This window comes from Mercenaria mercenaria, chromosome 11 (assembly GCF_021730395.1).
Source record: "Mercenaria mercenaria strain notata chromosome 11, MADL_Memer_1, whole genome shotgun sequence".
Classification (NCBI taxonomy): domain Eukaryota; kingdom Metazoa; phylum Mollusca; class Bivalvia; order Venerida; family Veneridae; genus Mercenaria; species Mercenaria mercenaria.
Genome location: NC_069371.1, coordinates 50,455,702 through 50,599,880, shown reverse-complemented (window position 1 = coordinate 50,599,880; position 144,179 = coordinate 50,455,702). Strand labels below are relative to the sequence as shown.

Here is a 144,179-nt window from a genome sequence, read left to right as displayed (position 1 = left end):
ACAATGAATAGATATGAAAAGAAAAAAAAACTGATTATAAGAAAGAAAAAAAAAAGAAAGTTCAGTATCTCTAGATACAAATGTTCTTATAGTCCATTCTAATCTGACGTGACACAGGTCTTTAATGTAATTGTGAACTTTAAGTAGCACAAACAAAACAGATTTCTAAATTCAGTCCCTTTAAACCGTGAATACGTTGATTCCGTATTGGCTCCCTATGGTGGTAGGTGATTGCATCACAGAATTCACAGAACTCTGATTTTTCAACATTCTAAGTCAGTCATAATTCATTTTGTTTTTTATCGTTGTATCGAAGTAATTAAAGGTAATGAAAGGAAAAATCTGCGAAATTAATATTAAACACTTTAAGATCTTAGATAAAATTACTATTTCGGGCCAAGTATCGTGCCAGAACGATCAAGCTATTGAAGCACACACTTTCCATGGTAAAGTTACACAGGATACGAAAACTGGCTATACTCCTCAAAATATACCGGGCTGCTCCAGTTGCAATTTTAGACACTGTCACGATCCCTGCCAGTAAGCATGAACGGTGTGATAAACTATGAATTTAAATGATTATCTTTGAAATATCTAGTACAAATGTGACAAACAACGCTGAAATATAGCAAGAGAACTCATCTCTTGTCAATTTTTTTTTTTCAGCATTTTCAAGGGGAAGTCCCAAAAATCCAATCAGCCGGGAGATGGAGACCCCCTCCCTCACCTACCCCACACTCGCAGCATATCTGCTTGGTTCGTGGCTATGCTGCTCATATCTGGCGTACAGTTCAAAATCATCAAGGTTCGCCCCTGTCTGACATTTAATGTAAAAATGATTTTTCTGATGTTCTATAAAAAAAAGTAGAAAGCCTACCTATCTTTCAACTAATTTTTTGGGCGTTACCCTGAATAGGCCTTAAAATGGTACTACTGAGTGGTATTCCTAACACTATACTGGACAAAGCTATGATTATAACTAGGACGGTCTGCAATAGCCATTTCCGTGTTGAATGAGCTCCATCGGCTATACAGAGATGTAGAATAATATACTCAACTCTGACCCACACGTACAATGCTCTGCTTGATCATTTTTTATTAGAAACATGATATTACAAAATGTAGTATAAAGGCCGATTTGGAACCTAAGATAAAAACACGCTGTTTCCTTATTTGTCCAGAAAGCTTATGTAGGATAAGTGTAGCTCATTTATTTTAAGGAGACATCTGTCATTTTAAGGAGACATTGCTGATAAACGAATCGGTTAATATTTAGATACAGGCCTGTCCGGCTAGCTTAGCCTAGCTCTGATTCTTTAACGTGACCTGTGTATAGCACCGGTACACGCGAAGCCGTCTTTCCTGGGAAGAACCAGTACAGGCCTCTTAGTTTAAAGTGTGTGCTTCGATGGCTTAATCATATGAAGTATTTACATTCTTGTCTGTACGTATTAATTCAAAAAATGTTAATGGCCGTGCTTTGATATGAATTCACCTACAATGTTCACAAACAATTCTTGATCTATTTTGGCACCGTTTCGTCTTTCATATCAACAAAAATAGTACAAGTTTACAATAGGTGTTACATCTGTTCCTCTCTCTCTCCCTCCCCCCCCCCCCCCCCCCCCCTTAAAGCTAAAACGACTTCCTTTGAGCCCTTCTTTATTCTGTGTAAATCAAATCAAATCACCGTGGTTGTAGCAAATTCTAAGTTGAAAAGAAAAAAAACCATGTCTCCATGTTAAAATACATTGAAGTATTAAATGTAAAAGTGAATCCTATCGAGACGTTTTCAGCATTTTTGTACAATGATTTTACTTCAGCATTTGTTCGACACTGTATAATCAGTTATTCTATAACCGTAGCGTGATGGTCGATACATCCTAAGCGATATTTCAAAGCAAGTATAGTACTAAATTCTTTGATTATTTTTTTACTAGTGTTGTTTAAAGTTACCATGTTAATTAGTAACTTATTGGGCCACAGGAAATTATCATATTACCTATATCATAAAGAAAGAACATTTATCATGTGCATTTGTTGTCAAATACTTTAATATCATATGTCTTTGTACCGGTGTCATATCAAAGCATTACTCGCTACACCTTTGCGACCGTGGTATAATTTATAACTTTATACACTGATATATACTCCTCATAAAATAAACAAACGTGTTTGTAAACATGGGCGGTTCAAAACTGAAGGGGAAGAAGCATTGTATAGAATAATTTCGATGGATATGATTTTTAAACGAATACTATGCGCAAATTAAGTAGAAGAACCCTGACCAACCTATAAACCGGGTCAGTCTATTTCATAAGTACAACAACACTTTTGACCCATTTAAACGAGGAGTAGTAATAATATACTTTGCCCCAACGACAACTTGATGTTTACAAACATGACCATAAATAGACTAAAATGGAACATAGGGAATTCAACATTTTTCTAACATGTTAAAATCTAAATATTTCAAGTTTTAGTACCAGCTGCAAATTAGCTCAGAGGTAAAGCATGTTAAACAGCTCTTTTTCCGTGTGGGTTCGAAACTCAGTATCGACATTTAATTTTTATTTATTTTTGTATAAAAAATTTAGATCCCTTCATGTGCTCTGTGACAACACGACAGAGCAATATCTAAAGCAGATATGAGAAAGTTTTAGTATCATATCAAAGATGATATTAAATAAATACATGCATTTAAGCTAATAATGAACATAACATAATGTTATGTTATATAAAGACATATATGCAAATACCAACAATAAAGTAAGAAACGAAAATATGGGAACAAAAATGAAAACGAAAAGGAAAAAGAAATACTGAAAAAAAAACCCGTATGAGATTCGAACTCACTAAACGATTTGCTAACATCCAGTTGTTATCTGTATTTTACCCGACTTAGCTGTGTTGCAGTATACTAACTGGATAGTTAAAATGAAACAAATACTAATATTCACTTGTCAAGTAATGTGCAAGCATTATCAATTGTTATTTTATTAGTGTTCATAAAATGGACTCGTCCTCGCATTTTGGCGGGAATCACGTTATCATTAGGGACTTGTATATAGTGAAAACTCGATAATTTTATTGACAAACAATATCTGCCAATATCATAATTATTATAAAGAAAAGATAACACCAGAGAAAGTGACGTTTCCTTTATACATGTATGAAACTTAAGAACATGGCTGTTTATGGAAGCAGTCATTTTAGTGTGTTTATGACATCATTACACACTGCTGAATTATTTATTTTGCAAATAATCTCTTAAATAGATTGATTTCATAATTATGTTTCTGAGTGCAAGATGTAATACATTGTAATTTCTTTCATTATAGCTGGGAAAAAGTAGAGAAATTATTTTACACAAATAGGTAAATACAGTTCAAATATGTATCTGGAAATTTAATAAATCCGCCATTTTTTTTATCTTGCCATGGAAACAAAATCGCCACCATTTTGATCAACTATTAAAATGCTTATAACTGTCTCATTTTTAAGCAGATTTTGAAAATTCTTCCACTTCTTTCAATGATTTAAGAAATCCTAGCAGATGGAATTATCATAAGAACAACATTGCCTTTCCCTTTGAAATAGTATTGTCAGGTCTTTTTATAGTAGATTTTATCTTATTCTGTTTTGTTTTCAGAATGAAGGAAACATTGGTGCACATAGAATAGCTGGATCAGTATAAAAGGACAGTTGTATGACTTGTTAAAACATATTAAGCACGAGTATTCGTTTACGACTGTTTGTTTACACAATGCTTAAGAAAGCTTAATATGTCTTAATATTGAAAAAAATCATCAATAGAAACGACTGCTGAACGATGTATTAAACATTAAATACGAATATCTGCTTAAGTTTTTAAATTCACACGGCCAGTGCTTGTTTATGTACACATTGAATCCTTAGAGTCTCCGGATTTAGTTTGCAAATCCGGAATTTTCGCAAACTCAGCTACCTTTTGCCTTTGACTTTTCTCTGATTTTTTGACATTAAACGATAGTTCTAATCCCATAGAGTAATAATTGGTCGTTTTCTTCTTTATATGTTAAAGAATGAATTCATGGGAGGTTTTCAAAGTGGGTCCTCCCATGGGAGTATTTTTTCCTCCCATGGGATTTTTGCTAACCCATGGGAGGTCCCACGGGTGGATTTCTCCCACTTAACCAGTTACGGGAGAAAAAAACCGTGGTTTTTTTCTAAAATTTTCAAATCAAAATATTTTAACTCAAATTAATAATTTATACAATAAAAAACTGTTGTGACATGATTTCGCGTTGAAAAACGACTTTTGAAAAAAAACTCCCATTTTCTTTATGGGAGGAAACCCCCCAATGGCGACTAGATGAATTTTTGAAATTGCATTTAATGTTTCTCTTTTTGTTAATTAATTATAATTTTATCAATATCAACTCAAATTTAACTTTAAGATGTATTACTGTGCGAAATAAAAAATAATCGTAAACCCCACGGGTGAAAACCTCCCATTGTTTTAAATGGGAGCACAATCCCGTGGGAGGTTAGAAAATAAATAAAAAATAAATATTGTGACATTTTGACAGAACAAAACATCAGTTTTTTATTTTAATACTAATATTCCATCATAAAGTAACATCTGGGTTTCTACTCAGCGAAAATATTATACATTGTATAATTACAATGCCACCGACACGATTAAACACAGGCCGCTTTGCTGATTATGACCGTAGCATTGCGATCTCAACGATGTCACATAATAAGACGGTGTCATAAAACTTACTGAAGCATTGACGATATATTTGACATGACAAATATGCACCGCGGGACTTTTTTAATCCAAAAATTTAAAAAATGCAGGAGATTAGAGGAAACTCTCCATTTAAATTGAAGTTCACAAAGAAAAATATATCCCGATCTGCCTCTGTCATAATGCTAGTGTCAAAGACTTAAATCATTATTAAGTACATATGTACTTCCTTTCTTATTTGAAATGCCTCATATATCACCATCAAATGTACTAGTATTCTCCATATATATGTTAAAAATACGATGCGAAGAAATCAATAATTTTCAATATAATGACATTATTAACAAAATAAACTCGAATTCAAAACATAATGACCATCCTCCAACAACCTAAACATACCGCACCTTCTGGAAAAATTCTCCTCCGTAATTTGCCCAGTCAAGAACCATTATAAAAAATAGATCAGCAGAAAGGACGACATAATGATAAGACCTGAAAAATGCCCCACCCAGTTTTGATAAGAATTTGAAAAATTAATACTGTAACTTTAACTGTTAAAAACTTACGAGATCATAACTGTTTTAATATTAGGATTAAAAAACTTAAATCAAGTCAGAATGCAGTTACTTAAATAAACATTTTAAGAGAATGGTTCAGCTTACTTGAAGTAAACAGGATAACGCACTTATCTCTTCTTAAGCAACCGTACATAAAAAGATACATACTGGGTGGATGGGGTAATAAGTAATTTTAATAGCTACGAGTTTGCTGTAAAGTGAAATTGAAAGTAACATATTGAATGTTTTACCAAAGAATCAACTGCATTTCGGCGCTATTTTCAAGTTGATAGTGTTTAAGCGGCATTTTCAAAGAAAAAAATGTTTGGTTCCTCAAATGTTAAAAAGGCATGAAAGACACCTCTGAGCAACGCAACTACTAAAAATTAAAAATTTGTTTATGTAAGAATTAGTTTCTGCTTTGACGCGATCGGTACGCTCGGCAGCTCAGTGGTATTTGAAGTCAAAATCTTAAAGGCATTATTCTGTCAATTACGAACAATCATACTACTTTGATGATTAAAAACATTAGACTTTCGTACCATATTTTGTATTTTAATATCGACTTTAAATATTCCGAACCATTTATCTATGCTATTTTCTTTCATTTACTATATGTCCGTTACATGTTATAAAATGTGTTTTGTACTAATGATGCAGAAAGCCTACAATCTGTATGTACTTAACGTACCATTCGATAAGTGCTTTTTCATTAATTGTAGAATAAATGCCATGTTTTACTAGACCGTTTAAAATATTTTCTCAGTATGAAGTTTCATAAATAAGCGGTCGGAGATTGAACCCACGACCTCACATATAAGAAGTAGTGCGGTTTAGGCTGTCTGTTCTGTTAGTGAATACTTTTTTGAAATAAACATTCATCAATCCGAAAATGGAGGTGATGAAATTTAGAGGTGTTATGCCGTTTTTCGTTTCCTAAAATAACAATACTAATCTTAAATATCGGGGAATATAGTGATTATTACGGTGGCACAGAGGTCACATAATATAAATATCATATGGCAGCGTACGTGTTTGACATTGATATTGTCAGCCCGAGGGCAGAATGTTACCCGAGGAGAAATAAAGATTATTGTATTTCATACAAATACGTGAGCAGATAATAATTATTTCGGGCGGACATATTAGATCTTAAACGCGCACGTACTTGTATTGAAATAGCTGCGCACATATCAATTTAAAATATATATGAGCCGCGCCATGAGAATACCAACATAGTGGCTTTGCGACCAGTATGGATCCAGACCAGCTTGCGCATTCATACAGTCTGTGCCAGAGTCTATGCTGTTCGGTTTCAAACCCTATAGCAATAAGAGAAACCGTAAGCGAACAACATGGATCTTGACCAGACTGTGAGTATGCGCAGGCTGGTCTGGATCCATGCTGTTCGCAAAGCCACTAAGTTGGTTTTCTCATGACGCGGCTCATATATCCTCGCACATGTAAAAATGTATCACTCGCCATGTTGGAAAGTACCGGTGTTATGACTTATTATTGTGTAAGCACTTACCAGCTATTACCTGCGAACATATTGCTTAATACGTGCGCAGATGCTATCTTTATATCAATACGCGCAGGTGTTAGATGGCATGTGAGCACGAAACAAATAAAAACATAAAAAGGTAATAAAACATCTATGCCACATCTGTGCTACCGTAGGTAGTACTAGCCTCGCAGTGTATATGTGGTTCCTTCAATGTGTATTATGTATACGTCATGAGCATAAACAACACATAGGTTTTGTTTTATGCAACCTTTCAAGTTAATCCTCCAGCAAAGAACCTTAAAAAATATTAACTTAATTGTTGTTTACTGTAGCTGTACCTTCTCAATCTGTGTAGAAAGTTTAACTTGACTTTTGAGTATGGAAAAGTGGATTCTAGTCAAGTGCAAAGCGGTCGTCTGCTTTTCATTATGAAACCTTGGCCTTTATTTATCATACGAATGTAATATTCAGTATCATTTTTAGACAAGGTCATAGGCTATGATATCTTTTTGCATTTTTTGACAATGTAGTGAATATCCTATGTTCAATATCCTCTGTAAAATCTCTCAAACAGACTGGCTTTTGTCTTTATGGAATTAAATTCGAAAAAGGGGAATGTAGAAATATATCTATCATCAGTCTAGTGGCTAGTCTATATCATTTTAAGAACAGAAAGTGATCTATGAAAATATCACTACCTTGGTATATCCCAGGCGGCCTTATAAAACGTATTACCGTCTGAAGGCTATTTAACGCTTCCATAGAATCAACAGGAAATTTCCCTTAATATAAGTTCCAAGTGCATGTATATTAATTCTTACTGATTTTAAAGTACTAGATATCACGTGAAATGTTTATTTCTTATTTAAAAAGATCAGCTCCGCCACGTGATATATGAGCCGTGCCATGAGAAAATCAACATAGTGGCTTTGCGAGCAGCATGGATCCGGACCAGCCTGCACATCCGCGCAGTCTGGTAAGGACCCACGCTGTTCGATTTTAAAGCCTATTGCAATGAGAGAAACCATTAGTTAACAGCATGGATCCTGACCAGACTGCGCGAATGCTCCATGCTGGTCGAAAAGCCACTGTGTTGGTTTTCTCATGGTGCGGCTCATTTATTTTAGGATATTTCTGAAATATGTAGGTATGCAGCGCTCAAAATATAAAGTATCTGACATCAGAGGTATATGCTAACACTTTTAGACAATATCAGAAAAGATCTTTGGAATGATTTGATGAAGTTTGTGTTATTTCCGAGTGCAAACATTTTTTCGTAGATGAAAAGCTGGCATGTCTTACAAAAGCCCAGGTATTTTCAAATCGTTCGAAGAAAATGAACATTGACCCCATATTAGCAAATAAAAAAGAAGTCCACGCTGATACATTTAGACGGCGTAGTAGCCCCTGCGCAAGACAAATGCGACTTTCTTTTCCGAGTTTAACCTATGTACTTTCATTTTCACTGCTTCCGCGAAAAGCTGAAGGTCGTCTGACGTCATTTCTTGCGCTGTCAAAGACGTATGTATACCTGGCGAGATTGTTTTAAAATAAAAATATGTCGGTCGTCCTAGGGATAAAAGCCGTGAATATTGGAGGAGGTTGTATTGTAACATTATACTGTTGTTAAAACTTGTTTACAACAATAACCTCCAAAAGTCAAATAATTAAAAATCTCAAAACACTGAAAGTGGCCTTTTATACACCAAACTTATTAAAAACTGTTATCTGATTTTATCAAAAATATGCAACCGCTGAAATTGAAATATAACAAAATGGGATGAAATCAAATTGTTATGTTTATAAATAGTCAGATTCTTTGCAAGAAAATACCAATAAATGAAATTGCTCTTTGTTTCATATAGAATTCTGCTACTTCAGATCCAGTTTTTTTTTATTTTATTTTTTTATTTAACGTTGCACCGACACATCATAGGTCATATGGCGACTTCATATCCAATTTGATACAGTTTCTAGAAAGACCTATTTTCAACAGAATATCGATCAAAGCATTTGCTACAAGAAAAACAAAAAAAGAAAAAAAAAAGTGGGTAGTGAGTAATACGCAGTGAAGAAGTCAGATATCTTCATGTTGCCGCTGTCCGCGGAATAAAAACCTTTTTGTTTTCAAACAAACAACTGGAACGCATGCAAAGTGTCTTATTTTATTTAAAATACGTTGAATTTCCACGTGTGAAATAATACCCATTTGGCTCCCGGTTTACGCACCAATGCGCTAAAAATGGAACAAATAGGATCTATATTATCATAAGGGTCTACTTTCGAACTACACCACGGAAGTATATTTTGACTGAATTACTTCTTTATAACCTGCAGGAAATAGGGAGCATTCAAGTTTCATGCTAGTCTGGCTAGAGGCTAGATAACCATCTTTTTAGAAAAGATTATGTTGAATATTCTGACTTCATCAGTCTTGTCTCTGATTATCTAGCAGTTTTGAGAATAAAAGGGACATAATTATAAAAATTTTGAGCAAACTCAGGAGTTATCTCCTGTGAACAAAACACAGGGTCTGAAAACAAGCTGTAGTTTCATACAAGCATTTTCGTGGCAAAAACTGAACGCGCCTTTCTTGTCAGTCATTTCATGATAATTTAACAAACGTGCATGTGTTTTTAATAATTCATATTTATGTTATAGAAACGGTTTCGAGTTTAGTCCAGCCAGATGTACACGAAATCACTATCGAGTCATCGAACTGCTGCGTGCACCTAATGCTCTCACGCTTCCTGTGTATTATCTGCGTAACAAAGGAAATACCATAACCCTCCGTAGTTAATACAATATGGTTTTTTTTCTTCTGTTTTTCCTTTTTTTAAGCATGTCCGACAGGAAGGCAATAATAAGCTAGATTTATGGCCACCGATCTATCGCTATCAAATAAGGGGCATGCAATGTTCACGACACTTAATTGACGCAACTGGACGGTGAGGGTACGAGTCTAAAAATGTGGTGGAATGGACCTGTCGTGAAGTATTTAAAAACACTTCAAAACTCTAATTCATGACGAAGCATAAATTATGTCTCCAGGAAAATTCTGAAAAAAATTCATCCTCAAAATGTTCCTGTTACGTCAGGTACTTGCACGAAATGAGCTTAATGATGTTAAGGTATCCAAGACACTGTCCGAGGTAGCGAAAAGTTGCAATTATCAAATAAAACACAGATATGTATAACTTCATTATATTAGATTCATCTATTATATCACAAATGTAAAATAATATTCTTGACAACTGATTTAAAATATCATGTACACATTTATGTACATGTATCCTCTTGACAAATTTGCACAAAACATACAGAATTTACATTATGGTGGTTTTGTAGTTGTTGTTGTTGTTTGCTCGAATTGAGAAAATCTTAAGTTTTCAAACCCATAGATATTTTAAGAAAATTAGGCAAACGAAAAGGAGAATCCATATGCCGAGTCCAGGTTTTGTGTTATATTTCCGGTTAAGGGGGAATGGTACTTTGTCAAAATTTAAGATTTGATGATTGTCTTATATACCAAAATAAACTTGAAGATATTTCCAATTGATATCATCATCTTTTAGAGCAGTAAACATGCGTATGACGTTACCATGACGTCGCAAACATGACCCGTTTTCGCGCTTTTTACGTCCGTTAATGGTAGCACTAAAATAGTATAAAACTCGATACTACAAGCGTATTGTTGGCGTCAATGCATTATATTATATATCAAACGACAGAATAAAGCAATTTCTTAGTGATTATTAACATGAACTGGTATGTTCTATCTGAATTTTCGAAGGAGGTTCGAAAACAGACATTTTGTTGTTTAAGAAAATTCAGGAAGAAAATCGATTCTGATCCATTTTGCAAACAAATGGCCCGTGGAATTTTTGCCAAATTTTTGTATGTGAAAAATTCATTATGTTGTTAATATCTGTGCCAAAATAGAAAAAAGTTCACCGAAGCGTTTTTGTAGTAAAACCGTTTGAACTTGACTACTGCAGCGTCGTTAAAAGACATGTAATCGTTATGTAACGTTACATGTGTTTCTTTTAAATGGCTTGTCATAATTCTACCTGGAAACCTATAAACAAGCAGTTATGAGACATGAATTAAATATTTCAATCTAATCGTAAAAATATTACACATTTCATAACATGCAGTATTCCAAAATATTTTCATTGAAAAGTGCGTATATTTTAAATTACTAGAAGTTCTTGATGTTCATTTCAATAGCCACTTCATGCACCTTTTTCAAACTCAGCTGCTCTCTAAAATCTCTAAAGTTGTGATAACTACGGACAGTTCAGAAGGCTAAAAAAGTTAAGTTTTTGAAGAAAGGGAGTGTCGGGAGTGATAATAAAACGGAGAAAAGCAAAATAGAAGAATCGTCGACAATGGTTGCAAAATATGCGGAAAAAGACTTTACTGAAGCCCGCCCTCTTAGCTCAATAGGTAAGAGCGTTGGTCTACGGATCTCGGGGTCGCTAGTTCGATCCTCGGACGGGGTGTATGTTCTCCGTGACTATTTGATGAACGACACTGTGCCTGATATCATTAGTCCTCCACCTCTGATTCATGTGGGGAAGTTGGCAGTTACTTGCGGAGAACAGGTTTGTACTGGTACAGAATCCAGGAAAACTGGTTAGGTTAACAGCCCGCCGTTATATGACTGAAAAACTGTTGAAAAAAAGGCATTAAACTTAAAACAAAGACTTTACTGGAAAAAACCTATTTTCCGAAACTAAGTATGGTCTATATAGTGTACTACATTTTAAATATCTAAAATGCTATGGCGTTTTACGGAACCCCTATTTAATAAACGTTGCAGCTGCATTAGGTAAGCATGGGGTAATCAAAATACAAACATTTCCGCACAGTTCTATCCGAATGTGAATTTCGTTTAAATTGTATTAATGATACAATTAAAGGCAGATTTATAGAATTTAAGTAAGTACTACAGTAATAAGACTGTCAAAAAAGTTGATTAATTTTCTGAATCAAGTTTTTACGCTCGTTTCTACAGTATGGCGGGTAGTTTCCTTAAACATTGTTCCTGGGAACGACCAGTACTAAACCCTAACCTCCGACACAAACTACCAAGTGTTCTCACATAAAGAGCCATGTTCGGTAGCGGGGCTTGAACTTACAGTCCTCCATCAGTGAGATATCTCAGTGAATCAGACCACGTAGGTAGTCCTAAAAGTTGACAGTTTATATATATATGCTATTTTTCTTTTGCAAGCAGTACAACGGAATTTTAAAATTCAAATGTTACGTATGAATTTTAAGATTCTGCCGTGTACTGTTTGCAAAGATTACACGTCAAAACCTTTACATAAATGGTTACCGTTCTACCTGTTTTAACATATGTTATTTGAGCCGCGCCATGAAAAAACCAACATAGTGGCTTTGCGACTAGCTTTGATCCAGACCAGCTTGCGCAGTCTTGTCAGGATCTATGTTGTTCGCTTTTAAAGCTTATTGCAATTTAAGAAACCGTTAGCGAACAGCATGGATCCTGATCAGACTGCAAAGCCACCGTATGTTGGTTTTCACAAGGCGCGGCTCATTTCATTTAAATATTTCTGTTATTTGTTATTTGTTGCACAGGACGGGGGAAAAAGCCTGAATAGAAACGACTAAATTATGAATTTTAAACATGCCATCACGGACAGGTGCCCCTTCCGTTTACATGACGACATAACGATATAGCATGATGAATGTTCGTCCAGATGCCGTTTGTTTCGCGGCTTGGTTCACAATATTGTCTTTCCTAAAATTCAATAAAAAATATATTAAAGTTTGCAATGTTGGTCCAAATAGAAACTAGCAGTATACACTAGAGAACGATCACTCAAAAAGGTGCTAAATCCGTTCCCGATCCTGGATTATGTACTGAGCTTTTATTTTACACGTATTTTAGAAAGAATAAGTTTGAATAGAATGGCTGTATAATAAGTCTTAATAAATTAAGAATGCTTATATTTTTGATAAAAAAAAAAAAACAGCCAATGAGCGGCAGTAAGCTTGTCTACCTGCCTGACATAATTGAAATACTGAAAGGGCCGTACAACAGGATTCTATCAATCAAAACAAACAACAATATGAATTCATTTGGAATTTCCATATAAGCGGACAATCTCGCATGTTATGCGCCCTTTTCCGAGGTCACCGTACCGCGCTACTGATAATTTCCTGACAAGTCAACACGATGCTGGTACAAATCTATACTTTAGGTTGTGTTTCTGTAATAAGAATGTATATAACAGCCGTACTTAATTAATCAGTATCTGTTTGTCTCCCTTGGCTATATTTTTGCATGAAAACAAAAATGGGATAATCTCGTAAATATTAGTACTAAAGAAATATTATCAATAAATTTATCTATAAATATAAATTTGCCATCAAAATATTATGTTTGTTTAAAATCAACTTATTACATAAAATAAATACACATACAAAAATAATATATATGCAAATTTAACACACCCGTGTGAGTGATAATTATCTATGACTGCTATATAAGTACAATAATTTTCTAAAAGTTAGAGTGAAAAAGAGCATTATTTTTATTGAGTTTTCTGTCAATTTATTTATGTTAATTTCGTTTTGAAAACTATATTATTATTGACCATTGAGCCACTGGATATGCTATGGTATTCACTGGAAGAGGTAATGCCCTCTTCCGGTGAATATCACATCATATCCGATGGCTTAACAGTCAATAACTGTTTTATTATATGGGTTCAAGTTTATAAATAAGTAACAAATATTGTTGCAACATATGTAATGTTTGAAAGTAACAATAAATGTGTGAAAACTTATCAAAGTTTACACGAAAACAATTAAATATGGTCAACTTCACAGATGCCAAAAAATTGGAGCAATTCTGTAAAAGCTATGGAGCCCGATATTCGTGCTCAATTGCATAAAGAGACAAGCAATTCTTGACTGATGTACAAACATATTATAGAGGACGATGACTCTGCAGCAACGAAATAAACAAGGGAGAAAGTTAATTCTGACATTGTAAAATTTTCAGATCCAGCACATACAAAACGGATCGTAGGAAATAAACTTGAAAAGATAAGTCGAGCCTGTCCATCATTAATCGAAAAAGTGAAATCATCATTCATTATAAATTTCACATACGCTGTCAATCAAAACAAACAAAAAGAAGAAGCTGAATTAATACAGGCGCTAGAAAGCATAGTTCCACAAATGTATGGAGAGCACCATCTTTGCAGCCACTGGTGTAAAAATAAGGCTAATAATGTAAATATTCACGTGCTTACGTCATGTCTTAAGCGACGTTGTTTATTGCGTCACAATGCTCTAATTCAAACGGTTATACTTGAAAACGCTTCGGTGAACTTTTTTCTATTTTGGCACAGCCATTAACAACATAATGAATTTTTACATACAAAAATTTGGCAAAAATTCCACGGGCCAATTTTTTGCAAAATGGATCAGAAGCGATTTTTTTCCTGAATTTTCTTAAACAACCAAAAGTCTGTTTTCGCACCTCCTTCGAAAATTCGGATAGAAAATACCTTTTCATGTTAATGATCACTAAGAAATTGCTTTATTCTGTCGTTTGATATATAATCTGATGCATTGACGCCAACAATACGTTTGTAGTATCGAGTTTTATACCATTTTAGTGCTACCATTAACGGACGTAAAAAGCGCGAAAACGGGCCATGTTTGCGCCGTCATGGTAACGTCATACGCATGTTTATCGCTCTAAAAGATGATGATACAAATTTGAAATATCTTCAAGTTTATTTTGGTATATACGAGTATTAGCAAATCTTAAATTTTGACAAAGTACCATTCCCCCTTAAATGACGTCATGCCTTTACTTCCGGTTTGTCAGACGTGTAGAATTTCCTATGTCAAAATAACTCTAGGTGAAACATTTTTTATAAATCTTGATAATCATTGTACTTATTGTATTATGCTGCTTTCTGAATTCGGATAACAGCAAAATCCAAATTCGGTATCGGTCTATCAACTGATTTATCAATATTTTGTCAAGAAAATGGCTATGTATCAATTACGGAGTCCGCAGAATACCAGTTATAAATCGATAAATATATGATAAATTATATGCAATATCGATGCCGTTTACAGAGATGTAAATGCTGACTGAGAGTTCTGTTCTGGTCCGTTCTGTTCTGTTCTGTTCTGTTCTGTTCTGTTCTGTTCTAGTTAAATATCCATTAAATGATAGATGGTATTTCATCAGCAAAGGGGAGAATTTCGAATGTCCAAAGACTGACACAATTTGTTAGATTGGGTTCCTTTGGCTTTAAACTGTTGTTGTCTTTTGAATAACACGTATATGAAGCAAAATGCCGTGCTGTATTCTGTTTACCGCCAGGAGACGTATACTTCTCTTCGACCTGAAATATAAATTATTTAATTCGAACTCGTATACAAATATGAAATCATCTAGCAAAACATCTCTATTAAAACACACAAACACACACACATTTTGTGCGCACACGCACTGTCGCACACACATGCAACGCACATACATATAAATGATTATTTCGTTGAATACAATTATTATTCATCAGGTGATTTTATGACACAGACATGTACCTTTTTGTGTTCCAATAGTATTTATCAACAAGTAGGATTAATATTAAATATGATATTTGTATGCAAACAAATACAATGTTAATTTGTAACAGTGCATTCTTTAAAAACATCTGAAACATGATGAAGACTCATGAAGTTCTCATTCTACAAGCAGGTTTTTGTTTGTTTTTGTTTTTGGGTTTTACGCCATTTTTCAACAGTATTTCAGTCATGTAACGTCGGGCAGTTAACCTAACCAGTGTTCCTGGATTTTGTACCAGTACAAACATGTTCTCCGCAAGTAACAGCCAATTTCCCCACATGAATCAGAGGTGGAGGACTAATGATTTCAGACACAATGTCGTTTATCAAATAGTCACGGAGAACATACGCCTAGCCAGAGGATCGAACTCGCGACACCGCGATCCGTAGACCGACGCTCTACCTACTGAGCTGGTGGGCGGGTCTTTTACAAGCAGGTAGTTCTACCCTTCTAAACCGGAAGTAATGTTTAAAAGGTGATTAATCAGGAAAACGTGGAATAAAGCAGTGTCGGATATAGGATTTGGTGTTAGAGGGGACGTAAATAAATCGTAGTGTAGAGCAACTTGGGGGGTCTTGGGTCATGCTCCCCCTGAAAATTTTGAAAATAATTGCCCCATCTGGTGCATTCTGTGTGTTCTTAGGTACTTTATCTGGTATTCACAAATCACAGGTTTTGTGACAAAATCAATACAAGTAACATATTAATTAAAGTAATGTTTTATGAATTTTCAGACTAATTCGTTCGTAAGTATCTAGGAATTTCTTAGCCAGATTTCTGAGGATTTTTACGGGGAGGGTTTACCTAGGACTAATTCTGTTTTAAATGTGCAAGCAGAGCGAGCGAGAAAACAATGCATTTTTTTTCACCCAGAACAAAAAAATTACCTATGCGACAGAGAAAAAAAATACATATGAGCCGCACCATGAGAAAACCAACCTAGTGCGTTTGCGACCTGCATGGATCAAGACCAGCCTGCGCATCCCTACAGTCTGGTAAGGATCCAAGCTGTTCGCTTTCAAAGCCTATTGGAATAACAGAAACTGTTAGCGAACATCATGGATCCTGACCAGACTGCAGATGCACAGGCTGGTCTGGATCAATGATGGTCGGAAACGCACTATGTTGGTTTTCTCATGGCGCGGCTCATATTTTATATTTCTAACACAGAACAGAAGACAAATTACGTATTCGAGTGTAGCGAGCAAGAAAAATGCATATTTTTCACCCATGCGAGCAAAGCGAGCGTGAAAAAAACAAACTTTTTTTTTTTAATTTTCAGTCAGAACAAAAGACAAATAATGTACGTGAGCGTAGCGAGCGAGAAACGTGTATATTTTCTGCAGTAATTGTACCCAAACAAAAGACAAATTACGTATGCTCCGGCAATTTTAGAGGGGTTGCGCGCCTGGTGCGCCCCCCTCTGGATCCGCTAGTGTAAAGCCTGGATGAAAACAACCTTATGAATTAAACGTAATCGATGAGTAAATTTATTATAAGAGCAACGTTTCTATTTTTCTTACACGTTATGTCATTCCGAAAAATGTTTTAAAATCAGTATGAAATTTGCGCGTCTCCAATCGTGGACAAAAGGATCGTGTGAACTAGGTCACAACCATCCGAAAGCGAAAGTTGAAGATGGTCGAAACTTACTGTGTGTTACGAAGATGGACGAAACGTGTCACGTGACCCAAAATTTTTTCTTATTTTTTTTAAAAAAAAAATGATAAAATATTTATACAAAAATATAATATTTTATCATTCAAATAAAGTATTAGTGTATCACACATCTACGAATAAAAAAAATCTGTACAGTATCGAAAACCTGTCACGTGACTTGCTCCACGTCCCACACGCGAAAAAAATTAAGCATACCAATAAAAATTAAGACTTACCCTAATTTTAAGATTTTGACACTTGTGGCCGGAAATTACCATCTTCTTTTTTAGTTTACATCTTGAAGTCGTGCTTTCACCAGTTTGAAAGTAGATGTGCAAGTTTTGTCAATCGTAGTGAAGCAGACATACCTGAAACAATCACAATTCATTATTTATCAATACTAATCGCTTATAGTTTCGATTCATTAAATCGGTAATTCCTTTATAAAATTTACGCAAAAACTGATCTTAACAGATGTATGAAATTGTCTCACAAACAGACTGTCTAATCGTTCATCATTTCAAAATCTACACTTCTGAAACATTATCAGCAAGATAATTATAGAAACTGAAAACGTGGCAACATCAGAAAGAGAATGTGTTAACTAATGTAACACAGATGAAGTATAAATGCGTGCGTTGTACAAAACTTTAAGAGCAGGCCTTTTCGAGAACGGATTTGAAAATATCCGCCGGAAGCTAACAAGGCAAACCTATCGGCGAGAACTTTTTTCTCTGCACAGTCGGAAGAGAGGACGTCATTCTATTGCTCTAAATTATCACTCAAGTTTCTAAATGATCATATTCTTCCGATAGATAAACTTTAGAAAGATACTGGAAATACTGGCATTAATATTCCAAAAGTCAGTATAACGTGGCGAATAGGAAATAGAAATAACTTCACCATGACATCGGTTCTTTGGAAAATTTACAAATTATTTTTTTTTTATGGGGACATTTGGCTGAAAACACGCAAATGTCACAAGTCTGCATTGATACAAGTGCGAAAAACGTCATTAAGAGAATACTAGGGAAGTCTAGAGCGGAAGTAGTGCATATAATTAGTACGTCATCTGACGACATTTTAAGAAAACGTGCATTTATGTACACGATGATAATTGTCGGTAAGGTGTCTGCTTCTGATTACATTTTTTTAAAAAGGCAACTTTACATAAGTTCTAACTCAAAAAAATATAGTCTATCGGTTATGCTCAATATAGGTGCTCTGTAGCATTTCACACCTGATCAGTGTCAAACCACAAAACAAAATTTAATTTAAAAGCCAACTAACCCTTCATTTCTTTATCGTCCGTGTTATCATCTTAGGTAGCAGTTGGAGCTGTTTGGACATTTTACAAGTCGGCTGAAGATATTCGCATGCACATAGAGATCTGAAAGTAAATGAAGGATAAATAAAAAAAATGTATCGTTTTGTTAATTTGCTAAATATGGGTGTTCTGTAGAATTTTATATAAATATGTACCATGTATTAGATACTTCAGTCAATCTTACTGATTGTTCAAGTAGAGCTAGCAGCCGATAGTTTCTGTTTTGAAATTGACTCAAATTTTGAGCCGCTACATAATGTCATTTGAATTTTTTTCAGAAGTTTTACTAATAGCGAGCTCAAAGAATCGAGCTTTACGGTAACGCAAGTATAAATCTTTGTACAGAGAGCTATTGCCCTAGCAACGGGAGACAATTTTCACGCATGCGCAATCTATGTAGGGCAAAAAGACTTGACCGCACAATATAAATTGCGTTAGAGTTACATTGTATTTCAATCTATTCGATCAGTAATGAATTTATTTTATAGTAAATATCCACCACAAGATAAAGAAAAATATCTTTGCAAAACCACACCTGGTATACTTTAATGCGTATTACCATTGATGATTTTGGATTAATAAACTATTTTTTGCAGTAATTTTGATCTCGACAAATTTAGGTTAAGAAAAAATAAAAAAAAAATGATATTTTCCATGAATTTATAAAGTAATTCTGAAGTTTTTATTTCATTTCCTAACATGATCTCACAGAACTAACCACCTATGGTAATAAGCTTACATGATACATGCAATATAATTTAAAGATGAAGCTAAAAATGAAATGTTCAATTAACAAAGTCCAGTTTTTTATTTTGTTTCCAATTATACTCAAATCGAGATCAATTCATTCCGTATTCAAAAAATATTAATCATCTTATAATTGTTATTTTTTTTATTTCTACTGATTCTTTGAATTCGAAAGTTTTATTTGACAATATCAAAGTAGTTCGGATGGTGAATGCAACGGTTAGATTTAATAGAGAGGGGGCGGGTAGCGGGGAGGGGTGTTCTACACTTACATTCTTTATCTGTTGTTAACCCTTGCCCTGCTAAATTTCTATAATGATCTTCTCCATCTTTCAATTTGGACAGTACCATTAACTATTAAAAGTGGTGCTTACCAAAAAGATACTGACTGAATGGCGAATAGTGCCGATCATGATCAGACTGCACGGATGTGATAAATGTAAATATCCATAAAGTTCCAAAGTACACAAAGTACATGTATATAAATTCTGATAGATTTTAAAATACTAGATATCGCGTGAAATGTTTATTACAGCTCCGCCACGTGATATGTAAGCCGTACAATGAAAAAAACAACATAGTGGCTTTCCGACCAGCATGGCTCCAGACCACGCGGATGCGCAGACCGGTCTGGATGTTGGTTTTCCCATGGCGCGGTTCAATATTATTAATCCGAGTGCGTTTTTATGACATTGTCACATCAAAGTAATCTTATATGCTTCAGTAAATTTTATGATCCGCTCTAATTAGGGAACATTCTCGAAATAAAGTTAGGGTCTTGATTACCTAGGTGACCTATGCTTTATCATGTCAATTGCATAATTGTTACGTAATGACTTCCGGTATATTACTTAAAACAGTAACTTTAGTGACATGAAGCCGCAACCCCTATGTATGTAGGTGTCATTCAAGTTGGAGAAATATATATACAACAACTATTTGAAGTTGTTGATAAAATAGATAAAATGAAAGAAAATATGTGAATACGGTAACGTTCTCGCGAATTCTTTTGAGTAGTGAATAGTTTCTGTGTTACATATAAATGACATGTATATTATTTTTTAGCTAAATCTGATTTCTTTCAGCTCGCTTTGAGACTTCGTCTTATTTCATATTATTCACTCTAGACCACCGTACCACACGTTTATGGTACTTACCATAATATAAAGATTTTGACCCTTGCAAGTCGCATCTGTGTCCGGAAATTACGTTTACCATCTGTTTACACCACATTATCTTGTAGACGTGCCTTCACCGTCCCGACATCAGGCGTCTTTATGAACCGACATACCTGAAATCATCACATTTTATCATGAACTTAAAATCATTTACTCACTGTTCGAATGCATAGTGATACATTTTGTCAAAAAGAAAGACAAAAAAAAAAAATAAATAAAAAAAATTACAACACACACACACACACACACACAGTCTAGTAAGTCGTAAAGTATGAATGTGCGCATGTCCAACCAGAAGCAAACGTAAGAATTTACGATAACCAAAATGAGTTTGTTTATTTATTTTTGTGGACTCTCTTAATTGATACCGCCGAAATAATGAATAAATGACCTCAGAAACGCCACAAGACATTGTTGCGTTACAATGCCGCCACAGACGCACCAACGTTATTATGTTTATCAACCAAACAAAATTAAGCAGAATTTATAGATTTCATCTTGAAATCATGTGATTTGAGCATTGACTATTTTTAATTCATAAGCTAACTTTTAACAGTTTAAACGGCAAATACTTCATTTAACTTATAAAGAAAATGACATTGAAGCCGTCGAAAACCCCATTACCATAATTATATAAAAAAAAAAGTGAAAGAAAATGCGTTACAATGGAAACACCTAGCCACGCTACATGTAATAGAATTATCAAATTCGCAGACTTCGGAGTGTCAAACATAAGACTGATGAAATGTGTTACGCCTGGTGATTTGCGTTAAATCTTAATATTTTTCTCTTCTTTCATTAAGAAATACCTTAGAGGGTTATGTACTTCAAACCTGGAGAAAGATTTTACTTGAAGAGGCAAAAAAAAAAAAAAAAAAAAAGAAGAAAAAAAAACGTGCAATTTTAACAGCTAAAATATTTAATTACACGAAGTACAATGAATTGCTATGATTCTATTATTATGAATCTACCATTTTGACAAGATATCATTTATCTTTAAGGTAGTTCTGCACGTTTGATAAACCGGAAGTGATGGCGTAACGTCAGTTATCCGGAAAACGTAGAATAAAGCCTGGATTCGGCGTACGGAAATGAAAATCATTTTGTGAATTAATGACAACCTGTGAGTAAATTTATTAAAATGGCACTGTTACTATATTTCTAAAATCAAACTATGATATTAAAACAAAATTCATGTTGAATAATTCAATACAATGTCTTAAAATTAGCGTGAAATAGTCGGTACACTTTAAACATGGTCAAATATCTCAAAAATAAGCACATGGACCTATACATTTTATTTTACCACATTATAGGCCTTATGTTTATTTACAACCGTAAGAAGTTTCATCAAAATCTACATTGTAGGAAAATTTCTGTTCGCGAAAATGTTTTGAAAGTTATGATTTTCCCATAGACTTCAATTATGAAAAACTGCGTGAGACCCAAATTTTTCAAATCAGTCTAGCAAAAAATCAAGCACATTACCCTATCCTTTTTATTTGCTGAAGTTTCTAGGTATAATCTGAAGTTTTGAAAAATCAGAGTTTAATCAAATTCTACATTGTAGAAAAAAGTTGGATCCAAACGTGCAGAACTACCTTAAAAATACATATACAGTCGAAACTCGGTATCTCGAATTTCAAGGGACCATGCTTTTTATTTCGAGATAACCGAAATTCGAGTTATGAGAAGGGACGTATACGGACGAAATGAGTACACATTACGAACAGATTTAATGAAAAATCAGAACTGTTTCCTTGATGCCGTGTATACGCTGTCGGCAATTTACGCGTACATGATTCCGTACAGTTTGTGTTTATTAAACTTTTAAGTTTTTCAAATGTTTTTGAGTCAAGTTTCTTTTTTATTACTATGTTTCTTTCCTAGAGGACTGACAGCATTTCGATCTGACATTTTGAACGAATGATGCTTTCCCCTAAGAAGTTAATTTTTATACAGTCTCATCGCGATTACCTCTTAATCCACATTAAATATTCCAACTGGTCAAACCAATCAATTCATTAGTTTTAATTAAAAGCAATTTTCACAACGTCTCAAAAATAAATGTCTGCTGATGAAAGTCTAAGAAATCTAATGTTTACATCAAACAATTATCATTATGGCACGTGCAAACAAGGATGACGTCATCTCACTTTGATAATCGCTCGACATCACAGCTTTCTGGTTAGGCAATAAACATAGCCATGTGTTAAAAACCAACCACATTTAATGACATGTGCGAAATTTTATCGCATATTTTTCTCACTTCGACTTACCGAGTTTACAATGCACTTAAATGTTATTGACGGGACTGAAAATCCTTTTCGACACATCCGGAGTCTCGGTAAGTCAAATTTTGACGTAACTGAAGTTGAATTACATATATAAAGAAGGAAATTTGACGGTACTTGAAAATTTCTTCGACTTAAGGTAGTTCTGCACGTTTGATAAACCGGAAGTGATGGCGTGACGCCATTTTTCCGGAAAAAGTAGAATAAAGACTGGATTCGGCGTACGGAACAGAAAATCATTTTATGAATTAATTGCAACCTGTGTGTAAATTTATTACAATGGTACTGTTGCTATATTGTAAAGTCAAAATATGATATTAAAACATATCACATGTTAAATAATTCAAAATAACGTCACAAAATTAGCGTGAAATGTCCGGTTTACTTTAATCATGGTCAAATATCTCAAAAATAAGCACACGGACCTATATATTTTATTTCATCAAATTGTAGGCCATGTCTTTATTTACAACTGTGAGAAGTTTCATCAAAATCTACATTGTAGAAAAATTTCTATTCGCGAAAATGTTAAGAAAGTTATGATTTTCCCATAGACTCTAATTATGAAATATTACGTGAGGTCCCTATTTTTCAAATCAGTCTAGCAAAAAATCAAGCACACGACCCTATCTTTTTTATTTGCTTAATTTTCTAGGTATATTCTGAAGTTTTGAAAAAAACAGTGTTTAATCAAATTCTACATTGTAGAAATAATTTCGATTCGCGAAAATGTTAAGAAAGTTATGATTTTCCCATAGACTCTAATTATGAAATATTACGTGAGGTCCCTATTTTTCAAATCAGTCTAGCAAAAAATCAAGCACATTACCCTATCCTTTTTATTTGCTGAAGTTTCTAGGTATAATCTGAAGTTTTGAAAAATCAGAGTTTAATCAAATTCTACATTGTAGAAAAAAGTTGGATCCAAACGTGCAGAACTACCTTAAAAATACATATACAGTCGAAACTCGGTATCTCGAATTTCAAGGGACCATGCTTTTTATTTCGAGATAACCGAAATTCGAGTTATGAGAAGGGACGTATACGGACGAAATGAGTACACATTACGAACAGATTTAATGAAAAATCAGAACTGTTTCCTTGATGCCGTGTATACGCTGTCGGCAATTTACGCGTACATGATTCCGTACAGTTTGTGTTTATTAAACTTTTAAGTTTTTCAAATGTTTTTGAGTCAAGTTTCTTTTTTATACTATGTTTCTTTCCTAGAGGACTGACAGCATTTCGATCTGACATTTTGAACGAATGATGCTTTCCCCTAAGAAGTTAATTTTTATACAGTCTCATCGCGATTACCTCTTAATCCACATTAAATATTCCAACTGGTCAAACCAATCAATTCATTAGTTTTAATTAAAAGCAATTTTCACAACGTCTCAAAAATAAATGTCTGCTGATGAAAGTCTAAGAAATCTAATGTTTACATCAAACAATTATCATTATGGCACGTGCAAACAAGGATGACGTCATCTCACTTTGATAATCGCTCGACATCACAGCTTTCTGGTTAGGCAATAAACATAGCCATGTGTTAAAAACCAACCACATTTAATGACATGTGCGAAATTTTATCGCATATTTTTCTCACTTCGACTTACCGAGTTTACAATGCACTTAAATGTTATTGACGGGACTGAAAATCCTTTTCGACACATCCGGAGTCTCGGTAAGTCAAATTTTGACGTAACTGAAGTTGAATTACATATATAAAGAAGGAAATTTGACGGTACTTGAAAATTTCTTCGACTTAAGGTAGTTCTGCACGTTTGATAAACCGGAAGTGATGGCGTGACGCCATTTTTCCGGAAAAAGTAGAATAAAGACTGGATTCGGCGTACGGAACAGAAAATCATTTTATGAATTAATTGCAACCTGTGTGTAAATTTATTACAATGGTACTGTTGCTATATTGTAAAGTCAAAATATGATATTAAAACATATCACATGTTAAATAATTCAAAATAACGTCACAAAATTAGCGTGAAATGTCCGGTTTACTTTAATCATGGTCAAATATCTCAAAAATAAGCACACGGACCTATATATTTTATTTCATCAAATTGTAGGCCATGTCTTTATTTACAACTGTGAGAAGTTTCATCAAAATCTACATTGTAGAAAAATTTCTATTCGCGAAAATGTTAAGAAAGTTATGATTTTCCCATAGACTCTAATTATGAAATATTACGTGAGGTCCCTATTTTTCAAATCAGTCTAGCAAAAAATCAAGCACACGACCCTATCTTTTTTATTTGCTTAATTTTCTAGGTATATTCTGAAGTTTTGAAAAAAACAGTGTTTAATCAAATTCTACATTGTAGAAATAATTTCGATTCAAACGTGCAGAACTACCTTAAGCGGAATTTCGAGGTAAGCGAGTTTGAGATACCGAGTTTCGACTGTACATGTAAATATTAACAATAACGCAATCAACTAAACATGTGCGGCGGCAGAAAAATAGAAGCTTTAAAAGTATCATTAAAGCAACCCCCTAACACTTCTGGTGAATGTTTTTTTCAACATGTTCATTTCTAACACAGGCACGTGTCCAGGTGGGGGGCCAGGGGGCCCGCCCCCCCCCCCCCCCCCCGGCTGGCTAGTTACGATTTTTATTACTATGGGCCCCTCAATTAACAAATTTATACACCATCGCAACTGGCTTGATTTGACAGCAATACACAGGCTAAAGAGCCATAAAACCGTGTCCGGTAGTGGAAATTAGCCCCAGGCATGTCACAGATAAAAGTTTATCTGTGCATGCTTCATTGATCGCTTGATCGGTACTTGATTGGGTAGTGGAGAAACTATTATGTTTTTTACTCTTTGGAAGTGTTATAAAATGATCATTACATTGTTGGTTTTGTTAAGTAAATCATAAAATGAATCTGAAAATTGAAACATTATGATGGTTGTATTTTGTTTTTGCACATTCCCCAAATTTATTAAATTTATAGATATTTATCCTATCTTTTTATTTTACAACAATTATGAATTTGAAACTACTGTATCAATTTTACTCTTTTGGGTCCAATAACCTTTCTTAAAAACTCTCATAGTTTTAAAAGTAGTTTCTCAGTAAATCTTACAAAACGCATCTAAGACTCGTTACTTATGAGGGCTTTCATACATAAAAATATCATTTAATATGTGCTGTGATGTTATAGTTTGTACAGTCAAAGAAGTATAAAATACACATCTATTTATTTTTATAGATCTTTGGTACAGTTAAGAGTTCATTGTCATTTGAAATCTGTGATGTAAATAGTAATTGTCATAATACTTCGTTTGTTTTGTTGGAAATCTAAAAACATTTGGCCATTTTGCAAATAGGATACCCTTAATAATTAGACTAGCCACTAGACTGATAATTACGATATTTCTATGATTTTTTTCTTTTTTATGTTCATAGAGACAAAAGCCAGTCTATTCTAGAGATTTTCTAAGAGGACTGATGTTAAAATTGTAATATTGGACTAGTATATAGACTGGCTCAGTTCACTACATGAAATCATAAAAATGTGGGGAAAAATCATCATAGTATAGGAGCTAGTCTACTTAATAATCATCTTAAAACTTCAACATTTTTTTCAACTGGGTATCATACAGAAAAATAAGTCCATACACTGTGACTGTACAATCATACATACATTGAAAAGGCTTGATGAAATTATTAAAAAGTAGACTTTTCCTTAAATATATAATACATTTATGCATCCTTAAAGGTGTTTCAGGTAGCAGGAAAATGCATCTATTCATGTGCCATATTAAAAAAATTTCACAATCGGGAGGGGATAGCCCTCCCGAACCCACCCCAGCTTGGGCCCCCCAGCAAACAACCCTGCACACGGGTGTAAAGCTTGTGAAAAAAATAATTTTTTAGTAAAATGTCGCATTATTTCAAGAGCTGAACATTTAACTCCTTCTTCACAATATATTTTTTGGTTATTGTGAGTATGCAATTCAGAGTGCCACTTTTTAACTGGTTTTAGAGACAAATTATTTTCGCATAAAATTTGGGTAGTACTTTTGCTAAAAAGCACCTTGTTTATGTACTACTTTTAAAAACCCAAATAGATTACAAAAATGACCCCTTGCATAAATCGCGGGGCTATTTTTTGTGTTATTGCCCGGGCTATAGTTAACATTAAAATTTTAAATCTTCTTTCTGTTTAAATGGTGCTGGGGGCAAAATTTTTGACTACTTACTTGGTTTTAAAAACATATTTTTTTCCCCAAAACAAGCTATATTCATATTCAGTTTCGATCGTTAAAATATTTCGAAACACATTTAATCGTGAACCCCGTGGATTTCAATTTGTTTTTTAAAAATAAATCATAAAAAGTAAAAATGAAATTAAAAATTTTTCCGCAATGGGCTTTAGGACCACATCGTTAACAGACGCATTTGTAACAGGGTTACAAATGCGTCGTATGTAACACGTTTTTACAAATGAATCGCATACGTAAAAAAATCAAGCCATTGTAAAAATTTTTGTGACGAATGGACGATGCGTTTTTTGATGTTACATTGATCACATTTTACAAGTCATTTTCAAGGGAAAAAATGAACAAAAAATGCATTTTTAAACATCTGAAACACATTTGTAACATGTTTTACTCATTGTACGAATGAAAAAAGTAAGCTATTGGATACCCGTCCGTTCCCCATTTTTTGCAAATAGACAGAGACAAATTTATCACTTGTTTTGACAAAAACTTGCATAGAACTTAATAAGATCTATATTTGGGTTCCTTTCGAAAACCGCCATTCCCCTTTTTCCCCCTCGGGTTATGGCCCCGGAAGGGCAAAAATTTACGATTTTAGCCTTGTGAACCCGATTAAAAACCACATGTTTTGTTATTTTGACTAAATATGCATCAACTTGTATATTTTAAAAGATAGGGTTCCTTTCAAAGAAAACCCGTATTGACCATTTATTTGATTCGATTTATGGCCCCTAAATTTGGTAAAAATCCCTGCTTGTGAACACGTGGAGACTACTTTATTATTGATTTTCATTAAACTAATAGATATCACTTCCTTGAACACAAAGAGGCCATATTTTTATTTCATTTTGCCCAAAAACTTGTAGAGAAGATTAATTTTTAAAACATGTCGGTTCCTTCGAAAACCAGCTATATAGCAACATTTTTTTTTTGGATTTTAGGGTCCCTTAAATGAAAAAATTTTTGCTTTTTTTTCATTGTGAACATGACAGAGATCACATTTATGATTTGATTAGGGCCAAGCTTCCCTAAAAATTAATATCGTGGGAAATTAAATTATTTTTTTTTCCTAAAAAGAGACCAATCACGTATTGTTTTAAGAATTATGACCCCAAAATGGCAAAATCCAGATTTAATAAAAATGTATGTGTAATTACCTGTGGCGATAGGGGCCATGACGCCCCTTTTGTTGATAGAGGGTTTTCCCGGGTTTGGTACGGGTTTTACGGAAATTTAAAAATTGGGCATAAAACCCGAACGGTTTCAGACTGGTCTGTTCATAGTATTTCATGTACATGTCATTAAAAATTTTCCCCTATAGGTTTTGGTTTGTTTTTTCTTTTTAAAAATCATGAATCATAATACATTATATGAATAGTATGTTTAAAGGGTAAGATCACACATGCAATCCCTGTTCAACTTTTTTAATGGGCAATTCGTGGTTGTTCGCTTCAACAACAAAAAAGTTTTAAAAAGCCATGTTTTTGTAGTTTTTTTAGACAAAAAGGTCATTTTCAGAGCGTGTAAATCTTATTTTTTTGATTAGCTATTCACAAAAAACAGTCCCATGCACAATATTTAACCCCTCTAGCAAGTTTTTAAGAAAATTTGATTCGGAAAAAAAGAAAGTTCTGTTTCGCAATTTTTTTCTGAAGCCCCAATTAAAAGCCGGTAAAATACGTAAAATTTGGGCAAATTCAAATAAATACATTTAAATTTCAGGAATAAAAATAAAAATTAATTTGTAAGTTACAAAAGTACTTTGAGAATTTAATAGCAAAATTTTGCAAATATTGGAAAAAAGAAAAGCATTTGGGAGGTTTTTGAAAAACATAATAAACCGTGGACCCCTTTTTTAATTTAAGGGGACTTTTAAAGCCCTTTTTCCAATTAAAGAGTACTTAAAGTTTCCAATTAAAAAAAATTTTTCCCTTTATAAATATAAAAAAAAATAAAAAAACGCTCGAACGATATGAACACATTGAAAACCCATTGCCTTGTGCCGTCGTACCTCAAAAAATTTTTTAAAAAACGGTCAAGATTGCTTTATTTTTTTAAAATTTAAAAATGGAAGAAATTTTTGTCTTTATCAATTTTAAAATAAAAAAAAACCCAACAATTTTTCAACAATGGAGAATACTTCACAGGTTAAAAATAATGTCTTTTATAAAAATATTTTATAGCCCTTAAAACCTAAAAAAACCGTTTTTCAAAATTTCTAATAGAAATACATAGAAACCATAGCATCAACTTAAAAAAAAAAATGGAAGCAATAAGTTTTTTAGTTCAATCGAAAAAAAAATATTTTGAAAAAAAGGCAAAAATGGGGATTACTTCACGGGGTTATAAAATTTTGTTAAATAACGAAAAAAAAACTTTTTTAAATTTTTTTGAAATATATTTTCCTAAACAAACTATAGTTGGTTTATGATAAACTTTCGGGTCCGGATCCGTGTATATTTAAGGGAAGACTCTTTTGCCGAAACTACGGGTCTGTTTTTGGAAATGTTGGCCGTGTCGAAAATCAAGACAAGGCAGTTTAAATAATAAAAGCCTTGTTAAAGCAAAAGGGGGTTATATACTCTACATAACTTAAAAATAGTATAGCTTACTATTCGGGATGCTAAGGTATTGACGACCCCTGATTCGTCGGGGTCCGCGGGGTTTCCCGCAGAAGGTTTTTTTTGTTTTCGTTTTGTTTTTCTTTTTCAAATTCCCTTATGTTAAAATAAAAAACTTAACTGAGACAAACGAAATTGTCCAACTTAAAACCCCCGACGTGAACTTTATGGAATTTTATTTTCTATGAGAGTTTTCTTGCCCCGGCCTGGTGCTGATTTGTATGGAAACATCTTATTTTGTACTTAAGAACGGCCGGTAAATCCCCTCGGGGGAAGCGGTGCAGTGGTATTTTTCAATTACAAGCGGAGGGTTTTAATTCCTATCAGGGCCCAAATTTCCAGAGTTTTGTGTCTCTCATCCACCAGTCAATACCTTACGTTATAGGGGGCTTTTACCAGACCCAAAAAGAACATAGATGTAAAGTAATGAGCCAGGGTATAAAATTTTAATTTAAAAAAAAGGGAATAACTTACCACGAAAAAGTGTTGAGGACACCGTTCGAGTCCGGGTGAAACTTCGTTTGTTGCTGTTTTCGCCCCTCATGCGTTTCAAGCTGGGCGTTGTCGGTTAAAATAAAGATTGTTGTATGATTTTAATTTTACGAATTTTTATTAGCTTTTCAGCATCTTTTTAAAAATCACATCATTCATCTTGGGCTGGTCCGTTCTAGGGTCAAGGTAAGATTAATCCCGAAACTGTATTCCTAAATACTGTTGAAAACAGGGGTCTGAAACCAACAAACAAAGATAATGTTATCAAAAAAATTCTAAGGGGCCCCAAATTTGAGACTTTCAGTAAAAGTGTATATAATTTTCAGATTGCAATAAAAAGGGGGTTATTTTTACCCAAGTATTGGGAAAACTGACAAAAAGGTTTGATCCCGGGGACAAAAATATATATTACAACACAAATCTAATTCAAAGCTGTAAAATTGTTCTTGATTTATACTGTCAAAAAGGTCATGATCCAAACACTTCTATCCTCGATCATTTGACCCAAAAATTTGAAAATCGTCTTTTAATGGGCAAGATACCAAGGGCATGAACTTTTAATTTTAAAGCACGAACGCACAGCCCCCTCTATTTCCCGGGGGGATAAAATAAAAGAAGGCCGTTACATGACCCCACAGACGGACCAGGGGGTGAGGGTAATTAAAAAATAAAGGGATTCACTTAAAAATTTTATAGACCCCTTTGTTTTGCAGCACAAGGGCGGGCCCCCTAGATAAAAGGCTAACGCTCGGTCCATGACAAGTTTTAAATATGTCCCGTGAAACCCGCAACTTCCCCGTTTTGTACCCCAAATTGAAACCTCTGGATACAAAGACAGCTACAAAAGTATGTCGCACCGGGGTTTGAAAACCCTGACCTGGGGGCATGTGCTTTTCATTTTAGCAAGCGAGGTAAAAAAGTAAAGTAGCTGAAGTTGTAATCTATTAAAATGGTAGTGGCTGTGGATGCAGAAAAGATTATAAAAAAAAGGCCCCGTCACGAAAAAAATTGGCTTCGGACATTTCGTGAATTTCCGAAAGTCTATATTTAGCTGACCTGTGCATTTTGCATCAAACAGGGTCAAAAAATTTCATTTTCAGGTAGAAAAAGCCTTTTTTGAAAAAAAAAAGCGAACGGTATGGGCCATGATCAGACTGGCGGAGCCAAAGGGGGATTGGGCCCACACTGGTTGCAAAGCCTCGAAGATTCCCGAAGGCCCCCTTTTCTCATGAGAGGCCAAATAATTTTTTTATGTCATTGACCCCGGACGACGACACTAACTTGGATTCTTTTGGCAGTCATTTAATGATTTGGAGACAACCCCTCATTGAACATTTGCAGTATAAAACTCAACAGATACATATGTGCTTTTATGTCAACCCCCTGTTGGACAAACATATTGTAACACATTTTCCTTACGAATGCGATCCATACGTACGAAATCGTTAAAATGTGGTCCTACAGGGCCCAACCGCAATTTTCCCGCTATTAGCCACGAGCCACAAAAACAACACGAGATGGGTTTCACTTTCAAACTTATTAGAATTTAGACATTTAAAAAAAATTTATTTCCGTAAAAAAAGGACAGCACCGAATTGGGCCGAAAATTTAAAACGAACGCAATCACATTTGACGGGTTAAAAAATAGACAACAGAATAACGTAAATGTTAAAGTTTAAAAATAATACAATGTCCCCTGACTTTTTTAAAAAGTTTTCCGTTTTTGCTTCTTTTTAAAGTTTCTCAAATCAGGGATAATAAAAATGCAACAAACGGTTAAAAAATACAAACCCGAAAAAGTCCTTAATCAAGGCCTGTTGTTCTCTCGCATAACCAATTTTAAAGGCAATGGCTGAACACCCACAAAACCAGCTGTTCTTTTTTTATATAAAAACCATAAATTCATAACGGTGTTTTTTGACATTTTCTAGCATTTGATTTTCAGACCTTTTATTTTCCCTAAGAACTAGATCGTACTTTGAAAAAAAAAAAAAGAAAAGGGGGGGTAACTTTTATAAAGAAAACTACAGTTCGTTAAAAACAACCCGCTGAATTATACTTTTCGCTTTTTTCAATTTTTCTTTTCGTGACATAAATTTTTAGCCCCCATTTTTTTTTAGCATGCGATAGGAACTGGGTTTCATTTGAATGCAAAGTGATAATACTGAAACCCCGGGGGTAAAATAAGCACGTTGCTGGGGGAAAAATGCACTGGAAAGGAAAAAAGATTAGTTAAAATTTAATTTGGGCACTTTGACTAGACCAGCGGGGGCTTACTTCTATTTTTTGGGACAGCCTTTAGACATTTAACTAAAATTTTTTTTCCCTAAAAAATACGGCACACCGAAGTTGGGCCAATTTAAGATATCGAACGCAATCACATTTGAGGGGTTTAAAAAAAAACAACAGACGATGAACTGTAAATGTTAAAGTTAAATATAATACAAAGTCTGTTCTGTACTTTTTTAACCCTGTTTCTCCGTTCTGCCTTCGTTTTTAAAGTTTCTCAAAATTACATGTATAATAAATATGCAACAAACGGTTAAAAAAAACAAACCTGAATAAAGTCCTTAATCAGAGCCTGTATGTTCTCTCGCACTAATCCAATTTAAGGTCACTATGTCGTGACAGCGGGGGATTTATGACCTGATGCGCTTAATTGGACGGATCCATTGCAATTCGGACTGGTGTTAGATGAGCTATAATATGACATTTTTTCGACGCCGCCCTGAAGGCGGTGTCGAGTATATGGGATACACTTCTATTTCGGACCCTGTAAAGATGGTAATGAATAGTTTCGGAGTGATAAACTGAACACAGTGAATAGTTTGTAAAAGGATCAACGATATTGCACAATACATTTTAGTGAATAAACAAAAAATGGCAAAAAGAAAACATAAAAAATGTATGTAATGCAACTTATTATGTGATTTAAAACAATGCTATCTGTCTTTCCTCTCCTTATTTGTAGAGCAGAACATATTTTTTTATTTACAATTTCGTCAAAAATGTTGATCCGATTTATTGATAAGGGAGGTTACTCAAGTTTTCTATTTCTATTCTTAGCATGACCTACTTAGCTATCTCATTTTCTATAAATAGAACACACCGCAGATATACCATACTGTAAAGCGTGAATCGCCTGGACAAGGGAGCGTTCGTTCATTTACAACTTCGAAGAGAATATTAAAAGAAAAATATATGGAAAATTACAATTGCCTGCATAAAAATTACTTGGAAAAAAACGTATTTACAAAGTAAATACAGGAATCAATAATCATAGATATGTTGAAATGAACGAAGGAAGTGCCGCTGTTAACTTATTTTTAACCTTTTTGTCTTATTTTCTTTGTTGATAGATACAGTGATGTAATTTCAGAATGCGCACACTTTTGCAAATTCCTATTTCTATTTGTTTTTTTTTCTTTTTTCTTTCTTTTTTTTTTTTTTTTGTTTTCTTTTTTGCTTATGTGTCATATAGATCTACTCATTGTTTACAGATATACACTGTCAACTAAGGTGTGCAATAGGCTAAAGAGCACTTGGCTGAATTTGTCAGTGACAAGTTAATACTTCTTTAAATGTGGTTAGATCGAAATATCAAAAGCCATGGGACCATAACTTATCAAAGCATCAGTGACTTTAAAATAGAATTCCTTGTTGAATTTATATGTTCATTGATCTTATATGACTAGTCAGTTGCTCTGGTTTTATTATATCTTGTTACTTGCTTCTTTTTTTTTTTCTTTTTTGTTTTTAATTTAATAGATAGTTTTTGTATTTGTCCATTCCTGACAAAAAAGAAATAAAATAAAATAAAAAAAACAACATTTTCATTGAAATATTTTCTACACTTTGGCAGTGGGTTATTATGCTTTCTAAATTTCTTGTAATATTAGATTTGAACTAGACACTGACATACTCCTAGTAACCTTACAGTTCAACGAGGACCTCAAGTTTATCGTTCGTCCGAAAAAAAAATGAATTCTATGGTATTCAAAAGTATATAAGAAAGATTCATGCTTTGTGAATAGGGGCAATATAGAGATTATTTATGTTATATCATTCTTTTCTTGGACAAAATTTTTGATTGTTTTTGTCAAGGGAAACAGTAAATTGCTGTGTATAATCTGCATTCTGAAATCTATAATGTAGGTGACTAAGGTCCATAAAACTTCATCAGTAAATAGGAAACACTCATTACATTACATGATAATAAAAATAATGGTTTCTGTGAACCACAACTTTGAAAATAATTTCAACATTTCCTCATTTCCCAACAAACTGCATTTCTGTGAAACTTTATACACACGCTCCTGCATATAAGAACTTTTCACAGGAGATGACCTTAGTTAGTGAAATAATTACTTTAATTTTGTATGTAAAGGGACCACCTACTCGCAATATTAATGTCATTGCAGGTAGAGGATTTGTATTGCATGGTAAAACTTTTCTATCATGTTTATTCTTCATGTTTTAAACAGTTTATAACATATATTGTTTTATGTGCTAATGTTGATAACTTGTAGCCAGTCAGACTAATAAAGTAATGATTAGGTGATTTCTCATATTGCAATAAATGTACTTCAGACACAACACTTGGCGGCGTCTTTGATGCTTGCATCAATGAATTGCCTTGTATTACATTGTTATGTCAAATGATAGATTAGGTTTTAAAGTCTCTTTAGACTCTTATCTAATTATGTGTTACGGTATAAGGAATGTTTGTTTGTTTCTTAATCAGTCTTAAATGGAAATATTTCTCATAGTGTTGACATCAGATGCAATATTTTCGCTAACACGCTTGTAAAATATGAAAAGAAGTCAAAACATGTTTGAAATTCGATCGTACTTATTTTCTTTTCATGTTTTAAATGTGTGTGTTTTTTTTTCTTTTTTTTTTTTTTTTTTTTGGTATTTATTTTATTTGATTACACAGCGTGATACGCATTTAGTTTATACATTTATTTTTGGTCAATTGTAAAGCAAGTTCTACAACTTACATTAATCACTCTCGACACCTCATTCCTGATTGAATCCACCGCCAAGAGGATATGTTATAGATGAAGCCAGTTTCCCTTTAATGCTGAGCGCCAAGCAAGGGAACTACTGGTGCCATTTCACGTCTTTGGTATGACGTGGCCGGGGATCGAACCCTCTACAGTAACATACGATATATACCGAATGAGATATACTAGCGAAGGAATTAAGAAAATGTTTCTTTCCGACACGTGCACAGAGCGTCTGACTTCGGATTTTTGGAAGAATACGCCTTTTCCTTGTGCGTAATAAGCGTCCACATAACTTGTCCGAACCGCAATGTCTTGCACATCAGTACAAGCATGGGCAGTATTTTTTTTATTACAAAATCTACCTTTAAGTCCCGATTGAGGCAGTGCCTTGATTCATATTATTTTTTTATATTTTCTTTATATTTGAATACCATGGAGCGAAATTCAAATTCTATTTTCTTTTGCAGACTTTTACTGATTAATATTTTTCGAGAAATTCCACTTTTTCATACTCTTCAGAATTCAAGTTTGGTCCTGTGGCAGTAAAGACGAAAATCATTCTGTTTAGAACAGTGAACGTTATATGCCTGATATTAAAGTCACCCGTTGTATATCAGTAAATTACTAAATAAAAATAATACAATAATGTTATGTAATAAATTTATTTCACTAATCTTGCCACCGATCAGACACTCTCTTACCGCTCTTGTTCTTTTATTATCATTTATGTCTGTATATTTTCTTTGCTCATATTATAGCATATATTTTGAAGAATGATAAATATTTGAGTAGTTTTTGAAGTTACCTCATACGAACGAAATACCTGGGACAAGCTTCTAGAGAGTGAATATAACTTGCATAGTAAATCGCGAGTTTGTACGTTGGTCTTGTAGGAATTGAGACTGAGAATAATAATAATAATAATAATAATAATAATAATAATAATAAAAGCACACCCAACGCACGTTAGAGCATATATTAACGTCCCTCTTATGCAAAGTAATTCACGAAACAATTTTAGTCAATGTATATTCTGGTGGTCTTTGTAAAAATAACGGGAAAATTTTATATATTTTACAACGAATCAGATTTTACATCTTGAAAGTTCGTTATAACTGCCATTTAATTTATGTTTCTTTTTTATAATTCAAGGAACGAAATGAAGAACGACACCGAAACACCAGTTAAATTTACATTTTTGCGGAAATTAAATAACGACCCTCGCAATAAGCACTTCTATAACAGACGGACTTTAGAAAAGTAAACAAGGATCCAAACAATTTAAAAGCAATAAACTTCCGACACACTTGTATATATCTTTAAATAATCTGACCGCAGTATTTGTGTTAAAACGTATAACTGTTTCTTTTCTTTCCTTTTTTTTCCTTAAGGAAAGCTGGATATAATAATACCAACATAACATGAGCAACAAAATATTACTCCGGGTATTTTGATATAATAAATAAATTTTTAATATTTTCCCAAATTTTGCATATCTGATCCATTTTAATATGACAATTTCGTCTTGGTACTACCAAAACACATTTCGCTCCATATTTCAATAATTCTCTGGATAAATATTACATAATATTTGATGTTTATTCTTATATTATAATTGCCGCATTATTCTATATAAAATTTACTTACCGACAACATAACCTAGACAATAAACAAGCTCATTTCGAAAAATTTCTGTCAAAAAGAATATTCTTTTATTGTTGAAACAACGCACAAGTATAAGAGGGTCTATTTTACATATTACGTCATGCCTGTAGGTGTGACTTATCTTTCTCCCTTGTATCTGATTGGCTGAAATAGAGGACCCTTTTAACTTTGTGCAAATGAATGGGAGTGGTATAATATAACGGATCAAGCTGTGTTTTATTGGGTTGAACCAATATCGTTTAATTATGTTTTCTACATCTAAATGTTGATGAACAGCTGTAAATTTACATTTTAAGGATTCTGGAATTATTTACGGCGTCAAACGCTTGGAGATGTTATATCTTTAGTAAATAGTAAAATAGTAATGTTGCCGTTTTTATGATTTATTTACTCACTGTGTATCATGAATTATTAAAAATAATTTCCATATTCAAGGAGAACAGTTTGCAGAATGAAACACATATTCACAAAATACATCAAAACATAGCTGACCGAAAAAAGTCAGTTTCTGTTTGTAAATGTGAATGCATGAAATGCAAAGCAAACATTCTGTTGGCATTGTTTCAGGTAACTCGATGTAACTGACTGTTTCTTCTCTACCTACCCTCGACCTCTACTCTCCCGTCCCTATGTACTCCGTGAACGTATTTTTTCATAAAAAGAGTAACAATATTCAAAAGGAGGTCAACTCAATTTTAAGCCTCTCAAAATGTTGAAATATACAGTTTTACCCTTACTATGCTAAATTGCTATAATAAACTTGTCCCAATTTCAATTTGGACGGTACTATTCACTGTTACAAGGGAACGCTGACTGAACTGCGAACAGTGCAGATCTTGATCAAACTGCACTGGTGTGCAGGCTGATCGTGATCTACACTGGTCACAAAGGCAGAATCAGCCGTGTCCAGCATTATATAAGTTAAGATATATGATATATAGTTTTTCTTGTTATCGGAGTAATGAAATTAAACTTTACTTTATTGGTATGTTTTAAAAAATTCTGAATACGTTGAAAACATAAACGTAAGGTTGTGTAAATAAGACAGGATTTAGAAAGCGAAATATTCTATTTGCCGTGATGTTATATTTTATTACGTCGTATATTGGTCGGTGCTACACAGTCGGCCTGGTGTCGTATGATCACTAGGTAAGGAACGCTCATTACGTAATATCCCACAGTCACTGCGCAAGTGAAAGATAATTATCTAAAGAGAAATAAAAGATTTTGACGTATTTAAAGTTCCGGCTCATATTCCTTTCAAGAAACTAAGTTACGACTGTGATTGAAAAGGAAATAAATTATGTTGAAATGAAAACAGATTATATTAAATCAATAGTAAATAATTATCTGCTCATCTGATACCCGGTCCCGTTTTAACTTGATAAATAATACTATTGTAAATGAAATAAATAAATAAATAGTTGTTCGCGGCGTTGACTTGTCTCGTTTTTTTTTTGTGCTGCACAAATATTCAGTTTTGATGAATGCGAAGCAGTAACATAGAACATGGAGCTATGATATTTTTCAATCTTCTCTCCAACAAAACTATGGATTTCTCTTTCTCTCGCTTAACAAACATTATTCACATTCAAAGTACATATCAAAAATATATATAAATATAAGACATAATATTCGATAGCATTTTGGGGCGATTAATCCAAATACTAGTACAATAAGGATTTATCAGAATCATATCAATATATCATAAATCTTTTTTTTTTTTTTTTTTTTTTTTACATAATTTTAAAAAATAAGGACACAACAATGAGCCACACACATGCCATTGGTGTGTTTTGTGAAAAAAAAACAGCTTTCGAACACACAATTACTTAGCCGTCAAAAGCGACATTAAAACGTTAAATGTACGGAATTCCGTTATGGCCATCGCCTTTGAATGTGTTCATCTGAAACGCGATACTCGATGGTACGAAGACGAAAACGCGAAATCACCAAACTACGATAACGAAAACACGACAACACGATGACGAAAACACGATCATGCGATAGTACGATCGTACAGTCGCGTTTTCACCATCGTAATATCGTATGATCGCGTTTTCGTTACCGTAGTATCGTGATTTCGCAATTTCATTACCGTACTATCACGTTATCACCATCGTACTTTCGCGTTACCACTATCATATTGTCGCGTTATCATCATCGTACTATCGCATTATCACCATCGTACTGTCACGCTATCACCATCGCAATGTTGCGTTATCATCATCGTATTGTCGCGTCATCATCATCGTACTGTCGCGTTATCACAATCGTCACTATCGTACTGTCGCGTTATCATCATCGTACTATTGCGTTATCACCATCATACTGTCGCGCTATTACCATCGCACTGTCGCGTTATCATCATCGTACTGTCGCATCAACATCATCGTACTGTCGCGTTATTACCATCGTACTAGCACGTCATCATCATCATATCGCCTTCCGTGGCCTATGTGCATAGGAGAATTCCCCCAGCAGAGTTCTGCGTAATATTTTTTCATGCTACTTTAGTACTGTTAAAATTCGAAATGATTTCTGTTGCTTGTTCACGGGTTGTATAACGTTTTTCAGGTAAAACCAAATATGTTATTTTGCAAACACTCTGCAGGTCAATCGCTATGAGTTTTCTATGTTGTACAAGATTAATAACAACAAAAGAGAATGTCATATTGTAACATGATCAGACAGTTTTTTTGTATCTAACACGAATATTTTCACAAATATGTCGATGATAGTTTTCGGCACAAATATGATGGCTTTTATTTCTACACTGAAAATAAAATTCAAGCGAATGCATGTTTTGTAAAACTCAAGTTATCGATGTTGAATTCCATAAGACGCATAACCACGCTGAAATCGGAACATCGCAAATATTCGAAGAATTTTTTTTTTTTTTTTTTGCAGTTTGCATGGCACATATTTTCATTTTAATGCATCAACGTCTGGGGATTTTCTTCAGAATACATAGCATTTCATTTTCAGTTTTCACATGTCAAAATAAAAAGTAAAGCGGTTAACAACCGAAAGGGATAGAGTTAATATCCTTTAATCAGAATTTTATTCATGATTTTACAGGAATGAGAAATGCAGTCAAATTATATTTTAAAGCCTTTTGAAGGTGTTCGCCTCCTTAAATTCATTCTCTGTAAATGTCTATTTAGTTGCCAATACAAAATGAATAGTTAGTTATGTTGCTTTTGGCTAACTGGCACCTGTAGCTAGTGGAGATCATCAATAAAAATAATGATTTTCATACATGAGGACCCGGGTTCGAATCTGCATATCGCCCTATCTTGAGGGCGGGAACTGTAGTTCTAAAAGCATAACTTCTAATCTTGTAATTTTGAGCATGCACATGCGCACCGGAAGGCGATGATGCCATAATGATTATGCGACAGTACGATGGTGTTAACACAACAGTACGAAGGTAATAACGCGACAGTACGATGATGATAACGCGAAATAACGATACTATGATAACGAAAACGCGACAGTGCAATGGTAAAATAGGCGACACGACATTATATCACATTATCATCATCGTACTATCTTATTATTACGTTTTCGTTATCGTAGTATCGCGTATTTAACATCATGTTGTCGCGTTTTCGTTATCGTAGTTTCGTTATTTCGCGTTTCATCATCGTACTATCGAGTATCGCGTTTCAGATGAACACATTCAAAGGCGATGACCCTAACGGAATTCCGTATAAATGCGATCTACTGATTAATGTGTGATTTGTATCTTCGTAGATGTAGCTGCTCACCCCTCTCATATTTAGCCGCTCCGATAAGGCAGGTGTGGATTTTGAGTTAGTAATTCGATCAATGGGTTAGCCGTTTTCTTCCTGCCGTAAATGTGTCACAGTGCACCATCTCTGATGAGCACTGACCTATTGACAATGTAACGTGCACCGAGGAATAGATATGATATTATAGAATTTTCCTTCAGACTTCTTTGTCTTATGATTATTTGATTATGGACAAATGATTTTTAAATGATTATGTTGTTGAAATAATTATGTTTAATTAATGTAAATGAAGCATGCGTCCCTCGCAAATGTATAAATAATTTTTCTCCAAGCTTTCTAGCTTTTGATTAGACCCTATATAGTATAAAGGATCAATGTAGGTTTCTGTCCTCTATGACTTATATCACAGGTTTCGGTCCCTATATAACACTAACAGACTATCTAAACTTCTACCTGTACCTTAACTATTTGTCTGCAAACCTCGTTTTCTGTCTACTATTATTGACACAACCTTCCTACGGCACAATGCACCAATAGAAAACACGGTTGAGCCAATGTATAGTAGGTATAACGTTATGAGAATGCAGAAACGTCCTCTTCGAAATTCAACACAACAATGAATTAATATTCAGTGATACTCACTTTATAACGACTATCCGTAGCGCCCTCTGGTGGTTACAACGACTGTCTGTAGCGCCCTCTAGTGTTTTATTCTGATAGGCTAATATCTTACCATTTCAAGTAATGAGCGTCTGTTATTCTTACGTTATATAGCGTCTAGCTATTTGAACCTGTATCACCAGAAATACAATGTATATACAAATTCTAACCTGACTTAAGTTACATGTTGTCATTTCTGATATAAATAAAACCAATATTTATAGGAATGATTATATATTTTGGCCACAAAACGTGAAACTACCCACCTGAATTGGATTGTCGTAATTTAGTACAAATGGCGTTGCAGAATTAAAGGGAAACAACTATGCAACTACCTAAGCTAATTATTATACTACTCCTGGACTGAACTACCGTAGTATATTCGTTACATTACCCATGCCTCCGAAGGTCATGCGTCCCGCATGGATAAAACAAAACACCTTTCAAAAACAAAATATTTTTATTACGTTTCTCGTAATAAAATATGCAAGCTTATTGCTTGTCGAAAGCACACAAAGAAATGTAAACACTTATTAAGACTGTCTTATACAGTATCAATACACACAGTTCTCTTATATTCTAGATGCTAAGTCTGTTATCTTATCTAAAAGGCTCTTCTTGTACTCGAACTTTGCTATTTCTAGATCTAGTTTACGTTTCTCAATCTCGAGTTTCTCTTTTTCTAAGTCATATTTTACACTGCAGCCTTCTTCGACTTTGTTACTATGTTGTACGGTTACACCATCATCTTGACCCCCATCCTTTTCTTTCTTTACTGAACTATCTTCTGTACCCTGGTTTTCTGGAAGTTCATTTCTATCTTCTCTGTCAGACAGCTCTATGTTGTCATTATCTGACAAGTCTCCGGACATTTCGTTCTGATCTACACTTTGTGTATTTACTACAGCTTTTTCTTCTGTCACTTTCATTACTTTTACAGGAGCAATAACTGGATTTGGATTCGTCCTCTTTCTGTATATCCTACCAACTCTTTTGTCATTTACAAGTCTAGAATCTTTATTCTCGCCGGCCTTATCATTCTTTGCAGTGTTTTGACTTTGTTCCTGTTTCTCGCATGTTTCAACGTCTATTTCAATATCTGGGTCTTGATCCCAGTCGGAATTACTACTGCTGTCATCGTCTTGTTTATCCTCTGGCACAATGTTTCTGGAAACATTACATCTCTTATCCCCACTCTCTTGTTCAAGACCACTTTTATTGTCTTGCATATTCTTTGGCACAGTGTCTGTGAGAATATCACAACTCTTACCTCCACTTTCTTGTTCAATATTGCTACCTCCAGGAAAAGCATCACTGGTTGACCCATGTACTCTTTTCTTGTGTTTGTTCAGATAGGTTTCTTTCTTGAAGAACAATTTACACAGCACACAGCAGAAGCTTTTCTTCTTGCACAACAATAGGTGTTCTACAAACTTATCTTCATCTATCATGTGCTTGCATAAGGGACAAAGGGTTTCAATTTTCTTTCTTTTTGTCTGTTTTGTGTTTGCCATTCTGAAAGTAGAAAATACATATTCGTTTAAATAAGATGGTTTCTTAATTTTTCTACCAAATCTTGTTCTTGTGTCTACTTCTTCAATATCTGGCCCTGAAACAAATTCAGTGTTCAAGTTTTCAGTATTTTCGTTTCGGGCATTCGTCCCTTGAACTTCGTTTTCAATGTCTGGACCTGAAACAAATTCAAAATTCACATTTTCAGCATTTTGGCCATGCGTATTGGTCTCTTGAGCTTCTTTTTCGACCTCTGTCCCTTGCCCAGAAAGAATCTGATCTTTAATCTTTCGTATTCGGTTTACATGAATTACCTGTAATGAATTTTTAAAACCACAGTTTATTTTATACAAGACATCTGAAATTTTCTCTTTTACTAGAAAGGGACCTTTCCAATATGATGTAAATTTGGAAGAACATCCTACCTTTTTTACCGGAAAATACACTAGTACCTTGTCTCCAGGATTAAACCTATTGAAAGAGAGCTTAACATCATGAAACATTTCTGTCTTCTGATTGAATTACCTGTATACTGTCGTACCAAATTATGAGCCATTTCTAGTTTTTCTTGAAGCTCCCAAACCCAGTGTGACCTAGGAATTGATTTCATAAAAGATGGCATTTCGAAAGCCAAATCTAGTGGTGTAGAAGTTTCTCTACCCAGCATAAGAAAGTTTGGAGACATACCTGTTGTTTCATTGTCTGTTGCTCGATAAGCCATCATCACATAAGGTAAATACTCATCCCAATCTCTGTGGTTATCTTTTACAAACATACTAAGCATAGTAGTTAAGGTTTTATTAAAAACTTCTACCATTCCATCTGACTGTGGGTGATAAGGTGTTGTTCTTGTCTTTTGAACTTGCAATAGTTCACACATTTCTTGAAAAAGCATACTTTCAAATTGCCTACCTTGATCAGAATGAATAATATTCGGTACTCCAAACCTAGCTACAATTTCTTCTACCATAATCTTAGCTACTGTTTTAGCCTCCATATTAGGCATTGCAAAAGCTTCTGTCCACTTTGTAAAATAGTCTGCTACTACTAAAATATACTTATTACAATTTTCTGTCTGAGGTAATTCACCTAAAATATCTACTGCTATTCTTTCCATCGGATAACCTGTTCTTACTACTTTCATTGGGGCTTTATTATTTGGTATCGGACCTTTGCGTTTTAAACACTGTTCACAGCTTGAAACATAATTTCTTACATCGTTTTGCAGACCTGGCCAATAGTAGCGCTGTCTAATTTTACTTAATGTTTTTCTTATGCCAAGATGCCCCGAAGCCTTTATATTATGTGAGAATCTCAATACTTCAAGTCTATAGTTAATTGGTACTATAGCTTGCAACCTGATGATATCAGTACCCAATACTTCCCACTTCCTTACTAATAACCCTTCATGTATACTTAATCTTGTCCATTGTGCCCATAATGATTTTAAATAGAAACTCTCAGAGCTTATATCTTTGTAATCTGGTTTGACATTTTCTGTTAGCCATTTTACTACAGTCTGTATATCTTTATCTTCCGTCTGTGCCTTTTGTAAGGTCATATCAGTATCTTCATCATCTTTATCCTTCGTGGTACGGAGTGCCAATACTTGGTGTTCTTTTCTTTCATTTATTGGATGTCCTGTTATTCCACACTGTTTGCATGGTATCCTACTCAAAGCATCGGCATTTCTATGCATTTTTCCGGGTCTGTGTTCTATTTTCATGTCATATGTGGCAAGAATTTCAAGCCATCTAGCAACTTGTCCTTCAGGATTTTTAAACTGCATAAGCCAACGAAGGGATCCATGATCTGTTCTTAACGTAAAAGGTTTACCATAAAGATAATGTCTGAAATATTTAACAAAATGGACAAGAGCTAACAACTCTTTCCTTGTCACACAGTATTTACGCTCAGACTTTGTAAGTGACCGACTTGCGTATGCAATTACTCGTTCATTTCCATCTATTTTCTGTGATAAGACTGCTCCTATCGCTATATTACTGCCGTCTGTGTCCAATATGAATGGCTGAGTAAAATCTGGATGTGCAAGTATAGGAGTTTCTGTCAATTTTTGTTTAAGGCAATTGAAGGCTTCTGTGCATTCCTCACTCCAGTTAAATTTCTGAGACTTCTCTGTTAACTTATGAAGTGGTTTTGCGATATCAGCGTGACCTGGAATAAACTTTCTGTAATAGCTACAGAGCCCTAGAAATGAACGAAGGTCATGTACATTTCTTGGTATAGGCCATGACTGTATACAACTAATCTTTTTCGGATCAGTCTTAATTCCTTCAGCAGAGACTATGTGCCCTAAAAATTCTACTTCTTTTGAAAATAAGGAGCACTTTCTGGCTTTCAATTTAAGGTCTGCTTCCTCTAACCTTTTGAATACAGATTCTAAATTATCAAGCATATTCTGAAAGGTTTTGCCAACTACAATTATGTCATCGAGATAAATCAAGCATATATCCCATTGTAATCCAGCCAATATTGTTTCCATGAGCCTCTGAAACGTCGCAGGGGCATTACATAGCCCAAAAGGCATTACATGAAACTCAAATAAACCTTGTCTTGTCATGAATGCTGTTTTCCTTTTATCCTCTGGATCAAGTTCAACCTGCCAATAGCCTGAACTCAAATCAAGGCAAGAAAACCATTTGCTCCAGACAACTGATCTAACGATTCGTCAATCCTTGGAATCGGGTATGCATCCTTCATTGTGACGTCATTTAGTTTTCTGTAATCGATACAAAATCGACGTGTCCCATCCTTCTTTGCACTAATACAACTCCACTAGCCCATGGACTTGAAGATCTTTGTATAATTCCTTTTTCTAACATGTCAGTTATATGAGTTTTTACTTCTGTATTCATGTGCTCAGGAAGTCTTCGTAGCGACTGCTTGATTGGACGGGCATCTCCTGTTGGAATTTTATGGCGCACTATACCTGTGCGTCCTAGATCTGAATCTGTTTCGGAGAATATATGGGAATATTTAGTAAGTAACTTTAAAATTTCTTTGCTTTGCTTTTTATCAAGGCCATTTGAGGCTCTTTCATAGAGATCATGCATGTGGGCTGGCAACTTTATACAACCTTTAGCTTTAGAAGGTTTTATAGTATTTATATTCACAACTGGACTCATCGAAGCTACGTGAGTACCTGCATACATTACACGAGGTTCCTCAGACAAGTTCATAACTCTAATAGGTATTTTATTTTCTGCTTTGACAAGTGATCTAGCTATCAGACCATTGTTCTCCAAAAATGGGCGTTTCAAAGGTTCTATTAAATATAAATCTTTATCAGGTTTTAATGTTCCATGAACTTTCCCCTCAATAAGTATTTCTGAATTGCCAGGAATTTCGGTTCGTTCTACAACAACAACTCTATAACAACCAATTGGTCCTGAACAATTCAACTGATATCGCTCACCATTCAATATCAAAACCTCTCCTTTTATATCGATGCTAGCATTTTGTGATTTCAGAAAATCAAGCCCTAAAATTGCTTCTCCTTCTATCTCAGAAACAATAACATCAATCGAATATGTATGGCCTTTAATATCAATGTTAACTTTCGTGCGTCCCCTAATATCGAGAGAAGTGCCTGCAGCCGTAATAATATCAGATTTGTATGACTCTAAATTTGTTGGAGCACCTATCCTATCCATAAATTTACTTGAAACAATACTCAAGGTAGCCCCTGTATCTATCAAGCATGTAGCATCAAAACCATTGATTTTAACTTCAATAAACAAACCAGATCCATTATTACTAGTATTATTTGCATAATGTTTACCTTGACTATTTCGAGAAGGGGTCTGGGTCTGTCTTTTTGGCACTGATATTTAAAGTGACCTATTTCTCCACACTCATGACATTTGTAACCTACACCATTTTATTTGATGTCTTATCATTATGAATATTTGAATTAGGATAACCTGAATTTGTATATGTTTTACTTGCATTATTTTTTTGTTGTGACCTAAAATTTTGACCTGTATGCGGGAGGTTAGATCCTTTGTTTTGTTGCAATATTTTTTTTAATTCATACATTGATTTCTGTAATTGTTCAACATCATGTTTTAACTTGGCATGTGAACTGTCTGTTTGACCGACAGCACGCATGAAGTTTTGTCCATCAACTATTTTCCTTTCAGCCCTGTTAAAAGCTTCCAACTCTACCGCATGTCTAACGGCATCATTGAGACTTACTGGTCGAGCCTGTTTTATTCTAAGTCTCATATCTGAATTGTTTAGGGAATCGATAAACTGTTCTTTGGCTAATGTCTCCTTAACATCGTTTGGAGCTGATGGATAAGCTAAGTTTGTTAACCTTCTAATATCCTGACCCATCTCTGATAAAGATTCTGTAGCCCTTTGTCTTCTGTCTCTGAGCTGTGTCCTGTATAATTCAGTTTGATTAGGCGGTGCGAAACGCTCTTCCAAAGCTATAATAAGGTCCTTGTAGCTACGTCTACATCCGCCGAGGTTTCCAACACGCCCTGGGCTTGTCCACGTAACGAAACAGCCAAATAAAGCCCTTTCTGTTCCTCTGTCCATTTATTAATCTCACAGCATGCTTCGAAATGAGCTTTATAATCGAGCCATGAACCTGTTCCATCAAAAGTTGCAGGTTTCATGTAAAACTTTGGTTCAATAACCCTGTTTGAACTTTGTTGTTTTTCAACGGTTGGCTCTTGACTGGGTTTCTGTAACTGGTCTTTTGAATTTTGTAAGTCTCCGTCCTCCTTATGCTGGATGCCTAAAATTTAAGCCTTGAGACTTTGTTCTTTTTGTTACGAATTTATCCCAAGAATTATTTTGGTCATCATTATTTTCTGTATCTGCATGGGTAACCAAAGGTTCAGTACTTCGTCCCATACTTTTTATGCCAAGTAATGGTGTCTGTGTCCCTTGAGTTACAGATGGCCTTTCAGTCTTGACAGAATTTATATCCGTTACCGTGGCCCTGTTTTGGTCATTAGATACCACAGGCTTCCTTTCATAGAGCACTGTGTTAGTTATGTTCGGGGTACTATGCTCCTGACTAAATGTCTCGTAACCATCAAGTTTGTCAAAAAATTCTGTTGAATTCAGAGGGGTCTTGGAGATATGTAACTTATTTTCTAGTATCTGTTTTCCTAGAGTTTGTATCTCTAACTGTACCCGCAAGCTTTCATTTTCCATTTCAAGTAGCCTAAGCTTACTCATTATAGTCTCGTGTCCCTCGTCACTTTGATTATCCATGTTTAAAACTCAAAATATTCAAATGTCTATTGCAGGGATGCGTCCTTAATTATATGTCTATGCGACTATGGTTTGTGTGCCTTGATCTAAACTAAGTACCTATCTATTCCTATCTAGATATCATCCCACCCGCTGCCACCAATTTTCTGTAACGTGCACCGAGGAATAGATATGATATTATAGAATTTTCCTTCAGACTTCTTTGTCTTATGATTATTTGATTATGGACAAATGATTTTTAAATGATTATGTTGTTGAAATAATTATGTTTAATTAATGTAAATGAAGCATGCGTCCCTCGCAAATGTATAAATAATTTTTCTCCAAGCTTTCTAGCTTTTGATTAGACCCTATATAGTATAAAGGATCAATGTAGGTTTCTGTCCTCTATGACTTATATCACAGGTTTCGGTCCCTATATAACACTAACAGACTATCTAAACTTCTACCTGTACCTTAACTATTTGTCTGCAAACCTCGTTTTCTGTCTACTATTATTGACACAACCTTCCTACGGCACAATGCACCAATAGAAAACACGGTTGAGCCAATGTATAGTAGGTATAACGTTATGAGAAATGCAGAAACGTCCTCTTCGAAATTCAACACAACAATGAATTAATATTCAGTGATACTCACTTTATAACGACTATCCGTAGCGCCCTCTGGTGGTTACAACGACTGTCTGTAGCGCCCTCTAGTGTTTTATTCTGATAGGCTAATATCTTACCATTTCAAGTAATGAGCGTCTGTTATTCTTACGTTATATAGCGTCTAGCTATTTGAACCTGTATCACCAGAAATACAATGTATATACAAATTCTAACCTGACTTAAGTTACATGTTGTCATTTCTGATATAAATAAAACCAATATTTATAGGAATGATTATATATTTTGGCCACAAAACGTGAAACTACCCACCTGAATTGGATTGTCGTAATTTAGTACAAATGGCGTTGCAGAATTAAAGGGAAACAACTATGCAACTACCTAAGCTAATTATTATACTACTCCTGGACTGAACTACCGTAGTATATTCGTTACAACAATATTTTGCCTGTCGTTACTTATATTAAATAATGTTGAAAAACGGGATTAAACGGAAAATAATACAAAGAAAACTAGCTATCAGTTTAATTGCGACATATACCTCTCGTAGACCTAGAAACGGAAACGGACAAATAAATTTTGAAAAATAGACATTTATATTTATTTCATTGTTTTTATCTTATAGTTTGTAAGGTCACCGGAGTAAAAGAATATCAAAGAAAAACTATTTTTCGAAAACATTTATCTTTTATATATTCAGTTACAGTATTTTGGTCACTTGCTGATTTTTATATTGATTAAAATTCAAGGATGTGTCAAGGACATTGCCTGATCGTTTAAAAGTGCAATATCATGTAATTGCGAATATTTATTACATGGTGAAAAAAAATGCACAATAAGCTAATCTATCAGCTGCACATTTGTACGAAATCAAAATTAAGCCAGCAAAGAATAATAATACCGTAAACGTAACTTATTTGCTCATTGAAAATCATTTAATGATTAATGTTTATGGTACAGTATTAGTTTTATACAATTGTTAATGTTAGGTCTGTTTAATTAAGTTTTCTTTGGAAATGAACATGTAAAGCTAACTAAACAAACTACAAAAGTATTTTTCATTAACAGTACAATATACTGATGTAAAAATAAAATATTAAAATATAAAAATAGAAATCAAAGCTAATCTATTTTAAAAAAGGAAAAGCAAAGAAAAAAAAACAGCAGGCCTGAATGAAACAAGATTCAAGCTTGAAAAGCAGACTGAAAATTAAGAGCTGACTGCCAAAATACCCGCTAAATTCAGTTAGATAAAACGATGCGGCTGCACAAAGTTTTCAGCAAAAGCGTAGAAACAATCTGACATAAAGGACCACTAATGCAAATCTTAATTTTGACCATACAGGTAACAAGAGAAAAACGTCACGGGTGAATTCCTGCAGAAGCCGTAAAACCCGCCCGCAGGCTATTACCTCTAATAGAAGATAGCTAGCATAGATGAGATCTCTTCTTTACACGAAAATAAACATTTAGAGTTCTTGTTATTATTATTATCATTGTTGTTGTTATTATTTATTTATTTATTTATTTATTTATTATTATTATTATTATTATTATTATTACTGTTAACTTGTTGTTGTTATTATTATTGTTATTTTAAGAAAATCAGTTGCAAGTACAAATTGTTGCGTAAACTACCAAGAACTGATTCTATATATGAAAGTAAGAATAAATGGGGGAATAACCCCATTTTCAAAACAGGAGAATAACCCCATTTTCAAAACAGGAGAATAACCCCATTTTCAAAACAGGAGAAATTCTCCCGCAGGTGAACTCTCCCGCTGGAGTTCGCCAGTATCACATGTGGGAGGAAACCTCCAGTGGGAGATTTTCAGAACGCTTATTTTCAGGTCTAATATAGAAACAACACAACATTAAATACTAAGAAATACTTACCAGCGATAAATAATGAATTTCAGAAATTTTGTTAAAACCCAATGGGGTATTTCTCCCGCAATTCTCAAAGTGGGAGAAACCTCCGATTGGACCTCCCATGGGATAGCGAAAACCCCGCGGGAGAAAAAAATACTCCCATGGGAGGACCAACTTTGAAGCCGTCCCAAGAGTTCGTTGTTTGAGATATTTGAAAGGAAATGGCCAATTATTTCTCTATGAGACCCGAACTATTGTTAGGTGTCAAAAGATCACAAAAAAGTCAAAGATAAAAGGTAGCTGAGTTTGCGAAAATTCCGGATTTGCAAACTAAATCCGGAGACTGTTCAGTGAGAATATAACCGTATCGTAATTGGGGAAAAATGGACCAGTTAAAAGGAATTCTTAATATTAAAACATGTTAATTATACTCTAACAATTAAATATCTCATAATGATCAGAAACCATTCCGATTTGACGGGACATAGTTATTAAAACAAAACGTAAAATGAAAGGGATTCATTAACGCATATATACTGAACAGCAAAAGAAACTATCCAGTTTTATAACTGGGGTATTTTTTATTTAAAAACTTTGATTTATAAATCACTTGGGTTGTTCATATCACATTACACTTGAAGAACTTCACGTGTAAAATTTTAAGAAATCAATCCACCGTGAAGTCAGTAGTCCCACAATAGCCTTTTTGCACGAAATTAACGTGCGCCTGTAATTGACAATGTTCTTTGTGAAATTTTATTGTTATTGGAAATATTGATAATTGACAAACCGGAAAAACAGCAAAAAGTTTTTAAAATGTTGTTGGTTGCACCGCACGACTGAATCAAGTTTAGCGTGAGCGCTCAATTGGGATGTTACAATGCAACTGACGCGCAGAAGATATAGCCTTTCAAACGGCTATTGTGGTACTACTGACTTCACGGTTGATTGATTTTTAAAAATTTATCACGTGAAGATCTTCAAGTGTAATTTTGGTATGAAGAAACAATTCAAATTTGAAAAATCATTTTTTTTATTTCAAAAGATACCAGTTATACATCTGGATAGCTTCTTTTGCTGTTCAGTATAGTAAAAAGTTTATTAGTTTCTTTAGCTTACTGTCGTTCTCTTGTATGTTTATACTATTTAAACAACACATCTTAAATAAGGTCTTGATAAGGTTTAATGGAATGTCACATGTAATAAAAAAGGAAATGTGATTAACAAAGGTATTCGTCTATTATCATGTATAACTTCATGGTTTTGTAGGTGAATAGTTTCGAATATTTTCATTATTAATTTGCATAAAATAACCGCAAAACTCTTTCAAAAACATATGTAAATCAGTGTATCAGTGGAGGAGAATGCTGTTGGACAGATTATACAAAACAACGGATTTAAGTAACATTCATTGTGTTCATAGAAATATGCAAACGCGTGTGTGTGTTTATTTTATTTAGTTTTAACCCCGTTTTGAAGAGTGGCCAACGTCTTCAGCCAAGATTTCATCCTATTATCTCTGAAGTACAGTTCTGATCGTCACATATCAAAGACCATGTATATCAAATATTATACATTCTAAACGACCGGTGTCGCATGATTATCACATGGTCTTGACCAGGTCCACGGTATATATATGTTTTTCAAAACTTGACCACATGCTTATTCTTTGTCCAATATTTACACAAAAAATGCATAATAAATACTCAAAGAAAAATAGCTTTTAAAACTTTATGTTTGCCTTCCTTGCGGTCCTTAATTACTTCCGGCGGGAATTGGTCTAAAATGTGATAAAATGTTCCTTTAAGATTTACAATGTACACTTTTCAGTGCTAATTTAATAAGCTGCTTTGATTCCTGGTCAAACGTTACTAACACTGGACGAGGTTTATTTGGGGCAAAAAGACACACATGATGAGCTCTGATTATTTTAATTTTATCTTTGGCATTTTTTATTTGTAAGACAGTCTCACAAATTTTGTGTACTTTATTTACGCTGTTCAAATTCTTTCCACTAAGCCAACGAAACAACATCTCCTGGTGAAACATTTTCCCTATTACGCTTTTTACATATAAAGTTTTTGATATACAATTTCCTTAGCATAAAATTCTCGCTGAAAAATGCTGAACATAACTTTTCATGTTTTCAAAAACATCAACCGCCTTCCTTACGCAACATCACAATTATAGTTGCATTGTTGTTAAAAACAAGATTTGGGTTACTTACGGCTGCTTTGCTGTTATAACAGAATCCTATTATCACGTATTACATCTTATACAATAGTTAAAGGGAACATTCCGTTGTTAGAGCAGGTACTCATTGTAAAACACTATGAACGAATTTAGACCAATCAGAAACAAGTTCTTTAATCAGCTTAAGGGTGAGCGCATATTAGTTATACAATTATGGTTGTCGAAAGTTATAGATGATAGCATATATAGCTGAGCATCGGAAAGCTGAGACAGAGACACATAAGTTTGTAATCTACTGAGGCAGTAGTAGAGTTCCTGCTAACAGACGAGTGTCAGCGTTTTTGGTGAAGTACAGTCAAGGCATCGTGGTTACACCTACAAGTATACCAGGGGTTGCAGCTCAACGCTACATTTGATAGCATACAGGCGCTGAGAATCCAGCAGTCAGGGCAATCATATTGAGTTGCTGCATCAATTTAGAAGACATATGCTTAACATCTATGCGATAGGACTCGTATGCAGTTGATTCAACAAACTTCAACAATACGACTAGACAAGTCTATAGTAGTCATAAGTTGTATGTTGTTAATTTAAAATATTGAGTGATTTGCCTGGTCCCTGAAACTATTAAGCTCATTATTCAAATCATTGGTACACAAATTATTTAGGCGAGGTAGCCAAAGGAAAATTTTATATATGTGATTTATAGGCCTAATCAGCTTTACGTTTTTTTATAAAGGACAAGGACATTCTACATAGTTTGTCAGCTAGTCTAAGACATAGTCACCTTGGCGATTGAGCCAGTTTCATTACTCAAGTTATGAAAGGAGTAGACACTTTCCTGGGTTGCATATCTGCTATTTTGACAAAAACCTATCTAAACAATATTGTGCATGTGTTAGAATACTAACGTGTACCCAAACAGTCGGTTGAATATCCTTAATGATGTTAGCATACTTACCCATACAGTCGGTTGAATATCTTTCTTGATTTTAGAATACTTACCCATACAGTCGGTTAAATATATTTAATGATGTTAGAATACTTACCCATACAGTCGGTTGAACATCTTTAATGATGTTGGAATACTAACCCATACAGTCGGTTGAATATCTTTAGATGTTGGAATACTTACCCAAACAGTCGGTTGAATATCTTTAATGATGTTAGAATACTTACCCATACAGTCGGTTGAATATCTTTAATGATGTTAGAATACTTAACCATACAGTCGGTTGAATATCTTTAATGATGTTAGAATACTTACCAACACAGTCGGTTGAATATCTTTAATGATGTTAGAATACTTATCAATACAGCAGGTTGAATATTTTAAATGATGTCAGAATACTTACCAATACAGTCGGTTGAATATCTAAAATTACATGTTGGAATACTATACAGTCGGTTGAAGTTCGTTGAGCAAATGAAACTTCAGACAGCCGATTTGTTCAGCAGGTAGAGCACAAGTCTAGAATGGTTGCATCTTCGATGACCAGGTCCGATGAAGTTTGACAGGAGGCGGTGTGTTATTCGTCCTATCACCAAAAAACCAAGGAGGGGTGGGGTGCGTCAGGAGTTTCGATTAATAGTATAGTATATATGAAAGGACTGATATTCCGAGTCCGAAATTTCGACAGGTATGCTATTCTGAAATGAACTATAAGACCAGATTCTTAAAGTTATTTTGATACTGCCTATAGGTAGTTTTAACAATATCCTCAAACAATTTGAAATACAAGTGTTTATTTTCAAGCTTTTGATGATAGTTTCACAACATCTCAAAATACTACTATTCATTTAACTATTAAAAGAGTATGCTAATGAGTAATAAGTAGTAGAAATAAGTAAAAATTTTCCTAATATTAAGTAAATGTTTTGCTGAAAACCAGCCATTACTTTATTTTAATTGTTTGGCCTCTTTTGTAAACGGAAGTGTATTTAAATACTCCCCTTAAAAAGATCAAAATCAATTCAAAATGTCTTACTGACGGAAGGTTAATGCATTATGCATTCGATCGATTGTGGAGGTACTTTAGGATGGTAAGAAAACTAACAGATATATCTTTAGGGGGTTTTTTTAAATATGCAATTAAATTTGTTCCATTTTGTTTTAAATTTTTAACATTATTCCACCAAACGTTATTATGCTTCATGTTCAAACCTTGCTTACTAAACTTTGACTGATTACTAATACGATACCTTTGTTAGTTTAACATGAATAGCCTTGAATAGGAATTTTCAGTTTTAATCTGTTTACAATGAAAATTAAGATAAATTTTCACGTCAAATATTTTATTGGCATAAACATACATAATATTATGTCCATTGCCAAATACCTTTGTGGCGGTTTACACATTAATCTACAATATTACAAGAACAGAAAAGTGTGGTATAAACCATTTTCATGTTAACATATCTCTATGACATAAATTATACATACATAATCAAAACATTAAACAAATAGTTTAACTAATTTCTTTTCTTTTTTGAGTCGCCATGTATAGAAGTTTTGCCAAATCAACAATCACATTTATCCGTGTAGATTTCATTATTGATTTAAATTTGTTGATACTAGGCCAAGTACAACAGTATAGAAAACATGTTTTTTCTCAAATCATTATAAAATGGGCACAGTAAACAAATATCACGACAAATTACGGCTGTTTTCATGAGTGCTTTAAAGATATTTACAGTATTCATATCTTAGTGAATGTTAAGTGATAACGTTAGCATTGTAAACAAACATTTCGAGTTGAAAGTGAACTCGGCTGAGCATTATTATATGTAATTATAGATGTTTTTCACAATCAAAGTCACTTACATGTGTAATTTCCAAATATATATATACCATTTTCAACTACAGACATGGAGGTTTCCCGTCCAAAAGAGTTTTTACATAGCACCTACATTCGTAGTACGGAAGAAGATGAAGAACGTTCTTGGATAACTGGAATGACTCTCGTTAATCCCTGCAAGCTAATCCTGGCTGACAGCAGAAACTTCTCTGTTAAGTTAGTTGATGTTAACAGTTATTGCATCGTCGACCAGTTACAACTAAGCAATTATCCTCTCGATGTCACAGCAGTTACTGTACTAGAATGTGCTGTAACAGTTCCGGTTCAAAGAACGATTCAGTTTATAAACGTTGATGAAGACACACTTTCATTGACCAGAGAGTTAGAAGTAGATGGTGACTGTCGTGGCATCAGCTGTTATGGGGAAAATCTGGTAGTGGCTTATAGCTGTCCTTCAAAAGTCCAAATCATGGACTTGAACGGAAAAATATTAAACACAGTCATAGGCCCAATGGACGGTCTCATTTTCAGTGAACCATACTATGTTATCGCAAACAAAAATTGTATTTTTGTATCTGATCAAGGCAGGCGAGCAGTTATAGCGTTGGACTGGTTCGGTGAAGTGATACATAGCTACAAATGTGAAGGATGTCCACATGGTCTCACTATGTTAGAAAACGGATTTATGTTTGTGAGCGGCCTAAACATATACACGTGTAACCGCGGAAATGTAGTTGACACTGCTTTGAATGACCTGAATTTTCCCTGTGCAGTTTGTTGGTGTAATGCAAACAGAAAACTGTTTGTAAGTTACCATAAAGGTGATGAGCATTATGACGATTATGTGCAAGTATTTGAAAAACAAACATAATTTGCACAGATAGTTCCATTATACAAAGAAAAAGTGTACATTTTAGTTCCGAACCATATCTAAAAACTTTATGTGATACCGGTAATATTTTGACTTTGTATGACAAATGTGGTAGCTACGTGCATAATATAGTCAAAATGTGCAGCTGAACAATTCCATTAAACTGGAAAGTTTCCATGTGGTCTCAACTTTGTTTAGGTGACTTTATAATAAAAATACAACAAAAAAGTCGGCCATTTTATCTTTGACCTATCATCTACAAGATATAAGTTGTACGCATTAATACAAGTTAAGATAAAGTATGAACATAACAACATAAATCTTTACAATAAAATCGTACTAGACTAGTGTTTTCCACCAAGAATAGTATTTTGAATCAAAATATAACCGGCGGTTAGTTTAGCAGCTGCTTCAAGTTTCGAAGAACTGGGCCCTCGTCATTTTCCACTTATAGGTCTTTAACAGCTGTGATTTCAAAATACAGGTCTTTTACAGACGTTTATTTTCTTACAACTGTAAAACAGGTCCTAATTTGCAGGAATCCTATTATCATGTATTATATCCTATACAATAGGTAAAGGGAACCTACCATTGTATTTTAAAATGCTATGTACGAATTTAGACCAATCATAAACATGTTCTTTAAACAGCACTTCTACTACGTATAAACTGGTACACTTAAGACAGTGAATTCCTTCTGTATCCAGTCTTTAGCTCGCCTGAGCACGAAGTGCTCAAGGTGAGCAATTGTGACCGGTCAATGTCCGGCGTCCGTCGTCGTCCATTGTGCGTCGTGCGTCAACATTTGCCCTGTTAACACTCTAGAGGCCATATTTGTTTTTGTTTGTTTGTTTTGGGTTATCGCCGTTTTTCAACAGTGCCATATTTGTGACCCAATCTTTATTAAACTTACATAGAATGTTTGTCTTGATGATCTCTAGGCCAAGTTTGAAACTCATGTAGGGTCAAAAACTAGGTCAGTAGGCCAGATCAAACGGAAATCTTGTTACACTCTTTGTCCACATTTTGAGTTTTAAACTCATGGTAACTGGTCAGAATGTTTGTCTTGATGACATCTAAGGCAAGTTTGAATCTGGGTCATGTTTGGTCCAAAACTAGGTCAACCGGTCAAATCAAAGGAAAAGCTTGTTAACACTCTAGAGGCCACAGTTTTAACCAAATCTTGATGAACTTAGTCAGACTGTATTGTGTAGTTGATTTCTAGGTCATATTTGTTACTGGTCATTGGGGTCAAAAACTAGGTCAGTAGGCCAGATCAAACGAAAATCTTGCTTACATTCTAGAGACCACGGTTTAAATTTGAAACTCATTAGAATTGGTCAGAATGTTTGTCTTGATGCCCTCTAGGTCAAGTTTGAATCTGGATCATGTGAGGTCAAAAACTAGGTCACCTAGTCACATCAAAGCTTGTTAACACTCTGGAGGCCACAGGTGTAATTCTATCTTTATGAAACTTAGTCAGAATGCTTGAATAGACGATCTCTAGGTTATATTTGAAACTGGATCATGTGGGATCAAAAACTAAGTCAGTAGACCAGATCAAAGGAAAATCTTGTTAACACTCTAGAGTCCACAGTTGTGATCCAGTCTTTACGAAACTTAGTTAGAATGTTTGTATAGATGATTCTATGCCAAATTTGAAACTGGGTCATGTGGAGTCAAAAACTTGGTCAGTAGGCCAGTTCAAAGGAAAATCTTGTTAACATTCTAGAGTCCACGGTTTAAGGTTGAAACGCATGAAAATTTGTCACAATGTTTGTCTTCATGACCTCTAGATTAAGTTTGAAACTAGGTTATGTGGGGTCAAAAACTAGGTCACCCGGTCAAATCAAAGGAAAATCTTGTTAACACTCTAGAGATCACATTTGTTACCCAATCACATGAAACTTGGTCAGAATGTGTGCATAGATGATCTCTAGGTCAAGTTTGAAACTGGGTTATGTTGGGTCAAAAACTAGGTCAGTAGGTCAGATCAACGGAAAATCTTGTTAACAATCTAGAGTCCACAGTTTAGGTTTGAAACTCATGCGAATTGGCCAGATTGTTTGTCTTGATGACCTTTAAGTCAGTTTTGAATCAGAGTTATATGGGGTCAAAAACTAGGTCACCTGGTCAAATAAGAGCTAAAGCTTGTTAACACTTTAGAGGCCACATTTGCAGAACATGCTATTTAGATATGAATAACAAATAAAGATTCATTATCGAACTCAGCCTTGACTGAAAATGTTTTGTGAACACGGGGCCAGATTCTTAAAGCTTTTTTTAACACTGCCGAATTTGAAGGTAGTTTTAACAATATCTTTAAACAATTTGAAGTACGAGCGTTTATTTCCAAGCATTTGATGATAGTTACACAAAATCACAAAACACTGCTATTCATTTAACCACTAAAAGAGTATGCTAATGAGTAAAAAGTAACAGAAATAAGTAAAACTTTCCTCATAAGTAAATGTTTAGCTGAAAACCAGTCATTACTTTATTTTAATTGCTTGGCCTCATTTGTAAACGAAGGTGCATTTAGATACCCTCCTTAAAAGATAAAGATCAATTCAAAATGTCTTACTGACGTAAGGTTTATGCATTTTGCATTCGATTGTGGAGGTACTTTAGGATGGTAAGAAAACTATCAGACATATCTTTAGGTTTGATTTTAAATATGCAATAAAATTTGTTCCGTTTTGTTTTAAATTCTAAACTTTAATAATGCTTCGTAATCAAAATGGGCTTACCTACAATGTATTATAATTCATTATAATTACAAGTTTTAACATGTTTTTCAATGGAAATAAAACAAATATCACGACAAAATACGGTTGTTATCATGTGTGCCTTGAATATGCCTTTCCAGAATATTTATAATGGTCATATCTTATTGAATGTTAAGCGATAAAATTAGCATTGTAAACAAGAACTTTTAGTTGAAAGTGATCTCGGCTGATGATTTAAATTATATGAAGTTATAGATGTTTTACGCAATAAAAGTTACTTTACATGTGTAATTTCGTGAATTGCATGTATACCATTTCAAACTACAGACATGGAGATTTCAAGTTCAAAAGAGTTTTTACACAGAACGTACATTCGTGTTAGTGCAGAACAAGATGACGAACGTTGCTGGATAACTGGAATGGCTCTTCTTAGTCCTTGCAAGCTTGTTCTTACTGACAGCAGAAACTTTTGTGTTAAATTGGTTGACATTGACAGTGATTGCATCATCAATCAGCTAGAGCTAAAGAATTATCCCCTCGATGTCTCAGCAGTTACTGAATTCGTATGTGCTGTAACAATTCCGGTCCAGAGAACAATTTATTTTATAAAAGTCGCTGAAGACACGCTTTTATTGACCAGTGGGTTGATAGTAGATGGCGACTGTCGTGGCATCAGCTGTTTTGGGGAAAATCTGGTAGTGGTATATAGCTGTCCTTCAAAAGTTCAAATCATGGACATGAACGGAAAAATATTAAAAACGGTTATAGGCTCATGGAAAGGTCTCATTTTCAGTGAACCATACTATGTTATCGCAAACGAAAATTATATTTTTGTATCTGATCAAGGCAGGCGAGCAGTTATAACGTTAAACTGGTTCGGTGAAGTGATACATAGCTACAAATGTGAAGGCTGTCCACATGGTCTTACTATGTTAGAAAACGGATTTATATTTGTGAGTGGTCTGAACATATACACGTGTAACCGCGGAAATGTAGTTAAAACTGCTTTGAGTGACCTGAATTTTCCCTGTGCAGTTTGTTGGTGTAATGCAAACAGAAAATTGTACGTGAGTTACCATAAAGGTGATAAACATTCTGACGATCAGATACAGATATTTGAAAAAAAATAATCTGCACAGATAGTTCCATTATATAGGGAAGTTGTGTATGTCTTAGTTCCAAATTATATCTAAAAACTCCATGTAATGTATGACAAATGTGGTAGCTGTGTGCATAATATAGTCTAAATTAGCTGCTTAACAATTCCGTTATTATTGGAAAGTCTCAACTTTGTTAGGGAGACGATAAAATTACGAAAACAAACCGACGATTTTATCTCCGACGTGTCATCTACAAGATGTAAGCTGTACGCATATATATACAAGATTAGATAAAGTATGAACATACAAAGTACAAAGGGTAAATGAAACGCTGAAGTCCTATGTATTGATCAGCATGAATATGAAAAACTGGACCAAGTTACAATACTTAACCATTATTGTTTGATTAAGCCAACGTGTATGACTCTGTCATATCATCAACAATTGAGACCTCCTTTGCCGATTGGTTAAGGACGCTAGCTTCAAATCACTCTCCCCTCACTGATGTGGGTTCGAGCCTCACGCTTCATTTGAGGAAGCCAGCTGGTTTTCAGAAGTTTGGTGGTTTTACCCAGGTTCCCGCCCATGATGCAATGCAAGGAGAGGCAACTGGGGTCTTCCTCCACCATCAAAGCTTGAAAGTCGCCATATGCCCTATAATTGTGTAGGCACCAATAAACCTAATAACAACAAAACAAAAGAAAACTTTACAAATTACCATCTTTTTCCCCGTAAATTATCACGCTATGCAGTGTCGTATTTATTCCAGGATCTATCTATAATTTTGCTTCATCATCACAATAGCAATCAGTCTTGAAATGCCGTGTGGTGGCTTTAAAAAATCGCCTGGTTTTGGAATCATTGATGTTATTATTACTGACGGTTTGGAATTAGGGATACATAGGGTGTGAGTGGGATTGCACTTTCCATTGCTTTTCCTGAAGAGACTGAATAAATGATTCTGCCAATGTTTTGCTAGGTTGCGTTCTTTGCTTTAAAAGAAGAATATTATATCAACATCATGTACGTCTGCGTTTTGCAACGCAAAAATAAACGTAACAAATGGAGTAACTGGTCAATTTACAACTTATAGCTTCTAATGGTGTAACAACTTAAACAGATATTTGACATTCTTTTCCGACAACGAAAGGGAATCTGTATATATCCGAATAAAACAAAGCCGAATAGGAGCATCGTGGGCGGAAGTTACATTCTGTTCTGCACAGAAACAAAAAGACTTTAATACTCTTTGTTATTATGCATATTTGATAAATATATATAACGAAATTCTTCATGGATACAATTTGCCAAATTCATAGATGGAACGTTTTTAAAGTTCTTGAGTGTACACCTGATTATGATAATGTATGTGGAGTTTCACTAATGCCCAGTTAAGTGTGGAATTCGTTTGTTTCACAAACTCCCCATGTACCAGTTAGGCAAGTGTACACATTGTGTCTTAGTTCAATGATGCATATGTCTGCAATGATTGTTAGGAATTCTGAAAACATATTTCATGCACATCTACACTTCATGCACATCTACACTTCAGTAGCATGAGAGATTCACGTCCGTTGTGTTGAGTTGTGTTGTGGATGCTTTTCTTGAATGATGTATTCGTAATTTCTGTTATGCCTTACAAGTTTGATCGAAATTAGCATAGTTTTTTTAAAGAAATTGTGGACGACAGACGGGCTTACGACGGGCATCAGACGACCCTAAGGGCTCACCACTAGCATAGTGAGGTAAATATCTGAAATGTTGAGATAAAGTCTTTATACTAGTAATTAGCTAGTGGCCATTCTTCATTTTCAAGAGGTCTCTGCAGCTAGGATAGTTAAAAAACACAGAATTTTTAAAACTTGTTTTTCTACTTTCTTTGATGTAGATCATTTTACATTTTAACACATGTCAAGCTGTTCCTGGGGGGAGAAAAACATTCAGATGATTGTCTTTTTCTGACGGCCCTAAATGCAGTCAATCTGGCCATTTAAACAGAGTTGATAACAGCCAATGCAAGGACAATGCAAGGATTTTCCGTGAAAGTTTGGTGCTTTTTTATTCAGTAGGACATAAGGAATAGTTGTTTCGACAGTTGTTTCTAGTTTTTGGTTCTAGCGTCTCATAAAATTGGTCAAGCAAAGACTGTCCCTGTAAAAGGTGACTAGGACTGTCAACTCCATTTTCATAAAAACGTTCGACACTATAAGTAGTTAAAAGAAAAAAGCGCTCTTTTTAAACTAATAAGCTAAAACGAACATAATAAAATCATTTGAACATCTCTCAATTAGGTATAAATGACAAAATATTTTTCCATTAATTTGACATAGTAGCCAGGTTTTCCGCACAAGTGACCAAGCTATAAACTTATCATATATTTCAAACATGCAGGAAATGTAGCTTCTATAGTGTTTATAAGTTCTATGATCTGGCCTAGTAATCTTATTTAAGATCTCCGGTAACCCAGTCTTATACTTGGCCTACTTTTCACAGAAACAAACATTCTGACAAAGACTTATGATTCAAAAGAATAAAAGATGGCATCTAAATTGCTTATAAGTTTTTCCGATGATTTTTCCAAATGACTAGTTTAAGACCACATGTAACCCAATCTAATCTCGATTCAGAACTAGATTTCATAGAGACAAACACTCTGACAATTATCTATGGTGATCAAGTAAATGACGTGGCCTCTAGAGTGTTAACAAGGGTTCGCTATGGTTTGACCCTGTGACCTAGTTTTTGAACCAAGTTAAACCAGGTTTCATATAGACAAATATTTTGACAAAGGTTTATGATAATCAAGTGGAAAATGTGGCCACTAGAGTGTTAACAAGGTTTTTTTATGATTTGACTAGATGACCTAGTTCAAGACCTGAGGTGACCCAATTTCAGATCTAAACAAGGTTTCATTTACAAAGACAAACACTCTGGCAAGGTTCCATGAAGTTGAAGTTGAAAACGTGGCTTCTAGTGCTAACAAGGTCTTCCTATCAACTGACTTAGTAAGCAAGTTTTCTGGCCCAAGATGACTAGGTAATGGTAGTAAGAGATTTTACTAAGTAAAACGTTTAATCAAGGATGTGTCAGAAATGTGATCACTTGAGTGTTAACTGTCAAAATGTTTGATGACGCGCGATGATTGATATCAGACTCAGGGTGATCAATTGAAGAAATTTGAGACAAAACCTTACAAGGATGCTACAAATGTACAGACCAAGTTTAATGTAGATCCAATAAGCAAACAAGTCATTTAAAAATAGTTCTTTGTTAAGCTTTAGTGTCCCCTAAAAGGGTCCAAGTGCACCCATTTGATTAAATTTAACCAAGAACTAAAATAATATCACTGACCAAGTTAGAAGAAGATTCATCAAACACTTCATGAGAAGAGGTTGTTTTAAGACTTTTTTTCCATTTTCAGCTGTTAAGATACATTTTTCAAAACTAACAGTGTCATATGACAAAATATTAAAACGTTTAATTTATATTTGTAATTAGTCTCATTATAAACATGCTAGACATTTGTAACTAACGTTTGGTTTGAAGATAAAAACGCTTGTTTGCTCTATTTTCGATTTGAAATATCTATGTTGCATCTGACTTTATTTCCCAGTGTCCACAGTACGTGTTAAGATTTAATCAGTGAAATTTAGATATAAATTCATAAATTATACCATGAGCTTCGCAAAATACCATTAAATAGGACAGTATATGATTATCTTGCGAAAAAATGTCGTTTTATGCTTTTACTATTTCACTAATATTACAATAATACTAGTCCGCTTATGCTGATGTTTGGGCGGCGGGGGTGGGGGGGGGGGGGGGGGGGGGGGGGGGGGGCGTGAGGAGTGCTGCACATTCTCCTTCCTTTCATGAACAGACTCAGACCGAGTCTGCTATTATTTTACTTGGTTGAGTTTTATGCTTCTAAAGGATCTACTCACATATTCTATTAATTATCACAACAGCAGTATTTAGTGTCGTGTGGCTGTTGTAAAAGTCTCCCCGTAATTTGACTCAGTATTGTTATATTATCTGGTCCTTTTGGATCATGGAGAACATAAAGTTTTCTATTATAATAGTATTCTGCGTATGATTGTGCCAGAAGGTGCGAAGGGTGAACAGACTCAATCAAACCGAGTCTGCTTTTATTTTACTTGGTTGAATTCTATGCTTTCAAAAGATCTGGCAGATTTTATAACTGAAAAAAAAAATGTAAAACGGTTAATCCTTTCAGTGAATTACAAAAGATCGAAAACATGGCAATGATTGATATTAGTTGTTTAGAGTTACTGATCTTGTAGATCATGCTCTCATTACGCATCAAACAAAAACGGAAGTGTTTCGCATAACAGCACACTCGGACATGTGAACGACTCGAACGTACAACTGCGATTCAATGAATAGTCTGATATAACCAGACAAAAACGTGACAGGTCTGCTACTCTGAAACGAAAAAATCATAGTAATTTTGATACCATCGAAAAGGCATCTTCAAATAACTTGAAATACGAGTGTTAAATCCATGCTTTTGATGATAGTTTCACAACATCTCAAAATACTACTTTTCATTTGGCCATCAAAAGAGTATGCTAATGAGTATGTATATAAACATCAATAAAGTATGTTTATGGGTAATAAATATCTATATTCACGTTTCTGATCAGCGAAGAAATAAGCACAACTTTCTTTATAGATAAATGTTTGGCTGAAAACCAGTTATCACTATATTTTAATTGCTTGGCCTCTTTTTCAAACAGAAGTATATTTTGATACCCTCAAAAAGATAAAATCAAGTCAAAATATCTTACTGAGATAAATTTATGTTTTGTATTCGATTGTGGATGTACTTTAGGATCTGACATATCCGTAGGTTTTATTTTTAAATAGTCGCAAGATCTGTTTCACTTTGTTTTAAATCCTTAACTTTATTTTATCAAATCTAATTAATTATGATTTATGATCACAACTGGCTTCCCTATTCATTATATATTAGTTTTAAACTGATTTCAAATATGATACCGATGTTAGTATAACATGAATAGTCTTGCATCAGACCTTTTAGTCTTAATCTCTTTTCAATGAAAAAATAGACAATTGTCAGAAAAAAGTGCAGTTGTTATCACTGAAGCCTTAGATATGTTTTTCTAGTATATTACAATGTCCCTGTCTTAGTGAGTGTTAAGCGATTACGCTAAAGTAAAATACAAACTCTTCTAACTAACTGGGCCAAAAACAATGATTTTTATGTAGCTATAGATGTTAAAAATACACAAAACAAGTACTATGCCGTATGTAATGTCGTTAATTGTGTATACCATTTTTAACTACAGACATGGAGGATTCTCGTTCAAAAGAGTTTTTACACAAAACCAAAATTCGTGTCAGTACAAATAAAGATGAAGAACGTTGCTGGATATCTGGAATGACTCTCCTTAATCCTTGCAAACTTATTCTAACTGATAGCCGAAACTTTTGTGTTAAGTTAGTTGATATTAACAATTATTGCATAGTCGATCAGCTACAGCTAAACAATTACCCGCTCGATGTCACAGCAGTTACTGAATTCAAATGTGCTGTAACAATTCCAGTCCAGAGAACAATTTATTTTATAAATGCTGTTTCAAGAACACTTTCACTGATCAATGAGTTGGCGGTAGATGGTGACTGCCGTGGCATTAGCTGTTACAGGAAAATTCTGGTTGTGGCATATAGCTGTCCCTCAAAAGTCCAAATCATGGATTTGAAAGGTGAAATGTTAAAAACGGTCATGATGGACTCGTCGAAAGATTTGATTTTCAGTGAACCATACTATGTTATCGCAAACAAAAATTATATTTTTGTATCTGATCAAGGCAGGCGAGCAGTTGTAACACTGAACTGGTTCGGGGAAGTGATACATAGCTACAAATGTGAAGGATGTCCACATGGTCTTACTATGTTAGAAAACGGATTAACATTTGTGAGCGGCCTAAACATATACACGTGTTACCGCGGAAACAAAGTAGACATTGCTTTGAATAATCTGGATTTTCCCTACGCAATTTGTTGGTGCAGTGTAAACAGAGCATTGTACGTTAGTTACCATAAAGGTAATAAACAATATGACGATTATATACAGGTATTTGGACAAACTCAGGACATTACAGAAGGAAAAAGTGTATATTTTAGTTCCGAAACCATACCTGAATACTTCATGTAATAATATTTGATTTTGTATGACAAATATTGTAGTTCTTTTTAGCAGTTATAATGTTTTCTTGAACATGACGAATTTGGAATTAAGATTTTGCATGACAACTAAATCAAAATATATAATATCTTAAAATGAGGAAATATTTGCAAAGAGCTTTACCTGTGAAGCCTGTAAAGAATAACAATAAATATATAAATTCTTAGAAATATGATGTACTATTCCTTTGCTTTGTATCTCCGATAGAAATTTGTCTCGGCATGTCGGCGGGAAAAACTCATGAAACTCATGAAATTCTCACCAAGCTCTTAGGTTTAAGAAAGATTTGTGTCCGATGGGTGATTCACGTGTTAACCGAGGAGCAAAAGGCCAATAGGGCCAAATGTACTAAAGAAATGCTAAAAAAGTTCTAAAATTTAGATGATCGCACAATGTCACAGCTCGTAACAGGTGACGAGACCTGGATGTACTTTATGAGCCTCAGCGTCACGTCGACATCAGACAGTGGCTGCAAAAAGGTGACCTTAGACCAGTAATTGCAAAAAGAACTGAAAGTGTCAAAAACTTTGCATTCCATCTTCTTTAACTCAATGGATACTGTTGTACAAATTCCTACACAGTCACTGCAAGTTTATAGAAGCTATTAAACGAAAATACTCGACTGCGGAAGTGCGTGGAAGTCAACGGCGAATGCTTTGAAGGGATAAAATAAATGCGAGGCCTTACACAGACTGTGTACCATAATTTAGCACGATTGTCATTATCACAGCATCTGATAAACTAACTTCCCATGTGGCCTCGCGTTTGTTATGGTGACTTAAGATAAAATCACAGCAACACAAAACCGGCGATTTTATCTCCGACCTGTCATCTACAAGAGATAATCTGTACACATAGACACAAGAACTTCCTATATATATCGATAAGAATGAATATGAACAAGAGCTGTCACAGGAGACATCGTGCGCGACTATTTCGATGCTGGATAGCGAAACTGGGCACATCTGAGGAAGCTGAAGCTGTCACTGGAGTGTTTAAAGACTCCAATGGTGGATGAAGATATTGCACAATAGCTTGGATCTGTGTCAAAAATATTAAGTTATAAGAGAGATAAAGATAAAGTGTATCAAAACACCAAAAAAGTATAATTCTAAGCAAAAGGGGGGCATAATTCGTAAAATATTGGTGCAAGAGTTATACACCTTATGTCATATAATGTTGGTGATAATGTGGAACAACTACTTCAAGTTTGAATCAAATCCATTTAGTAATTACTAAGATACAGTGAACATGCATCAACATTAACCATAAATTCTAAGTAAAAGGGGGCTTATTCATGAAAAGTTGGTGCCAGAGTTATGCACCTTGTATCATATCATGTGGGTGATAAGGTAGAACAACTATTTTAAGTTTGAATCAAATCCATTTAGTAATTACTGAGATAGAGGGAAAGTGCATCAAAACTTTAACCTGAAATTCCAAGTTTTTATTTATTTATTTATTTGGGTTTTACGGCGCACCAACACAATATAGGTTGTATGGCGCCAAACAGGACAACAAATTTTGGTTTCACATCTCATTTACATCGAAATAAAAACATGAGGTATGGAATCAAAATTTGCATACCTGCTGGAATCACAGTTACAGCAAAACCAAGTGTTAAGACCCTATTTGTCGCCTCTTACGATCATGCAAGGGTAAGGCAGTGGTTCCAATTCTTTTCATCCATAGATCGTCCCAGAACCACATGGGGCTGAAATTCTAAGTAAAAAGGGGAGATAATTCATCAAATATTGGTGCAAGAGTTATGGCTCTTGTGTCATATGATGCGAGTGATACAATAGCTTGAGTCTGTGTCAAAAATATTAAGTTATAAGAGAGATAGTGTATCAAAACACTAAATAAGTATAATTTTAAGCAAAAAGGGGGCATAATTCGTAAAATATTGGCGCAAGAGTTATACACCTTGTGTAATATAATGTGGGTGATAATGAGGAACAACTACTTCAAGTTTGAATCAAATTCATTTAGTAATTACTAAGATATAGTGAAAATGCATCAAAATTAACCTGAAATTCTAGGTAAAAGTGGGAGACAATTCATTAAATATTGGTACCAGAGATATGGCCCTTGTGTCATCTGATGTGGAACAACTACCTTCAGTTTGAATCAAATCCATTTAGTAATTATAATGAAGATAGAGTGAAAGTGCATCAAAACTTTAACCTGAAATACTAAGCAAAAAGGGGGGATAATTCATGAAATATTTGTGTGAAAGTTATGACCCTTGTTGTGCCATATGATGTGGGTGATGATGAGGAATAATTATTTTAAGTTTGAAACAAATCCATCAAGTAATAAGAGAGATAAGGAGAAAAAAAAGAGAAAGTGTAAAGGAACTTTAAACAAGGTGGGGACGCGGAAGGACGCCGACGCTGACAACGGGTTGAGTAGGATAGCTCTCCATATACTTTGTATAGTCGAGCTAGAGACTGGAACAAATCACACGTAAATATGTAGCCAGTAGTGTTGGATTACGAGTTATCACTAAGTGCGCTCAAACAAATGTTCTTGTATTCTGGACTTAGCAAAAAGAGACGAAGATCATATCGTACATTCACAAAGCCAATTAGCAATTGAGGAAGTTCTCATGCTCTTAATCCTGACATTATTCAGGACAAAAATGAGCACCTGCCCGAGTGGGTTGAACCAAAGAACTTCTGCAGGCAAGATGTATTCTAAAAGGGTTTCAAAAGCAAAGGGTGATGGGCAGATGATTTAAAAAAAAATCTTGATCAATTAATCCAATAAAGAATTACGGTATTCCCTTTATCAAATCATTACACGTTTAAACATCATCTGAAGTGAATCGTTAATCGACCAAAATAAGCTGAAAATTGTCTCATGTAAGTATTCCATTAAAGTGACTATCTATTTACAGTTGGCCATTTTCCGAGTGAATAATCAAGCGTTGAAGTGTCTCGTTTTTTCAGGATCTATATAATTATAAATTTGCTTTATCTTCAAAACAGCATACCGTGTGGGGCCTTAAAACATACCGAAGAATATTCCTCAAGCCAATAATAGATAGCTGTCAGATTTTCTATATAGGTCGCCTCATTTTTGAACTCATTATTATATATCATGTTTCTGGTTGTTGGAAATCATGGATTCCTTTCAGATCCATTGGGGGAGTAAGAGGGGTTGTATTTTTCATTATCTCTCATAAAGAGACTGATACGCTTTGGTTCTATCTGCTTCAAAAGAAAAATATTTCAACGTCACCTATATTTTGCAACGCAAAAGTATCTTTAACCTTCTATCATTGGAACATCTTGTCAACTGTTATTTGTCTTTTTATGGCGTAACTACTTTAACGGGTATTTGATATTCTATTCCGACGACACAACGGAATCGCTGCATATCCAAATAAAACTTATCTGAATACGAGTTTCATGAGCGATAAATACATAAACATTACGACCTTAATATCCGTATTCAGTAGGCATATTTCATGAATATATGTGTTATAAAAATCTTCTTGGAAGAAATTTTCCAATTTCAAAGATGGACTTCAATGTATACTCGATGTTGATCATGTATATGAAGTTTCACAGAAATCCAATTAAAAGAAATTGTATACTAAGATCTAACGTATGGGCGACATATATCCAACGATCCCAGGAGCTCATTATGAACATCTTGTGATCATACGAACTTAACATCTGTAAACTTTAGACATATTCTTTATAATCAGCCTAGTGGTTTGTTTCCGTATTCACGAGCTCTCTGCATTATGGTGAATCATAAACTAGCCAAAAATACAGATTGATAATTTTACTTCAATATTTTCCCCTAAATGCAGTCAAGCTGACCATTTCAACCAAATTCATACCAGCAAATGCAAAGGATACTTCTGACAGAGTTTGGTGAACTTCCATTCACTGGGTCATAAGAAGTTTTTTAAACATGTTCCTTCTATTTTTAGCTCAAGCATCCCCAAAAAGTGGTCAAGTATAGAATGCAAACAAACACCAAGTATTTTAGAAGTACATGTAGTTAAAGGTGGGTTCTCTGCGAATAATTAGGTAATTTAACCCCCAACAATAAGCAAAATAGGACAGATTTAAGGCACTTGAACACCTCTGATTTAGGTTAGACTAACAAAACAATTAATTCTATTTAAATAATTTATTTAACGATAAAATGTGTATAATAACAAAACCTTTCACAAAAATGTCCCTTTTAAAATTCTACTTGTAATATCCAATTTTGAATAACGTAAATCTAAAATCTGCAATGGGCAAAACCGCTAGACCTTTTTTGGGTATTTTTAATATAAAATCGAGGAACCAATGGATACTCCTTTGGTGGTGCTTATTAAAGAGATTAGACGAATGTAGCTCGTTTTAGAAATTTACAAATTGTGAATTGATTCTGCACTGAATCCTTTAAATGTGGTTTATACTGACTGTAATTTTTTTACCAGAGATGGCCAAGTTTCGAACTTGGCCTAGACTTCATAACGACAGGTATTAAGACAAGGTTTCTTGTGCATCAGTTAGAAAATATGGTCTGTAATGTTGAAAAATCAATGCAATTGCATAGTGACCTAGTTTTTTCATAGTTTCGCTCTCATAAAACCTAAATTTTATGTAACAAGTATGTAACTTGCCGGTATTAATCAGATACAAAATGTGACCTCTGGAATTTCTACAAACCATTTCTATGATTTGCCCATGGTTTTAGACTCCAGATTATCTACTTTGAAAACTTGACCGAGATTAAACAAGGCAATCAGTGCTACATGAAGCAAATATCCAACAAGAGGGTCATGACGACCCAATATCGCTCACCTGTTAAACTTGGAATCATCAAGATAAACATTCAAGCTTTTCCTTTGATTTGACTGGTGACCTAGTTTTTGACCCCACATGACCCACTTTCGAACTTGGCCTAGGAATCATCGAGATAAACATTCTTACCAAGTTTCATGAAGATAGTCTTAAATATGACCTCTAGAGTGTTAAGCTTTTCCTTTGATTTAAGCAGGTGACCTAATTTTGACCCCACATGACCCAGTTACAAATTAGGCCTAGGAATCATCAAGATAAACATTCTGACTAAGTTTCATGAAGCTAGGGTCATGAATGGGGCCTCAAGAGTGTTAACAAGCTTTTCCCTCTTTCAGGAGTCAATAAGGGGCCGTAACTCCGGAACCTATGATTGCATCTGACGGATTCATCACGGAATCCAAGATCTATTGTTGTTGAAGATATTTTGCAAGTTTGTATCAAATCAAACCATAAATGAAGTCTCTAATGGTTGCAAATGCCAAAATAGCAAAATCTGGCTCTTTAAGGAACTCTATTACACATGATGGGATCTGGCCAGTTCTCTGGAAAGTTTTCAGAAGGAACCGAGATATTATGCCAATACAAGTTGTGTGCAAGTTTGATTAAAATCAATTGCAAAATGTGGTCTCTATCGTGTTCACAAGACATTGTGGATGGACGGACGGATGACGGGTGATCACAAAAGCTCACCCGGTGAGCTTAAAAATGGGGGCAATTCAAAAACAGGGTCTGCACTTCCTCTCAAAGAATTTAAGTATAAAAGCAATCCTTTGTATAGTTTTCAAGTTATTCACTGGACAATCTTTAATACGTATAATGATAATGGAGATAATAAAAACAGGGTAATCTAGTTATTGTTCATATGTACTGTACACCCACGCAATGTGCTCTATATGAATTTAAAGTTAGAAGAAAGTGCTCTAGACGAAGTTTCTTACACAAAGGGAGGTAACTAAAGTATGAGGCCAGCTACAGTTATGGTTCTTAGTTGCTGCACTTCTTGTCACCCACCTCTATAAATGTGTCAAGTATTTAGTCAATCATTTATTTATTTATTTGGGTTTTACGGCGCACCAACACAGTATAGGCTATATGGCGCCAAACAGAACTACATATTTTGGTTCCACATCTCATTTACATCGAGATAAAAACATGAGGTGTGGAATCAAAATACTTTCAAGTAATACACCAGAAAAGTTTTCATACATAAAGGGAAATAATTCAAAACAGGGTAAGTTATTGTTCTTTAACAATGCACTCCCACTCACTGATTTCTATCAATATGTAAAGTATTAAGTTAATCCCTCATATAATTTTCAAGTTATGCTCTGGACAAGCATTTTTCACATAAGGGTAGATAATTAAAAAATTTGGTCAGCTTGAGTTATGGTTCTTTGACAAAGCACATCCTTTAACTGACCTCTATCTATAAGTTAAATATCAAGTCAATCCCTTTCATAGTTCTGGACTTAGGCTCCAGACAAGCTTTTTACATAAAGGGAGATAATTCAAATATGGGGTCAGCTAGTGTTACAGGTCCTGGTTACTGCACTTCCTTTCAATGACCTCTATATTTGTTTGAAGTATCAAGTCATTCCTTCTTTTAATTTTCAAAATACGTTTTGGACAAACTTGTCACATAAGGGAGATAATTCAAAAATGGGGTCAGCTAGTTATGGTTCTTTGACATTGCACTTCCTCTCATTGACCTCTATCAATATATAAAGTATCAAGTCAATCCCTTTCATAGTTTTAGACTTGGGCTCTGGACAAGCTTTTGACAAATAGGGAGATAATTCAAAAATGGGAACACCTAGTTATGGTTCCTTATCACTGAACTCTACCAATGTGTTAAGTTACACCTTAGTATCTTCAATACTTTCTGAGTCATGCTCCAGACAAGAAGTGTGACAGATAGACGAACGTACGGACGGACAGACAAGGTGGTGACAATATGCTCTCCCTCCTTGGGGGAGCATAATAAAGATTAACATTCTGATAAGATTTAGTGCAGATCTGGTAGCAAGTGTGACCTTTAGATTTTTAACAAGGTTTCTCTAAAATCTGGCAGTGACCTATCTTCTGTCCTTAAATGGCATATTTTCAAATGCAAGATTGATTTCATGACTTCCTCACATAAAGAATTCTACACCTGAATATAGTTTAAAACTCACATTGCAGAGGGGCATTTAATTCACAGTCAAAGACATTAACTGCTCACCAATGAAGTCCATGCCTAGATCATATAAAGATAAACATTCTGACCAGAATTCATGTAGATTTGTTTGTTTTGGGTTTAACGCCATGACAAATGATTTAAAACACATTGTCTTTTATCAAATCGTCATGGAAAACATGCACCTCAATGGAGAACATGCGCCTCACCAGGGGATCGAACTCACGACCACATGATCAACAGATCTGCGCTTTCCCTATTGAGCTGAGCAGGCCGGCTGAATTCATGTAGAAGAGTTTGAGGCATTACAGAGACAAACATTCATACAAATTCTATTAAGATTTAAACCCTCTAATTTTGCACTGCACATCAAAATATATAGCATTTAAATAAGCCTCTACAACACTGGATCCATCTAGATGCAAAGGAAATGCAATATTTTATGTTCTGAATTTGTGTTTTTTTTTTGTTAATTTTGCAGGGTATTAGACTTAAAACTACAGACTGTCTTTCAGACCACTTAATAGGTACAAATTGTAAAATGCCACAGATTAAGGGCCATAACTCCAGGGAAAATCACTGAACCATAACATCCCAATGAAATACACAACCAGGCTTGGCAGTGGCAAATCCTGTGAAATTTAGCGGAATTTCAAACCGTGGTATAGGAGAAGCAACAAAGATATCAAAGAATTTGACAAACCAAGGGTCATGACTACCCTGAAAATCATTAAATCAGATCATGATATCTTTCAGCGGCAAACTGCAAGACAAGGGAAATTTAAAACTGATTGTATAATGTCTTCAAACAGCAATATTTACTCTTCAATTTAAGTCATAAAATTATAGCAATGGACTGTCTATGGACATCCTCGTCTTAGTCTAAGTCAACTGTTTTTGGATTTTTTTTTTTTGCCAAATGTTGTATTCTACTGTGAACTGTCTTTCTTCCATTTTGAACTGTCTTTTGCCATGTTGGTCCACTGTTTATGATATTTTGCCATGGTCTTCCATTGTGAACAGCTGTTATGCCACAGTATTCCCTGATGAACAGTTTTTGGTCAAGGTTTTCGTACTTAACCACGTTTTGCAATGGTATTCCATCATGATGTCTTTTGCCATGAAATTCCACTGTGGACTGAATTAAAATCTGAAAATAAACCAAGAAAGCCATTACTCTTCATTATTTAGTGAACAAAAATATAAATATAGATCTATATAAATTTTAACAGAGAGCTGTTTGGAAGGTTCTGGGTCAAGTGGTTCTAAATTTTAAAAGTTACTGTGCAGAAATAGTTTTCAATGTTCAGTCCCTGTGGCATTGACCTTTGTCCAACTGACACCAAAAACAATGGAAGGGGGTGGGTTTTGGGCGGGAGGGTAATCTACTTCATTATCCATATCATGCTGTCGTGTTTCAAGTTTCAAGGTCAAGTGGTTCTCAAGATATTAAGCAGAAACTGTTTTCAAGGTTCATGCCCCAGTGACCTTGACCTTTGACTTACTAACCCCAAAAATCATACCAGTCATCTGCTTTGTAAGCCCAGTCATGCCCTCAAGTTGGAAGTCTCAGTGTTGAATGGAACTCAAGCTACCATACAGAAATAGGTTTCAATGTTCTGATCCTTGTGACCTTGACCTTTGACTTACCGACCCAAAAAACAATAGGGGGTCATCTACTTCTATATATATTCAATGATTTCCTCAAGAAAAATAGAAGCAATGATGCTATTTACTATTTACTCATAAAATATTATGAACCTTGGGAAACCAAGTAACACTTTGAATGTTTTATTAATTTCTCTTTAACTATAAAACAGAGTAATCACCAAGTCTGGTTATTAAGCCATGCTCTAGGCACAAAATAATTATATGAAAGACAGATTTGACAAGAGTTTCAGATAAGCTTTCGGTGGAATTGGGTATTTACCCATCACTTTTTGTCTGAAATGGGTACTGAAAATCTGAATTGGGTAAAAATGATATTATTACCAAAGCTTTTCAAAAGTATTTGGGTATTTGCTAAAACCAATTTGGTATTTCACCAATCTCGTACGAACAATTTAGTTGTTGTTTTTTTTTGTGGCTAAATTGTACTGGATGAAACATTCATTTATCATTACCAGGTTTGACTATTTTTGTACATGCCCATCAGGTAGGTAAACATGTGTATTTTAATTTATAGTTCTAATTATGTGTTATTTTAACCAATGATATTTTTTTCTCCAATCGTCGTGATCGTTTAATGTTTTCTGGGAAACTTTCGTATCATCATATTTTTGGCACTTTAAATGCAGTCAGAGATCTAAACAATGTATTCACCGCAATATGTGCTCTTCCGTAAGGTGTTGGCCAGTATTTGTAGCACTATTTATCACAAACAAAACTGTTTTTGCTGAACAACAAAATGTCCTTCTGTTTGTTTGTGCTGCAACAATGATTTTCTGCGAAGTGTCAGTTTATCAGCATAATTTTTTTGTTTTCAAAGCGTCCAAATAACACTGATCATACTGAATGGTCCTGTGCTTTTACTGATATACAGGTATACCGTTTTGCCATAATGTACAACCAGTCTGTTGTCTAGCCTTAAAGTCTCGTACCCGTTTTTATAATATGGAAAATGAGATACACAAGTGATTTTTAATAAATTGGGTATTAGGAATTCTAATTACGTTTCAGTACACACACTGTATGAATCCAATAGGGTTTTCTGCAACTTTAACTGCATAAATACGCAGCTTATCTGGAGCTCTGTTTGACCTTGCTGTGACCTTGACCTTTGATCTTCAGGCCTGGTTCATGCACTCTGCACATTGTGATTGTCTCATTACCTGCTACCTAAATGCCAAGATTGAAGTCAATACCTTGAAAGGTTATTAAGTAATAAATGCTCCGGACATGAAAAATGAAGGACAAATTTGACCTCTCAGCTCCATTTGTGACCTTGATCTTTGACCTAGCAACCTAGTTCCTGTGTTCTACATGTTGTTTCATCACCAGCTACCTGTATACCAAGTTTAAAGTGAATAACTTGAATATTTATTAAGATACGCTCCAGACACGAAATGTCAGAGGGTCAAACTTGACATTTGAGCTCCATTTGTGACCTCAAGATCTTTGACCTACCGACCTGGTTCAAGTGCTCTTTATATCATCTCACCGCCGTCTTCAAAGTTTTAAGTCATTACCTTGAATGGTTGTTAAGTTACGGTCTAAACATCAAATATGACAGACAGACAGACGGATGTATGGACACACGCACCATCACAAAATATGTCCGTTTTTTTTTTCAATACATATAAAAAATGCGAGCATGCTTTCAATTTTTGAACAGCTGAATTTCACATCCAGAACCTTTTGTCATTGTTTGTAGTTGCTTAAAAAAACTTGTTTGGTGCAAAAAAACAACAAATGAAAGACGGATACTTTGTTTCCATGGCTTAAAGTTCTTAATGTCAGTAGCAATTAACGGTACTATTTGCAAAGCAAACAATGTTGAAAATATATGGGACAACAAAGGTGACATTTATTATATGGATATTATATTCAAAACACTGTCTCTGTCTGGCATATAGTTTAAACATCTCAATTACCACCAACGGTGACCTTTTCATACATATGTATTTTCCAATTTACCCCAATGTTTTCAAGACTGGGGGAAATTACCCCAATGAAAATTATGTGGAACACTGATTGAATGGTTAAGGAAAATACTATAAATTATTACTAATACTTACATCTCTCTTCTTTGTGTCTCGGGTTCATTATTTATTTGTTGTAATTCCCTTAAACCTTCAAGGACTAGCCGTATATTTGCCTTCACTTTAGCGGCATCATCTGTTAGTCTATCAGTGTGCTCATTCAGTAATTTGGTCCTTTTCCCTATAAACTTTAGTGCTTCATCAAGTGTCATTTCTAAAAAGAACCCAAATCCTATGAAAACATAGATTCTTGAAGAATCTGGAATGTTCGCTTGAACATAAAAATTGCATCCAATATCAACTTTTGTCTTTAAACCTTCAGTTTGCTTGCTTTCTTTTATTTTTTCAATGGTTGTTTTAAGCTGCAAATATTCTGCAATTTGTCCGTAAGATTTATCCCTTTGTTCCAGAATTAATCTCAGATCTTCTTTTAACTTTTCATTTACAAATCTTTCATACTCCAAAACTTTGCTAGAGAATTCAGCCATTCAGTACTTTTTGTATTTAATTAAAGATTACAAAAATGCGTTCTTCAGTTAACAGATCTATTTCCAACTCGGTATCTCAGCGAGTTATCCGAATATCTATTCACTTAATTGACTCCCGATTCCACAGTATTTCCCGAGTAAAAACGTTATCTTTTATTTTTTCCTGAATGAATATTGAAATACTTTGCGTTATTTCAACTCGAGTTAATTCAAATGCCGCTGTAAACGAAAATATTGACCTTGACTTCTTTTCATTTTCCGGGGTGCAAATGGCGCTAATGAAATAAAGGAGGTAATCATGACGTTTCACGTGGTTAGCGCGATTCAACCTACCGCGCATACATATACTATGATATAGCGCGGTTACCAAAATATTTATTATAATGTCTCAGAATCAGTTCGGACGTCAAATTATTTGGATTAACTAGGGCTGGAACCAGGGTAGAGTCACCGGTTTGCCATCATAAACCAGATGAGCGGCTTCCTCACATGAAAGTATTCTGTATTCTATGTGAGGTTTTGAACCAACAGCGTTGATCGAGGCTCAAGTGATTCAAAATCAGCGACCTTGACCGCTCAGCCACGGAGACCACACAATTCATCAAAACAGTGAGTTGTGACAAAACGTACACATATCTCAGATAGGTGCAAAAAAAATTTGTCGAAGTATAAGTGGAAACATGTTATAAAATGCTTCAAAGTTGTTATCTTTCAAATGTTTGCTATTGGGGATACAAAGTACTTCGATGATAATTCATGATAGTTGTTGTGTATGTTTGGATTAGATTTTACGATATTCAAAGATATTATATTGCATGTTTGAATTTTCTTAGCAAAAAACTGTTACAAAACTTCCCAACATGACAGCAAACACATTACGCGAATAAAAAGGTAAGGTAAAGTGCTTGATTTTTTTTACCTTTACAGAAAAATCTTAATTTGCATTTATACTATATGTACTAATAATTACATGCATGCAATCGACATTTTACTATTACGTCAATCATCTGCGAAAGAGCATTAGTGCCAGGTGTATGTTATCTATTAACACGAAATTTCGAGTTACTAATACGAAATTTCGAGTTAATATCTCGAAATTTTGAGTTACGTATCTCGAAATTTCGAGTTACCAAGTCGAAATTTCGAGTTGTGTATCTCGAAATTACGACTTAGTAACTTGAAATTTCGACTTATTAACTCGAAATTTCAAGGTACAAGATATATAGGTCCTGGCCAAGATTATAGGTACCTGGTGTATCCACCGGGTAGCTCCGCAGCGTCGTATGATTAAGATGACCGGGCAGCGTTTGCTCATAAAAATATCACTATTTGAACATGTTTAAGTCTGGAGGGTTTTCAAGCTAGTTCGAGCCCATATGGAAGTATAGACAAACCCTACATGAACTTGTAGTAATGAGTCTGACCAAGATTGGGTATCTGGATCAATCTAGATTTTGAGGAGAGGTCATAGAAGATGACGGGAAGTATTCAAACTTAGAATATTTCACTATTTTGACCATATCTGGAAGGTTTTCGACCTAGTTTGAGCCCCTACCACCCGAACATACTATACATGTAAATGAAGGTATAATATCCTGGATACAGTTTGAAAACCGGAGTAGCTCTAGAGGCTATGGGGTAAGTCATACAATGATGTATGGTAGTATATGTTCAAGTCGCTACATGTTGGGTACAATATATGGATAATATATTGATATGGATCATATATAGATAGATGATTCCACTTCGAAGAGTCAAAAGTCATTCATTACATTTTGGCCTTTGACAAACGGACATACGTTCAAATTTTGCGGATAAAAAAGGCCAAGATACAAAGTCGACATTTCATGTTAAATATCTCGAAATTTCGAGTTTGTACCCCGAAATTTCGAGTAAATAAATAAAACGCACATGACACTAATTCTGTAAATAACCTACGTTACATCATACGATTAGATTATATATAAAAATGAAATGTTATGGTCGTGGGATGATGCCTGAAAATTTTTATAGTTAATTATAAAGCCTAACATTCAAGATGAATTCCCAGCATTATTTTATGACTGTCATAACTGCATCGTTTGCCAAAAAAAATGAAATTAAGGAGATTAACCCTCATCAGTTACCATACAATACCTTCAAATTACCGACTGAAGTACAGTCGAAACTGTAAGCGGTCACCTCTATTAGGCAGCCACTTGTCTTAAGCAACCACATTTTTCTATTACTGATTTCTGTACTTTTAGAACAGGTTAACCTGTATTAAGTAATAACCTATCTTTAAATGCCAACTTTGCTCCTCCCGCGACTGGACTCACTGTGGTTGAGGTCTTTACAAATTGTAAATGCCGATCTGGTTTGTTTATAAATTTGAAAGTGAAGGCACGCCAACTGCAATGGTGGACAAAAACTGCCGAGAGTGGTAAGCAAATAAAATTTCTTTGTTTGTCCCAACATTTTGTCGCATGGATACTTTTAAATAAAATCATGAAGATCATAATTATGCAGTGACTCTAGGCTTCTGAGTAATGTCTGTTTAGCTAAGTTGGTAGAACACCAGTCCTAACATACATGCAGGAGTCGTATGTTCAATTTATACACTAAGCTAATATCTTTATCCTCAAAAATACAACATTTAAAAAAGTAGGGGTTAATAAGGTTCTGTGAAGTTTTCGAAAGACAGTTTTCCACCGGAAAAGCCTCCAATTTGATAGTCCGTTCCATTTCAATATTGACAACCACTCAACTTAAACAAGTTGCTAGACATTTTTTACTATATCTATGTACATATCATATATATCGATATTCTCTTTAAACACAACACATTAGTGGTTGACGCCTCAGTTGTCTACGTTCCCGCAAGCCAAACCCAATTTACGCAAAAGTTCCCGTTTACGTTACGTGCATGCTCTTGGTCTATGGAATGCGAAAAACAAACCCTTGGAGTGCAAAGAAATGATAATTCTAAATGTTTTATTTTGTAATTGAAATGAAAATTATATAACTGTGTTATATATTTCTGCACCCCGAATTTATATTGCTCCTTAAAAGAAATCGTTATCAAGTTTTTTCGCTGCTCTGAAACAAACAGTTGGAATCGCATTAATGGAAATGTTATCATTTTATGCTGGGTAGTTATTATCTTAAATTTTAAGAATAACGGATACCACCGAATTATCCACCTAATGCCGACAGAATATGTAGTTGTTGTTGTTGTAAAATATTTCATTTGATTCATCTGCTGCGATGTATATGTAGTGAATAGCTCTCAAGTTTACACAACGACGGAGGGACCACCGTGGCCAAAAGTTAAGCTATCCAGCAGACTTACGGAAGGTCTGTGGTTCTACCCAGGTGTCAACACGTGGTAAAATAATGCTCGGAAAGGCATCCGAGGCCTTCCTCCGCCTTCAAAAATTACAACGTCGCCATATAACATATACTTTTGTCAGTGTGATGTTAAACCTAACCAGAAATATATACAAAAACTCTTCTTTTTATTTTGATATCATTGTATTTGTTTAAAATGTGGCTGTGGCTGTCACATTGTCAGTTATGACCATAAAACATATTAATATCTTGATAAATCCTATTTCTGATAATTACTTCCTTTACATTTGTCTTTACTGATGAATCTTTTATTAAATATTACTTTTTATTACCTCCCTTTATGGCAGTTAATGCTCAATATTAAAAGTAGTGCTTTTCTGACCATGTACATATGCATAATATCTATTTGGAAAGCTGTTTTATTTGTTTTTAAGATAAAGTTCTTAAGCATTATGGACCTTTAAAATCGATTCGAATTAATCGATGGTGTCACCGTCGCCTTCTTAATTGTCACTTTTGCCTCTACAATTTGCATCCAGATTTTCGACTTGGGATCGAATTAGTAATAATTTCATTTTTATGATCAAGCTTCGTTGTTGCTTGTCGAAATATTAGGACGGTGGTTGACGTCTACTTCGCCCAAGACGTCGCACCACTGTAAACCCCTAACTTTGTTCAATAACGTGCTGACACTACGCACGATTTACACAGGCAGTATCACTTAATCTCATTACATGCCAGACAATTCAGGACAAACCAGTCAAACATGATTTTAAAAATCACCTTTTGAAATTATTTTTTTTATTAAATAGTTGACAGATGGTCTCTCATTTCAGGTAAATTTACACTGTTTATAGTAAAGGGGGAGAGAAAAAGGTACCTTAATAAGAAGGTTTTATATTAGTAGTACTTATTCGGAGATGGTCTTTATAACATAAATTTGACTGTATGAACAATTTCACCACAATCAAGTTTAATACAGAAATGTACACTGTGGACCTACGTTATGGTAAAAAAATCCGACATTTTTGTTTTAATATCTTGCTGATATGATATTTCATCAACAGAAATAATTCACGTGAATTTGGTAGTTCTGTGGGGTTATACAAATCAAAATATTTGGATACTGAGCACAGAAACTAGACACAGTCGTACTATATGTTTGTCTAGATATATCTAATAAAGCCTGATCAATATGTAGTGATCTCTATACAGGCATATTTAGGTTTATGATTATATATAGAACCAAGAGTTTGCATAGGGCACGTAGTTGTATGATTAAAGTGGACCTAAACCAGAATAATACAGAAGAAAGCTACATCTTAGCTGGTCAGATGTATACAGTACCTAGGAATAAGGTATATAATATTTGTCAATTCTGATTGGTCAGCCATGTAAGTTACCATCACATGCATATTATATGCTCTGATGTGGAAAAAAAACTTGAACTTGAAACTTGGAAGTGTATGGGAAAATAATTGGTGTTCTGTAACCAGCTAGGATTGTGATACCGTGCAATGCTTATTTACGAGTACGCTCCCTTTTATAAGGAAACGCCATTTTCCAGTTAAACGTTGACATTGATAAGGTGAGTCCAGTGAACATGGTGAACAGGTAAATGTCTGTGTGCCATTTTAGAAACAATAATAGATCAACATGTTTACCATTTAGTCGTGAAAAACTAGTAATTTTCATTCAACATTCAGAATTTCAGTATCAGGCCCCGACCTTAACTTTTTTCAGCAGTTGCCAGCAGGTCCACCAACTGTTAAAATCTAGTAGACCTGCCCAGACTTTAGTGGACCTCCAATTCTATCACATAAATTGTGATGTTGTAGACGTCATAACTTCGTATGACTCAAAGAAACAGGACTTATTTCTAAAATAAATAAAAATGGAAGACTGTAGCAATCTGTTATCCCGAAAAATAATTATTTTGAAAAGTGTCCCAAAATATGGACACAATAATCATCATCCTCCCGACCCGTGTTGAAAGTGAAAAAAAAACATCAACAATTATCGGTAATCATTCTGATGATAAACTAAGTAATTGGCCTTGTTTTCATCATCAATTAACACCCCCTCAAAGAGCTAGAAGAAGTGTGTCGGTTATTGTGGCAACTGAAGTGGAGATCAAAGCGGTATAGTTTCCCCGAGATTGTCATGGCATTACGTCATGTTTTCGCGCCATGTGACACATCACTGTCTGATCGTACTTTCTTGATTCCTTTAATTGTTGAGAAGAAATCAGTAATAAAGTTTTTCTTTAATTTTTGAAAAGCGAATGTGCAATATCCCGAATAAACTGACATGTAAATGTGTCAAACCATGAACGATGATAGTGGACGTCCTACCTCTGTGACCTATTTGCCCTCAAGAAATTTACATTATTCTTTGAGAAGAATATCTAACAAAGTGTTGTGTCAAAAAATACATGTACAAAGAATCATTTAAAACTTATTAAAACCCGCAACGACATCATACTGCTTTATTTTAAAACCACATTTCTGTTTACGTTCATGAGGTCACGTAACCTATCCTGCCGCGCTAACAGAAATCTGTCTGCCAAAAATCGTTTTACTCCATGTATTTAAATTGCTGCCGCTTTTTCATTATTTAAGATTTTTTAATTGTGTGTCTTTTGTACTTTCTGGTCAAAAGTCTGAATTTTATTATCATAGTATGTACCGTTTATTTACTTTAAGAAAGAAATAAATAATCAAGATCGCGCTGTTTGAAATTTTACAAAACATTATATGAAAATTTGATCGTTTTTAAAGAATTTTGCCTACATTCCTGTTGATATCTTATTAAAATTGTTACAGATTTCAAACTGCATTAGTTCTCAAGCAATGTTGAAAATTTGAAGCGATTATATTACAAAATGAATGCACTACGCGCGTTTTTTGTGTCAAAAGTAACCACGATGTAAATTAGATGTTACGATAGGGCACACATGCTTGTGGAATGGAAAATTACCAGCATGACGTTTTGATATTTTTACGATTTGCGGGTAAATTCCAGTCAATGCAGGAAATTTTGCCTGATGTAATTTCTCAATTTGGTAAAGTTACCACGTAAAAACCACTCACCCGATCGGTGGAGTAGTCCATTCGTGCTATCCTGACTTTAACTCGCCAATGCTTATAACCGTAGAATGCCGTACTTAAGGCAAAATCAACTTTCGTTTTGTGAATTCGCCGATATGGGTACGATTTTCCCCCCCTATTTTTCACTTTTAAGGGTTTTATTTTATTTGCAGACCGTGACTGAAAATTGGTTGACCGTCGGTCTACCCAACTTTTGATAGTTAGTGGGCCTGCCGATATTTTGGTTGCGTCGGTCCAACGGTCCACCGCTAAGGTCGAGGCCTGAGTATCCTAACGGATGTCAGACGTTTCACCCCCAAGACTGTTCCTCCCAAGACTTTTCCTCCCAAGACTTTTCACCCCCAATTCGGTGGTGAAAAGTCTGGTGTTTTATAGCATATGAAGACTTTTCACCCCCTATTTGTTTTTATTATTAAATATGATTATAATGTTGGTTATTTTGTGTGTGGGGGGGGGGGGAAAGGGGGTTGAATAGTTATGAATGATTTCATATACATGTATTATAATTAGGTTAATACATTAAAGAAATATTTTATGATGTTTGTTAGTAGAGATGACCATAAACTTTAAACGTAAGTTATTCACAAGGTTATGTGTTAATCCATTTGTTTGTTCAATGATTGAAAATGTGACTTTGATGATTAATAATAGTTACAAAACTAAAAAAAATATTTTAATCCCTTTGTTTGATGTCCAGTGATTGAAAAAAAATAAAAGTACATTTGATAATGATAACTACAAAGTAAAATATTTTATTGATGTTAAAATTAGCCTTGTTGTTCAAGGACAATGAAAGTTTGCTAGCATGCAATTTACAGTGTGTGACATAAAAAAAATACATTGCTAAAAGCGTAGTCGAACTATTCAAAAAACATAATGGTCTTCAAAGTAAGAAATGTTACAAAGTTTGGAACGATAACGCTTTTATTAAATTAAACAGACCGTTTGAAAAAAGTAAGATAGTTCAATGAAGCAGAATGATGATTTAGATTTCATTTGAGGTTGTCAAATATTTTGACAAAAATAAAAAAAAGAAACTGTTAATTATTGTTGGAATATTTTTAGCTCACCTGTCACAAAGTGACAAGGTGAGCTTTTGTGATCGCGCGGTGTCCGTCGTCAGTCGTCCGTGCGTGCGTCTGTCCGTAAACTTTTGCTTGTGACCACTCTAGAGGTCACATTTTTCATGGGATCTTTATGAAAGTGGGTCAGAATGTTCATCTTGATGATATCTAGGTCAGGTTCGAAACTGGGTCACGTGCCGTCAAAAACTAGGTCAGTAGGTCTAAAAATAGAAAAACCTTGTGACCTCTCTAGAGGCCAAATATTTCACAAGATCTTCATGAAAATTGGTTGGAATGTTCACCTTGATGATATCTAGGTCAAGTTCGAAACTGGGTCACGTGCCATCAAAAACTAGGTCAGTATGTCTAAAAATAGAAAAACCTTGTGACCTCTCTAGAGGCCATATATTTCATAAGATCTTCATGAAAGTTGGTCAGAAGGTTCACCCTGATGATATCTAGGTCAAGTTCGAAAGTGGGTCACGTGCCATCAAAAACTAGGTCAGTAGGTCAAATAATAGAAAAACCTTGTGACCTCTTTAAAGGCCATATTTTTCATGGGATCTGTATGAAAGTTGGTCTGAATGTTCATCTTGATGATATCTAGGTCAAGTTCGAAACTGGGTCACGTGCGGTCAAAAACTAGGTCAGTAGGTCTAAAAATAGAAAAACCTTGTGACCTCTCTAGAGGCCATATATTTCATGAGATCTTCATGAAAATTGGTCAGAATGTTCACCTTGATGATATCTAGGTCAAGTTCGAAAGTGGGTCACATGCCATCAAAAACTAGGTCAGTAGGTCAAATAATAGAAAAACCTTGTGACCTCTCTAGAGGCCATATTTTTCATGGGATCTGTATGAAAGTTGGTCTGAATGTTCATCTTGATGATATCTAGGTCAAGTTTGAAAGTGGGTCACGTGCCTACAAAAAGTAGGTCAGTAGGTCAAATAATGAAAAAACGTTGTGACCTCTCTAGAGGCCATATTTTTCTTCGGATCTGTATGAAAGTTGGTCTGAATGTTTTTCTTGATGATATATAGGTCAAGTTTGAAACTGGGTCAACTGCGATCAAAAACTAGGTCAGTAGGTCTTAAAATAGAAAAACCTTGTGACCTCTCTAGAGGGCATACCCTTGAATGGATCTTCATGAAAATTGGTCAGAATGTTCACCTTGATGAAATCTAGGTCAAGTTTGAAACTGGGTCACATGCCATAAAAAACTAGGTCAGTAGGTCAAATAATAAAAAAAACCTTGTGACCTCTCTAGAGGCCATACTTTTCATGGGATCTGTATGAAAGTTGGTCTGAATGTTCATCATGATGATATCTAGGTCATGTTTGAAACTGGGTCAACTGCGGTCAAAAACTAGGTCAGTAGGTCTAAAATAATTAAAATCTTTTGACCTCTCTAGAGGCCATATTTTTCAATGGATCTTCATGAAAATTGATCTGAATGTTCACCTTGATGATATCTAGGTCATTTTCGAAACTGGGTCACGTGCGGCAGGAATTGAACACGATTTCTCCGTGCAATTTTCATATTTATAGCAACTAAAAAGTAGTCTGTCATGTCAACAAAGGTCGATGAAAACAATCGTTTGAAGCATCCTAAAGTGTATTTTTAAACGTAAATCATCAGCCTTTTGAAAACAATTAGGGTAATTTAAAGGGTGGCAAAAATGATGCAGATGCAGGAGTTAAGGCTGCTCTCTACGCTGATGATCTGGTGTTATGGTGTAAGGAAGAACATGCCACTACAGCCACATACAGGATGCAAGAAGCCAACAACAAGCTTTCAGCTTGGCCTGAAGATTGGTGTGTATCAATCAATACAGAGAAATCGTCCACCACACTATTCTCCCTGTCGTCAAAGCAGAGGGCGGGAAAAATCAAGATGGGAAATACTTTGCTGATTGAAGCAGACGAGGCAAAATATCTCGGAGTGACCTTTGACAAACGACTAACCTGGAAGCCCCACATCAGTCAAGCAGAAGGGAAGGCCTGTAGGAAGCTTGCCATGATGCGCAAACTTGCTGGAACAACGTGGGAAGCAAATACTCAAGACAATATATCAGGGAACAGTGAGACCCCATTTAGAGTATAGCTCAACTGCCTGGTCCACTACTGCCAAAAATAACCAACAGGCTTTAGACAAGGTTCAGAACCAAGCATTGTGGATCATGACAGGTGCTACAAAGTCTACACCAATCTCCTTCATGGAGAAGCTAACAGGCACACAGCCGTTACAAGACAGAAGACATGCAAAGGTTCTGCTTCAAGCAGAGAAGTTCAGGTCTTTTCAAGACCATCCCATGAAAGCCAAGCTAGATGGCTACACAAAGAATCAGCTCAAACGTAGCGGCTTCGTACATGAGGCAAAGAAACTCAACCGAGAGTTCAAAACTGAGCTGAACATAACAACGACTCCCCTAGGTAGTGAAGACATTATAAACCCACTAGCGAATGATCTGTCCTCAGTGACTGTGAGACTTGCTGTTCCTCGTCTTGACCGCGGGAGGATGAAGGCATTCGGAAGAGCCTCACACTTGCTATGATCAATGAAGACTATCCTCCGGAATCATGGACTAATGTCTATACAGACGGATCAGCCACATGCGCCGTCAAAGATGGAGGAGCAGGAGTTTTCATTCAATACCCATCTGGCAAGAGAGAAACACTACATGCAGCTGCAGGAAAACACTGTAGCAATTACAAGGCAGAGACTGAAGCACTCATGAAGGCCGTCTCAATGGTTGAAGACTCGGCAGAAGAAAGCTCCTCAGTCGTCTTTCTCACAGATGCACTGTCTGTCATGGAAGCTCTGATCAACAATAAAGCTCCGCAGCTAGCCAGGAGAATGCAGAGCCTGAGTATAACCTGCAAAGTAGCACTTCAGTGGATTCCATCCCATTGTGGACTTGCAGGCAATGAAGAGGCAGACAAACTGGCTAAGCTAGGAGCTCAGTCAGAACAACCAACAGAACCTGTGAGTTACAAGGAGAAAGTCACCATCATCAAGGCACAAACGAGACCAAGGATGGAGGAAGATGCTTTTCATCTCCTTGATCGGTCTGAACAAGTGATGATGGCCAGGCTTCGCTCAGGGCACAACAAGCTCAATGCTCACATGTACAAGAAATACAGACTGACACAATCACCAACTTGTTCATGTGGTGAAGAAGATCAGACTGTGGAGCATATACTTCACAGATGTAAAAGGCATGACCAGGAGCAAGCTGCGACTTGGCCGATAGATACCTCAATCCACCAGAAATTGTATGGAGGCATTGAGGATCTGCGGCAAACCGCAAGTTTCATCGAGGCTACTGGTCTGACAGTGTAGTTGCGAACGATAAGAAGAAGAAAGAAGAAGATGATGCAGATGTGTTCATTAACATTATATCTTTCATAATAATACAGTACTTTACCATATAAATTGTTTTACAAAAAACTACAGCACTTTCAACTTTCGCCTCCCATATTTTGTAGGTCACTATTTTTCATAAAAAATGGTGTAACTAATTAATTTCAGTGACAAATATTTTAATTCTTGTATTTTTCCTCTAATTATGTGTTTAGGTATTGAGCATGACATGGTTTATTATTCCAAGAGTTAGCAGTTTCTCAGAAATTTTCATATAGATGAAGAAAGAATTATTGGAAGTGGCCACATTTTTCTAATTTTTAACTTATTTTGGATAAAAAGAATTTCTGCAAAGTTGTATCACCCTATTCAGAATATAATTAAGATTAATAAGCAAAGTGTTTTGGATGAATTTATTGATTCCAGACTAAGCTAAAGACACTTTCCACTTAAAAAAGCTTTGTTGGCAATAGGTGTCAAGGTCATTGAAATACCTACCTACAATGCTTTACAGAGTCGAATCGGGTATTTTTGTACGTGAGGCAAATTTCGTACAGTTAAATCCAGACGTTTTTTTATCGCGAGCAAAGTTGCAATTACTTTAGAGTGGTGGAACCTATGCTCGCGGTATTTTGTACATATATAAACTATTTAAGAAGCAAAACAACGACAGTGATTAACTCACTAATGTTTCCTACACTTCTTTGGTGTATAGGAAAATTACTTTTCCCTGCATCTCAGACAGAGCCATTTGGACAGAGGAAGGTGTCCCTGGCAGCATTTACACATTCCAGGAATGAGTCTGGATGGAAGTAGCCTAAATAATCATTTGACTTATTGGGATGACTTATTTTATGATCTGATATTTTATAGTTGTCATCCCTCTAACGGATATGACAGCAACAGTCAAAAGTTATCACGCTGTCCCGAGACATCCTATTATTTGGACTAGGATGGAAGATGCTCTGGGAGAGATATGGTTTAAAAGTCATTTTTTAAAACACTGTGATCCAGAAAGACCTCATATAATTATACTTGATTTACACCCTTCCTATGAAACCATGGGCTTTCTAGAGACTGCCATTGAAAATAAATTAATGTAGCTGTAATGGCATTCCCCCTGCACACCACTCAGTGGCTGTGTCCACTGGATAAAACCATTTTTGGTCCCGTTTCAAGGGAATGCACTGAGTTCATGGCTTCAAGCCCGAACAATACTGTAAATAAATGCGAGTGACAGCGGTTGTTTAAAGGCCCATATTCAAGCATTTATCTCAAAAAGTATGACCCAGAGTCATCAAACCTCACAGGAAGTTGTGCATTAGGGGTTTTAATTTCTTTTGGGCATACCAGAGTTATGACCGTTTATTCTAAAAAATATGCATAAATGGGATACAAGTTTTGTCACATGCACTCAAAAGGTATTGACATTATTAGAAACATAAAACATTTGGGGATTGTGATATAGCATGTGAAGTTGTGCACCTGGTGTTCTGTTTGGGATTTTAACCAGAGTAATGGTCCTTGACAAAGTGAAAAATACAGATAAAGTGGCATTAAAAGTTTGTGTATCTTAGAATTGTTTCACATAGTCGTGAAACCATGAAGGAATATTATCCAGCATGTGAATTTGTGAACCTGAGTTTACACATTTTAATTTCACTTTGCGAAAACAGTGTTATTGTCCTTGTCAAAAATAGTTTGTGTCTCACATAAACTATCTCAAAGTGTACTTGACCTAGAGTCATAAAACATTAGAGGATTGTTTCATAGCATTGTCTGTGCACCTTGTGTTCTCTTTGGGATTTCACTCAGCTAGGCCAGGTTTATGGTTCTTTGCTTTTAGCATTGGGACTAAATGAGATTTTATGGCAAAAGTTATGAGGAAAATTACGAGTCATGAACAATTTACAATGGAAAACACCAAAATCGATTTCAGGACAAATTCTACCCTTATTTGGAATTGCTTTCAGAAGTTGATATAATCATCAGGTATCCTGTCTCTGCATCTATTTTAAAACATGTTAGTCCTTACCATGACAAGGGGATGTGGCAGGTTGGAGGAGGGTGCTATTAGAACATTCAACTTACAAGAAATAATCTTTCAACATTTATTTCAATTAACAAGAAATATGTGTACATACATATGTGATACATGCTCAACAAAACATGGTCTTAACATTGTCAATAACATTTTAGCACTTGCATAACATTTGTAGTATTGTCAATCATATCTAGAAAGTTCACAAAAGACACTGGTCCACTCTCCTGCAGCCTTGTCCTGAATGGTGCTGCCCCCTGTTGGTGATGATGTCATAATTGCTTGCTCATTGTTGTCTCCCTCTATACTCGATTTGATAGACCTTGCTGTGTTCTGTACCTGCAATGAATAAAGAACAGCATGCATTAAGTTTTTCAAAGAAATCTTAGAGCATTACCATAGAACATTAACTTAAAACAAATAATTATGGGTATTAATTTTGGTAACATTAATTATTATTTACTCAGAAAGCAAAGTGAGAACTGAGGTTCCTTGTCTTAATAAAATTAAAGCAGTTGTGATTCTGTTTGAAGCTTATTATTGAGAAAAAAATGGTGAATTTTGTGAAATATTTCTGTAAATTAATTAGCAACTTACCTCAGTCCATTTCTTCTTTGAGTACTGTTTAAACATTTGACACACTCCCTCAGTGACAGACAGACGAAGAAGCAGACGTAGATGGTGAGACTGGTTATCTTCTATAGCAGACATCAGGCACTGCTGTCCTAGACTGGTTATTCCATTCTCTGAAAAAGACAAAACAAGACATGAATTATTATAAATAAATACTATCAAAATGTTTACAACACTAGATAACTATTTAATAACAATGAATTGATGTAATTGAAATGTACCTTGCTGATACACCTAATTTTTAAGAAGCAAAAAATGAAACATGAAAACATGAGAACATAAAACATATACATAAAAATGACAAACATAAAATGATTCTTACCTAGCTTAGAAACTGTACTATCACTGTTGTGGAGAGCCATCAACTGATTGCGTAGAGTTGAAGCTGCTACTATAACATCCATGTTGATTATATTGCTTTGTTCTCTAGTGTATTCAGATGAAGCTCAGCTTGGTATATTAATTTTGTTCTCTAGTGTATTGATAGTTCTGGTCAATGTGTTTCTATGAAAGTCACAAAGTGTTTTGGCTTGGGTGTTTTGTCTGGTCAGTATTTATTTGGAAATCTTTCCCATTGTTTTACAGTTTGTATTGTAATTGTTTTAATGAGTTGAACACAGCTTACACTGAACAAACAGTTTTTAACTTTGATGGTGAAAAAATCAAAGAAAGATCAAACAGAATTAATCACCAATTAAAATTATGAACAATGTGATTAAAACATTTTAATAATGACTAATTAATTTAAGTACATTTCTTTAATTAGATCAATAATTACCTAGTGGAATCAAATTGTGAAATATTTCGGGTATGGCTAATTACTGTTAATTGCAATTTTTTGAGGATCAGGTAATTTATTTATTTTATCAAATTATAACATTTTAAAATTTTATAAATGGATAAATTAATTATTTAACATTATTTCTGTACCTGAGATGAAATAAAGAATTTGTCTGTCTGTCTGTCTGTCTGTCTGTCTTTAATTCCTTAAATGAATCCGACAATATCTTATTGTTTGTTGTTAGAATTTTGTATTTTAGATATTCCAGTTAAGAGTAAGTAAACTATCAATCTGAAATGTTTCCTAATGGTGAAAAAAAATGTTAAAATTCATTATTTGCTCTCCTATAAAAACACATTTTATCACAACTGCATCATGCTTTGGGCAGCATGATTAATGAAATTAAATAAGCTCAATGTAAGTATAAAGTTGCTCAAATTTATACATGTATTTTTTTTTCTAGAGAAAAAGAATCTCAGACATTACAATTCCAAACCACCTGTAACCCATGGCAGCAAAGGAGAAGGACAAAGCGTACGTATGTACTCTGAGCGAAACAGTGCAAAAGAAAGCAGAGGAAGAGCTGTTTGAAACACCTGAAACTAGAAGTCAGAGTATTCAGATTCTTAGAGAAAAAATAGAAAAATGTCCAGGTAAAAATCGAAACTTCAGCAACTTATAATTTATACTGAGGGCTTATTAACCCTTACCCTGCTAAATTTCTATAATGAACTTGTACATCTTCCAATTTGGACAATACCATTAACTGTTAAAAGGGATGGTTACCAAAAAGATCCGGACTTAATAACGAACAGTGCAGATCATGATCAGAATGCACGGATGTGCAGGCTGATCATGATCTACACTGGTCGCAAAGGCAGAAGCAGTCGTGTCCAGTATGGCAAGGGTTACGGATATTTCAGTGGAGTTATCTTTAAAATCTGATTGTTCTTTCCTTGTTGCCCAACCAAGATAGAGTTGTTTTAGCATAGAAATTTGTTAAAGATACTAAGCATAGGGAGTATTATGAATAAAAACTATCATATTATATTTGTCACAAATGTGAATTCACAATTATATATTTAGCCAAAATTTATTAGAAATGCAAGTCTGTAAAATTATTGCGCAACCAAGATAGACTGGAAATAAATAAATTAGAAAAGTACATGAGGATTTAAAACTTTATTTTTGGTTCTTATTGCTGAAATACCCCAATATCTATCAAATGCAATCTTATAAATAGAAATTTTATTGAAATCAAAGAAAATACCTGGCTTTTAGTATATTTTCATTTTAAAGGGAGGTAATAACAATTATGTTTTATAATGAAAAATAATAAATTCTATTCTTCTAATGAAGAGCTTAGATTCTTTGTCATGATTCCTTTTGTTCCTTAAATAAACCTTCAGCAGAATATTTTAAAAGAATCAAATGTCATAAAGTATTACTTAAATGTGATTGATCACCTTAAATGTTTACGAGTCAGTGTAGAGGGTTTTATGCAGTATGTTGGAAAAGAGGAAACCTTAGTTTATAAGCAGAAAAATGCAGTACGTTTAATACGGAAACCTGTTTGTGCCACCTTAATTCTTGCCTCTGACCACCAACATGACAACACGATAATTATCGCATTGTCGCCTTATCCAGAAACATAATTATATACATGCGAGATTTAACAATCCTGCCAAGGTTTCTGAGTCGATAATTATCGTCTTAATTTTCACATGACTTTCTTAATTCATGTGTCAGGAAATTGAAATTCCGCTGAAGTAATGATACATAGTTGTGAGAATTAATAAAGCCTCGCATTGTCGCACTGTCGCTTGGGATAAAATTTCTGGACAATTGATCAATATAATTCTTCCCAGGTATTATGTATCAATACACCGAAACAATAATGACAGTCCCTAGCCTTTTTAACTTTGTAACAGAAATTTTCATCCATGGTGCTATTGAAAGAAATAACCCCTTATACCGGGCGACATTGCGAGGTTTTACTAATTCTCACAACTATGTATCAATATTCAAGCGGAATTCCAATTAACCGATGCGAGAATTAAGACGATAGTTATTGCCCTAAAAACTTCGCGAGGATTGTTAAATCTTGCATGAATATATGTTTTTTATGCCCCCTGCATCTACTGATGCGGGAGGCATATAGTGGTTGTCCTGTCAATTCGTTTGTCCGTTCGTCCATCCGTCCGTACGAGGTTAACCAAATGGGACTGTTTCGTCTAGCATCAATACCTCTAACTAGAATGACTTGATAACTAATGCAGATGTAACCTGTCACAATTCCTCATCTTCAGACATCACCTGACCTCAGTTTGACCTTGACCTTGAACTTGACCCCGTTTTGGACTTAGGTTGCTTTGTATCGACAAGGATGCCACCAGGGGTATCAAGCGTTTATGAACGCAGCTCCTTGTTAATTATCGTGTTGTTGTGTTATTGAGGCAATAATTAAAGTGGCACGAACAGGATTCAGTACCTTGAGTATGTTTTTAAAGCAGCATGCCTCCAGCTTTGGCTAAAAAATATCTTTCTTTCAAATTGAAGTTTGGTCATATTATGAACATTAGAATATGAAATTTTGTTTCTAAAATATTTTAAAAGTTCCAAATCAAGAAAAAAAGATAACCGCGTCTGGAATCGAACCTCGGACTACCGCGGCAATAAAGACATTTTCCCGTTGTCGTAACTAATAGCACTATAGCTGAAGTAGTGAATAATGACTTCGAAATATAGATATTTATAAGCAAGACAGTTTACTTAAAGTAAAAGCGTGACAAACACTTTTCAATCTTCATTGTAAAAAGTAGTAAAAACAGCAAATTCTCATGTGTTTCTGTATCATAAAGTTTGTCAGTAATTAAGTTTTAAAGCCTTCTTAAGAAATATAGCATTTATTTCAAGATATTTAAAAAAAAAATTTTTATTGTTGCCGAACGATTTAGAGGCATGCCGCTTTAAATAATTCAGACTTCTTTTACAGAATTACACATTCGTACAGACGATGCATATTTATTGCGATTTCTACGTGCTAAGAAGTTTGACTGTGAAAGAGCATTCCAACAAATTGTCAGACATTTTGAAGTAAAATGTGAAAAAAAGAACAAGGAATTGTTTAGTGACATGCGTCCATCTGCTGTGAAGCACGTCTTGGAGGATGGTGTCACAGGTGTATTACCACAAAGGGATAAATTTGGAAGAAGGGTTCTTGTTTTTAGACCAGGTACAGTGTTGATTGCTTCATATGACAAAATATTAAAGATTGCTTTGTCTTTATAACCAGCTGAGTACAATTTTGTTTGCTTGATATGGCAAGATATATGCTTTTCATGTAGTAGAGAATATTTTGGTTATTATCTTACATTTTTCATTTTCTGATTATATCCAATGAAACAAATATAGACAGATATTTAAAAGAGAGTATTGTATTTCTTTATTGTACCTCCGAACAACAAAGTTGTAAGAGGGGGTATACTGGTTTCAGGTTGTCTGTCTGTCTAACCGTCTGTCTGTCTGTCCTTAGACACAATCTTGTGCACACCAACTCTCCTCACCCCCGTGACACAATTTAATGAAACTTCACACAAATGATCAGTAACAACAGTAGTTATGCATTGTGCATGTTAGGTTCTTTCAGAAAAAAAGTCTGCAGAGTTATGGGACTTCGTTTTTTGTTACTATACTATACAATCATACAGTCCACATAATTATATAATCTTGTGTGCATCAAATTGCAATGTAATGTGTCAGTGCGTGTGTGTGGGGGGGGGGGGGGTACATTCGTCACTTTCAGTGATAGCGCTAGTTCTGTTTGTATACAGTGAACAGTTTGTATATGTATAAAATACCAATGACACACTGACAGCTGATTCACTACCAGTTGACTTTGGGACTAATTGACTGAAGCGATCTGTTTCCTCTCTGTAGGTAGATGGGATCCTTCTAAATATCCTGTTCCTCATGTATTCAAAACCAACTTTATGACACTATCCAAGCTTATTGAGGTAAGTTTTGCACAATATTACTAGTATACAATAGAATTACAGTTTAGTTTATACTAATTTATTTTAGGCTGGTTGTGGAGCAAATTCTGCAACTTATATAAATCACTCTCGATACCTCATTCCTGATGCAATCCATTGCCACAAGGCTATGAGAGAAGAGAAGCCAGTTTCCCTTGTAATGCTGAGCCCATAGCAAGGGAGCCACTGGTACCATTTTTTACGTCTTTGGTACAGACATCCCAACTTTTTCTGAATGCCAAGTGGGAGTTTTTGCTTTCCGAAGTGGGAGATTGAGGTGTTCAAGTGGGAGATTTTATACCGCGGTAATTATGTTCATGATAACGAAGCTTTTAACAAATCTAATGATAATATAAACTTATTTGCCCTTATAAAATCACTAGCCTTAAAAAAATTCACTTGTCTATATCTTATTATTCATGCATTTTTAATGTTTTGGAACAATAATACATGAAGCCTTCTGTGCAAAATTAAATAGTTATGGCACTTTAAGCACTGTGTCTAAATTCAAAACAACACTGAGAATTAAACCTGCACTTCTATTTCTTTTGTTGGAAAGAAGACTCCCCAGGTGAATTTTACATGACAAACAGTACAGCTGTTAGAACTGTAAAAACAAAATGTATATAGCTAAAAGAATAAAAGTTCAAGCAATAGAAAATTTACTGTTTGATTCTCATCCCTGTCAACCAGTATTTAAAACCCCTGGCTCAAATACTTTTATTGATCAAAATTCTGTTATCAAAATTGAATGTCCGGGTATTGTTACACTTTCGTAGATTTGCCTAAATCTCCAGTTAAAAGGATGTGTTTGACAAATTGTTATGATGCAAAGACAGTTTAACAGCATTTGATAGTAAGTGATATTAAAATTTACCATGACATTTCCTCTTATCAAAATAATTTAGAGAAATGTTTTTTAAAACCTAGCAGGTTGACTCGGCGACCATCTACTTTCAATTTCAAAAAGTTACAGAAAAAGGTAAAGCCAGTATAATTTCTAATCTAAATTTGATTGAATTTAATTAGATATCTAATGTCTGGATTTTAATTTCAATTGTGACACATTAATCAACACCTGGCTTTGTTAAATCGTGTAATAAACAATAATCAGCACGGGTAGAATAAGGTGCGAAAATATCTGAAAGCTGTTGTTTACAGACTCGTCAGTAGTGATACAGTATCAGATAGGCGCAAAGAAATGGATTATTTCATAATTTTTGTGTTGTTTTTTTTTTGTTGTTTATGTTGTTTTGTTGTTGGTTTTTTAATCGGGAGATTGAGACTTCTGATCGGGATGATCGGGTTTAACAACCAGAATCGGGAGAAACCCGATCGGATCGGGAGAGTTGGGATGTCTGTTGGTATGATGTGGCTGGAAGTCAAACCCACAACCTCCCACACTCGAAGCGGACGCTCTACCACTAGGCTATCAAGATGTTAAAATAACAGTTGAACCAGCCTTAGTGTCCATCTATATTAAGTAGTCACTTGCCGTAATCAGCCAGTCAGCTGACTTCCATACTAGCCCGCCCGCTTAGCTCAGTAGGTAGAGCGTTGGTTTATGGATTGCGGGGTTGTGAGATTGATCCTCAGGCGGGGTGTATGTTCTTCGTGACTATTTGATAAACGACATTGTGTCTGAAATCATTAGTCCTCCACCTCTGATTTGTGTGGGGAAGTTGGCAGTTACTTGCGGAAAACAGGTTTGTACTGGTACAGAATCCAGGAACACTGGTTAGGTTAACTGCCCGCCATTACATGACTGTAATACTGTTGAAAAACGGCGTTAAACCCAAAACAAACAAACAAACTTCCAAACTGACTTATTGTTGTATGTTCAAATTGTCCTAAGCAGCCACTTTTGCCTTAAGCAGTCAGACTATGTTGCTCCTTTGGCTGTCTGCTTAACCCTTATCATGCTGGACACGACTGAGACTGCCTATTTGACCAGTCTGATCAAGATCTGCACTGTTCGCCATTCAGTTAGTATCTGTTTGATAAGCACCCATTTGAACAGTCAATGGTACTGTCCAGATTAAAAGAGACGCAAGATCAATATAGAAATTTGGCAGGGTAGGGTCAATACCTGCTCAGGTTTGACTGTAGCTTTACTAAGGGGTTTAGGGCAGCTTTAAGGTAGATGTGCTTGTTTGAAAATAGGAACTGATGGCTTAAAGTAATGTATTTATAAAACATAGAATATAGCTTGAATCAGACCTGCAGAAAAGTGAATCAGACCACAAATAAATGGCAGCATTTGTGTTAATTGATAAAACCTGCTTCTTATGATAAAAAAAATGACCAATAAAACACATGAAACAAAATAGCTTAGGTCAATAATCAGCTTAAAAGTAGCTGATCTCTTTAATCATGGGCAAATGTCTTAAAATTAAGTATTAGGACCAATATATTTTATTTATCCAAAATAAAGGCAATATCTTAGTGTACAGTTATGTGAAGATTTATTAAAATTTACATCGTAGAATTTTTTTCTGTTTTCAAAAATGTAATCAATCTTTTTATTTTTCCGTGGCTTCCCATTATGAAAATTTGAACGAGGTATAATTTTGTTTGCAAAATTTAATCTGTTTTGTTATAGCAACTGAATGTTCTCTATTTTGAAAAATGGTGGTTTACTCAAATCACAGATGCTTGAAGCTGTATCAGTAGATATGCATTATCATATCCCACCCACTTAATATACTAGTAATAGAATATTTTAGTAAAAGATGCACATAGTTTATCTAAAACTTGTGATATTATGAAATACGTCTGAAATGCTTCTATTTGCATGCCCCTTTAACTTAGAAATTAGAATGTGACCTCCAATAGCTTACATACTGTCAGTTGTATATATTTAACAGCTTGATTGCTGTCAGTCATAAACACCTAACACCTTACTTGCTGTCAGTCATATACACCTAACACCTTACTTGCTGTCAGTCATATACACCTAACACCTTGCTTGCTGTCAGTCATATGCATCTAACACCTTACTTGCTGTTGGCCATATACACCTAACACCTTACTTGCTGTCAGTCATATACATCTAACACCTTACTTGCTGTCTGTCATATGCATCTGACACCTTAATTGCTGTCTGCCATATACATCTAACACCTTACTTGCTGTCAGTCATATACATCTAACACCTTATTTGCTGCCAGTCATAAACATCTAACACCTTATTTGCTGTCAGTCATGAACATCTAACACTTTTTTCTTGCCGTCAGTCATAAACACCTAACACCTTTCTTGCTGTCAGTCATATACATCTAACACCTTATTTGCTGTCAGTCATGGACATCTAACACTTTTTTCTTGCCATCAGTCATAAACATCTAACACCTTACTTGCTGTCAGTCGTATACAGCATGAGTTGAATCCTTCATGTGAGGAAGCCATCCAGCTGGCTTATGGAAGGTTGGTGATTCTACCCAGGTGCCAGCTCATGATGAAATAATGCACGGAGGAGCACCTTGGGTCATCCTCCACCATCAAAGCTGGAAAGTCGCCATATGACCTATGATTGTGTCAATGCGACATTAAACCCAGAATAAATAGATAAATGATTAAAGATGTCCAGTGCACATCTTTCACTAAAATAGTTTATTTTTAGATAGCTCTACTAACTTTAAATGTACTAAATGGTTGTGAAAAATTTTTAACTTTTTAGATACTAACGTTAAATGTACTAAATGGTTGTGAAATTTTTTTAACTTTTTAGATACTAACGTTAAATGTACAAAGTGGTCGTCTAAAATAAATTTAACTTGACTTTAAATATATAAACTAACTGTTTGTGAGAGCTGCATTCACAATTAAATGTCATATATAACAGTCATTTGTAATAAAACTTCCAGTCTTTTTAGCTGTGGTACAACTTTAAACTTTGTTTTACATATTCTATTTTAAACCCATCATATGGTACTGTTTATACAAGTACACGCAAACATGTTACCGGTAATTTTGTTTGTGCATGAATACTATGAGGTAGTTGTTCATATTTTCAAATATTAATTAAGGTCTGATATATCTTTAAGGTTTGAATTTGTATTAATTGTACAAAATGTTTTACAATTTTCTGTCTTGCTGTACACTTTTATGTATAGTTAGATTACTTCTATCTTTATGTCGCCTGCTTAACTCAGTAGGGAGAGTGCAGATCTACGGATCGCTAGGTCCTAAATTTCATACCCGGCCAAGGCGTATGTTCTTTAAGACAACTGTTAAAGAACATTGTGTCTGAAACCATTTGTCCTCCATCTGATTCATGTGAGGTAGTTGGCAGTTACTTACTGAGGATATGCTAGTAGTGGTACAGAATCCAGGAACACTGGTAAGCTTCTGGTTAAATGCCCATCATTACAATACTGTTGTAAAAAGGCCCTTAAACTAGATACAAACAAATTCACTTAATGTTTTGCAAGCAGTAGAATTTCATATTTGTATGTTAATATATTGTTATACACAATCTGTAAAAATATACTCTATTTGAGCTAGGATGAAGAAACGCAGGTGTCTGGAATTATCATGTTGGCAGATTTAAAGGGTGTAGGGTTTGGACACGCAACTCAGATGACACCCTTCTTTGCCAAACGTATTGTAAGCCTTCTACAGGTATTTGAAAATGTTTTATATCTCGTGTCTTGTTACAACACGTTTTTTTATTTTAAAACTGTGACATACTGTGCAATCTTGATAATATACCATGGTGTATTTAAGTTGTTCATAATAATTTGGTGACTTATATTGGCTTAAGGATATTTTAGAGTTTTTAACTCGACTATACGAAGTATATGGAGAGCTATCCTACTCCCCCTGGCATTGATGTCCTTCCATGTCCACACCATGGTTAAAGATTAATGCACTGTCTCTCTTTTCTCTTTATCTCTGTAATTACTTGATAGATCTGCTGTAAACTCGAAATAATTATTCCTTATCATCACCCACATCATATGGCACAAGGATCATAACTCTTGTGACAATATTATGAATTATCCCCCTTTTTACTTAGAATTTCAGCTTAAAGTTTTTCTCTCTATCTCATTTATTAATAAATGGATTTGATTTAAACTTAGAATAGTTGTTCCACATCATCACTCACATCATATGACACAAGGTCCATAACTCGGGTACTAAGTTTTTATTAATTTTGCCCCTTGTTTACTTAGAATTTTAGGTTAATTTTGATGCATTTTTAGCTCACCTGAGGACAAAGTGCTCAAGGTGAGCTTTTGTGATCGCACTGTTTTCTTTGTCCGTCATCGTCCGTCCGTCCGTCCGTCCGTCGTCATCAACAATTTGACTGTTGACAGGCTAGAGGTCACAATTTTGGCCCAATCGTAATGAAACTTGGTCAGAATGTTACCCTCAATAAAATCTTGGATGATTTCGATATTGGGTCATCTGGGATCAAAAACTAGGTCACAAGGTCAAATCAAAGGAAAAGCTTGCTAACACTCCAGAGGTCACAGATTTGGCTCAATCTTAATGAAACTTGGTCAGAATGTTACCCTTAATAAAATCTTGGACAAGTTCTATATTGGGTCATCTGGGGTCAAAAACAAGGTCACCAGGTCAAATCAAAGGAAAAGCTTGTTAACACTCTAGAGGTCACAAATTTGGCCCAATCTTAATGAAACTTGGTCAGAATGTTACCCTCAATAAAGTCTTGGATGAGTTTGATATTGGGTCATCTGGGGTAAAAACTAGGTCACCAGGTCAAACCAAAGAAAAGCTTGTTAACACCCTACAGGTCACAATTTTGGCCCAATCTTAATGAAACTTGATCAGAATGTTACCCTTAATAAAATCTTGGACGAGTTTGATATCGGTCATCTGGGGTCAAAAACTAGGTCACCAGGTCAAATCAAAGGAAAAGCTTGTTGACACTCTAGAGGTCACAATTTTGGCCCAATCTTGATGAAACTTGGTCAGAATGTTACCCTTAATAGAATCTTGAACGAGTTTGATATTGGGTCATCTTGGGTCAAAAACTAGGTCACCAGGTCAAATCAAAGGAAAAGCTTGTTAACACTCTAGAGGTCACAATTTTGGTCCTTTTTTTATGAAACTTGGTCAGAATGTTACCCTCAATAAAATCTTGGACAAGTTTGATATTGGGTCATCTGGGGTCAAAAACTAGGTCATTAGGTCAAATCAAAGGAAAAGCTTGTGAATACTCTAGAGGTCACAATTTTGGCCCAGTCTTGATGAAACTTGGTCAGAATGTTACCCTCAACCCTCAATAAAATCTAGTCCACCCGCTTAGCTCAGTAGGTAAGAGCGTTGGTCTATGGATCGCGGGGTCTGGAGTTCGATCCTCGGGCGGGGCGTATGTTTTCCGTGACTATTTGATAAACAACATTGTGTCTGAAATCATTAGCCTTCCACCTCTGATTCATGTGGGGAAGTTGGCAGTTACTTGCGGAGAATAGGTTTGTACAGGTACAGGATCCAGGAAAGCTGGTTAGGTTAACTGCCTGCCGTTGTTAACACTGTAGAGGCCACATTTATGACTGTATCTTCATGAAACTAGGCCAGAATTTTTATCTTGATGATTATAAGGTTCAGTTTGAATCTGGGTCATGTAGGGTCAAAAACTAGGTCACCAGTTTGAATCAAAGGAAAAGCTAGTTAACACTGTAGAGGCCACATTTATGGTCATATCTTAATGAAACTTGGTAAGAATGTTAATCTTGATAATCTATAGGTCACATTCAAATCTGGGTCAGGTGGGGTCAAAAACTAGGTCGCTAGGTCAAATCAAAGGAAAAGCTTGTTAACACTCTAGAGGCCACATCTATGACTATACTTTCATGTAACTTAGTCTAAATGTTAATCTTGATGATCTTTAGGTCAAGTTCAAAATCTGGGTCATGTGGTGTCAAAACAAGGTCACCTGGTCAAATCAAAGGAAAACCTAGTTAACACTTCAGAGGCCACATTTATGACTGTATCTTCATGAAACTTAATCAGAATGTTAATCTTGATGATCTTTAGGTTAAAGTCGAATCTGGGTCATGTGGGGTCAAAAAGTAGGTCACCAGGTCAAATCAAAGGAAAAGCTAGGTAACACTTTAGAGGTCAAATTTATGACCATATCTTAATGAAACTTGGTCAGAATGTTAATCTTGATGATCTTTAGGTCAATAGGTCAGGTGAGTGATACAGGGCCTTCATGGCCCTCTTGTTATATCTTCATCCACATTGGAATCATTAAACACTTCAGTGACAGCTGCAGCTTCCTCGGATGTGCCCAGTTTAACCATCCATCATCGAAAATAGTTGAGCATGCTGTCTCCTGTGAAAGCTTTTGTTTATCAATAAAACCATTTCTGAAAAATATAATTTGTGACATGGGCAATTTTTGCATTAGAATACAGATATGATTCTATTTTAAGCTTTGTCAGTTATTCATACTATACATTTCAGGACACATTTCCAATGAGATTAAAAGGGGTACACTATGTTAATGAACCTACAGTATTTGATATAGTATTTGCAGTTGCACGCCAGTTTATGCGGAAAAAGCTTCTTGAAAGGGTAAGGAAATATTATGCGTAGCCCATAGATAGCAAATTTTGTACATTATTATAATTGTAGGTACTTCTTACGAGTAAGAATTTTATTTGGCTAGAAAGGCAAAATGTGACAGTATGTCTATTCATTCCATTTTTCTTTGGTGTAAAACATTCTCATGTTCCTTAAAGAACAATATTTAGAGAGAACAAAATGGTGGTAACCATTGCTAGCTATTCCATCCACCCATCTGTCTGTCCCAATACATTTAATACAGTAACACCATTGAAAGGAATTTAATTCTACTGATGATGACTTTCTTTGAGAGAAAGTGTTGATAGCATTTCAGCATAACATATATATCTTGAACCTTGAATATTTTTATATTTATCTTCAGTTTTGCACTTTAATTTTTATATTCTGCACATCTATATTTTATAAAGCAAGGTTTATATAACTATACAATGAACAAACTATACAGAACAAGAACCATAGCTCTTTCCTAATTTTTATGTCCCCGAAGGTGGGCATTCAAAGCATATTAAAATCCCACTGTCCTTGCATCCGTCTGTTTTTGCATCCGAATTCTCCGTCTGTTTGTGCATCCGAGTTCTTGTCCCGGCTGTAACTCTGCCATCCATAAAGAGATTTTGAAGTAACTTGGCGTAAATGTTCACCATTATAAGATGAGTTGTCATGCGCAAGACTAGGATCCCTAGCTCCAAGGTCACACTTGAGGTCAAATGTTAACAGGGTCTGTTTTGTGTCTGGTTCATAACTCTGCCATCCATAAAGGGATTTTAAAATAACCTGGCATAAATGTTTACCATAATGCAACTATGTTTTATGCGCAAGACCCAGACCCCTAGCTCCAAGGTCAAGGTCACACTTACAAGTCAAAGGTTAACTTGGTCTGTTTCGTGTCTGGTTCATAACTGTAATTCATCAAGGGATTTTGAAATTACTTGGCACAAATGTTCCCCAAAATAAGACCAGACCCCTAACACTAAGGTTATGTCACACTTAGAGGTCTGGTCCATAATTCTACATTGAATTTCATCAAGGGATTTTAAAATTACTTGGCAGAAATGTTCCCTATAATGAGATGACGTGTCATGCACAATACCCAGACCTCTAGCTTCAAGGTCAACGTCACAGAAGTCAAAGGCTAACATATTCTGTTTCTTGTAACGTCCATAACTCTGCCATTTATAAAGGGATTTTAAAATTACTTTGCACAAATGATCCCCATAATGAGTTAGTTTATCATTGCACAGACATCTGTAGCATTCTTGGACACACTTTGGGGGCATTTTTCGCTATTAGTGACAGCTTGATTCAGAATTATATCTTTTTTAGCTCGACTATTCGAAGAATAAGTAGAGCTATCCTACTCACCACGGCGTTGGTGTCGGCTTCACACCTTGGTTAAGTTTTTCGTACCAGTCCACTTTTTGACAAAGTCGTTTGAGATAAAGCTTCGAAACTTTCAACACTTATTTACCATCACCATGGCCAGTTATAGGCAAGAGCACATAACTCTATCAAGGATTTTGGTTGAATTATGGCCCCTTTTGACTTCATCATGGTTAAGTTTTTCGTACCAGTTCATATTTTGGCAAAGTCTTTTGAGATAAAGCTTTGAAACTTTCAACACTTGTTTAGCATACCGTGTCTGGTTATAGGCAAGAGTACATAACTCCATCAAGAATTTTGGCTGAATTATTGCCCTTTTTGACTTAAATATCTTGGTTGAGTTTTTCATACCAGTTCATATTTTGGCAAAGTCTTTTGAGATAAAGCTTTGAAACTTTCAACACTTCTTTACTATCACCATGACCAGTTATAGGCAAATGTACGTAACTCCATCAAGGATTTTGGCTGAATTATGGCCCCTTTCTACTTAGAAATCTTGTATTAAAATAAGTTTTTCGTAGCAGTTCATATTTTGTGTAAAGTGTTTAACATATGGCTTTGAAACTTTTATCACTTATTCAGTATTATAGTCTATATCTGTAGGAAAGAGTACATAACTCTATCATATATTTTGGCTGAATAACAGCCCTTTTTGGACTTGGAAATTTGTTCTGTTTTCATACAAGTCTATGTTTTGTCAAAACTATTTGACATATAGCTTTTAAACTTTGAACACCTGTTTATCATTATGATATTCCATCTGTAGGCAAGTGACATAACTCTGACAACTATTTTGGCTGAATTGTGGCCCTTTTTGGACTTTGAAATTGGTTCACACATTGCCATTTAGTGCAAGACTTATCGAAATCCACAAATACTGGAACATTGTCTAATCTATTTTTTTCTTTTGTCTGAATATCTATGTTAATATTTTGACCCCGTTATTCAATCAATTCTTCGAATAGTCGAGCGCGCTGTCATCAGACAGCTCTTGTTTAGCTCACCTGAGCACCTTGCTCACCTTGTGAGCTATTGTGATCACACTATGTCTGCGGTCCTTCATCGTGTGTTGTCTGTCAACAGCAATTGGACAGTTATTATTACATTATTACAAAAGCTGTTTCTGTTTGAGATCATGAAAATCTCTTTGACCTATAGTTCTCAAACTTGATAAGAACAAAATATACGAGGTATTGTCATTTGATCATCGCATTTTGAAAGAATTATGGCCTTTTTTTTACTTGGAAATTCTGAACTATAACCCTTTTCTTACATACTGACCAGCTGTGCTCTTGTTTGTTTTTATCATTATACATAGATGAACTACCAAGTATATTGTCAGGATATGTGTATGCTACCCTATACCCCAGTAAAAATACTCAAGTAAATGCATCCCACATCCTATTGCCAAAAAGGAGATAGTTTTCATATTATTAATACATTCATATGCTACTGTGAACTCCAGTATAAACACCCATCTGCTAACAGTCACATCTTGCCCACTCACGGTAACCAAAATTCAAAAATATTTTTACTAAAAAGAAAATTGCAGTTGATTCCTAAATGAATGCCCCTTTGCAAAATCTAGGTTCTTGAATAACTAAAAGTATCAATTAGGCAAGGTTCAAAAATAATACCTTGGATGGTTCTTTTCCAAATTTGTTTATATGAGGATACTTGGCGATTTTTAGGGGCTTTTAGACCTAAATAGGAGATGCCTGTACACCAATTTTTCTAACGAACATCTTGATCGATATTTATCAAACTTGGTCTGTAGTGTTATTATAAGGTTCTGTGCCAAATTGTGCATGTAATGAATCTTTACCCCTTTTAGGGACCACTTGAGCTAAAATCAGAAAATAAAAACTTTCAACAAATTCTCATGAATTGCATGATAGACTTCTATCAGACTTGCTCTGTAGCATTATTTTAAAATCCTCTCCATAATTTGTTGTATGGGCCGTTAGAGCTAAAACTAGACAAAAAACCTTTAAACAGCTCCTCGTGATCCACTTGATGGAGCTTCATCAGGCTTGACCTGTAGCATAATTAAAAGGTCCTCTCCTTTTTCCTTTTCCCCTTAGGGAGTTACTGTAACTGAAAAAATTTAAATAAAACTAACATTTAAACCACTTCATCTCATGAACTGCTGGATGTGTCTCCATCAGACTTTGATTTGCACAAATAGGCCACGTGGTCCTGTTTTAGGGCAACTAGAAAAAAAGAAAACCTGGCTTTATAACACTTGCATTTCACAAGATTGCAAGCTTTAATTCTGAACCTCGAAATCACTGTTTCGCTTGATCCTGCACCTAAATAATACTGCCTTTGTTTACTTATTTTTGAACTGTGAAACTCGGGTAAGCGATTCAGAGCCACCATGTCCTTTTGTTATTTACGTTAGAAAAGTATTAAATTTTGTTAAATTCAGGTGTTTATAAAATCTTCTTATTTCTCAGGTACATGTTCATGGGAAAAATATGAATGAACTGGCAGAGTTTATAGATTTAGAACACTTGCCTGTGGAATATGGAGGAAATGCACCGCCATTCTCAAACGAGGTTAGTGTCATTTTTTTCATTTTTAGCTCACCTGTCACAAAGTGACAAGAAGAGCTTTTGTGATCGCGCGGCGTCCGTCGTCCGTCGTCCCACCGTGCGTGCGTGCGTGCGTCCGTAAACTTTTGCTTGTGACCACTCTAGAGGTCACATTTTTCATGGGTTTCTTTATGAAAGTTGGTCAGAATGTTCACCTTGATGATATCTAGGTCAAGTTCGAAACTGGGTCACGTGCCATCAAAAACTAGGTCAGTAGGTCTAAAAATAGAAAAACCTTGTGACCTCTCTAGAGGCCATATATTTCACAAGATCTTCATGAAAATTGGTCAGAATGTTCATCTTGATGATATCTAGGTCAAGTTCGAAACTGGGTCACGTGGGGTCAAAAACTAGGTCAGTAGGTCTAAAAATAGAAAAACCTTGTGACCTCTCTAGAGGCCATATTTTTCATGAGATCTTCATGAATATTAATCAGAATGTTCACCTTGATGATATCTAGGTCAGGTTTGAAACTGGGTCACGTGGGGTCAAAAACTAGGTCATTAGGTCTAAAAATAGAAAAACCTTGTGACCTCTCAAGAGGCCATATTTCTCAATGGATCTTCATGAAAATTGGTCAGAATGTTCAGCTTGATGATATCTAGGTCAAGTTCGAAACTGGGTCACGTGGGGGTAAAAACTAGGTCAGTAGATATAAAAATAGAAAAACCTTGTGACCTCTCTAGAGGCCATATTTTTCATGAGATCTTCATGAATGTTGGTCAGAATGTTCATCTTGATGATATCTAGGTCAAATTTGATACTGGGTCATGTGGGATCAAAAACTAGGTCAGTAGGTCTAAAAATAGAAAAACCTTGTGACCTCTCTAGAGGCCATATTTCTAAATGGATCTTCATGAAAATTGGTCAGAATGTTCACCTTGATGATATCTAGGTCAAGTTCGAAACTGGATCACGTGCGGTCAAAAACTAGGTCAGTAGGTCTAAAAATAGAAAAACCTTGTGACCTCTCTAGAGGCCATATTTTTCAATGGATCTTCATGAAAATTGTTCAGAATGTTTACCTTGATGATATCTAGATCAGATTGGAAACTTGGTCACGTGGGGTTAAAAACTAGGTCAGTAGATCTAAAGATAGAAAAACCTTGTGACCTCTCTAGAGGCCATATTTTTCATGAGATCTTCATGAATATTGGTCAGAATGTTCACCTTGATGATATCTAGGTCAGGTTCGAAACTGGGTCACGTGGGGTCAAAAACTAGGTCAGTAGGTCTAAAAATAGAAAAACCTTGTGACCTCTCTAGAGGCCATATTTCTCAATGGATCTTCATGAAAATTGGTGAGAATGTTCAGCTTGATGATATCTAGGTCAGGTTCGTAACTGGGTCATGTGCGGTCAAAAACTAGGTCAGTAGGTCGAAAAATAGAAAAACCTTGTAACCTCTCTAGAGGCCATATTTTTCACGAGATCTTCATGAAAATTGGTGAGAATGTTCACCTTGATGATATCTAGGTCAAATTTAAAAGTGGGTCACGTGCCTTCAAAAACTAGGTCATTAGGTCAAATAATAGAAAAACCTTGTGGCCTCTCTAGAGGCCATATTTTTCAATGGATCTTCATGAAAATTGGTCTGAATTTTTTATCTTGATGATATCTAGGTCACATGTGCTCAAAAACTAGGTCACTATGTCAAATAATAGAAATAACGACGTCATACTCAGTTCAACACTGGGTCATGTGGGGATAGGTGAGCGATTCAGGACCATCATGGTCCTCTTGTTGTCTTACACACACTTAAAAACACATCTTTTGTACAGTTGTGCTATTTTGTAAGTAAAAAGAATAGCAGCTAACATCAGTGCTGGCATGTTGTCATTTCAATAAAGAATATGGAAATGATTTAGTCAATATTAGAGTTTCGCTAAACTTGAGAAAACTTCTTATACTCTACACCAGTATTCACAAGCAAATGCAGTATAGTGCCAACTTCTCCACATGAATCAGAGAAGGAAGTGACTGATTTCAGAAACGCTGTTTTCTTAAATTGTCATGAAGAGCATACACATAATCCTGGGACGGAACTTGCAACCCCACGATACATAGATCTGCACTCGCCCTGTTGAGCTAATCGGATGCTTTAAGATGAATGTTTAATATATTTTGGCATAAAAGAGCCCAGCTTTTTTAGATTTTCTTTAAAATGTGACTTCAAATCTCTTAAATCACTTGCCTCTCATCGATGTGGGTTCGAGCCTCACTCGGGGCATTGAATTCGTCATGTGAGGAAGCCACCCAGCTGGCTTACGGAAGGTCGGTGGTTCTACCCAGGTGCCCACTTGTGATGAAATAATGCACAAAGGGGCACTTGGGGTCTTCCTGCACCATTAAAGCATAATCTTCAAGTCGCCATATGACCTATAATTGTGTAGGTGCGACGTTAAACCCAACAAAATAAATAAATTAATTACTTTAAAATGTTTCAGCCTTTTCACTTTATATTAAAATGTGTTCTTTTCAGGAATGGAAGAATAAACTGTTGGCATGTGATGCAGAATTTGATGAAGAAGCAAAGTACGGTTTTGTAAAAACATCCACTGAAGAAAAAGATAGTCAGCCGAAACAACAGACAGACGATGTTTTAATTTTCTGATGAATAGTGGCTATACCAGTTTAAGTGACTTGTTCACTAGCTTTTTTTTCTGTTGAAAGAACGTTTCATTACTGTATTTATTAGGATTTTATTATGCCCCCTTCGAAAGAAGAGTGAGTATATAGCTTTGCTCGTGGTTGGTCTGTCTGTCCATTTGTCGGTGGACTATTTTGTTTCCAGTCAGCAACATAATATTTGGTCTCACAAGTCAAAATATTAGTCAAAATATATGGGATGATTGCTTGGGGTCAGCAGATGACGCCTATTATTTTAGAGAGTAGTAGTTCAAAGGTAAACGTCACAGTGAGAGTTTCTGCATAAATAGTGAAGAATGTTTTGCCCAACCGTCACCTAATTTGATATGAGTTTGCTAATGGTCAGCAGATGAAAGTATTGTTTTTGGGATCCATAGGTCAAAGAATAAGGTCCTAGTGACTGTAAGATTCAAAACGGTTTCTTTTGAATAATTAAGGAACGTTTCGGCCTACAGTGATGTCTGATTTAATAAGGTGATTGTCTATGGTCAGTAGAATACTGTTATCGTTTTGGGGGTCAAAAGTCAAGTTCAGTAACCTTAAGACTGAAAATGGTTCCTACTCAATAAAAAAAAGAATGTTTTAGCCTACTGTCATAGCACTTCATAGGGTAATTGTTTGTGATTTTTAGATAATCCCTCCTTTTATATATCTGCAGGTGCAGGCCAGATGTCAAGGTAACTATGATTTTTAGACTGAAAAAAAATCCTAACAGCTGACATTTTATGGATATGGTGTGTTAAATTTAATAGATTCGGTTATAGAATTCGTGATGTGAAGAAGCTATCAGCAGGCATACTGAAGGTGGCTAGTTTTACCAAGGTGGCTGAACATACCTTAAACAATGCTTACAGAGTGTATCTAGTCGCCCTCTAACTTAAAAAGTTCGAAAGGTAGTTATATGTCCTAAATTGTGTTGGTTTGACGCTAAACCCAACAGAAACAAAGCAAAACAATTTACCATTGATGGTTTCAAGAGACATGACCTTAAGAACTGTACGAAAGAATGTTGATGCTGCTATTTGTAGAATGTCAATGTAAATGACTAATTTGACAGCAGACATTTATGCCCCCAGCAATTATCTTCGAAGAAGAGAGTAGGCGTACAACATTAATGGGAATGAGGAATTTTAATGCTGTTCTTTATGTCATTTATGCTACCACTTCTACCCCTATATATACATTGCGGTTCGAAAATTGAACTACATAGCGATTTGTCTCATGGTTTTTAGCTCACCTGTCACAAAGTGTCAAGGTGAGCTTTTGTGATCGCGCAGTGTCCGTCGTCCGTCAGTGCGTCCGTGCGTCCGTAAACTTTTGCTTGTGACCACTCTAGAGCTCACATTTTTCATGGGATCTTTATGAAAGTAGGTCAGAATGTTCATCTTGATGATATCTAGGTCAAGTTCGAAACTGGGTCATGTGCCTTCAAAAACTAGGTCAGTAGGTCTAAAAATAGAAAAACCTTGTGACCTCTCTAGAGGCCATATATTTCACAAGATCTTCATGAAAATTGGTCAGAATGTTCACCTTGATGATATCTAGGTCAAGTTCGAAACTGGGTCACATGCCATCCAAAACTAGGTCAATAGGTCTAAAAATAGAAAAACCTTGTGACCTCTCTAGAGGCCATATATTTCAAAGATCTTCATGAAAATTAGTCAGAACGTTCACCTTGATAATATCTAGGTCAGGTTCGAAACTGGGTCACATGCCATCAAAAACTAGGTCAGTAGGTCAAATAATAGAAAAACCTTGTGACCTCTCTAAAGGCCATATTTTTTCATGGGATCTGTATGAAAGTTGGTCTGAGTGTTCGTCTTGATGATATCTAGGCCAGGTTTGAAACTGGGTCACATGCGATCAAAAACTAGGTCAGTAGGTCTAAAAATAGAAAAACCTTGTGACCTCTCTAGAGGCCATATGTTTCATGAGATCTTCATGAAAATTGGTCAGAATGTTTAACTTGATGATATCTAGGTCAAGTTCAAAAGTGGGTCACGTGCCTTCAAAAACTAGGTCAGTAGGTCAAATAATAGAAAAACCTTACGACCTCTCTAGAGGTCATATTTTTCATGGGATCTGTATGAAAGTTGGTCTGACTGTTCATCTTGATGATATCTAGGTCAGGTTCGAAAGTGGGTCACGTGCCTTCAAAAACTAGGTCAGTAGGTCAAATAATAAAAAAAAACCTTGTGACCTCTCTTGAGGCCATACTTTTCAATGGATCTGTATGAAAGTTGGTCTGAATGTTCATCTTGATGATATCTAGGTCAAATTTGAAACCGGGTCACGTGCGGTCAAAAACTAGGCCAGGTGGTATGAAAATAAAAAAACCTTGTGACCTCTCTAGAGGCCATATTTTTTATGAGATCTTCATGAAAATTAGTGAGAATGTTCACCTTGATGATATCTAGTTAAAGTTCAAAACAGGGTCACGTACCTTTGAAAACTAGGTCAATAGGTCAAATAATAGAAAAACCTTGTTACCTCTCTAGAGACCATATTTTTCAATGGATCTTCATGAAAATTGGTCAGAATTTTTATCTCGATAATACCTAGGTCAAGTTCAAAACTAGGTCACTATGTCAAATAATAGAAAAAACGACGTCATACTCAAAACTGGGTCATGTTGGAAGAGGTGAGCGATTCAGGACCATCATGGTCCTCTTGTTTGCTTTCCCATATGATGTTACAGAGGAAATGTCACCAAAGTCCCATAAGATATTTTCTTAGTTTATCATGATTGTGGTTGTAGATTCGTTAGTCAAGTAAACGAAGATAGATTTATTTAAAAATGATGTATATTTTTTGTTCGAAAGGTACGTATTGTTTGATTTTTTTTGCTAGGTTTAACATCGCACCAACACAATTATTGGTCAAATGGCGACTTGCCAGCTTTGATGTTGAAGGAAGATTTTATTTACTTTAAATAATTTATTTCGCAATAATTATGTAAATTATAAAATGTTATTTATACAGATTTTCTCAAGTAATGTCTTAGATATTTCTTTTAGACAGTGTACTTTTGTTTATATGTAATATATGTTAGCAAGCAACACTTCATTCATCAAACCTTGAAAATCAAGGTTTATGAGGGCTGTATTTCTTATCTAAAACGGGTGACTAGTTCTGTTGTTACATATCTATGCAAGATTGGGATTTTATTTGCACTTCTGAACCAAAGGTTCAGTGTGCGCTATTGTGATGGTAGTGTGTATGTCGTGTTCCGTCATTCATAGCTCGCTTCTTATGTTAAACGACTTTCTTCTACATGTATTAAGCCATAATATTATGGTGTATCTTCATTAAATTAGGTCAGAAGCATTCTTGCATGGACCTCTTTCAGTTTTATTTAGGTAGTTCTGCTTGGTCATTTTCGATGCTTCTAGAACTGAAAAGCAACTACAAAGAAAACCCTTTAAATTGCTTATTATGAAATTCTAGTTAGATCACTCACAGGCCTTGGTCAGTAGCATCTTTGTAACGTCTTGGTCAGTAGCATCCTTGTAACATCTTGGTCTGTAGTTTTTCTCAGTTTTATTCAGATGGTTCCGCCTGACCGTTTAAGAGGCCGCAATGAAAAAATTAGAAAAAAAATTAAACAACTTGTTATTATGAGCCACTTGGACCATCTCAAAACTTTGTCTTTAGCATCTTTTTTAAAGTTCCATATGGTCAGTTATTAAAGGCTCATAATGCCTTTGTTTAAAATGTGGTTGCCATTTTTCCGTAATGAATATAAAACATACTAATTTGTTGTTAAATCCAATTTAACATAGTAGAATGTTTTATAGAAATTCTTGCTTTTTAGCTCGCCTATTCGAAGAATAGGAAAGCTATCCTACTCACCCTGGCGTCGGCGTGAGTGTATGTGTGAGCGTCACACAAATGTTAAAGTTTGCGTGCCACCCAAAATATTTTCAAAGTCCATTGAGGTATTGCTTTCATATTTTGCATACTTGTTTACCATCATGACCCCAGTCTGTAAAAAAGGAGGAGGCAACTCTGTCAAGCATTTTGACTGAGTTATGGCCCCTTTTCGACTTAGAATATGCTTATTGTAACGTTAAAGTTTGCATACCACCCCAAATATTTTCAAAGTCCATTGAGATATTGCTTTCATATTTTGCATACTTGTTTACCATCATGACCCCAGTCTGTAAAAAGGAGGAGGCAACTCTATCAAGCATTTTGACTGAATTATGGCCCCTTTTTGACTTAGAATATGCTTATTGTAACGTTAAACTTTGCATACCACCCCAAATATTTTCAAAGTCCATTGAGATATTGCTTTCATATTTTGCATACTTGTTTACCATCATGACCCCAGTCTGTAAAAAAGGAGGAGGCAACTCTATCAAGCATTTTGACTGAGTTATGGCCCCTTTTCGACTTAGAATATGCTTATTGTAACGTTAAAGTTTGCATACCACCCCAAATATTTTCAAAGTCCAGTGAGATATTGCTTTCATATTTTGCATACTTGTTTACCATCATGACCCCAGTCTGTAAAAAAGGAGGAGGCAACTCTAGGCTATATACCAATAAAAGAATTTGTTCTTTGTTTCATATAAAATTCAGCTACTTCAGACCAATTTTGTTACAGTTTCTAGATTTTCACTCCGTCGTAGACCTATTTTCCACAAGATATCCATACATTTGCTTCAAGAAAACGAAAAGAAAAAGGGGTGTTGAATAGTATGCAGTGAAATGCAAGTCAACTGAAGTCAGTTACCCTCATATTGCCGCATTTCAGAAAGCGGTCCGCAGAATAAACACTCTACTTTCGTTTCAAGTAAACAACTCGAAAACATGCGAATATTAGCATGAAACGTATCCTATTTTATGTAAAATTCATTCCACGAGTGAAATAATGCCCATTTGGCCCCCGATTTACGCGCAAATGCGCGAAAAAATGGAAAAATTAGGATCTATTTATAAGGGACTTCTTTCGACTACACCACGGAAGCACATTTTGGACCGAATTACTGCATTATAACCTATAAGAGATATCTTTTATCAAATTTCATAACATTTTCATCTCTATTTTCAAGAAAGATGAAATACCGAACATGTTAACAAGTTTCATTGTGAAAATTCGAGATTTTAGAGAAATATAGACATTTAAGTGAGGCCATCCCTACCGATTTTCTGGGCTAAATTTAGGCTCTGTGGTCGCTTCATTGTAAATTTTGGTAAAAGTTTCACCTGTATGCATTATTTTTCATTTTGATTCTGAAATATCATTCATTCCGTCATGAATATGACTCAAATGGACGCATTTTGTGCATTTTCACACATTCTGCAGACAAAATATTGGCCTTTCTATGCAGAAATTGCTGCCGAAAATGGCGCATCTATTCAAAATATGGTCAAAATTCAATTTTTTTCAAATTTAATAATTATTTTGCATTGAAAACATCATTTTATAACATATACAATCGATTTATGACTATGAAGACTAACTGTGATGTGTTTCGAGAAAAGTCTTATTTCAGCTCTTATAGGCTATATACCAATAAAAGAATTTGTTCTTTGTTTCATATAAAATTCAGCTACTTCAGACCAATTTTGTTACAGTTTCTAGATTTTCACTCCGTCGTAGACCTATTTTCCACAAGATATCCATACATTTGCTTCAAGAAAACGAAAAGAAAAAGGGGTGTTGAATAGTATGCAGTGAAATGCAAGTCAACTGAAGTCAGTTACCCTCATATTGCCGCATTTCAGAAAGCGGTCCGCAGAATAAACACTCTACTTTCGTTTTCAAGTAAACAACTCGAAAACATGCGAATATTAGCATGAAACGTATCCTATTTTATGTAAAATTCATTCCACGAGTGAAATAATGCCCATTTGGCCCCCGATTTACGCGCAAATACGCGAAAAATGGAAAAATTAGGATCTATTTATAAGGGACTTCTTTCGACTACACCACGGAAGCACATTTTGGACCGAATTACTGCATTATAACCTCTATCAAGCATTTTGACTGAGTTATGGCCCCTTTTCGACTTAGAATATGCTTATTGTAACGTTAAAGTTTGCATACCACCCCAAATATTTTCAAAGTCCATTGAGATATTGCTTTCATATTTTGCATACTTGTTTACCATCATGACCCCAGTCTGTAAAAAGGAGGAGGCAACTCTATCAAGCATTTTGACTGAATTATGGCCCCTTTTTGACTTAGAATATGCTTATTGTAACGTTAAAGTTTGCATACCACCCCAAATATTTTCAAAGTCCATTGAGATATTGCTTTCATATTGTGCATACTTGTTTACCATCATGACCCCAGTCTGTAAAAAGGAGGAGGCAACTCTATCAAGCATTTTGACTGAATTATGGCCCTTTTTTGACTTAGAATATGCTTATTGTAACGTTAAAGTTTGCATAACACCCCAAATATTTTCAAAGTCCATTGAGATATTGCTTTCATATTTTGCATACTTGTTTACCATCATGACCCCAGTCTGTAAAAAGGAGGAGGCAACTCTATCAAGCATTTTGACTGAATTATGGCCCCTTTTTGACTTAGAATATGCTTATTGTAACGTTAAACTTTGCATACCACCCCAAATATTTTCAAAGTCCATTGAGATATTGCTTTCATATTTTGCATACTTGTTTACCATCATGACCCCAGTCTGTAAAATGGAGGAGGCAACTCTATCAAGCATTTTGACTGAATTATGGCCCCTTTTCGACTTAGAATATGCTAATTGTAATGTTAAAGTTTTACTCATAGCTTATATTATACTATCAAGTACTGAGAATAGTCGAGCGCACTGTCAACTGACAGCCCTTGTTATAACATCACTTTATGGTTTTAACTGTGAAAGTGCGTGTGCAGTATTAAAATTATCGCTTTTTTAAACCATGTTATTAAGCACAATGTCTATTTTGGACAACTATTTTAATGTAAAACTTTACAACTTGCAAGGTCAAAAGTTAAAGGTACTTTTCAGGTGAGCGACGGAATACGTGGAGTTAATTATATTTTGTAATATGTATTTTAGTGCCATTAAAACAGTATACAAGCAACTTAGTTATATTTTGTGTTATTCAGGTTATTAATATGATAACATCACAAGGTGATTTTGATTAATGGTACAGCTATAGTCTTTCTCCATTATTTATTGTCGACAATATATTATGTAGAAGATTTTTTTTATACGAGAGATGTTCAAAATTCAACGCTTACTAACAAATTTTTAGAAAGTGACGAGGAGTTTTGCACTGTGATTGTCATTGTCATCAAATATACAACTATTCAGTAGCAACATTCTAAGCATACATCGTTTACTACTGTCTGTTTTAATACAGGCGTTCCTTGACCACTGTGTTAAAAATGGTTATCTAATCTGTTAATATGGCAGGTAAATCCGGTTTGTTTGCAAAGCAAATTGTTTACATTATATCATATCACACCACAGTGGACGTGGAAAAAGAAGTTCAATGATAACTGTAGAAGACGCTCGAAAACTTGCACGTCGGGATTTAGAAACATCTAAAAGGAGCGTTTAAAGTCGAGGACAAGTAGAACAAGATGCAAGGTAAATACCACACGCTACGTGTAGTTCACTGACCTGCATTCATTTAATTCAGTTGAAGGCAATAAGAGAAACATCTAAGTAATATACATTAGAAGAGAAGCAACAGGATACCATTTGGAACGGTCTGTGGCAAAAACACCACTGGGTACCGTAGTTAAAACTAGTTGTCTGACGCAAAAGCTAACTCTTTAAAGTTCACTTGCCCAAATGCCTTGTGTTTAGCACCATTGTATTGGTATTAGATGCAGAACGTTTTAATTGACGCTTATATCTTGGAAACGAAGTACCAGTACATATTGTACTAGACTGTCATCTCTCTCCTGATTTTTGAGGAAGTGCTTCTTCATAGAATGTATAATTGACATAGTTTCTGATCGAGTTAGGTTTATATGTCTATGTATTATGTTCAACAAAAACCAACTCTATGTATTCTATACAGACACTTCTAAAGTTATACTTTTTTCACTGTATAAAAATGTATGTTTTCGTAATAACTTAAAATGTCGCCTAGACTCGCATTCAAAGGTGTTTTGCAGAAAAGTTTAGGGTTTAGTTTATGTACTGCAGTAAGTTCGAGGTCGTTGGCTACTACCATTAATTCTACATGTTTTAGTGCAATAGTATGAAATATTAAAAGATGTGATTGTATTGTAATATTGTTTATTTGCATGGTTATATATGACTTTATACAATTGTGCTATTAAATGTCGGGTCTTTAAAATGAGTTACCTCTCTTTACTTGTTATACATAAATAATCCCATCAGAAAACAAACCCTTGTGAACATCTAAGGTTTTATTTTTGAAATATATTGATGACTTAATCCAAATTCTCCGTGTCATTCTGCATAATAATATATTAATTTTCAAGTTTGAGTATATTCAAACGAATACCTTTAAACTAATAGGCAAATGTTAGAAGTTTGGAATTTTTATTTTAAGTTTTCATGAATAGGCCAATTCGCATATATGTTGCTCTGGAAAACATTGGGAACTTGGTCCATTGTGAACGACACATAGGTTTGAATGTCAGTGTAAAACCAATGCCACAGTCTTCAATTTGCTATGCAGTTGTATGCTATTGAAGTCTGTACAACGGGTTTAAATGGTCATCGAAGGTTAAACAGATTTCTTTCCACTTTCAACATGTATTTGCAGGGGACTTATCACTGCAACCTTTAGTGTTGTGCGGTTTTATTTGACCTGGCGGGGCGGAGTTAATCTCTGACTTATGAAAATAATGGTAATCTTAACAAACGAGCAAAATAGGTAGAGCAATATAGTTGTTGAATTCCGTAATCTTTGGTAACCAACGACTAAAATTCATTGTTTATATGTACTACATACCCTGCGCAATAATTTAGTGGACCGTCGCGAAACCCTGCCCCGCCAGGTCAAATAAAATGCACTATAGGATATAGTGTTACTAAAACCAACACGGTTCAGCATATTAGTGCATGCACCATCTTTGTATTCATTTCAAAACCAAAAATTCTTTTATATCTGAGGGTGAATTTTGAACGCCTACATGTCTACGAAATATGAAAGTACAACTATCAAAATAACATAATACAGTTACTAGCGTATTGAAAAGATGCTAGTGTATTTTTTCTTAGACCAAGTTTCGGGGGCCTCCTTGGCCGAGTGGTTAAGGTCGCCGACTTCAAATCACTTGCCCCTCATCGATGTGGGTTCGAGCCTCACTCAGGGCGTTGAATTCTTCATGTGAGGAAGCTATCCAGCTGGCTTACGGAAGGTCGGTGGTTCTATCCAGGTGCCCGCTTGTGGTGAAATAATGCACTTAGGGGCACCTAGGGTCTTCCTTCGCCATTAAAGCTGGAAAGTCGCCATGTGACCTATCATGTGTCGTTGCGACGTTAAATCAAATAATAATACCAAGTTTTAAGTTAACTTTTTGATAAGGTCAGGGGCCTTTAATTAACATCTGACATCAACGAAAGAAACAATAACAAAATAAGAAAATGACAAAATGAAATGAATACTACACTATGAGTAATGGAAGAGACATTCAAGTGTGATAGGAGAAAACATGGCATGTTATATAAATGGCGAATAAGAATATACTCGTTAATTTTCTACCTTTACAGAACGTTTACAGAAAATTTGAAATTTAATCCATGTTGCTTTGTCACCACTATTCACCAGTTATGAAAATGTGACAGTATTTAGATTTTTGTAATGGCACTTCTTTAAATATTTCTTTCTTGCAGCTATAGACTGATTAAAAGATGAAAAAAAAAACTCATCTACTGCAAAGGTTACAAGTTCTAAGATTTCTGTCTATCTTGTAAATTGTTCATATGTAATTTGTGATTCATGTATCTAATTTGCCTGATCCAATGACAAAATGTTAAAATTGTTTTTAATTGAAACATTGACTTCTCCATCTCTGAACGAATTTAAGTTCTTTTAACTCTGGAATTAACACTATTCTTGGACGCTAGTTAAACTTGTAAGATAAACATCTTGGAGAAATAACATAGTTTTGAAAAATAGGAGTTTGAAGTTCTCTGCAAAACCGGACAATGGTCAAAGTAGGTTTACTAAGGCACAATCTTTATTTCACTTACAAACACTTCGCCCCCTCTAGACAAACCCTTGTCACTGGTTCTGAAATTTAACTGACAGAAGGGAACCAAACGCTTGTCTACTATTGTAAACCACCCTATTGCTGAAAGTCATTTTGCATATTTACGAAATTTTACTACTTCTTCGAGAGTACAACTGATGTATAATCTGTCTAATAGAAAGCATAATGCACACAGATTGAGCTTATTATCCGCTGCCAGGAGGCGGCGGGTTTATTGGTATGCTAAAAATGTTCGCGTGTGGGACATGGAGCATGTCACGTGACAGGTTTTCGATCCTGTACAGTTTGTTCGTAGATGTGTGATACACTATTTGATAAAAGACATTGTGTCTGAAATCATTCGTCCTCCACCTCTGATAATTCATGTGGGGAAGTTGGCAGTTATTTGCGGAGAACAGGTATGTACTGGTACAGAATCCAGGAAGACTGGTTAGGTTAACTGCCCGCCGTTCATGACTGTTGAAAAAACGGCGTTAAGGTAGTTCTGTACGTTTGATAAGCCGGAAGTGATGGCGTAACGTCATTTGTCCGGAAAACGTAGAATAAAGCCTGGATTCGGCGTACGGAAATGAAAATCATTTTATGAATTAATGGCAACCTGTGGGTTACTTTATTAAAATGGGACAGTTACTGTATTTCTAAAGTTAAAATATCTTATTAAAACCTGGAACAACTGATACGTATTAGACCTTCCTGTTAAAACATGTGACACGTTAAATAATTCAAAATAATGTCTTAAAATTCGCTTGAAATAGGCGGTTCGCTTTAATCATGGCCAAATATCACAAAAAATAAGCACACGGACCTATACATTTTATTTCACCATATTATAGGCCATATGTTTATTTACGACTGTGAGAAGTTTCATTAAAATCTACATTTTAGAAAAAAAAAATATTTGCGAAAATGTTATGAAAGTTGCGATTTTCCCATAGGCTCCCATTATGAAAAATTGCGTGCGGTCCAAACTTTTCAAATCAGTCTAGCAAAAAATCAAGCATACGACCCTATCTTTTTTATTTGCTGATTTTTCTAAGTATATTCCGAAGTTTTGAAAATTCAGAGTTTAATCAAATTCTACATTGTAGAAAAAATTTCGATCCAAAAGTGCAGAACTACCTTAAACCAAAACAAACAAAAAAACACATAAGATATACGTACACCCTTATACCCAAACATGCAAATATACATGCACACACATTTTTAAATATACGTCTATATATACTTACATATATTTACATAATCATGCACATACTCAAGGAAGGGATATAAATCTGTTCATGGTTAGAAGCGTAATAATTGAATTAGCCTCCCTTGGACCTTTTTCTTTATTTTTTAATTCGTGTGTTCTTGATACAAGTCTCCCATAACTCTGTTATAGAATGGCTATATATGCGTTTATATTATTGATGTAACGTGTTGTATGTTGAGGAGACTATAATAAACAATATCATATATACCCTTTTCAAATACGCTCATTTGATTGGTCGGAAGCAAAAAGTGATATTGACCCGCAAAAGTGATGACTCCTGTTATCATTCAAGGTTTTCTTATATGTATGAAATATAGGCCAGTCAAACTGCGTTCTCGGTCAATATCACACTATATTGACCTTAACATCAGTCAATATATAACCGAAAGTTACTTGATACACTTACCGGTAGTTCAGGTACATTCTCTGGCCTCTAAATATGTCCACTTTTTGTTTGGAAGCTGTAATCCTCATAATCAACGCTAATGGTTTCTCTAATTACAATTGGCTTTGAAAGCGAACAGCACGAATCCTGACCAGACTGCGCGGATGCGAAGGCTGGTCTGGATCCATGCTGGTCCCAAACGCACTATGTTGGTTTTCTCATGGCACGGCTCATATCATGATTGCCTGGAACTCATATCTCAAACGTAGACGCTTATTAAAATAAAAATAAATAAAAAATAGAATCTTACACATATACATATACTGGTACAAATCCTAGTATCTCGTAAATACGAAACCAAGACTAGTTAGTTTGAGCCGTCGGTCCTACGTACAAAGTTACGATTCTTGAGTCGCTCATATAGATAATTACAACATAGAATTATACATGTTTAACCGCTGCTGAGTTACAGCGAGTTTCCATTACAACCACTGTTTTCTGTGTTTCTTTCTTTTAACCCATCCGCTTAGCTCAGTTCAATGAATCGCTTTTTCGATCCCTGGGTAGGGCGTGACAATTTGGTAGAAGGTATCTGTCCGAAATCATTCGTCCTCCACCACCGATTTTATGTGGTAAAGTGGTAAGTTACTTGTTGAGGAACGCTGGATATAGGTTAACCGCCTATCGTAACAGAAAACAGCACTAAACCTAAAACAAACAGTTTTCTTTCTTTTTATTTTATGGAATGTTTATCATTTTAGCAGAGTATTTACTCGTACTTGTTATGTTTGATAGGTCTCTAATATTAGGAAAAATATTATATATGGAATATGTTTCTATTATGTGTCTGTGAGTACAATAATAATCTTTCTTACTGAAATACATCTCTAGAGAGCTAAAACCTCTTTGTAAAGGATGGTGTTTCTATCTAGCGTTGTTAATAAATTAACCTTTTCAGAGCAACAGCCTCCGTACGATGAATATAAATTCTGTTTTCCCATGGCTGCACTTTATTTGGAATCGGGGTGTCTAACTACTCTCGAAACAATCGAAATATTTCCAAAACGTAAAACCTATAATAAAGTTAAATAAATTTATGATGTTTATTCCAACATGATGACATAACGATATTAGGGATTTTAATTTTTATGCCCCCGGCATCTACTGATGCGGGAGGCATATAGTGATCGTCCTGTCCGTCCGTCCGTTCGTTCGGCCGTTCGGCCGTTCGCACGAGGTTAACCAAATGGGACCGTTTCGTCTAGCATCAATACCGCTTACTAGAATAAATTGATACTAATACAGATGTAACCTGTGACCATTCCTCATCTTCAAACATCACCTGGCCTCAGTTTGACCTTGACCTTGACCTCATTTTGGACTTAGGTTGCTTTATATGGGCCATCTCTTGGTTAACCAAATGGGACCGTTTCGTCTAGCATTAATATCACTTACAAGAATGAATTGATACTAATACAGATGTAACCTGTGACCATTCCTCATCTTCAAACATCACCTGACCTCAGTTTAACCGTGACCTCATTTTTGACTTATGTTGCTTTGTATCGACAAGGATGCCAGCGGGGGCATCTAGCATTTATTGAACGCAGCTTCTTGTTCTTATTATTTTTGTAAATGTTTACAATGTCGTGTGTATTATCATGTATAATCATGAACTTAAGAGGTAATTCAAGAAATCCTTGCAAAGTTGTAAAGGACTCTTTTGACTAAATTCTTCTTAAAATAGGTTAAAAATTGTTCACAAGACATACGAGAACCCGTTTAATTACGTATTTTTATCTGGGGTAGGGATAGAGTAATGTAATTCAGCGTAATAATTTCGCCCACGGTAACAGAGTTTTAAAGGCTATTTTGATCTAAAAGTACAGTTTACCTTAAAATGAAGATTTACAGAAACAAATACTCATTGCGATTAAATAAAGTTTTCATCATCATATTACTTTTTAGTCAAATTATATTGTTTGGGTTTTACATTAGACAAGATTAAAGCATATTTTCTTTATTCAAAACTCAACGTCATATTTGTCGCTCTGACGTAACTTTAACGTAAATATCGAGTCTAAGGTTAAGTGATCACCACAAATTATATACCATTTTAAATGCAGATACTTGTTGACTGAACAGAACGCTTTACGAAAACAGTCCGACGGACGTGAATCAAGGTTCTTCAAAATTGGACGTCTAAGGTTTGCGGAGAAAAATGTTACAGAAATATCAAAATTGTAAAATACGCATTATATGAGGAATATGCTGGATTTTAAATTAAACAAAATATCGAAACGGAACCCAATAACTTCTGAATTTAGGCGCATTCCACCTTAATTGTAGCAAATTGTGTCCACTTGACGCATTTAAAGATACCAAACACTTCGGATTTTTTTTTTCACCAATGGCACGTTATAGAATATATTGCAATGTACTAAGATTTCACTTATTAGTACGCTATCGTCATTGTTTATATATAAACGTCTTGCCATGGAACAAAATGTTTGTTCTTGTTTTGTATAAAGGTCTTTAAGAACAAGTAAAACACTAAATGGTGCAGCTGATAAGCTAAACACAATGGCCAAATTATGATGTCCCAAACGTACCTGCAGACGTCGAATTACGGTACAAAATTTACGCATGGGGGTGGGGGAAGTAAAATCACATGTACCGAAAAAACTAAGTCGGTGACCCCCCCCCCCACCCCCGCCAGTTTTATTTGTCATTTAGTATACATTATAAACACCGTTTATTGAAAAAATTCAAAAATTTAATTCAGGGATTTTTTAATATACCGATTTAAAGCCGAAAAATGCTGCGAAACTGAACGTTAATTTTAAGTCAAAAACGGCGATTTTCTTTCCATTTTTCAAATATTTGTCGATGTAAAACAATGATTTTTACATCACCATTAAGGAAAAAATAATTCTCGTCGAATAAAGTATAATTTAAGAAAATTTGTTGGCTGGTGCCGTTGCAGTACCCGTAACAGTTGCCAAGCATACGCGACAACGTCAGTTTCAGAAACGGGCTTTGGTGGTCAACTTTGACGTCTCGTGTACAAAAACTGGTTGGATCTATTAGTATAAAATAAACTGCACCTTGTTTGAAATATGGTCAACTTTACACATGCAAAATTTCAAGACGCTACTCGAAAGTTCGCAAAGTATCGTGTTCTACCTTAAACCACAAACAAAACAAATAGGCCCTAATAAAAAAAATGAAAAAAAAAAAAATAAAAAAGGCAAGTTTTATAAAAAGTTGCAAATGATCAAGAACATGAGCTGCAATACTCTTGCAATCGTACAGGTATTTGGGCCGGGAGGGCGTTGCCTCGCACTTGACCCTCGAATACATGGCTTCGACACTAATCTTTGATACTTCATTTCGAGGACCAATACACAACGTGCCCATAGGTAACCTACATGGCCGGCTCATTGATCCAGTGGTGAGATATTGCTAGAATGAAAGCAGGGGTAGTGAGTTTCGGACCCTGGTCCTCCAACTAAACTTTCAGACAAGAGTCCCGCTTGGACATTCAATATTCAAAATTGTCGAGGTCGTAGATCAACAATCAATATAGACTGGTCTGCAATCGTAGATCCTTCAAAACAAGCTTAGGGCGTTGATTGACATTATATAAATACCATATGGCAGCGTGTGTGACATTGATATTGTCAACCCGAGGGCAGAATGTCACCCGAGGCGATAGCCGAGTGGTGACATTCTGTTCCGAGGGTTGACAATATCAATGTCACACACGCTGCCATATGGTATTTATTTTATTATACCGAACAAAACTAAACACATAAAAAAGTTTTAAAAATGTTTCTGGTTCATTTAATTCAACAGTTTCATCTTTAGCGCGGTAATCAGTTGTGTACACACTGAATAGCGACGTCATTACAATATGACACTGTGTACAAGGGACGCAATCATATGGCTAAAAACCTGAAGCAGTTATTTGCCCTTATATGACATTCAAAATATCAGCGCGGTCACATGACCTGACAGTCACTTTCGCTTGGTCACGTGTCAGAAAGACTGAAAATGTTTCTGATAGTCAAAATATCTCCTTTTCGGGTAATGGGATTTTACCATTGTAGACAAAAGTGAGGTATAATAATCGAAATTGTTCATGTCGTACATTAACATTCATGTTAACCCAGCTAGGTCTGCAATCGTAGATCAACATTCAAAACAAGTCTATGTCGTAGATCGACATTGGAAAAAGTCCAGGTCGCAGATAAACATTCGAAATAGTTCAGGCCATTGATTAACATTCACTGTAGACCAAACAATCGTACATCAACGTCACAACAAGGTAATGTCGTAGATCGACATTAAAAAATGTCCAGGTCGTAGATCATATTTGATATTGTTCAAGTCGTAGATTAACATTTAATGTAGACCCAGCTATGTCCGCAATCGTACATCAACATTCAAACATTGTAAAATGTCCAGGTCGAAAATCAACATGCGAAATTGTTGTAATCCTTACACAACTTAAGACAGTGAATTAAATCTTGCGCGTATGCTAGTTCACGGAACCCTAGAGACTTCTTAATTACAGAAGACCATTAAAGGTATATGTCTGGTGTAAACAATGCAGAAATAACCGCAAATAATTGCGACTGTGCTACTCATAATCACAAAGTACCAATTTCAAGCACGGACCAGAAATATTTCGTATACGGGCACCATGCATGCAATTTTTCAAACGAAGGTGTCATCTGTGACGCGCATAGCAGAGAATGGGGGTAGTTACAGTTGCAGCGTAATGAAATACTGTTTCTCTTTTGCATTTATTAACCACTATAATTCCACATTGATAATTATTTCACTGGAATAGAATTAGATCTAGTGTAGAATTGGAATTTTTTTTTTTAGATATTTTTATATGGGTTCATTGTTAAAGAAATTGACTCGACCGACTTGGGTCGCTTTCGCGTTTTTATTTTTTATTTCTGTGAAATCACAGACAACCTTGCATGGTTAGTTTCACCATTTTATTATTTTACTTTATTTTTTTGTCTTCTGGTACTAATGCTAAGCTCGAGCAGACGATAAAGTCGACCGCCTTCGTATCGGTTATTTATATAATTGATTTGTTTCTTTGTTTTGGGTTTAACGCCGTTTTCAACAGTATGGCGGGCAGTTAACCTAACCAGTGTTCCTGGATTCAGTACCAGTACAAACCTGTTCTCCGCATGTAACTGCCAACTTCCCCACATGAATCAGAGGTGGAGGACACAATGTATTTTATCAAATCGTCACGGAGAACATACACCTCGCCCAGGGCTCGATGAATCAGAGGTGGAGGACACAATGTCTTTTTATCAAGTCGTCACGGAGAACATACACCTCGCCCTGGGCTCGAACTCACGACCCCCCGAGATCCGTAGATCTGCGCTCTCCTCATTTATGCGCGGATCCAGCCAATTTTCTCAGCGGGGGGATCCGAGCGCCCCCTTACTATGACAAACATGTGTCCTTATACATTAAATAATTTAAGAACGCATTTTCACTGCAATTTTATGTAAAATATGCAGCTTATTTTCACATTTTTATGAGCTCACCTGTTCAATTTGGGGTAAACAGGCCTAATAAAATTAAGTTTTCTTTAAAGTAAAATTCTTTGTTTCTATAGATAATTAAAGTTAGTATGAATTACGTCTGGGTCGTATGTAGCAGCAGCCACATATACATATACATTTACTTTCCTTCTCTTCTTTCCTTTTGTCTTGTGGGGGGGGGGGGGGGGGGGGGGGCGCTATATATCCGCGCATGCTATTGAGCTAAGCATATAATTGAACACCCGTCTTACAGCAATCACTTACAACACCAACTGGTGTAAACAAAAACAAAATTGGTAAATATTAATAAATAAATGACCTGCATTTTAAAAAAAAGAAAAGAAAAAAAGATCTATTTATTCAAAATTATTGCCTGGTGTGATCTTTGCACATGCTCACTGTCATCACATGAAGGCCAGACACCAGACATCGGGTGACTTTTCATTACTTGATCCGGAATGACTGTTGCAGTGATTTTTTGGGAAAGTTTCAATATATAATACTAGCTACGGAGAAAATTTTGTAAATGACAGTTGTTGGATTTATCACCCTGACCCCATTCGGGGCCTCACTACGTGCTTACTAAATATAAATTTAAAAAATTAGATCTTTTGTGCTATACACGATTGGAGGGGTGATCAGCGGGAAAGTAGTGAGACCACGGTGCCCTAACGGTCTCGCAAATTCATTGGTGGAGGCAACCACGCCTGATCTATACAACTAGTTCGTGCATGACATGTCATGTGACCTTACGAACTTACGAGATGTGTTCACTCAGTTGACGCCATTTTTGTGTAAGACTATGTTGTTTTCAGGGAGAAAAAGAGAAGAACAATAAAAATGGTAAAAATTTAGTCGGACCTGATTGGAAACGTTAGGTAAGTAAATAAGCATCTCAGAATTTGCTTTTTCAGCAAGGGTATGGAAGCAGTAGGTCAACAGCACGTCAAAACGCATCCAAATCAAAAATTCGCGCAAAGTGCCAAGACGAAGAAGTTGAACTTTTTGGTCTTCTGTATCTTTAGATATCTAATTCAGATAAGAAAATTCTCATCGTATGTCTACTTTACTTTGCAAAATATATTAGATCTAATTTAATTTGTATGCAGAGCTAGATCTACATTCACAATTAAATATCGTGCAGTAATTGCCCATTCGGCCATTGTTAAAATAAAGCATCCATTTTTTTAGCAGCGTACGTGTGGTTAAGATATCGGTGATTTTTGTTTGAATTTTTCAATTTGTTTATCAACCCAGTGGCTTTCTGAAGGGGGGAATATAGAGTGATATACCCTAGTAAGGGTAAATCCAAATAATTTGATTTTCCAGGATTTGGGAAGCATTTTCAGATGGGGGTGGGGGTACACAGTTTGAAATCAGCTAAAATTGACTCGCAGTCAGTAAAATTGCAAAGATAATTACCATAATCGGTCAAATTATTGGGAGGGGGTATGCCCCCCACCCTCCCTGTCCCAATTGTCCAGTTTTCATGATGGATCTAGTATAGTACTGATTCTGATGTCTTGAATTTGGCATCTGATGAGAAGTAAACATGATTATCAGTCCATATATAACAGCTGCGCAGTTTAAAGTTTGAAGCAGCATGGGGGTAATTATTGTTGAAAAATACATAAATACTGACTTTGGTAAAGCTCCCTCTAAAAAATAAGGAACATTTTCTTTAAATCTAAGGGGAAAATGGGACCTTTGAAGCAAAATTTATTATATAACAATTTTAGGGGAAATAAAGCTATTTTTGGCTTGGGGAAACAGTTGTATTTGGCTGTTTAAAATATATGGAAAATAGTGTCAGATAGAGCCAAAGTGATGAAACCATGGCAATTTAGTGACTGTTTTAGTATTTAAAAGATGCTTTCACCCCTTGTTACATTCAGCTGGAATATTAGCTCTTGGCAGTAAGTATTTGGCATTTATTGGCTTTTCACATTTTGCATTTAACAACAGGATATTTATCATTTGACAAAGTTTCCATTTGACAGTCAGTATTTTAGCATGTAGCATGGTGCACCAGCTTTCATAGAATTCAATTAAAACAAATTGACTGAAATGTGCATGTAGAGTTTTAACATACTGTATTACTATTATTATGTCAAAATTAAACAGGTTTTGTGGAAAATATTTTTCAGGTATTTATTCAATGAAGCTGGTCGCATTGTAGACACTTGTATGAGAAGATGGTTGATGGGTAGATAGTTCCTTTGCTGTGTAGCGACCATGGTAGAAATGATGCTAAAACAGGTAGACTTTTTTTCATCCAGCAGTGTAAATAATTTATTGCTTAAAAAAAAAGACAAGATAAAAATGACCGTAAAGTCCTTTCCTATAAAGATTATGATCATTTCCATGAAGTGTTTATGTTATGTAAGTTAAGGGTTAGGTATGGCGACCTTTATTCTTACTTTGGTATATCATGATATTTTAGGTGGCCAAGCAGTTATGGTTGCCAACTTTGAATCACTAAGTTGCTTCATTTACTGCCGCTGTGGGTCCAAAATTCACCTTGTGTTAAGAATTCTTTCGTACTGGGGAAGCCAACCAGCCAACTTAATTATTTCATGCTGGATGTGATTGATTCTGCCTTTACGACATCTGTGCAGTCTGATCATGATCTACACTGTTTGCCATTCAGTCAGTTTCCTTTTGGTATGCAGGCCTTTTAACATTTAATGGTACTGTCCAAATTGAAAGATGGACTAGTTCATTATGGGAATTTAGCAGGGTAAGGGTTTAGGAAGGTTGGTTGTTCTACCCTGGTGTCAGCCTGTCAAAAATTGATGTAAAGCTGGAGGGGCATCTTGGGTCTTCTTCAACCAGCAAAATAAACTCTTGTATATTAATAAAGCACTTACAGTTGTAAGAGTGCCACAATTTTCTTTAGATTCAGATAATATGGCAGCTGTAATACGGGAATAGAGTCTTCTTATATAAAATTTTATTAACTCCATGTATAAGCTGCAGAAAGTAGATCTGTGTTACTTTAAAATTATGATGGCAATATTTGAAAGAAATTATGCAAACTTGGCAAGTTGTTATTTTTCAAAAACGTAACAGTTTTACAATATTTATTAAAGTATTTATTTTTTCTCCATATGATATTTGAACAATGCACATATTTACCAAAAATAAAGATAAAAATCTGCAAAGACAATTGTTTACAGAGCATTATGTGCTGTTGTGAAAGTAAGCATAAGTGTTACTTGGGAATATACTTAAATAAATTGGAAAAAACAAAATAATAAATGATTGGTGTTACAAATATTTGATTAAAATATCAGTGTAAATACATCAGGCTATTAAAACATGCATAATCCTGTAAGAGAATTAAGGGAATTCTGAAACTAAAAATTCCTTAAAAGAAGAACAATATTTCATTATTTTATTTTTTATACCCCCACCAAACATGTTTGAGGGGGGTATATAGGAGTCAGTTTTGTCGCGTTTGTTGCGTCCCGTCCCGTCGCGTCCCGAAATCTATTATCTCAGTTATTACCAAATGGATTTGATTCAAACTTAAAATACATGTTCCACCTTATCACCCACATCATGTGACACAAGGTGCATAACTCTTGACACCAAGTTTTCATGAATTATGTCCCCTTTTACTTAGAATTTAAGGTTAATTTTGTTGTATTTTCACTATATCTCAGTTATTACTAAATGGATTTGATTCAAACTTAAAATAGATGTTCCACCTCATCACCCACATCATGTGACATAAGGTGCATAACTCTGACACAGTTTTTTTATGAATTATGCCCCTTTTTACTTAGAATTTAAGGTTGATTTTGATGTATTTTCACTTTATCTCAGTTACTACTGAATGGATTTGATTCAAACCAGCCCTTTTTTTGTAAATTTGGGGAAGGGTACCAGGTCCCTTTTGGAGGGGAAATTTATGTCGCGAAATCATTGTTTGGAGGAATATATTTGCTGAAAAGTTGTTAAAATCAGGACTGAAAATCAAAACTAATTTCATTTTTTTTGCATGGGGAATTTTTGGCCAAGGTGGGGAAAAAAGTATACTTTTTAGATTGGGGAATGGGGCCGAATTTCGGCCCTAAAATCAGCATAAAAAAAGGCCTGCAAACTTAAAATAGATGTTCCACCTCATCACCCACATCATGTGCCCACATCATGTGACACAAGGTGCATAACTCTGACACCAAGCTTTCATGAATTATGTCCCCTTTTACTTAGAATTTAAGGCTAATTTTGTTGTATTTTCACTATATCTCAGTTATTACTAAATGGATTTGATTCAAACTTAAAATAGTTGTTCCACCTCATCACCCAGATGATGTGACGTAAGGTGCTTAACTCTGAAATAAATTTTTTAGGAATTATGTCCCCTTTTACTTTAAATTTAAGGTTGATTTTGATGTATTTTCACTATATCTCAATTATTACAAAATGGATTTGATTCAAACTTAAAATAGATGTTCCACCTCATCACCCACATCATGTGACACAAGGTGCATAACTCTGACACCAATTTTTCATGAATTATGCCCCTTTTTACTTAGAATTTAAGGTTAATTTTGATGTATTTTCACTATATCTCAATTACTACTGAATGGATTTGATTCAGACTTAAAATAGATGTTCCACCTCATCACCCACATCATGTGACACAAGGTGCATAACTCTGACACTATTTTTCTTGAATTGTGTCCCCTTTTACCTAGAATTTAATGTTAATTTTGATGTATTTTCACTATATCTCATTCTGATTGGCTTAGAGCCAAAGGGAAGTAACCTTTTTTAACCTTTGTACTGAGTTTCTTCCCCTTAAATTCCAGGAATTAGTCTATTTTTAGAAATCCTATTTTTAGATTTTCAATCTTTTTTATTATAAGTCCTATGTAAAAAGTAAAAACATTTTTCCGTGGTAACATGGGTCGGTAAGACACTTCTTTGTATTCACTTTTAGTGTATCTCTAATATTAGAGATTTAATATATTTACTAGTATTACTATACTAGTATTATACTAGTATTACTTATATGTGGAAGCCCAGGATGAAGTACTCCAAAGTATTTTTAAGATTCCTTATGGTTGCCATTCTTCTGTGACAAGACCGTATGGTGGGGGTATGAGTCACTCCTGTGACAGTTCTAGTTGTTAATGTTCCTAAGAATGATTTAAAATCATGTATAGAGGTAAATTCTCGGGCATGATACATTTTTCAATTTAAAACATGCTCTTTTACTGTTGGTTGCCATGGCAACAGGGCTAAAATTAAGCATTTTTAGCTTTTTTGCATGTTTTGGCTTTAATATTTTCATTTTTGGATGCTTATGGGCTGATTATATGTTAAGAAGTGAAGAAAGCAGAAAGTAATCTTCAAGTTGCCATGGTAACATGTCATTTAGTAATCTGTCATTAAGTAAGTTTACATCATTTGTTGTCACAACTTATAAAGATTAAACTGTAAACAGAAATCAAGATTGGAATATAAACAGAAATGAAATGGATTTCATTCATTTTGATATGCATGTGAAAAGGTAAAAAAAAAAAATTCATTGCCATGGCAACAGATGTGAAAATGTAAAATGAATTTTATGATCTTGTGTCATTTGGCTATGTTTCTAAGGTTATGGTTCTTTTACTGGCAAGAAAAAACCGAAGCTGCGCATTTTTAGCTCACCTGTCACTAAGTGACGGGGTGAGCTTTTGTGATCGCCCTTCGTCCGTCCATAATTTCTTGTGAACACGCACGGAACCACATTTTGCAAGCAATTTTTGTCAAACTTGTACAAAACTTGTACTAGCATGGTATCTTGGTATTTCGAAAACTGGCCAGATCCCTTTATGGGTTCTAGAGTTATTGCCCCTTAAAGGGCCAGAATTTGCTATTGTGCATGCATCAACAATTTCTTGTGTGCACGATAGTGATTTCATTTATGATTTTATTTTAACCAAACTTGCACACAACTTGTATCACCATAAGATCTTAGTTCCTTTCTTGAACTGGCCAGATCCCATTATGGGTTCCAGAGTAATGGCCCCTGAAAGGGCCAAAATAAGCTATTTTGACCTTGTCTGCACAATAGCAGCTTTATGATTTGATTTTTACCACCATAAGATCTTGGTTCCCCTTTTGAACTGTCCAGATTCAGTGATTTTTTTCAGTTTTGGGGGAAGGGGGTCGGTGCCCTTTGGAGGGGGAAAAATTCGACGTAAAACTAAGAAAAGGGGAATTTTCATTTGTGTTGAAATAAACTATAGTTTCAAGTTTATTGAAAAATTCAGGGCCCATAAGAGCATCTGACATGACATATAACACAATGAAGCATATCAATACCAGATAACCAAATAAATTTTTCAAATGTGGAGGATAAGACATCCAATAGACTACCAAAATTTACAACAGACATTAGGTCCCTTCTTAAACAAATCGGTGAGTGGCTGTTTTTTTATTTCTGTCAAAGTCTGACATTTGCAGTCACTGTTACATTTGACCTGTCACAATAAAAACAAACTGTAAAAAACAATGTATGCATTGGACTAGTCCCTTCCCAAAGCATAAAATCAAACCCTGACTGACTAGAAGATGGAAAACTCAACACTACCCGGCCAAACAAACAGAATGCAAATCATTTACAGACTAACATTCAACAGCGTTGTTGTGCAGAATAATAAAGCGCTTCGATGATTCTGATTTATCAAGGGAAGTTACTCCAACCGGTGTCGATGTAAACAAAACGCGAGATACCGCGGTGAACTGTTTTCTATATGAAAATAAATAAAATAAACTAGTGAATTATGATTTAATTGATTGGAATTTTTTTTTTATTTTCAGAGGGGAATTTTAGGCATCGGAAAGGGGAAAAAAATATACTATTTTGAGGGGGGAATGGGGCCGAATTTCGCCGAATATTTTGGTGAAAAAAAACGCTGAGATTTCATTATGGGTTCCGGAGTTATGGCCCCTGAAAGGGCCAGAATTAGCTATTTTGACCTTGTCTGCACAATAGCAGCTTCATTTATGATTTGATTTTAACCAAACTTGCACACAACTTGTATCGCCATAAGATCTCTGTACTTTTCTTGAACTGGCCAGATCCCATTATGGGTTCCACAGTTATGGTGCCTGAAAGGGCCAATATTAGCTATTTTTTTTTAACCTTGTCTGCACAATAGCAGCTTTATTTATGATTTGATTTTACCAAACTTGCACAAAACTTGTGTCACCATAAGATCTCGGTTCCTTTCTTGAACCGTCCAGATACCATAATGGGTTCCAGAGTTATGGCCTCTGAAAGGGCCAAAATCAGCTGTTTATACCCCCCACAAAACGAAGTTTGGGGGAGTATATAAGAGTGAGCTTGTCGGTCGGTCGCTGCGTTGGTTTTCATGGTTTCCGGATGATAACTCATGAAAGGCTTGACCGATTTAAATAATTTTTGGTACACAGGTGTAACATCAGAAAATACGGGTCAGTTTCGAATTTGGGGTCAGTAGGTCAAAGGTCAAGGTCGCAGTGACCCTGAACAGTTCCACAGTTTTGTTCACTTACAATTATATTTTTTTTAATTACTTCCCTTTTAGCTTATTTAGTAATTTTTTCATTATTGGCAGTAGGGAAAAACCAAGACCACTTTTCTGTGGTACAACATGGATGGTACCTCCAATTTTTAGGTGTATTTTGACATATCTGTACCTGCATATTAGTTTTCAACTGTCCATCCGTTTGTTCGTTAGTTCGTCACAATGTTAACTTTTTGCAACTTTTTACTGGCGAACCACTGCACCGAGGACCTTCAAACTTCACATGCTGATAGTACTTATCAAGTACACGACCTCTACTGACTTTGGGTCACCAGGTCAAAGGTCAAGGTCACAGTGGCCATTGTTAACTTTCTGCATAAAGGCACTTTACTCGCGAACCACTGCACCCAGCACCTTCAGACTTCACATGCTGGTTAGTACTTATTGAGTACATGACCCCTACTGACTTTGGGGTCACCAGGTCAAAGGTCAAGGTGATGGGGGCTAATGTTAACTTTTTGCATGAAGGCACTTTACCTGCGAATCACTGCACCTAGGACCTTCAAACTTCACATGCTGATAGTACTGTATTTGTCACCATTAGTGACATCTCTTGTTTTTTTCTTTTTTGTTAAATTTCTTCCATTAAGAATATCATAACTACATATTGTTTCATAGTTATATGAACATTTATTTCCAGGTAAAAAACAAAGAAGTGCATGCCATTTGCAACAAGTATAGACAAAATATACACAGAAAATCTACCCTGTGGAGTGAGAATGTGTACAGAAAGTCTAACCTGTGGAGTGGGCATGTGTACAGAAAGTCTAACCTGCAGAGTGGGCATGTGTACAGAAAGTCTAACTTGCGGAGTGAGCATGTGTACAGAAAGTCTAACTTGTGGAGTGGGCATGTGTACAGTAAGTCTATCCTGCGGAGTGAGCTTGTGTACAGAAAATCTACCCTGTGGAGTGAGCATGTGTACAGAAAGTCTAACCTGTACAGTATATCTACCCTGTGGAGTGAGCATGTGTACAGAAAGTCTAACCTGTACAGTATATCTACCCTGTGGAGTGAGCATGTGTACAGAAAGTCTAACCTGTACAGTATATCTACCCTGTGGAGTGAGCATGTGTACAGAAAGTCTAACCTGTACAGAAAATCTACCCTGTGGAGTGAGCATGTGTACAGAAGATCTACCCTGCTGAGTGAGACGATAGAAAAGCGGTGAAAATGTGTCTCAGATATAGTTTTATAGAAGTATAATGACAATGAACCAGGAAAGATATGTGCAGAAAGTTAAGGTGCAGATAATAGTGACAACAGAGAGGCTTACTATGTACACAACATTTAATAAAAAAAGCTAAAGTATACAGTTTCAGTAAAAGTTGAATTAGGGGGTTTCTTCAGACAGAGTTCAACGAACAACTGAGGCAGACAGGGTGTCTGCAAAAAAAACTGATCCATACCAAGGTTCAGCAAAGAGATGAAGCAGACAGTGTTTCTAAAAAAAAAAAAACAAAAAAAACTGATGCAGCAGAGGATGACAGAGATCAGCCAATAGTTGAAGTAAACAGAGTTTCAATAAACAGCAGAGGATGACAGAGATCAGCCAATAGTTGAAGTAAACAGAGTTTCAATAAACAGCAGAGGATGACAGAGATCAGCCAATAGTTGAAGTAAACAGAGTTTCAATAAACAGCAGAGGATGACAGAGATCAGCCAATAGCTGAAGTAAACAGAGTTTCAGTAAATAGCAGAGGATGACAGAGATCAGCCAATAGTTGAAATAAACAGAGTTTCAATAAATAGCAGAGGTTGACAGAGATTCAGCCAATAGCTGAGATAGAGATTCAGCAGTGAGCTGAGGAGACAGAAATTCAGCAAAGAACTGAGGTCGAGAGTCTTCAGATAATGGTAAGTTTGCTCTTTCTCATTAATTTTGCATTGTTTTAGGTGTGAAAGTTTGTTATCCCCCGCTGATGAAATCGGGAGCGGGGTATTGAAATGGCATTGTCAGTCTGTCCATCTGTCCGTCTGCAGCCATTTCTCAGTAACTACCAGGTAGAATTTCATGAAACTTGAAATAAACATGAACCAACATACTGCAATGATGCCCGTCAAGTTTTTTTTTGGATTGGTCAATTTCCCTTAGAGTTATTGCCCTTGATTTAATGAAAAATGTCTCTCCGCAGCCATTTCTCAGTAACTAGCAGGTAGAATTTCATAAGACTTGAAATAGACATGAACCAAGATACTGCGATGATGCCCTTCAAGATTTTTTTTTGATTGGTTAATTTCCCTTAGAGTTATTGCCCTTGATTTATTGAAAATGTCCGTCCGCAGCCATTTCTCAGTTACTAGCAGGTAGAATTTTATCAAACTTGAAATAAATGTGAACCAACATACTTTGATGTCATGCCCGTCATTTTCTTTTTTTATTGGTCAATTTTCCATACAGTTATTGCCCTTTAATTGTTTAAAAATCCACAGATTTGTACATAACAAACCAACTAATTGCAAGAATTTCATTAAACTTCTTTCATTCATGGCACCATTTCTCAGTAACTACCTGGTAGAATTTCATGAAACTTGAAATAAACATGAACCAACATACTGCGATGATGCCCGTCAAGTTTTTTTTTGATTGGTCAATTTCCCTTAGAGTTATTGCCCTTGATTTAATGAAAAATGTCCGTCCGCAGCCATTTCGCAGTTACTAGCAGGTAGAATTTCATCAAACTTGAAATAAATATGAACCAACATACTTTGATGATGCCCGTCATTTTCTTTTTTTATTGGTCAATTTTCCATACAGTTATTGCCCTTTAATTGTTTAAAAATCCACAGATTTGTACATAACAAACCAACCAATTGCAAGAATTTCATTTAACTTCTTTCATTCTTTTCCATGAACAGTTATTATAAACATGGGAAGTTGTCTACCCACACCTTGCCACCACCTTGCCTTGGTCACACCCCCCCCCCCCCCAATTTTTTTAGCTCACCTGTCACATAGTGACAAGGTGAGCTTTTGTGATCACCCTTTGTGCGTCCGTCCATGCATCCGTCAACAATTTCTTGTCTGCATGATAGTGGTTTCATTTATGATTTTATTTTAACCAAACTTGCACACAACTTGTATCACTATAAGATCTTGGTTCCTTTCTTGAACTGGCCAGATCCCATTATGGGTTCCAGAGTTATGGCCCCTGAAAGGACCAAAATTAGCTATTTTGACCTTTTCTACACAATAGCAGCTTCATTTATGATTTGATTTTTACCAAACTTGGACACAACTTGTATCACTATAAGATCTTGGTTCCTTTCCTGAAATGGCCAGATTCCTTTATGGGTTCCAGAGTTGTGGCCCCTGAAAGGCCAAGAATTAACTATTTTGACCTTGTCTGCACAATAGCAGCTTCATTTATGATTTGATTTTAACCAGACTTGCACACAGCTTGTATCACCACAAGATCTCGGTACCTTTCTTGAACTGGCCAGATTCTTTTATGGGTTCCAGAGTTATGGCCCCTGAAAGGGCCAGAATGAGCTATTTTGACCTTGTCTGCACAATAGCAGCTTCATTTATGATTTGAATTTAATCAAACTTGCACAAAACTTGTGTCACCGTAAGATCTCGGTACCTTTCTTGAACTGGCCAGATCCCATAATGGGTTCCAGGGTTATGGCCCCTGAAAGGGCCAAAATTAGCTATTTTGACCTTGTCTGCACAATAGCAGCTTCATTTATGATTTGATTGTAACCAGGGCACTCGTTTGGCTGTTCTTGGGGCCGAATATGGGTACCATTCCCCTCATAAAATGATGCGTTTTTTTCCCCCTTTATTGGAAGAAAATTCCCCTGATAACAGGTTGTTTGGCACAACTAGATATAAACCCTCTTTCAAGTTATATTTTAGTGCCTCTAAGGAATAGAACTGCTGCAATATAGTTACATTAGTTAAAAATGATGGAAAACAGGATCAGTAAGTGTGAAAAGTACTAACATATATATGGCGAAAAACTTAAACATTTTGTCTTAAAACGACAAAAAATACCCCTTTCTAAGGGTATGGGTACCTGTCCCCAAAAGTTGTCTAATGCCCTGGTAACCAAACTTGCACACAACTTGTATCACCACAAGATCTTGGTTCCTTTCTTGAACTGGCGAGATTCTTTCAGGGCACTCGTTGGGGCCATTTTTGGGGCCGAATATAGGTACCATTCCCCTCCTAAAATAATACGTTTTTTTCCCCTTTCTCAGAAGAAAATTCCCCTGATGATAGGTTGTTTGACACAAATAAATATGAACTCTTTCTTTTAATATTATATAGTGCCTCTAAGGAAGATTACTGTTGCAATATAGTCACATCAGTTAGGAATGATTGAAAACAGTATTAATAAGTGTGAAAAGTAGTTACATATATATACATGGCTTAAACTTCCCCTTTTCGTCTTAAAATGTTGAAAAATTCCCCTTCCTGAGGGTATGGGTATCTGTCCCCAAAAGTTGTATAGTGCCCTGACTTTTGACTGAATTTATAACAAATTAGCGTCTTCCAGTTTTCACTGTGATCGGCCACCTTGATTGTATCTCAGTGACCGATGAAAATACTGATTTGAAATGTCATTTGTGCCATCAGATAGACTCGGACAATGAGGGTAGATAACTTTTGACTGAATTTATGACAAATTACCTCCCTTTTTTATGTAAACGAATATATATCAGCAGCATCTGATGAGTTTGGTTTTAAATATTATAAATGTTATTTAAGTCTTTCAGGATAAGGAATAGACATGTTAGTACAAAAATGCAGCATTAAATTTTGAGCTTAGAACCCTCAAACTTGGTATGGAAAATGGCCCTGACTAGGTCAAAAGGGACTGTTATAAGAAAATGTTTATCTGATGATATTTAATGCTTATGCCTAAATTGTGCTCTATGCCAAAACTTGATCATATCATTTTGAGCAATGGTACTCAGGTGAGCGATATAGGGTCATCATGGCCCTCTTGTTATCTTGTTTAGGACATTACCTAAACTTTATTTCTAAGTCAGAATTTTTTTAAAATTTTATCGTTGTTGCTCAGGTGAGTGACTGTTATTGCTCGCTGTCCGGCGTTTGTCGTCTGTCTGTCTGTTATCTGTCAACATTTAGCTTGTGTATACATGCAATAGAGGCTGTGATTTTCAACTGATCTTCATGAATTTTTTTCAGAATAATTGCCTTAATGAAATCGAGGCCAAGTTTGAATATGGATCATCTGGGGTCAAAAACTAGGTCACAAGGTCAAATCAAAGAAAAACCTTGTGTATGCGATAGAGGCTGTAATTTTCAATTTATCTTCATGAAATTTGGTCAGAATTATAGCCAGGATCAAATCTTCGTCATATATAGGTATGGGTCATCTTTGGTTAAAAGCTAGGTCATCAGGTCAAATCAAAGAAAAACCTTGTGTATGCAATAGGGACTGCATTTTACACCGTATCTTCATGAAAATCAATCATAATGTTTGTCTGGATTAAATCTAGGTAGAGTTCGAATATGAGTCATCTTGGGTCAAGAACTAGGTCACCCGGTCAAATTAAAGAACTTTGTGTATGCAATAATAGGCCTTATTCTTCAATTGATCTTCATGAAATTTGGTCAGAATGATAGCCTTGATCAAATCTAGATCAAGACTGAATAGGGTCATCTGGGGTCAAAAACTAGGTCACTAGGTTAAATCAAAGAAAAACCTTGTGTATGCAATGGGGACTGCATTTTACACCAGATCTTTATGAAATTTGATCAGAATGTTTGTCTGGATGCAATCTAGGTCAAGTTTGAATATGGGTCATCTAAGGTCAAAAACTTGGTCACCGGAACAAATTAAAGAAAAAACTTTCTGTATGCAATAGGGGCTGCATTTTACTCTGGATATTCCTAAAATTTAGTCAGAATGATTGTCTTGATAAAATCTAGGTCAAGTTTGAATATGGGTCATCTTGGGTCGAAAACTAGGTCAAATCAAAGAACTCTTTTGACTGTTTGTATTTGCAAATAATATCAGGGCTCCAGAACAGATGCGTATTAGCGTAAATTACGCTTTGCAGGGGTTTTTTTTTTGGCCCTTTTTATAGCTGTTATTCGGCTATATTCCCAATGCCAAAAAGTATATATTTTTCCCAAAATGAGTGCAAAAATTCCCAATCTACATTCTGAAAAAAATTTCATCAAAATTGCACAAAAATTGACCAAATTATGGACAGTTTTGTAATAGAAGTATTTTAAAGAGGTTGTACAATGTGTAACAAGTGTATGAGAAAGTGCTTAAACACATCCTTACTATATCCTATGGGACTAAATATTTCCCAGTTTGGAACATTTATGCGTCAAAATTCCCAATTTTGGGGGTATAGGCTATGTTCCCAAATTAGCTAGAAAAAACCCTGCTTTGAAATCATGCATAATACATGTGTGCGATCATTTTTAAGCGTATAAAAACGTATAAGAAATTACAGAAACTCCTGCAATGACTTTGTACAAGCATAAACAAAATCTGAATCATCAAAAGGCTTTACGTAACAAAGCACGATCAGCAGAAATTCTCCCACACAGAATGTACACACGCATTGAATAGTACTTTATAAGTTAAACTATATTATATACCCAATGCTTTTGTCAATCATATAATTGGGAAACAATATTGATGGTACGGTAGTGTATAATTTTAAAGCAGTGTCGATTTAAAATATCAACCTCCGGTGTGGAGTAAACAACAAAATGTCTCTTTCTAAGATAGTAAAAAGTGATCTTTAAACCAATAAGCACGATCATTGAAACATATTTAAAGCTGTATCGAGTATTCTATTGGATTCAGTAGCGGTGTTTTAAGCCAAAGTAAGCCAAGGGTGAACAAAAAGCAAAAACTTGAATGCTGAATTGAAACTGAACTGCAAACATATTCATGGGTGTTACACTAAATTAATAAATATGTTCTAAAACCGTTTTCTTTTTTTTTTTTCACATTTACAAATTTTCATGAGTATAATTACTCCTGGTAAATTCCAGATTTTACCATTTTACTTATTCACAAAAATTATGACGAGTTTATACTCATAGGCCAAAAAAACATATCTGGAGCCCTGTAATATAATTATGTGTTCATTATGGGCTTTGGCATTTACATTTTCCTGATATCTTCTTTGACTATATCAAACCTTTCTTATCTGCCATATCGGCTTAAGATATTTCTCTATCATTGTCAGAGAAATCGGAGGAGTCTTTTCATAAAAAAATGATAAGAAAATTAACTTCTGCCGCTGCGTTTCCTCTTTCACTTCAACTCACTTGCCCCTCCAGGGTGTTTTTTTAATTCTATAGCAGCAGCCGAATATCGGCCTCATCCCCCAGCCGAAGATTTCCCCCACAGCCAAGGATTTCCCCTACTGCAGTCCGAAATTCCCCTACGTCCAAAATTCCCCCCTCCGAAATCGTAAACAAAGCAAGGGCGATTACTCCGTTAGTTCATATTGACGCTTTACGATACTGTTTTACAACATCATCGGTTCCGATACCAAGCATAAAAAAAACTAAAATATCAGAGACATTTTCGGAGGTAAACGGGGATTGTTAAAAAAACTTCTTTTTTGCAAAAGACGTAAGTATATGTCTCGTATTACGACACACTTTCTAAGTGTGTATAGTTGCTAAAAGTTGCAGGAATATGTAATAAAAACATAGTTTAAAGTGTTTATTATGCATAATTGTAAATTACCCCCTCGAGTGAAAAAAATCCCCCAAAATTGCTCATCGCGCGCTATTTTCTTCCCCCAGTCGTAAAAAAAACCCCTGCCCTCATCGATGTGGGTTCGAGCCTCACTCGGGGCGTTGAATTCTTCATGTGAGAAAGCCAACCAGCTGGCTTACGGAAGGTCGGTAGTTCTATCCAGGTGCCCACTCGTGATGAAATAGTGCACGGAGGGGCATGTGGGGTCTTCCTCCACCATTGAAGCTGGAAGGTCGCCATATGACCTATCATGTGTCGGTGCGACATTAAATCCAAAAAAAAAAAAGAAAAAAACTGTAACCTCTGAGCTAATTTGTAACTGTTATGAGAACAAGAAATAATACAGATTATGACAATTTACAAAAATGTTGCATTCCCTGTGCTTCATTTAAACAACAGTCATGTTTGTAAACGTAAATAAAGAATATATATTCAAAATATTTTTTTGTTTCAGGACAGTGCTGATGTACAGCTACTATTTATGTTCCATGTACGGTACATTTCAAGTAATATGCTACTACCAAACAAGTGGAACTTCCTACAAACAGGACACAGCTCAGAATCTACATTGCTAAATTTACATTCCAAGATACTACGCAAGTGGGCTGGTTACATCAGAACTTCGAGGGAACATGACATAACTCAGAATCAAGCAGCACAGAGCCATTGTCTGGCAAACAAGGTATCTACATCTAGTTAAAAAACAAAAAATGTGATAAAGTAATAACCTAATGGTGAAAAGAAATTAACGAACATTTGACAGTTTTTTAAATACAACTTGTTTTGTAAGTTTTGAAAGATTAAGCTTTTTTCCTCAAGAAAGTGTAACTATATGTAAACATCATGTAAGTGTTTATCAATAGCGAGCACTACTATTGGCTCATTTTGTAAGTATTTTAAGAAGCATGCTGATATGTTTTGACAAAAATGATGGAATGAGAGGTGAGAATGTCTTGCAAATACAGATAAAATAGATGTTTCAATTTATTTGAATTTTCCTGTCAAACGACTGTAATTTTAACTCGTCAACAATTATTAAGTTCATGAAACTTTTTTCACATTATGAAGAGATCTTAATTAATCTGAAGTAGTGTCTGCTGACTTTACAACTGATTTTTAGCTCATCTGATTTTTTGAAAAAAAATGATGAGTTATTGTCATCACTTGAGCGGTTGTCGGCGTCGGCGTCGGTGTCGGCGTCGGCGTCGGCGTCTGCGTCGGCGTTGCCTGGTTAAGTTTTATGTTTAGGTCAGCTTTTCTCCTAAACTATCAAAGCTATTGCTTTGAAACTTGGAATACTTGTTCACCATCATAAGCTGACCCTGTATAGCAAGAAACATAACTCCATCTTGCTTTTTGCAAGATTTATGGCCCCTTTTGTACTTAGAAAATATCAGATTTCTTGGTTAAGTTTTATGTTTAGGTCAACTTTTCTCCTAAACTATCAAAGCTATTGCTTTGAAACTTGGAATACTTGTTCACCATCATAAGCAGACCCTGTACATCAAGAAACA

The 144,179-nt window shown here is 35.2% G+C and overlaps 4 protein-coding genes and 3 long non-coding RNA genes across 12 annotated transcripts in view; 3 read left to right on the top strand and 4 right to left on the bottom strand.

Moving 5' to 3' along the window:
* Positions 1-4,279, top strand: part of LOC123532358 (uncharacterized) — a 7,885-nt gene extending 3,606 nt beyond the window's left edge. Inside the window, exon 2 of the long non-coding RNA XR_006682621.2 lies at positions 3,653-4,279. This is a non-coding gene — a long non-coding RNA (uncharacterized LOC123532358). The remainder of the gene's footprint in view (positions 1-3,652) is intronic.
* Positions 4,280-14,645: 10,366 nt separating this feature from the next.
* On the bottom strand, positions 14,646-36,858 carry LOC123554244 (uncharacterized). 2 transcript variants are annotated; one of them, XR_008366034.1, is made up of 5 exons: positions 36,654-36,858; positions 20,319-20,452; positions 18,378-18,477; positions 17,324-17,455; positions 14,646-15,204 (listed from the first exon to the last, which is right to left on the bottom strand). It is a non-coding gene; the product is annotated as an uncharacterized LOC123554244 (long non-coding RNA). The 2 variants fall into 2 exon arrangements; XR_008366035.1 differs by lacking the exon at positions 36,654-36,858 and adding an exon at positions 32,552-32,709.
* A 4,170-nt stretch (positions 36,859-41,028) lies between these two features.
* LOC128546583 (general transcription factor IIF subunit 1-like) lies at positions 41,029-48,796 on the bottom strand. The gene is made up of 2 exons (XM_053517418.1): positions 48,778-48,796; positions 41,029-42,604 (listed from the first exon to the last, which is right to left on the bottom strand). The coding sequence occupies exon 2, from the start codon at positions 42,601-42,603 to the stop codon at positions 41,662-41,664; it is 942 nt and encodes a 313-aa protein (XP_053373393.1). The 5' UTR covers position 42,604; positions 48,778-48,796; the 3' UTR covers positions 41,029-41,661.
* Positions 48,797-54,392: 5,596 nt separating this feature from the next.
* On the top strand, positions 54,393-56,563 carry LOC123531677 (uncharacterized). Its single transcript, XM_045312852.2, has 2 exons — positions 54,393-54,573; positions 55,397-56,563. The coding sequence occupies exon 2, from the start codon at positions 55,399-55,401 to the stop codon at positions 56,197-56,199; it is 801 nt and encodes a 266-aa protein (XP_045168787.2). The 5' UTR covers positions 54,393-54,573; positions 55,397-55,398; the 3' UTR covers positions 56,200-56,563.
* A 17,489-nt stretch (positions 56,564-74,052) lies between these two features.
* On the bottom strand, positions 74,053-77,715 carry LOC123531417 (protein UXT-like). Its single transcript, XM_045312355.2, has 2 exons — positions 76,991-77,715; positions 74,053-74,403 (listed from the first exon to the last, which is right to left on the bottom strand). The coding sequence occupies exons 1-2, from the start codon at positions 77,440-77,442 to the stop codon at positions 74,397-74,399; spliced, it is 459 nt and encodes a 152-aa protein (XP_045168290.1). The 5' UTR covers positions 77,443-77,715; the 3' UTR covers positions 74,053-74,396.
* A 155-nt stretch (positions 77,716-77,870) lies between these two features.
* Positions 77,871-114,895, top strand: LOC123531416 (alpha-tocopherol transfer protein-like). Of its 5 annotated transcripts, none has more exons than XM_045312354.2 (8): positions 77,871-78,051; positions 92,231-92,420; positions 94,763-95,002; positions 95,707-95,783; positions 100,308-100,424; positions 103,242-103,352; positions 107,204-107,305; positions 109,823-114,895. In XM_045312354.2, the coding sequence occupies exons 2-8, from the start codon at positions 92,276-92,278 to the stop codon at positions 109,952-109,954; spliced, it is 924 nt and encodes a 307-aa protein (XP_045168289.2). In that variant the 5' UTR covers positions 77,871-78,051; positions 92,231-92,275; the 3' UTR covers positions 109,955-114,895. The 5 variants fall into 5 exon arrangements, with proteins under 5 accessions (XP_045168289.2, XP_045168285.2, XP_045168287.2 ...); XM_045312350.2 differs by lacking the exon at positions 77,871-78,051 and adding an exon at positions 78,183-78,333; XM_045312352.2 differs by lacking the exon at positions 77,871-78,051 and adding an exon at positions 78,300-78,338.
* Positions 114,896-130,994: 16,099 nt separating this feature from the next.
* Positions 130,995-131,627, bottom strand: LOC128546894 (uncharacterized). Its single transcript, XR_008366205.1, has 2 exons — positions 131,507-131,627; positions 130,995-131,092 (listed from the first exon to the last, which is right to left on the bottom strand). It is a non-coding gene; the product is annotated as an uncharacterized LOC128546894 (long non-coding RNA).
* Between the last annotated feature and the right edge of the window lie 12,552 nt (positions 131,628-144,179).

Coding starts and splice junctions, on each gene's coding strand:
- LOC128546583 (XM_053517418.1), bottom strand. CDS start 42,603: ATGGCAAACACAAAACAGACAAAAAGAAAGAAAATTGAAACCCTTTGT.
- LOC123531677 (XM_045312852.2), top strand. CDS start 55,399: ATGGAGGTTTCCCGTCCAAAAGAGTTTTTACATAGCACCTACATTCGT.
- LOC123531417 (XM_045312355.2), bottom strand. CDS start 77,442: ATGGCTGAATTCTCTAGCAAAGTTTTGGAGTATGAAAGATTTGTAAAT.
- LOC123531416 (XM_045312354.2), top strand. CDS start 92,276: ATGGCAGCAAAGGAGAAGGACAAAGCGTACGTATGTACTCTGAGCGAA. Junction 95,784..100,307: donor CACTATCCAAGCTTATTGAG/GTAAGTTTTGCA, acceptor TATTTGAGCTAG/GATGAAGAAACGCAGGTGTC. Junction 103,353..107,203: donor GGAAAAAGCTTCTTGAAAGG/GTAAGGAAATAT, acceptor CTTATTTCTCAG/GTACATGTTCATGGGAAAAA.